The 125358-nt window shown below is 40.8% G+C and overlaps 1 protein-coding gene across 3 annotated transcripts; it reads left to right on the top strand.

The window, feature by feature from the left end:
- Window positions 1-29816: 29816 nt before the first annotated feature.
- nr3c2 (nuclear receptor subfamily 3, group C, member 2) lies at window positions 29817-124475 on the top strand. 3 transcript variants are annotated; one of them, XM_026171360.1, is made up of 10 exons: window positions 29817-29980; window positions 30245-30283; window positions 31792-33618; window positions 84697-84824; window positions 94824-94940; window positions 102492-102830; window positions 104411-104555; window positions 108614-108744; window positions 117589-117746; window positions 118957-124475. In XM_026171360.1, the coding sequence occupies exons 3-10, from the start codon at window positions 31811-31813 to the stop codon at window positions 119110-119112; spliced, it is 2982 nt and encodes a 993-aa protein (XP_026027145.1). In that variant the 5' UTR covers window positions 29817-29980; window positions 30245-30283; window positions 31792-31810; the 3' UTR covers window positions 119113-124475. The 3 variants fall into 3 exon arrangements, with proteins under 3 accessions (XP_026027145.1, XP_026027144.1, XP_026027143.1); XM_026171359.1 differs by having other exon boundaries at window positions 29817-30093; XM_026171358.1 differs by having other exon boundaries at window positions 29817-30283.
- Window positions 124476-125358: the final 883 nt, after the last annotated feature.

Raw genomic sequence — 125358 nt, 5'->3', positions numbered from 1 at the left:
TTCACAACTAGAATAGGTTCCATGCTCATCATGTTACATGGGACAACAATGAAGTAAATATCAGTAATAGAAGAAGTGTTTAGCTCTCTGTGTATTACTTTCCTTACCACCGAATAGAGTTTCAGTAACCTCATACTTAAGGAGCAAGAAATCTTCAGATAGAATACACTTTGCAAACTCTTTATGCACACAGTGATTGACAGAGTTTAGAAGGAAACTCAAATGTTCGTTCCACATTTTCATGACATCTCTCCCACAACAACCACATGCTGAGTTGGCAGAGTGGGCTTACTACTACTAGCTCAGACATAACTTTAAAGGACCGCCATGTGTCTTGGTAGAGGAATTGTGCTAGTGTGTACTCTGCTCTTCACAGCAACAAAGTTACCTAGAAATACACTTAAGGTTGGGTGTTTGAACCACAGACTGTATATTAAACAAGGCAGCCACTGGTTGCTATAGGGAAAAATGAATATTTCCCGACTAGCTGCTAGTGGACAGTCACTGTTGACCTGATTGCTAAAGCCCCAGTCAGCCCCAGCCCAGAGAACATTAAGTGACCCCCTGGTAACTATTGGGTACTAGGAAAACCTGTATTCCCTGACCAGTTGCTTGCTGTCACTGAGTGACATGTGGTTCTCTACTGAAAATCTCCCTGCAGTGTCTTTGATTGCAAGGAGAACGTCACGGTCAGCCATAGTTTGAATGGAAGATGCAAACTTGGCTGTGAAACTATGTGTGATGACAACTGGAGAATGTTCACCTAAAGTAAAAGTTGTGCGTTTGATACGTGCTAGTTTCTGTTGCATGAGGCACAACTTTTGGCAGTTGGTCTCAATTTCTAATTTGCACTTTTTCAAGTTTCACTAACGCTCAATAGTTACATAGTGAGTGTTTACAGACAAGTCGCGATGATCTGCTAGTGTCCAAAGCAATCAGAAGGAGGTTTTTGATGTAGTATCTCCCTGTGACCAATTTTACCCAGTGACAACAGTTTCAAGCAATCACTCGGCTAAGGTTTAAGGCATACCCATTTTCCCTTAGCCACAGTTGCCAGCTGTTATGCCGATCACTTTTATTGGTTCCACTTGCTACTGGGATACTGGGAACTGGTTCTCTGCAAGAACAGGTTCTCGATTCCCATCACAAGTGGTCACCACTGTTGGGTGTAATCAGTGACACTGTTTGTACTGTTTATAAGGATGGGGAAACCTGCCACTTGGATGAGTGACAAAACATTTCTCCCACTGAAAACGCTACATCCAGATTAACAGAATCAACTTTTTGGGATTTACTTACCTGGATGATTGAGCATCCGTCAACATCATTTTGCACCTGTTTACAATTTTTGAACATATTGGGAATTTTGGGGACCAGCTTCAAATTGCTATTTGAAGAACTGCACATTTCTGGCAGGGTCTTTCTCAGCTTCATTTGTCAGTCCCAGCAGTAGCTGCTTGCTTTGGACAAAGCCTAGTGGTAGTTTCACATTTAGATATGAGAATGACATTGATCTTGTCATCGGACTCGACAGCTATATCGTAAAGTACAGCATTAACAGTTGAGAGAATTGCAAAGCAAAGTTAAAAAGTAAGGAAAAAAAATCCGTCAGCCAGCAGAAACTTAACAACAACTTACCCTGAAGTTGTTGCTTAAAATTTTACTCAAAACTATTTACAATTTGTTTGCATGTCAACAGATCCATTGTTATTAGAACAGATTATGGGCTCCATTGATGAGGAACGATCATGTAATTTTTAAAAGAAACAATAGATGGATGGATAGATAAGCCAGCATTAAGAGAAAAAAAGGGAAAATTGTGAAATCACGCCTTGGAAAGAAAATCTTTGGTTGCTCCGGGAAAAGCTATCAATAATATTGAAAATTGCAGACAAAAAGGCATTCATTGCTTTTAAGAAACTGTGCAAACAGACACGCTGTAGTGTGGTCATTTAATTAACAGTTTTATAGCCTAACCACTGCTTTTAATTTCATATAAAACCTCAACACAATCGTGCTGAAGTCTTTCTAAGTATGGTATTTTTTGTGTTCGGGCAAAATGTGTTTACTCATTACAGATAACCCAGTTCAATCTGATTTGATATTCTTACTCTCAGAACACATATATGTTCCTACTCCATCCTCCACGTTGTAGTTTTAATTCCTTTGCTTCAAAAGCAAACACACACACACGAGCGTGCTTTTGTTGCTTTGTGCTGGAGAACTTTCCTTTGACTTTGTCTTAATCCTAAGTTTAAAAATGAGAAAATTTCCTGTGTGACGCTACAAGCACATCTGCAGCCTTTGCAAACACAGAGATAATGAGGGCGCAAAAGAATAGAAAAATTAAAAAGAACGAAAAGTTAGTTTGTGAGAGGAGATTCCTCCCAGGCAGTTGAGGCTGGTGTGTGTATATATAGCAGAGCAGCCTTGCTTGTCTAAGGGGGTGTGCATGCTGATGGCCATCGATTGAAACAGAAGGTGTTGTCTGGCACTTCGGGCCATTCACACAGACTTCTGGCTTTGAGAGCAGTTATATTAACAACTTTGCCAGTTTGTAATTAATATGAATCTGCTGTTAGAGTTTGATGCACCCTGCTTCACTGTGCTTGTTTTGTAAGTCGTGATGCTTCTTTGCCATGTCTTCATGTATGTTTACCAGGAGTAATATATACATCTGTTTAAAGTTAAGGATCACTATGAAGGATCATAAAAGAACAGAAATGAACAGCATTTGAATCAATTTGTTGAATAATAGAAAATTATTCTACAGCTAAAAATATTTTTGATAGTTTGGCAAAACTGCTGAATATCTGTCAGTTCGACCTTCATAAATGTGAGCAATTCTCTCACGTCATTATAAAATCCTAAATCATTTTGGGACCAAGACTATAATGATCTGGTATTTTAACATAAAGAAAATAATGAATGAATCAGTCAAAGAAATAGGCCATAATTAGGCCATAATAACAAAATACAGAGCCACAAACAGAAATACTTACTATTTCTTTTTTGTGTTGTTCCTAAAGTGACAGTATGTACAGTATCGCCGCTAGATTTCAGCAGAATGCCGATTGCAGTCATTGAGTTCCCCTCCCAATTCAAGTGCATAATCCTAGCAAATGTGGCTTTTGTAGGACAAACAATCTGTAGTGAGTGTAGGCTGTCAGTCTGCTGTTTATCTCAGCTGCCAATATGTGTTCACCTCTATTTATTCTGGAGGAGGGTGTAAAACTTAGTCAAAGGAGTCTGGAGTTGGTGAGTCAGTGAAGCTCACCTCTATCCAATGACAGTGATACTGAGGTAAGGTTTCTGTCTATGAGAGCTGCTGTTTTTGCTGCTGTTAGCTTCTGTTAGCAGCTGTTAGTTACTGTTAGTCGGTGTTAGTAAAACTCCCTTTCAAGTGGATCTTACATAGTGAATAAAATCTCATATGATGTGAGAATGCAAATGTAATGATCCTTCATATTTTCAGTCTACTTGCAGATATTGATTAAAATTAGCCTCTATGGCAAAAAAATGACTTCAAGCCATATACATAACATGTGATTAGGTGTAACTGCAATGTCCGTTTTGGCAACTGTTTACAAGACGGTGGGTCAACATGTACAATCTGATATCCTTGTGCTGGTGTTGTCCCTATATCATCATAATAATGCTGGTCCAGGATCAACATCCCAACTGACTAGTGACGTCTGAGCATTCAGTTAGCATTAGCCAAGAAATTAGCTAATGCCTTTAAAAACCATCACTAGCAAACAACATCAGTAATCTATATTTTCAGCAAATCTAACTTGATAATTTATATTAATTTATATAAATTAAGAACTTAAAGACTTGAAATGCTCCCCCCACACACAATGGAATAACAACAACATGAAAAATGATAATGATGATGTAGTAACAACACCAACACCAGGGCAACATGGCAGATTTGACAAACCAGGACATGCTTCTATGTGTTTTTAATAGATTAAACCTAAGTTTATAAGAATGCATCAATTTGATGGAAGACATAATTAAACAGTGTCCTTTTTTCTTATTAAATAACCGTAAAAAAATGACTGACTGTACCTTTAACTCGCCATCCTCTCCTCCATGGGCATGTCTCACTTTGCAGTCCCAGGGAATTTTAAGGAAACTGGCATATACTTTTTGCTGAAATCATTTGATCTCATATCAGGGAATGTGTGGCGGTCAAATGGTGCAAATTATTACCTCTGCTAAGTCTACTTTATAGTTTGTGTGCCCAATGTGGTATTACTTCTCCTATTCATACCCTTCTCTCTCTGCTCACTCCTCTACAATCACGCACCAAAGACAGAACTTGTGAACTCGTGTTCACAACCTGAAAAGTTTCTAAGTCTTGTAACAACTTTAACCCTTCCCCATTGGCAAAACTAATCCTGTGAAGAAAATGATCATCAAAGCCAGACAAATTTACACCTTAGCCAAGTATCATGAGTCTTGCAATTTCACACAGACCCAGTTTTCCTCCACAGCAACACCAGGAAAACAGCCAAGTTTGCCACTTTCCAGATGGAGGCTAGGCTTTTGAATAATGACTAGCTCTAAAAGTTGCATTTGAATCTCTGTGCTACAGTGTTTACAAAAGTGCTGATCCCTACACCGGTGCTGAAGTCACAATACGCACAGTAAACTTTCTCACACATCAATCTCAAGAACACATTTACGTCTCATTTGAATATGGATTTATGTAAGGAGAAACTATTTTCACATCAGTTCGTGTTAAAATTACCAGAACTATTTCTTCTCTCACATTTTTTTTTAGGTATTTGAATATTTCTCACTTCTCCAAGCATTCTGCTGTCAGGTGTGTACATGCACTGCACAAATACTGTAGGTGGACAGCAGAAAAATGCACACTGAGCTTGTGTACAGAGCTCGAAGATGAGCTTCTTTCCCTTCATTTCTATCAAGGCAATTCTCCTCTTCCAGTCACTGCTCATCTCTCACACACACACACACACACACACACACACACACACACACACACACACACACACACACACACACATAGAGAGAGAGAGAGAGAGAGAGAGAGAGACACACAGAGACACACTCAGTGCACATCTTTGTAGCGGCTCCTTCCTCAAATAGAAAATGTGCACTAAAACATGACAGCACTGGCGGCTAGTCTCCGAGAGCAGCCCCACTCTCTCTGGCCTAGATTCTTTCAAATCCGCTCTGGAAGTGCCTGCGTCCTCAGCTGCACTGCCAGCCCGCCAGAGAGTGAGTGAGCAAGCCATCTGGCTGCACAGCACATCAAATCCCAATCTGTGTTAATTTGAGTGTTATGGGCCATTGTTTATTTTTGAAAAAAAAAAGAAAAGAAAGAAAGAGAGAAAAAGCTCACTCGCAGGATTAATAACCCTTTTGTAGTTAATTGAGTGCTTTCCCCAAAGTTTTTGCACCATGCCAGACATGCTGCAGGTCGCTGCTGAAAATTAGATGCGTCTAACCTGGCGACATAAAGATTTCATATAGCTACGAGACAATAATACCTCGTAGATTGTGCACAAATGAAGCTAATTCATAAATGGAGCATTTTTATAAATAAAAAACGACACTATCTAGGCCAGTAATCACGCTGAGCAGATAAAAGTAATTTTGCATTTGTTTCTACCACCTGGTGAAAACATTTGGACTCCCATAGGCGCTCCTTGATGTTTATTGTTTTTTTATTCAGATCCCAAATAACAGTCACCAGCAGCTACTCTTCCACAGGTTTTTTTCGTCTTCTTTTCAAATCCCTGTGCATTAAAATGCTTTGATAAACACATTGCATTTCCATGTTGAAGACCAGATAGACAGATAATTTTCTTGAGGAGTCCGTGGCTTGTAAGTGCAACACAGCTACTCGCTAAACAAGTAGTTGAAGCCATGTCTTTTTCTTTGTCCCCCCCTCCCCGCCCCCCTCACTTCCTCTCCCTCTCTCTTTCGCTTTTTTATCTCACTCTCTCTCTCTCTCTCTCTCTCTCTCACACACACACCCTCTCTCTCTCACACACACACACACACTCACATGCCACCCACCCTGACACATGGTGTGTTATGCAATGGGTGATGCCTAATTACCACTGACATCGCGGAGACTGTTCACTGCGAAATTAATCATGACACAGGCGTCAGCTTTTGATTTTTTTTTTTCTTCGCCAAGTGCTCCGAGTTCGTACCAGCCGATGTAATTAATAAACCAAATGCACACAAATACTGATTAGACACTGATGTCTTAATAATAACGAGGCGCCTTAAAAACTAATGTCAGGTGAGAGATGAGGAGAACAGTGAGTGCGGAGAGACAGAGAAATTGGAACTAATTATTTTCTAACTACTAGGATGAGGTTGTTTTCACTTTGAGGGGCTGTGGGCACGGAGAGGGAAATAATATAAGAATTCATGTGTAACAAGGGTGCACGAGTGTGTCTCCACACAAATTCCAAACAGCTGTGAGCCCACAGTAGCTCATAGAAGGCTAGAGAGCTATTTATAAATGCAGCATTGTACTGGAAAGAGTTTACAGTATATTCAGCCATGCATAACATAAACAGTTGCTTTTCAGTTAGCAGAAAAACCTCGCTGTTACTTTATTATTACAAATAGATGAACTGAGACTCCAGAAACGCAGCCCACCCATATCTGGCATAATTAATGTGACATGCAGCTCATCAGAGCACAAACCTCTCTACGAGAGCCGGTTGCTCATTTCAAGAGGTTTTTGCTGCCTCGGTGGCAAATGATTACAAGCCAAGCAGTTTGGGACGAGACGCAGGCTAATTGATTTGACATCTCACTTTTTTGTTGTTTACCTCTCATACAGACGTCCTTTTTTTTCCCTTTATTTTTTTTTTTCATTTGTGTGGCTGCGATTAGCTTTGATCTTCCACTGGCTTCAAAGTGTAATGTCTCGGAGTTGTTCATTTGGAAAACACAAAGAAAACTTGTTTCCCATTTGAGACACGACTAAAGAGAACAGTGCACGGCTTTTGCTTCAGGTCTGTCTGATGTATCTTGTGTTTTTCCAGCAAAGTGCACCATTAAGCTATTTTAGACCATTTCAACTTTAAATCTTTGCTTCAGCTATTCTCCAAAGCCTCAGCTCCCGTCTGCTCTCAAGCTCAGGTGCGTCACTGAGTGCACCTGGAAGAACAGACTTTGGACCTTAGAGTCCTGAGAGGTATTCTCAGAGCTTATTTTCCTTTTTTATTTAACATTTATCCTTTGTATTTTTTCTCAGTGCATTTTTATATTGTTGTCTGTGATAGCAGAGAAAGTAAGACTAGGGTAAAAAAAAAAAAAGTAAAACAGAAAAAGCCATCACCCTGACTTAAACAAATGTAGGTTGGAGTTAGTGACACGAACCACATAGGTCGGGATGCCCGTTTTCTTTTGATTGATTTATTATAATCAATTTTTTCCTGTCTATACATGACATACACATATCATGGGCATAGCATGGAAACTTTGGGCTTTTTTAATGATTTCTTTGAGCTGTTCAACTTCCAGTGTGGAATGGCCACCCCTCCCTGAGCCTGGTTCTGCTGGAGGTTTCTTCCTGTTAAAAGGGAGTTTTTCTTCCCACTGTCACCAAAGTGCTTGCTGATAGGGGGTCATATGATTGCTGAGTTTTTCTCTGTATGTGTTACTGCAGGGTCTACCTTACAAAATAAAGTGCCTTGAGGTGGCTGATGGTTTGATTGCATTTTGAAAATAAAACTGAATTGAATTGTACAACATACATACATTTAACAACTTTAACTAACAAGGTGCACAAATCTGAATTTGTTTTAGATTTTCTCTAATCTGCAAAGGGTCAACCCTTTTGTGTGCTAAAGGCTCTACAATGGCTTTTAACTTGACAATGACAAGTTCTATTAATTTCCCATTAGTGATCATGAACCACTATAGCTGGTAGTTTCTCTTTGCCAGCATAAAAATGTATTTATTTGACAACACTCTTTGGATTGACCAACACATGAACAATGAGAAATGACAAGGAAATCAATGAAAATCTAAGAAGGAAAATTGTTTGCCAAAGTCTGGTCTGTAATTGTCACCCTGAGATGAAAGGGAAATTGGTTAGGATGTTCAGGAGCAACCCACCAAGGCTCAAGCCTACAGGAACACCAGAATTACTGTCCCTTTTTGATAAGTGACGAATCAAGAGCTAACCAGCTGACACTTGTACATGGTTGGGTGTTCCAGCAGGACAATGAGCCCAAGCTTACATAAAAACTGGTTTTGGAATGGATAAAGCAGGCTAACATTAATATCTCAACTTCACCCATGTTGAAAATTTGTGGACTACCAACAAATTTAAATGAACTCTACAGATTCTGCCAAGCAGAGTGAGTGTTCAGAGATTTAGTGTGAATTATGCAAAAGCATGCTGAAGCAAGTTTTAAATCACCATGGACTTAGAGGATAGTGACCAGGAAAGAAGCCCACATGCCGAGCCAAATACCTTCTTGAGAAAAGTTTCATGGTCAGACAAAGTCTGAGCTATTTTGCCACATTGAGAGGTGTGTTTGAAGGAGGCTTTCAAGCCCAAGAACACAACCAGCTGTGAAGTATGGTGGTGTTAGCATCATGCTCTCGGGTTGTTTCGCTGGCAGTGGTATGGATACATTTCACAAAACAAATGGAATAATGAAGAAAGAGGACTTTACCTCAAATTAAGCTAGGTGTTGAAACTTTGATGCATTTGGTTGTTCCAACACGACAATGATACCAAACAAAAATCAGAACTGGTTTTGGAAATGGATAAAGCAGGTTAACATTAAGCTGCTGCAATGGCCCTCCCAACGCCCCAACATCAACCCTTAAAAGCTGAGATTTAACCAAATATTAGTAGAAATGTATGTGTATATTTGAGCCTGCGTGGATTAGAGAAAATCTAAAATAAATTATTTGTACAATGATTCCACCTTGGAGAAAGAACAATTGAAAGAAATCATTGAAAGCCAAAATTACAATGGTAATTCATGCCCATAATACGTGTATGTAAGCGTCTGACCACAGATATAACACACTTATACTTTGAGCACTTTCTACTACAAGCCTCATTCACCAAATCACACAAGTGCTTCTATTTAACATTACCATAAAAGATGCCCTGATGAGGGGCCTTCAGTTTGGTAGATGACCCACACATATTCCTGAGGTGTGGTATGGAAGCACAATAAAGGCAGTCAGTGTTACCTCATTCTTGCCATTTTTGTTTTGTTCTATTATCTAATTGGAAAATTGTCTATTAATTCTCTAATATATTAAACTGCAATTCCTCCAAATATAACAAAATATACTTTCTTTTTTTTTTTACAATGCTGGTTCGTGGCTTTTGCTCAAAACGTCTTTGGAATTCACCAAAAATTCAGCTGTGTTTGAAAAGCCCTAAGTGTATCATTACACACTTCCACTGTCCTGGTGAACGTGCATGTGGAGATCCAAATATGATGAGTCAAGTCAAGTGACTTTATTGTCTTTTCAACCATGTACAGTGGTGAAACGAGACAGTGTTCCTCCAAGACCATGGGGCAACGTATAACAGACAATCAACACAGGACAACATAAAGTGCATTACAATCACTTCTGATTGTGGTTGCTCGAGTCTACCTGTATCTGAGGAAAAGAACAACACAGAACGCACAGGGGAAAAAATAGCAGGGGAAAGAAGTTTGTAAATAGGCCAGAACATGTTTGCACAAAGTATCAGCACAGAGCCATATGTGCGAACACATGCGCACACAAACAGAAAAACATATGACAGTCACAAGAGACCTGCCGTTAACATACAGCACTGTTGTTTCCATATGCAAAGGCCAGATTCTTAGATCAAAGTTTTTAAGCGGGATCCGCTTTAATTCACTGTGTAGATTTGTTTAGAAATGTGTTTTATCCTCTGGTGAAACTACAGGCATCTAGGGACGTGTGTGTCGTACGTGACAGACAGAGTAGCAGAAGGTAACCTTTACAAATGACACACAAACAGCTAGACAGTGTATCAGAGTAAAGGTGGCTCCTCTAATCCTCTCTCCTCCTGTTGTCTGGTTTCTTTTGTCTACTGTATCACTACATTACATCCCAGGCAGAGTGACACACTGAACTCGACCATTTCTTTGGCTACTGTTCTGATGTTCTGTTTGCTTCAGGGCTTTACCCGCCTCACTCCTTCCACTCAAGACAGCAGCAAAGAAAGAACCACTACAGTAATGACTGTGTGTTAGCACTGTGATAAGTGTGTTGACACTTTGCTTTAGGTAATTCAATCTATATCTTTATACAAATGGCACTGCATACACAGTAAATTGCTTATAATAATATATCTACAGTGGGTATTAAGATGATTTTCATAATCAACCTATCTCAGGACAAAACCACCTGTGTTGTATCATTATGTTGTATCAGTAGCAGAACATTTATATTTTCCATATCTGCTAAAACAAATAATACAGCAAAAACACAAATTGCCATAAACAACTGGAGTGCTGTGTGTTCAGATTCTGTGTACGCATGCAATAATTGAAAAAGTCTAATTATTTATCCCACCACTACTCACTGGATTTTTTTCTGGTCACATCTCTGTGCAATTTTTCAATTCAATTCAATTCAATTTTATTTATATAGCGCCAAATCACAACAATAGTCACCTCAAGGTGCTTCATAGATACAGAGAAAAACCCAACAATCATATGACCCCCTATGAGCAAGCACTTTGGCGACAGTGGGAAGGAAAAACTCCCTTTTAACAGGAAGAAACCTCTGGCAGAACCAGGCTCAGGGAGGGGCGGGGCCATCTGCTGCGACCAGTTGGGGTGAGAGAAGGAAGACAGGATAAAGACATGCTGTGGAAGAGAGACAGAGGTTAATAACAGATATGATTCAATGCAGAGAGGTCTGTTAATACATAGTGAGTGAGAAAGGTGGCTGGAAAGGAAAAACTCAATGCATCATGGGAATCCCCCAGCAGCCTACGTCTATTGCAGCACAACTAAGGGAGGATTCAGGGTCACCTGGTCCAGCCCTAACTATATGCTTTAGCAGAAAGGAAAGTTTTAAGCTTAATCTTAAAAGTAGAGATAGTGTCTGTCTCCCGAATCCAAACTGGAAGCTGGTTCCACAGAAGAGGGGCCTGAAAACTGAAGGCTCTGCCTCCCATTCTACTTTTAAATACTCTAGGAACAACAAGTAAGCCTGCAGAGCGAGAGCGAAGTGCTCTAATAAGGTGATATGGTACTACAAGGTCATTAAGATAAGATGGGGCCTGATTATTTAAGACCTTGTATGTGAGGAGCAGGATTTTGAATTCAATTCTGGATTTAACAGGAAGCCAATGAAGGGAAGCCAAAACAGGAGAAATATGCTCTCTCTTTCTAGTCCCTGTCAGGACTCTTGCTGCAGCATTTTGGATTAGCTGAAGGCTTTTCAGCGAGTTTTTTGGACATCCTGATAATAAGGAATTACAGTAGTCCAGCCTGGAAGTAATAAATGCATGAACTAGTTTTGAACTAGACTGAAACTCTTCAAATAAACCATTCCTCTGCAGATGATCAGTTAGCTGTTCGACAACTACTCTTTCAAGGATTTTTGATATGAAAGGAAGGTTGGAGATTGGCCTATAATTAGCTAAGACTGCTGGGTCTAGAGATGGCTTTTTGAGTAAAGGTTTAACTACAGCCAGCTTGAAGGCCTGTGGTACATAGCCGATTATTAGAGATGAGTTGACAATATTTAAGATTGAAGCATTAATTAATGGCAGGACTTCTTTGAGCAGTTTTGTAGGAATGGGGTCTAAAAGACACGTTGATGGTTTGGAGGAAGTAATTATTGAAGTTAACTCAGAAAGATCAATTGGAGAAAAAGAGTCTAACTTAACATCAATGGTACTAAGAGTAGCTGTAGATAATATTACATCTGTGGGATGATTATTGGTAATTTTTTCTCTAATGATAAAAATTTTATTTGTGAAGCAGTTCATGAAGTCATTACTAGTTAACGTTAAAGGGATTATTGGCTCAAAAGAGCTCTGACTTTTTGTCAGCCTGGCTACAGTGCTGAAGAGAAACCTGGGGTTAGGGCTGGGCCATATTATACCGTTCACGGTAATACCGGTATAATGTTAGGCAACGATAGGAAAATGACATATCGCGATAGAATGGGAGTAAAACGCGCATGCGCAGTGCCTTTGTTTTCATACGCACATGGCCGATTGTTGAGTGAAACAGATGAACCAGAATTGGTTTGTAAAAATGATGCAACTTCCGTGATGTGGAACTGGGGCCCGTTCTTCGTACGTCGCTTACTACATCCAAGATCAAATGACACATCCAAGATCAAATCATCGCGCTAACCGTGAGCTCGCTAATCCGGTTCCCCGAACACACCTGCTGTTGACGATTACTACAGCTGGACGCAGGAATGTGACATCACTGGGTGTCGTAAAAGGGGCTACGCATCGATAGTAGAAACATTGATCGGCAACCCGCTGATTGGTCGGCGAAAATGTCCAAGGGGCGTGCTCGGTATTTTCCGGCAGCAGAGCAAGAACTCATGAGTGAGGGATTTCAGGAGTTTCAGAGTTTAATTAAAACGCAAGAGAACACTGCAAAGGCTGCAAAAGCAAGGAGAGAGGGCTGGCAGAAAGTCGCTGACAAATCAAACTCGTAGGTAATTTAATAATAATAATAATAATGGATTGGGTTTATATAGAGCTTTCCAAGGCACCCAAAGCGCTTTACGATACCACTATTCATTCACTCCCACATTCACACACTGGTGGAGGCAGCTACGGTTGTAGCCAGGCTGCCATATCGTGCCATCGGCCCCTCTGGCCAACACCAGTAGGCGGTAGGGTAGATCTATCATATGACACTATATTGTCCAATATCATATGGCATTATATTATATTATAATGTGTTATATTATATCCCCTTTCACATTAGAGCCACAACAGGACCCACAAGAACATGGGAACAAGTAAAAGTGGAATACAGGAGTATTCTACAGAATGGTAATATTTATCTCTTAGATTGCTTTGCGTCTCTTGGCAAGGTAATACTGGCCTGTAATACTCTGTTAGTTTGTTCATAACAGCAACCAAGAAAAGGGCAGAGGAAAAAAAGACAGGTGGTGGTCCTGCACCCCCTCGTCAACAAGTTGGTTAAGTAAATAATACCCTCACGGGAATATCGATATCTCTCTATGAGCACACTGTCGCGCTGAGCTAAAGGATCCTGTCTATCCCGTAATATACGCTGAATTCTGAAAACTCTCCTTATCAATCTTGCACCTTCCGCAATGGGTTGGTCGCGTATACGGACAGGACATGGCTGCGACAGGCTTCCCAAATCCACCTTCGCTTTTATAGCCGTGGTCTCTCATCTTGATTACACGAAGTAATTTACAATTACTACTCTGAAATCTGAATTACATCTGTAATAATCACATACATGTAATAGAATGTTAATAGTACATTTCCCTTTTTTAGGAAATGACCTGTATGTATCTGTGTGACATCAATAAAAGGATCAAGTGCTGCATTATCTTTAGTTGCATTGATAATATTTATTTATGGTGAAACAGTGGAAAAATATCGCTGTTGCTTTCGTATAAATGAAGCGGACATACCTGCGTGGCCGCGATCTAATCCTGTTTACATAAAGTAAACCTGCTCCCGAGCAGGTTTACGCTTACGGCTCTGTTGCTATGACAGCAAGTTCCGGATGAGCTTCGGGGAACCGACTGATCCAGGATCACGCGAAATCGTCAACAATCTAATCCGGCTAACCTACTTAGCGAGGTACGAAGAACGGGCCCCTGGTTTGGTGTTTGTCCGTCAGATACACAACAAAGCACATTTTTTTGCAGAACATGCAAGCGGCCGTTGTTATTGTCGTATTTGTCGGACTAAGATGCTCTTAAATCTGGGAGTAATCTGGGTCCTAAACTCCGTATGCTTCAGGTCAAACGAACACTGCAGCATCACTTAGAGTTAAAAACTGTCTAAATTCTTTCATCTTTAATAAAACGATCAGCATTGCTGCTTTACCAGGTGTAACTATAAAGTTTAACTTCCAGGCATCCATGAAAACAAAAGTTATTACATTTAACGGAGTTAGAAGTTAGCAGGAAGCTAGCGGAAGTTAGCTCGCTAGTTTCGCTAGTTACCTAAGCATGATATTGCATGTTCTGACTGAGAGATTTCTGAAAAAAATCAAACGTACAGCTCTGCTATCACTTCCAACATAAATGAAGACAGGAAACTAAACAGCAGTGACGTTTGTAGGGTTACTGAAGTTGGGCTAGCTGGTATATAATGATGTGCTACGTGATCGCTAGCGACACAGCTATGTTAGCATAACATAAACAGTGAAGCTGGAGGACGAACACTAACACTTTTCCACTTATAAAAGTTAACGTGAAGGTTCTTCATGGTTAGAGACAAATGCAATCGCATGGCAGGATGCTGTAAACGGACCAAACTTCAGTCAGGAGAACAACTGAGATAATCCATCCACAATACGAGGTTAGTCATTAATATACTGCAGCAACATGGGAATAGAGCAGCTGCCAGAGAATTCAACATTAATGAATCAATGGTACAGAAGTGGAGGAAGCAAGAAGAATGAGTTTAATAAAGTTTGATTTATCTGACTGCTTTGTTTCGCTTAATGTGCCTTATAATCCTGTGCACCTTATGGTCCGAAAAATGCGTACTGCACACTGCAGTTTAATGTTGCAAAGCACCTCTTTTTAACTTCAGTGGATATTATACATGGTTATGCTCAGGATATGTCAGCCCATTTCTACTGGAAATGCCTTTTGGTTAAACTTTCAGCAAGGAATTTGCATTTGCACTGAAGAAGTCAGGTACTTCTGATTTGAGACCTTAGTTTTCACAGGACCTACAGTATTCAGAGTCGTACGTAGTGAGGAGGTAAAATTATTAACAAGATAATCGACCTCTGTTTGAGTAGCGTTCAGATAGCTGCTCTGCTCTATGTTGGTACAGGGCATTGAAGATGATAACAGTGGGCGGATTATATTCTTAAACTTAGTTACAGCGCTTTCAGAAAGACATCTACTTTGATAAAGTCTACTCTCCACCGCTGTGTAATCAATTATTGTAAATGTAAATGTTATCAGGAAATGATCAGACAGGAGAGGGTTTTCAGGAAACACTGTTAAATGTTCAGTTTCTATGCCATATGTTAAAACAAGATCTAGAGTGTGATTAAAGTGGTGGGTGGGTTCTTTTACATTTTGAGAGAAGCCAATTGAGTCTAATAACAGATTAAATGCCATGTTGAGGCTGTCATTTTTAGCATCTACATGGATGTTAAAATCACCCACCATAATTATTTTATCTGAGCTGAGAACTAAATCAGATAAAAAGTCTGAGAAATCAGAGAGAAACTCTGTGTAAGGCCTAGGTGGACAATAGATGATAACAAGTAAGACTGGTTTCTGAGTTTTACAGCTGGGGTGGACAAGGCTAAGCATCAGGTTTTCAAATGAATTAAAAGTCTGTCTTGGTCTTTCGTTAATTAATAGGCTGGTGTGAAAAATTGCTGCCACACCGCCCCCTCAGCCTTTTTCCATTTAAAAGCGCAAGTATACACTGAGGAAGTTATACACCCTTAATATCTGCACACCCTCTACAGACAAAATAACAGTCGGTATAATACGAGGGCCAGCTCAATTTCAACTTTATTTTATATTTCCATTTGACCCTTATATTGGGATATTTATATATTAGAGATATTTGTATTATTAGACCTATTTTGTAATATATTGTACAATTTTATATTGATGCTTTAACTTGTTTGTTACTGGTCTTCTGGTCCAGGAGCAACTGTAAACACATAATTTCCTCTAAGATTAATAAAGTATTCTGATTCTGATCACTCCAACAACCCAATAGTGTTGCTGGAAAAATACTAAAGCACTTTCTGTACAATACTGGGAGAAGTAGTGTAAAAAATATCTGAAAGTCCATCCAGAGTATTGGATAAATAGGTCAAACACTTTCACCCAGGAGTTGGAGTTTGTGTCCTGTGTGGACCAAAAGAAGCTTTTTAGTTTTTATTTGTATTTTCTTATTGATTTTAAGCTTTTGGTCAAAATTACCATTAGGGACTACAAAGCCAGCGACACTTCGCCAATCAACGCCGACTCTGCATTCACCAATGAGCTGAACCAGTTCTACGCCCGTTTCGAGGTTAGCCAGGCGGCTAATGCTAACTACCGCCTGACTACCGAGGACAGTGACATCATCAGCGAGAGACCGGTGATCAGCATCATGGAGCATGACGTCCGAGCGGCATTGAGGAGAGTGAACACAAGGAAAGCGGCTGGGCCAGATGGCATCACCGGCCGTCTGCTGCGCTGCTGTGCTGACCAGCTAGCAGGTGTGTTCACTTCCATCTTCAACGAGTCCCTGGCGAAGTCTGTGGTCCCCACATGCTTCAAAAGATCCACCGTCATCCCTGTGCCCAAGAACAGCAAACCCTCATCCCTGAACGATTACTGGCCAGTTGCACTGACCTCAGTAGTAATGAAGGTGTTCGAGAGGCTGCTGAAGAACATCACCTCCTCCTCTATCCCAGACATCAGAGATCTGCTCCAGCTCGCCTACCAACCCAACAGATCCACAGAGGACGCCATCGGCCACATCCTGCACACCACCCTCAGCCACGTGGACAAGAAACAGGGTAACTATGTGAGATTGCTGTTTGTTGATTACAGTTCAGCAGTTCGGCTCCAACACCATTGTGAAGTTTGCTGACGACACAGTGGTGTTGGGCGGCTTCTCCAACAACGATCTGGTGAATCTGACATCATGGTGCCAAGACAACCATCTCCAGCTGAACATTGGCAAGACCAAGGAGCTGGTGGTGGACTTCAGAAGGAGTCAGCACAGAGACTACAAGCCCATTATCATCAATGGAGCTCCAGTGGAGAGGGTGCAGTCCTTCGAGTATCTCGGTGTCCACATCTCCTCAGACCTGACATGGTCTGCCCACATTCAGGTCCAGACCAAAAAGGCTAGGCAGCACCTGTACCAGCTACGACAACTGAGGAAGTTCAGGGTCTCTCCAGAGATCCTCAGGATTTTCTATATGTGGAGAGCATCCTCACACAGAACATCACATCCTGTTTTGGGAACAGCTGTGTTAAGGACCCCCCCTTCACACACACACACACACACACACACACACACACACACACACACACACACACACACACACACACACACCCACCCTCTCACATCATCCATAAGTGACTGAGACAGGACTCTCTTCTAGACACTCTAAACCCACCGGCTCAAATTCCTTTAATTTAAAATTCATATTGTGTATTTTGTAAAATAGTCAGATTGTCTATTGTTATTTAATTCACTTAATGTACAGAATTCACCTGCTTGCTGCATACATGCTACTGCTGCACATTCACCTAATGTATATATTATATATAATGTCGTGGAGCGTGGAGCGTGTCAGGTTACATTTCACTGTGTGTTATACTTGCATAACTATGCATGTGACGAATAAAGAACCTTGAACCTTGAATTTGGAAAGGTTTAGAAAGGATCATTGTTTGGGTTGAACAGAAAAGATCATTTTGCAACATTATTCACAACCACTCCAGAAAGTATATCTTGTTGTTAAGATACCAAGCTCTGACATGTTAACAACAACTGCCTCTGGTGCTGTTGGTCAACAGGGTGCCAGGGAAACTGTGCTAGTGCTGGCAAAGGAAGAGAAAGGGGGGTGAAGGTGTGTTTGAGGACAGTGAGAGAGAGAAGAAAAGGTGGAGGTGTGGTGGTGAGAGGAGGGGCTTTAAATGTGGGGACTCTGAGTTGTAAAGAGAGAGAGCTGACTGATATGATGGAGCCAAGGATGGTTGATATATTGTGTGTGCCAGGTGGAAGAGAAGTAAGTCCACAAGCATCAGAGGTGGATTCCAGCCCATAAAGTTGGTCAAGATAGGGCTGCGCAATATGACCAAAATCTCATATCCCGATGAGGCATTTCTCATCCCGATAGCTATATATATCACAAAATAGTGCATTTTCTGTAAATTCTTTGAATCTCGGGCAACTTGACTTATGTGAAGTGTTTTCAGCTGGGCGTTGTGTACCTGGAGTCGAGTGTTTTGACCGATGCAGGAAACTATATATTTTCATATACAAGTTGTAACGGCTGCCATTTTCTTTGTAGTATTTGGTGTGGGGAAACGCCTGTACTAATGTTTGAGTCTAAGGTTTATTTTGAGCTCTTGACAGCTTCTCATCCGTAAACTCTCTCCATAGTCTTTCACGTGATTCTTGTGTAGGTGGTTGAAGAGGTTTGCCGTGTTTGAGTCTTGTGCCATAATTTGCATAGTACAGTTTTCTGGTCCGCGTCAGACTTTTCATAACTAAACCATGTCCATGCTACAGAGGTAGCCCCTTGTTTAGGAATAAGGGCCTCAGTTTGTTTTGACTGGTCCTTCTGTTTGGAGCTACCTGGTTCTGCCTCATCTTCACTGGCCATGCTGGTATCCTCTGTGCCTGCATCCACATGGTGACCATCCAAACGATGAAACAATGTTGCTGTAAATTGGGTATTTTGTGACACCATGAAACAAACGATAGCGCATAATATGAAACAATAGATTTTGTAATTTCATCTTCTGATATATTTTGTCATATCGCACAGCCTTAGGTCAATATGACCTGATGAAGTAGAAAGAAAGCTGATTTAAGTGACTTTAAATGTGACATGTTTTTTTATGCCAGACAGTCTGGTCTGTACAATTCAGAAACTGCTGCTCTGCTGGAATTTTCCCACACAATCATGGATTTTTTTCAGCAATGGTCTGAATAAGAGAAAATATCCAGTGAGCGCAGCAGTGAGAATGCCTTGTTGATGCCAGACAATGGCCAGACTGCTTTAAGCTGATAGCTTCGACAATAGAAGTCTTGATCTCTGATCAGTCTTATTTAGATAGCAGGGTTAAAATATGGCAGACTGGGACAAAAAATCGGCCCGGGCATTTTGACTGGTGACCGGCCCACCATGGTATTATAGGAAAAACCATAAATCCTTTGAATGAAAACAAACGCTGTTGTGACAGTGATGTACACTATCTTGTTGGTATATATGTATCAGTCTGATAAACTTAAACCTACACCATCCTCCCTATTCTGGTATTCTAAACAGTACCCGAAAGTAGACTGCTTGGTCAAGTTAACCTCCTGAACCATCTACAACACAAGGTGAAAACCTGAAATTAAGACAGAGAAGACTAGAGGTGAGACATGATCATTACTGATTACCGATGACAGATTTAGATATATTTTCATAAACCATTCATTTGCCACATTAATAAACACCATGGCAGGGCAAAATATTTTTTCTAACATGGCAACCTTTAATAAGTAAAAGGAGACAGGAAGATAGGTGAGAAAGAATAAAACTTAATTGACTTTTTGATGGCATTTTACACACAGTACTGGTACAGTATCTAGAAAATGTGGGAAAATACTGGCATCATATACAGTACTTAGCTACTTCTGAAGAAATTAAAATGGGACCCTAAAAAAATTACTATGTACAATAATGGATTTCTATACATTTGACATCAGATGAAAACGTTTGTTGTAAGATTCAGATAATTATTTGTTAAAAGTGAGAAATTTTAAATGAGAATAAGAAAGTATTTCTTTGTGCCCCCCTCTCCCTGTTAATGCCCTACCTGCCCCCCTGGCAAAACTTTGCTAGACCCACCCCTGCACAGTTGCCAGCTGTCAGCTGACAGGAAAAGGATCCTGGTGTTATTTCTCAGAAACAGTTCATAACTTCTCTTCAACTGATTCATGTCACCTAAAAGGTAAACCTGTTTCTCCATCACCTGTTCAGCTCTGATGATTGAGTAAGGACATCTCCTGGTTTCATCTTCATGTTTCCCTCTCACCAGATATCCAAACCAATATCATGACCAGCAGCTTTTACAGCTGTGGCTCCAGCAAACATCAGCTGATGCTAGAAATTAATATTAAATAAATTCTAGCTGATCAAGCTTAAACGTGCTGCTGTTGTTTAGCGCAACATCCGCCGGTTTCCCCGTTCTGGCGCAAAGTGGACGATAAACAAACAAGAGAGAAAAGCCGATCATTGATCAGTTTCATGATTGAAGTAGAAACAGGAGAGGGAGGGGAGAGAATGAGAGAAGAGGCAGCTGTGCAGCAAAGACACAGAATAACTTCAGCTTTGTGTCTTTTTCATTGTAGCTTAAGTTCGGGACAAACTGTTCCTTTTCACCTCAATACCAAACGCACAATATTTTCTCTGAATACGAGACGATTCCGTTTTTTACAGGACGGTTGGAAACTCTAATAACTAACCTTATAAATAAAACAAGATAAAACAAGTTCAACATCAATAATATCATAGCACCCGCCCAGCAGTATATAAACTCCGTCATGCTAGCTAGTACGCAGTACGAGTTATTGTAACTGACTGTAAAAAGTCAGCATAACGAAAACGAACTCCACCTAAACTTCGTTTATATCTGACCCAGATAGACTGCAAGTCATAACTTCTTACCTGAAGTTCAGTTCACCGCCTTGGGTCTCTGCTCCTCTTGCCTTTCCGTCATCCACCTGCCAGCGTGTTGCACCTGCTGGCCTCCACCACTTGCTAATGTTACTGAATCTGTGGAAGCTCCGCAATCCGGTTGCTCAGTCTGACGTCACTAGCCGTGTCTGGGCCTAAACTCCGCTGCAGGTCCATATATCAAACGATCACTATGGCAATACTGAGAGTTGAAAAACTGTCTAAAGTCTTTCATCTTTAATAAAATGATCAGCCTTCTCCTCTACCAGGTGTAACAATTGAGTTTAACATCCAGGCATCCATGAAAACGGAATTTATGACATTTAACGGAGTTAGAAGTTAGCAGGAAGTTAGCTCGCTAGCTTCTATCTAAATACATTAAAGCATGTCCTGACTAGGGTTGCCAACCGTCCCTTAAAATATGGAATCGTCCCGTATTTCGAAACAAAAGTACACGTCCCGTATTGAGCTAATAAGGGACGCACTTTGTCCCGTAATACAGTGAGAATCAAAAGTAGTCTATAACTTTTAATGGAATTAACGCTTTGTTTGAAAACATAATTCCCAGCCCCTCTCCTGCTTTGTGACCAATGAGCTGACAGCACACTTACGAGTATGACAATTCAGATTACCACTCATCTCATTGGTCGAGGAAAGGTCGCTTACGGAGAAAATACCGGAAGACAACAAATGACCACAACAAGAAGCATGGCCAACAGGGAAACAAACGCAGACACTGCGGTGCAAGTCTCGGACGACAGTACACCTAAAGCTGGGCAGACACTGTGCAATTTTTTTCAGTCACGTTATTCAGCTCTTGCTCAAACTGCACGATTGACTCGCAGTTGGTAGGTCACGATGCAGGTCTCACACTATACCGCCCGATGCTCTGATGCGACCTGAGTGCTCACACTGTGCCTCCATAACATGAAGGTTATAACAGAAAATCTGTCGCGCTCTCTCTCTCCGTCTTACACTCACACAGACACACCACCACCATCAACTTTGCTAAATTGCTAATGAAAAACATGATCAGGCAGCTGTGATTGAGCAGCAGTGTAAATCCAACTATTTTCACGGTTGTTGTGGTCGTGATAATTTTGTGATGCCACATCGAAAAGGCTCGGATGAGCTTTCCAAAGTTCTACAAGTTGTGCCTCCATCGCTTGTGTCCAGATCACAGGCTGCACAGCCGTGCTGCTCCATCTTTTACACCAACGTTTACGTGTTTGCGCGCGAGCAGTGTGAGCGGCTGTGGTGAGACCCTCACGAGCGATTGATGATCGGGAGCTGGTCGTGAGGTGTTAATCACTTCTCGTTACCCCACGTATACTACACGATGCACGATGAAGGCCAAAATCGGTCCGATCACTCAAAAAATCGGCTCAAAATGGGCCTAAAACCGCACAGTGTGAGCCCAGCATTAGAGCAGCAATGTTTGTTCCCCTCAGAGAAAGGGAAGAATGGGAAAAGGAAAACACCTGGCTGGAAAAAGTTAATATGGGCATGTGCAGTGAATATCAGCGCTATGTGGCCAGAAGTGTGATAATATAATTTATTTTGTGTAATAAACAACTGCAAGGATAGATGATTACAACAAATAGATGACTAATACATAAAAGTAATACATAGATGAATAATGATGATGAGTTAAGATGCGTAATCATGGGAGCAAGTGGGTTTACAAACAGGAGCAGATGATTAGCTTTAGAAAAGCTGAAATAATACCTCAACTGAAGCCAATTGTACTAAATGCACTAAATGTGCACTGTTACAAGAATGTTTTTCTTTCTATTGTTTTCTATTATTTTAAGTTAAGCAGGACAGAGTTCTTTTAAAGAAAGATTTACTTATATTCTCAAAAGTTAAGCATGACAGGCTTCTGTTTAAGAAGGAGACCTGTTTTATCGTGTTAATGTTGTCATTTTGAGCTAAAAATAAATGGCTAAATGATCATTTGTTTCACATGTGTTCATATCACAAAGAATACACATCTACTTAAATCAAATTCAAGTCAAAGGGTTAAAAAAATAATTTCACACACAAAAAAAGAGCTAGAAAATTCACCACACTGGGAAGGGTGAAGACAATTGGGTCGCCCGGCCCTGGCCACAAGGTGTCCCTTATTTATTTTTCAGGGAGTTGGCAACCCTAGTCCTGACTGCGGGGTTTTGGAAACAAATTAAAACGTACAGCTCTGTTATCACTTCCAACATAAATGAAGACAGAAAACTAAACAGCAGTGACGTTTGTAGGGTTACTGAAGTTTGGCTAGCTGGTATATAATGATGTGCTATGTGACCGCTAGCGACACAGCTATGTTAGCATAATACTTTTTTTCCACTTGATAAAAGTTAACGTGAGTGTTCTCGGTGGTCAGAAACAAATGTAATCGCATGGCAGGATGCTGTAAAAGGACCAAACCTCAGCCAGGAGAACACCTGAGATAATCCATCCACAATACGAGGTTAGTCATTCATATACTGCTGCATGGGCTGGGCTGTAGTTACATCCTAAGGTTTTAAAAACTGAGCTTAAATAAATGATTAGCGGTAATAAAAGCCGAGGGAGGTCAACAGTGATCACTGACTGTTTTAGGAGCTTTTTGAGATTAAATAGAAGAAAATACATAACAAATTCAAATCAAATTCAATTTTTATTTGTCACACACACACAACCATACACAGTATGACATGGGGGTGAAATGCTTGTAGCTGTACAAGTTAAGTTTGCAGATGACACTACAGTGCTCGGACTTATATCCAACAATGATGAGACAAACTATAGGACAGAGGTGCAACAACTAGAGTCATGGTGCCACGACAATAACTTGGTCTTAAACACCAAAAAGACCAAGGAGATCATTGTAGATTTCCGGAAGAGGGGTCATAACAACCATCTGCCTCTCTTCATTGGCAGTGAGGCGGTGGAGAGGGTGAGCAGTTTTAAATTCTTGGGGGTAACTGTGACCGAGGACCTGTCCTGGGGCAACCATATCACCTCAGTTGTACGGAAGGCCCAACAGCGCCTCTACTACCTGAGGAGACTGCGGAGCGCACACATTCCCAGATCTCTGATGTTGAACTTCTACAACTGTGCCATCAGCAGCGTTCTGACGTATGGATTTCTAGTGTGGTTCCCCAGCTGCACCAAGGCCGATCAGCAAGCACTCCAGCGGGTGGTGAAAGAAGCTGGCAGAATTATTGGAACAAGTCTGCCAGAGATCAGTAATATCTTCCCCACTCGCTGTCTGAGGAGGGTGCACAGTATCCTGCGGGACCAACATCACCCTGCGCGCCACCTTTTCCATCTGCTGCCCTCAGGGAGAAGGTACAGGTCTATACAGGCCAGAACATCCAGACTGGCCAACAGCCTGTATCCACAGGCTGTGAGGCTCCTGAACTCTCTGCCCCCCTCTCACGGACAATAACCATATCCAACTTCTTAATAGCAATGAACTGGTCTGCATTGGTGCATCATATCTTTATTCTCTTCCCCCTCCTGCCCCCCCCCCCTCTTTCTTAAATAGATAACTATCATATCTGATATCATATCTCACAGTACAATAATATTGAATGGGTTGCATTGTTGTATTTTGTCATGTTTCTCAGGTCTTTGTCTGAATTTCTACGAACATTATTGCTAAGGATTGTCTTATTGCATTGGAGTCACACTGGGTTAAATATGTACACTTGGGTTTTAAGGGGTATTTATTATTTTCTTCTTTTTTTTGGGTTGTATGGAAGCCCCAAACGCAATTTCATTGTTCTTGACAATGACAATAAATAAATAAATACTAAATACTAAATACTAAATACAATGCCCGACCATTAAATGACAGAAGAAAAGTTTTACAATATTTACAATTTACTACAAAAATTTACAAATTAACTTAGGAATTTACAGTAAAGAATGTGCAAATAGCAGAAGAGATTATAAAGATAAGGATTATAAATTACAGGAATTATAGGATTATAGGAAATGTGTGGTGACGTGTGTGAGAGTCCAGTCTTATAGTGACGTGTTTGGGAGAGTCCAGTCCTACACCTGGTTCAGGCCCCGAATAGACATTAAACATGTTAACAACACAAAAGCCATATTAAACGCAGACTACTTTAGGCCCGGAAGTAGGATTCGTCACGTCATCACTTAACGATAGCCGCCACCAAACAACTGAGTTATTTTTACACATCTCCCAGCATCTGGCCAATCCACCACCTTTCAGTGTTTATACGGATACGGAGAAAAAAAAACAAAAAACAAAAAAAACATCGGCCCATAAAAACAAAAAATCAGCAGCCAGTCCAGCTATGGGTCCCTTAGTACCATCATCTCAGACTGGTTTCTTGAACATGACAAAGATTTTACTGAACCCCACAGTCACCAGATCTCAATCCAACAGAACAACTTTGAGATGTGGTGTAACAGGAGATTTTCATAATGTGCAGAAACAGTGTGATGCTATCATGCCAATATGAACCAAACGTTTCCAGAACTTTGTTGAATCTATCCCACGAAGAATTAAAGGCAGTTCTGAAAATGGGGTCCAAGCTGATACCTGATAGGTGTATTTTTTTTTTAAAAGTCTGTGGTGAGTATATTTAAAGCTGATTAACAAACAAAAACTGCCAAATTCACAAGGTGTTACCGCATGCAAACCTTTATAGCTTAGCATCTTTTATTGCACATCTGCAAAACAATGTCATATTTTATATATATCTCCAATCTCCAATTAGAAAACGTGTCAAATTTATTGTGCAACAGAATCAAGTGATATTTCAACACCAAAGCATACTCGGATGTACACAATGCAATCTGGGCATTTGCTCTTAAAGCTCACTCTACCTTGGCATCTAAATGCTGCGAGAGGTGGGGGGGGAGGGGGAGTTGGGTGCGGTGGGAGGGGTGGGTGCAAGCAGGCACCAGGAATATGAATTCATAATGTACTTGACACAGTTTTGTTGAACAACACATTATTTAGTGATAATTTTCTGCATGTTAATAATCTGATCTGAAGTCAGGCTGTAGCCTATACGCTGTGTTCCCACTGAATATGTATTTCTGACCACACTGAGGGTAAACATGTTATTTAATCATCGCCGTGTTGTCTGTCATTATTGCTTAAGTAGGGTGAACAAACCCCAGGTGTTGTACACATAGTACGAGAGACTTTTCTGTAGGGAGGCTGGCTGAACATGCTCAGGATTTAAACGATACGTGCCGTCCGTGCAGTCTGCCAACTTAAGGTGAACTGTGATCTGTGTCAAAACGTGGAGCTGGAAGATAGCTTTATTTCTGCTGTGTTATAACAGACATATTAAGGTTTTGCATAACATGCAATTTACTCGTAATAGCATTCTATCTATCTATCTATCTATCTATCTATCTATCTATCTATCTATCTATCTATCTATCTATCTATCTATCTATCTATCTTAGAATTAGTAAAATATGCCTTTATTTTAAATAAGTGTAAATTTTCACACCCATACAGTCATACTTGAATGATTCAGTATGTAATTATACCCTTGGGTGAATTAATTAATATCTTGCCAAGTTGGTTGTGTAACTCTTCAACTTTGCATTTATTCAAATGCTTGCAGTGCAGAGATATGATTTCTGTTAAATGAACTATTTCAGGAACTGGTCAACTTTGATTACCAGGTGAAAGTTAAATCTAATTAGCTGCCTCTAAATGTTTAACTACACACGGTAACTGTGAATAAAAGTATCAATCGTCTTTGAAAAGCATGAATCCCGATAAAGTTAGCAAATTAATTTTCGCATTTTTTTTCTCTCTCTTGCATTTACTCCATAAACTCTCTTTATTATTATGAAATGTAAAAGAGTTCATTCCCAATGTTAATTCACATTTATTAACATTTGCAGTAGCCCAAGGCTAATTTCTTTCACATCCTGCCTACACTGACCATGGCTGCAGAGTTCAGATACAAAAACATGCTAGTTCCCATAACAACCCCATTTAAAATTCAATGGTATGTATGCCTGTGTCTGACCTTCATAGGCTTATCATCCAACTGTGAGGTTATTCAGTCTGCGAGCCAGATACGACAGCATGTACTCCTCATCTTGAAATCTGCATCGGCCAAAGTAAAGAACGGATTTTTCATCCAATCATATTAGTTATAAGAAACTTACTATGGCAAGTAGACATGTCTAATGAACTGTGAGCTACTAGACAGTGCCTGACCGGTTTCTCCCGGCCTTATAGTCTGCTACCACACAAACACTGAGCTGCATCTGACTGGTTGATTGCCTCTCAAGGACTGTCTGCTTCAAACCAAACTAACACGGGGAGCTGTTTGCAAACTTTTTCATGTAATCCAGTAAAATGTGCTTCTTAAAAAACATCTAAAACAAGAGTCATGCAGCTGCTGAATATGTTTTCCTATTTGGAAAATCTTTTGATGATCAGAGGTACGGGTTAAGGGAAACACTCTGTATACAGTCACCTACCCCTCAACTTTATGCAGATGAGAAGTGGTCAACTTTCTGCCCTGTTGCTACCACATGACATTGAACAAACAGACATAATACGCGGAAACATGACGGATGCTGTGAACACAATCATAATGACTGCACAGAGGCAAGAAATGAAGCTTAAGTGTTAAATGTTAAGTGAATAGTCACCCTTTAGTTTATAGTAATGAAAAGAAATTGCATTTCCCCTCACCTCAGCTTTATTTTTTATTGTTTTTAAGCTCACTTGAGGTCAAAAAACTGCATTGCTTTTGTTCAAACTGAGGAATCGTATTAGCAGTTAAAGGTCAGCTGTTTTCAGTGGAAACGTTCTGTTAAATCTAATTAACAGCACGAGAAAACAGGTGGAGGAAAACCTGCAACTATCTGGTAAGCAGAGCTGCAGCTAAAGAGCCACGTATCTCCCTCAGGGCTTGGTGGAGACTAAAGTAGAGCCAAAAGGAGAGTCAGTGCTTGCATTTATCGGATATTCAAAGACAACTTGTGTGAAAAAGGCTTTTGAATCCAGGATGTAAAAATGCCAACCTCGATCAAACGCTTGTCTGATGGACTTCTTGGACAGAAAGTCAACACATCATCATTTCGACCCATGAAGTCAGAGTTGTGAAAAAAAAGGTGGTAATGGAATATTTTAGTAACTGGCAGAGCGACTGCATTGTCGCTTTATCTGTGAATGGATGACCCTCAAGGAAAACTGAACTGAAACAATAAGCGGATTGGGGGAGGGTGTCGGCGATGGACTTCTTCTCTGATTAAAAACTACATCTGTAATTACCACACGATGGGGACAGGGTCTTCTGTTGAGTTGACGAGTGTTTTGTTTCAGAGTTAACATGCTCCAATTCACCTGTCCCCATGAGGGGCAGCATCCACTTCTCTGTTTTGCAGCCGGGCCTTTCAGCTACTGGAGTTGTCTGCTATGTGTCTAAACTGGAGTGGAAGCCTGCTCCTAATCATGGCAATCACTCATCTGAGAGAAACCCACACACACACACACACACACACACACACACACACACACACACACCCTCCCCCCAATCACTTCAAAACACAGCTATTTTTAAACTCCCATATATGTACAGTGTTTTCAGGCTATTGCGATTATCATTGATTTGTCTAAAATGACAGTGCTTGGAAGCTCAGAGAGATTCAAGGGGGCTCCCTTCAATTTCTACCAATGAGGGAGCAAATTATTACTGATTTCATATCAGCCGTGTTCTGCTGTCAGTCTGCAAATTCTTAGGACTTTGTGGCTGTGGAAGGAAAATCTGTGGTGCAAAGCTAAATTAGATTTGCCCATGATGTGTTTGACTGGCACCCATTATGCGCAATGGACAAGTGGGAGCTGCATGAATGGGTGTGGGAAACATTGCTTATATCTCAATTCTGCTACGCTTTTTCCCCCTGTTTTTGTGAAGCAGATCCCCATTCATGGGTGATTAACAGGCAGATCAGGGAGGCGGGCAGTGTTGCTTGGTTGGCTTTGACTAATCTAACTGCTGCTGCCTGGCTTGAGAAATGGCTACAGGCTGGTATGGAGTATCCAGAAAAGCAAAGAAGAGAAACGCTGGAACTTTATTCTACTGTATAAAGTGCCACCCTCACAGTGGAAACCCCTACACGCTGCCTGTTATGCAGTCAAATGGAAAAAAAAAATCCTACAAAGTGTGACTGACAACTCCACAGATTAAACTGATTATTGGATGTTGCTGGAGTAAAACCAAAGTCAACACCATGAGATGTGGGTCGTGAAATGTAAACAGCAGCTTAATCCAGATGACAGAGTCACAAATCACGAACCTGAGAACATTTATTTGATTATTTTTTACTTTGGAGTGAAGGCACCTATGGACGTTAACCATGCACTGTAATCATCATGCCAGCGAGACAGCGTGAACACGCAGTGACCAGATGGACTCGGATGTGTCACCATCAGGGATGAGTGGATGTCTTGCACTTCATTTTAAAAGAAAGGTGTCCGAATGTCCACACTCAGATAGGAAACATTGTTTGTGGCTTTTATTATTATATTCTTCTTTAAGAAGACAGATGATGTGGAAAGAAAGCTACGGGTCTAACACGCAAAAGCAGAAAGTGTGCATTTGGATTCATTAGAGATTAAAGCGTTTTTTGTTTTTACTAATATAGTTTGACATGGACGGAATTAAGTGACAGCTTGACCACTCTGTAATTTGTTTCTGAACAGCATCTCCATCTAGTGGGGGGCAGCCGTCACGCTCTCGCCGACTTGATTTCACTCTTCTCTCAGCACTCGCGAGGGTCTCATGAGCTCCACGTTCACCGTGCGCGAGGAGGGGGGTCGTGCGGGGAAAGCACCTGAAATACTTTCCTGTGATCTAAAATTGCTGTGCGTGACCGTGACGGGATCTCCGAAGTGTCAGTTGGCAGAAATGACTAATATTGAAAAGTCACAAATGAGAAAGAGAGAGAGAAAATATAACGTAACAAACTTGCAAGACTTCAACAGACAAAAAAAGAAGAAGAAAAAATGAAATCACGAAAGCCTTACTGTCGCCATCACACGAGTTTCTTTCACACAGCTCGGTGCCCTATTTCCAGACGGCTCCGTCTACCTGCGCTCCGAGCCCCTCCCTCCCCCTCTACCACTCTCTCTCTCTCTCTCTCTCCCCCCCACCTCCACCACCTCCCTCCTCCTCGGAGTTTGTGTTGCACTCGTTGCAGTAGGAGGGTCCATGTGCACAGAATGACGTCGCTCTGACTGCAAGTCCGACTCGACTCCTTCGTTTGTTTTTAATTACTCTTCTTCTTCTGTTTTTTTTTCTTTTCTTTTCCAGAATCGTCAATCTTGGGAAAAATTTTTTTCTTACGGCCATAATGTGAGTGTGATTATCCGTCGCTGCCGTCCGACCCATCGCTGTCGTTTCGTCCTGTCAGGAGCAGCGGCTCGCTGTTGAGGATTACTAGTGATAATACGCAGTAGACTTCTCCGGTGTGTCTATCTGTCAAACTGGCAACAATGTATTGGAAAGAGTAGAGGGGTGAGGAGGTGGGGGGCGGAGAGCACGTTGGTTGATATTTATTGACTTTGCTTCTTTTTTTTGCGTTTTTCTTTTTCTGTCCTCTGGATTATCGCTGCCCAGCAACACAGCCACCTGACAACTCTGAATGTCGTAATTAAGGTAAGGACGGACGGAGCCCTGTGTTTTAACTGTACAGTTTTAATTCGAGGTGATAATGAAAGCAAGTCCCCCTCGCAGTTGGTGTCGGGAGAACTGGATACTTACGGACACTGGCCTTGGTGCTGTGGAGGAGAAAAATAATAACTTTTAACCGGGACCGTTAGCCTCTCCCCTCCGTGTCTGCTCTTTAATAAAAGTGGCCAAGAAGTTTATGCACTTTAGGAAATCGCCACCGTGATTTAGAGCAGCGTTCGTGGATTTAACGTACATGCACTCACCTGTCTGCGGAGAGTGATATATAGGGCTGTCAAATTCTGTCTAAAAAGTGGCTTAAATAATTCATACTTTGATCGTAGTGGACGTAATCATTCAAAAGCAATACATGCGAGTTTTAAAGCAAAAAGGAGTAAAAAACGGAAACAATATAGCAGACGGACGGGCTTTTGGCTTCTTTTTTCATCTACTTTTTGTATTCTGCGCACACGCAAAATGCAGACTTGTGCATGTCCTGCAAAGGCAGAGCGATCGCGGCAGGACAACAAGGAGGGGAATTATGAGTCTGACAGCTGTTCGGGTTTTTCCCCCTTTTTTTCTTGTTTTACTTTCAAATTCTCTGCACATGTGCACAGGACAGCCTGTTTTTTTTGCAGACAGCAACACTTTAACGCCGATATCTCGGCCGCTCGCTGCGAGCCCTTCGCGGACTTGCACCGTTGCATGCAAAATAAATAGCTTGAACATTAACTCCAAACCAGCCAGAAATCAATGCAATTTGTTGTGTTTTATCGTCCGATTGTTCCCAGTGATGTTGAATCGTTTTTAGCACACAGGGAAGCCGCTCCGGCTGCCTAAAACAACAGTTCAAGTTGTGTCGCAGCAATGTTGTGGCTGCATGAGCGATAACTATTGAGTGACAGCTTTCGGGCCAATCCATGAATGGGGCCTGATGAAGCTGCTGGATTTCTGGCCGAGCTGGCCAATAGAGACGCAGTAGAGGTGGGAATAAAAAGAAAAAAAGCCCAGGCGACGTCACATACAGATAAATTAACCCTTGTGGTCTGGGTTTCTTTAAGTTATCGCTGCATTCCCTGTAGTGCGCCGATAAGGGGTTTGAATCATGTGTGAGAGGGAAATACTGTACAGATTTATTTTGGACTTTATTAGATTTAACTTGTTTAAAAAAATATGAGACACTTTAATCTTAAAAAATGTTGCCCGTGTAAATAAAACAATCAAACAGGGGCTTCACACTCAGAAATCTTTCAGTTCCTCCACATTGTTTTTTTTCTGCCTTGTTAGGTTTCACTTAAGTGCAACTTTTTATAAGCTATAAACAGGAGACTGATTAGATTTTAAAGGAAAATAAAATTGCATAATCCTTTAATATGTAACGTAATCTTACATAGTCTCTTTATCAGAAAGTAATACTCTTAAAAACCTTTGCCAACTATTGTAGCTCGACTGACCCTGTTTTTGTTTGTTTTTTGTCTGTTTGCCATGTTTACTAGGTAACTCAATGAGCCAGCAATGGAGACCAAAAGATACCAAAGTTTCTTTGATGGAAAGGACACAGAGAACAGATGGCCTCAGGTCCCTGGCACTATGGAGTACTGCTGCAGTACAGAGGATTCAAGTCTGACTGGCAGTGATATCCTGATGGACATAGTTAATGTCAACTGCCCTGCTGGAAGCCCGGCCACCGACTGCAAAGACAACAATACAAAAAAGCAGGAGCAGCCAATGCTGCAGCTCAGCCAGAACCAGCCATTTGTTCTCCCACACTTCAACAACTCACTCCTTGGTCATAAGCAGGAAATGGACTCCAAAGAGCTTTCCAAGACTGTGGCTGAGTCTATGGGCCTGTATATGAATGCTGCCAGGGAGGCAGATTTTGCTTTTAACCAGCAGGGAGCCAATACCAGCCCAGGAAAGCTGTATCCAGCATGTGGACGGCCTTTAGAGGAGAACCAATGTGGTCCCACAAAGAGCCCCAAATTGAAGCCATTTGGTTTCCAGCAGCCTAGCGCGACTCCCAGAGAATGCACCGCGGGGACCCCGGTTAGCTCAGCATCTATGCTGGCCTCTTCTCTGTCCTGCAGTCCCCAAACCTCCAGTGCCATTTCCAGCCCCGGAGGCAGCAACAATATGGTGTCGTCTACCACCAGTCCTCCTACGTGCTTTGCGCCTCTGTGCTCGTCTGTCAGTAGCCCTGTCAGCCAGACTTCGTGTGCTGCAACTCTAGCCAACATCAAGCGCAGGAATTCAGTCACATGTAGCCCTGTGGAGTCCAGCACCGTGGGCTCACCGCCACTCACCAGCCCGCTCAATGTCATGAGGTCTCCCATGTCCAGTCCTCAGAGCATGAGTAGTGTGAGATCCCCTCCATCCTGCAGCACTACATGTAACATTAGGTCCTCTGTCTCAAGCCCAACAGCTGGCAGCTGCTCTAGCAAAACCACCAACAACTGCAACACAGCAATGCCCTCCATCTCCAGTCCGGCCACAGCAGGCAACATGACTGCCAGCAGCCCACAGAACCCCTCCTCTGGTGGGTTTCCTGTGTCCAGTCCTGCTGACGGACTGGGTCTGGTGCAGAATGACACGAGCAGCCCGGAAGCAGGGCTGACCAGAGAAACGGACTTCAAGAATTTCGAGTTCCCTAAAGTAGAGATGGTAGACGGGGAGGTGTTCAATGTCGGCTTAGATCAGATGGGGATGGTTAAGTACATAAAGAACGAGCCTGGGACTGACTTCAGGAGCATGTGTTTAGGCAGCTCCAAATGTAACGCGAGCAACACGCCCTTTATCACGCAGATTAAGAGTGAGCCAAACAAAAGTGAGGGATGTATGAATCAACAGCCCTACGGTGAGCAGTCACCATCGATTGGCCTCTTCTCTGCGTCTGAGACCACTTATCTGTCCCTGAGGAATAACATTGATGAATACAGTCTTTCCGGTATCTTAGGACCCCCTGTCTCCTCTGTGAATGGGAACTATGAGTCTGATGTGTTCTCCAACAATGTCCTGTCTAAAGGGGTTAAGCAGGAAGCCACAGATGGCAGCTATTACCAAGAGAATAACAGCATGTCCACATCCGCCATTGTTGGAGTTAATTCCGGTGGACACTCATTCCATTACCAGATTGGAGCGCAAGGAACAATGTCTTTCACGCGGCACGATGTGAGGGACCAGACCAACCCTTTGTTGAATCTAATTTCACCCGTAACGGCGTTAATGGAGTCGTGGAAATCTCACCCGGGCATATCCCAGGGGTCTCTCGCAGCCAGAGGTGAAGGATATCCGGGTCAGAACTGCATCTCGGACGGCATGTCGAGGTAAGGAAGAAGAAGGTGTATTTAGGCAGTCTCTGTGTGTGCCTGTTTTGTGTAAATATCAAATCATGTTTGGGGGTTTTTTTCCCTTCAGTGTACCTGTATAATAGTATGCCGCTCCAGAGTCTCCCATAGATGGAGAGCCAGTTTTTTGTTTAGTTTTTTTGTAATGGGGCTCCTGTTGCACAGGGGATTTAGGGCGTTTGCTTTGAGAAGTGCAAAATAATAACAACAACAACAGGGCTTGGGAAAGGCAGCGGAATGCTGGCTGGGGGAACAGGAATTAAAGGATAGGGTCCAGGTCATTGTTGTAGCAGCATGTGACCACAACATTATCGTCTCTCTTCTTACAGGCCTGTGTTCTACTGTAAAACAGAGGCAAAGTTTGCTTCTTATCAGGGGGCCTGTGTGTACGTACAATAACAAAATTTATTGGTCTGTTATCAGAAGTTCTAGCTGAGACCTTGTGTAATGCAAATATCTGCTTTTATGGGCCCTAGGCCTTTGGCAGCATTATAAATTATGAATGATTGATCACAGGCTTTGGTTGCCAAACTGATGAAATAAACAGTTGATTTTTGTGAGGGTGGTGGTGGAGGGGGTGGAACAAAACAAACAGGCCAAAGGGGGGAAAAAAATCTATAACAGCCGCCAATCTGACATAGTGGAACTTTGACACAGTTGTTGTGGTTCCAGTGTATTCTACTGTCCCGGCTGCATGTGAAGGAGGTGAATTATCAGCACGATTAATAATAGTGAATGTCACAACCGTAGGCCATAAAACACACGGTTGTGTTGCTGAAAATACATTGCTATATTCGCCTAACAGTGACGGATGCTGCTGTTTATTTACAGTAAGTCAAAGAATGGTTTGTGGTATATGGAGAATTTGCACGTATTATAAATGTTTTTAAATAACAGAGAGTGCCTCCTAGTGCTTTATAAAATACACTTTGCTATAATCTATTTATGCTTGGGGATGTCATAAATTCACAGGTTTTATGAGCTCGAGCAAAGACGCACTAAACAAAACCATAAATGACTTCCTGCTTACTTGGATCGCTTTTGATAAAAGTCAGACGCTTGCTGTAAAATAAGTGCAGCACTGTATCCGAGCCTCCGCTGGGATTTTGATGTACATTGCTTTGCTATGTTTGACTGATCATGCCAAGTCCAAGCTGAGCTCGGGCCGAGATGTTGCACAGAACCCCGTAATGGACATGTATTAGATCAAAAGTTTTCTTGATTGAATTAATAAAAAAAAAAAACCAAACGAAAAAAAACCCCCTCTGCAGATCTTTTTGATTTCTCGGCCGTTTTCTATCATTTTCTTCAGCTCAGTTACTATTGTTCAGATGGGAGGGAAATTATTTTAGAAAAAGCTGGCATAATAAAGTGCTTGATCACTGGATATTCAATTAGGTCATCACTAGAAGTATGATTTACTGCAGAATATAAATGTAATCTATAAAATTGCTACTGCTTCTAAGGGGTTGATTGTTCTGTTTAGAATTTACCTTAAAAAGAGAGGTGTCAAACACAAGGTGAGCGGGCCAGAACAGGCTCGTGAAAGGGTCCGCCGGAAGTGAAAATCGTGGAGAAGGAGAGCAGCATTTTTCAGTGCGCTTTGCACCAGGAAGTATTCTGTCTGCAGCTCGTTAAGATAGGCTCATGTTATGGGAGTGATTGTCTGGACTGTTAATTTAATCTGAGACAAAGATCTGAAACATCGTTTTTACAGCCTGCTTACTGACAAAGACGTTACCCTTAGCCAGCCATACGCCTTCAGGGGAAGGTGGTTAAGGCAAAGAGCCGTGCCGACGCTGGTGTTTTGTTTCTAATGAATGTAATCCGACTGATGTGGAAAAACAGAAAAAAAGGTTGAAATTGCACTTAAATTTCTTAAGATTCCTTAAAATTCTGCTCATCTTCTGTTGTGTAAACGGAGGGTTCATTAAACATGAATAGTTAGTCCATGCACGCTGAAAGAAATATAACACTTAAATCAAATTAGGCTGCATGTGGTCTGTGATCTACAATGGGTTTGACACCCCTGTATTAAAAGTTTATGTACTTATAATAACCATCATTCAGTGACACAAGATAACCCGATGAATTCCTTTTAACCTTGTTCACAAAAAATGTTTTTGTCTTGGTGTAATTTTTGTCCTTTTATGTGTTAAACATAGATAGCAAGCACTCTGTGCTCTGTGCCTGCCCCTGTGTGTATCTGTGACAGTGTTTATTTCTCTTTCATCTAAAACATTTGGCCTGATTATCATATCAAAATTACACGCTTTCTCCCGTTTGACGCGCTTTTCAGCTTCATACGTACACACTTGCCTAGAAAGTAGATACTGCGTCTGCTTGTTTGTGCATGTGCTATAACAAGGCTTGCAGCTCTGAGGAGACTGATACAGCCCGGTTACCTTGGAGGCGACCCATATGGCAGGAGCCAAAGCGATGTTGACGGGATCACTGCCACCTTGGTCCTAATGAGATCCAGCTTAGCCCTAATGTCAGACAGGATGACAGTACGAGGTGGGCCACATGGCAGGCAGTCAGGCAGACAGGGAAGCAGACAGATGCAAATATACATGTGTACATACAATACATGCACGCACACACACGCACGCATACTGTATACATACACATGTGTATATATATATATATATATATATATATATATATGCATTAGGCAGAAGGCAAGACTGCGTTTTTTCTTCAGAGGTTACTGCCTTCTTTCAGTTTCCTGTTGTACTACTGGTGCTGCATTGATTGACAGCTATACTTATTTAGGCATAAACACAGGCTTAGTGTATCCTGCCTGAAATTTGAAAGAGCACTGCGGGAAAATCTGTGGTACTGTCCAGCTTTGGACTGACTGCATGGTACCCGGGCCCAATATTTCATAGGCAAAAATGTTACGTAACCATTAAAAAGCACAACTAAAACTCTTTGATCCGCTGAAGCCTTGGATGACAGAGTGTTAAATCCCTTGGCTCTTTTTTTTCTCACTTTGGTTTCCTCTGTAAATGGTTTTAATTAAAAATGGCTGCTCATCTGAGCAGTCTGGATTACTTTGTGCAAAATGTTTTAACTTAGATTCAGAACAGAGGAGGAAGGGGGAAAAAGGAGTCCTGGAATATTTGTATTTGTGTGATGTTTAATTTAAACCTAATGCTAGGATAAAGTAGAATGAAATATTACATGTTATTAGAAGCTTGAATGCTGAGATGTTCATTTAATATATGTGTTATAAATGTATCATTTCTGTATTTATTTGATTTTTTTGAGGAAAAAAAATAGTGCGCTGCAGTTTTGAAGATATATAAATATGGTAATGATCATAAAATGACCTACATTAGGGCTCTGGATTATGTTTGCTCACAGCCTAAATCTCCAAATCTCTTTTCACCCTATTTAGGGCATTTTTGTGTTGGTTTTCACAGCAATTTTTCACCACATAGAATTTCTCTAAAACTTGTCAGTGCTAACCTTATAATTTCATAATCCGACAACTCGAAGCCAACAATGCTTTTTTCAATTTAAATAAGCCCTTCCTGAAACTTGTAGCTTTCAGCCCAGCAACAGGAAAGTTGCCCAGCGCTGACAGACACTTTCATTTGTTTTAAACTCGCAGCCGGTTTCTATAGATTAAACGAGAGCACGTCGTGAAGAGGCACCGGATTCGAGCAAGGAGAAGGCTTCACGCTGGACTCTGGCCAACTCTCAATGTTCTGCAGAGGGATGAAAAGGCATACTCCTGAGAGCACGCTAATAAGGCTTTAATTGTATGTTCCTCCACTAAATTAATGGATGGAAATGATTTGATTAATTCAGACACTGCTGGATACTAATATCCAATTAAACCCCAACACCAGGCATGCACAGGGGCTCCCGGTGCATTATGGGTTCCTGACTGTGAAGCGGACAGCTGTTTCTTTGGGTTGTGAAAAAGGACGTTACAGGTGAAGGTGCTGGGGAATGGCTTCGGCTCTCACGTGTCTGCCCAGCAGACATAACAGTGTGGCAGAGATATTGTCTTTTGTTGCGCGCAAGCGTTTTAATTATATGCACTCTCATGTGTGCCGGTGAATATTTAATTATATTGTAGTAATTAAGTGAAGACTATGATCATTTAATTGTGCTGGATATCATTTAAACCACTTATTCTGGCAAACTTCAAGGAGCAAGTTCAGATTTCTGGAGTATTCGTGTTGCTCTTCTTCTATTGTGTAATAAAATGTAATGAATGTCAGGCTGCTTTAGAAAAACTCTCTTAATCTTGAGTGTGTACGAGTTCTTGTTAACTACGTCTCAAGTGCAGCCCTGATACTCATTGAGCGTGAGTGCTGTTTTATGCGCTCGTGAGCAAGATGAGATTTATCATATTTATATATGTATAAATATAAAATATAAAACGTGTAACTAGCACATAATAGCATAGTAGAACTTTTTAACTAATACACTGGTTTTAGCTTTATGAGGATTGAAGACATCATGTTGTCATGCAGATTTTAGTTGTCACGTGTAGACAAAATCTATTAATAAATAAATAAAGAACGAACTAGATCTAAAACTATAACTAATGATGTCAAAATAATAGATATGTATATTTGTAGCATGTATCTACATATGTCTGGTGCTTTAGGAAGAGACTGGTGAAATGTTTCCCCGACACTGTGTAACCAGCTGTTAACAGCCCACTATAAAGGGGCTCTCAAAGGATGTTGGGAAAATGATACGCGCTATTTATTTAGAAGAAAATGAAGCTACATTACGTAAAACCAATTTAGTCAAAATGTGTTAGCCACAGCGCTGGCACGGCATACAGAATAATCCTTAAATAAAAAGACAGGTAGACAGCTTATCCTCTACAATCGAGTTACACGTGTTTTAAATGAAGTTAAATGCTGCACGTAAAATAAAGTAAAGTACAGTATGCTAAAATGCACAAGCACATCCGTGTACGGGGCTTTCTGTCTTCTTGGCTTCAGTGCAGCATTTAACTAAACCAGTCCTGCCGAGCACTCGTCACACTGAGCACAGAATAAAGTAAGGACAGTCTAAATAGGTTTAGATTTTCAGCCCGTGAATCGTATTGATAAAATAAAGCAGTGGGATACCGCGGCTTGTAGATGCAAAATGGATTTTCAGTGTAATAAGATTTGTTAAGTCAAATCAAAATGTAGATCTCACAAATACAAATCAACACAGTGTTACTGCCTGAAACTTTTTGTGACCTCATCATACGTATTTAAATTTTTATCCCCTTTTATTTTGAATTGGTGTAAAAACAGATGCATTGAAATGCATTAAAATAAAATAACATTAATGTCTAGAAAAAATGAAAAAAACAAAACGTTTGCAGAAACACACAAATTAATGAACACGCAGAGACCACAAGGATCCAGTTCTTTCAGGTCTTTTCTGTCTTCTGGGCAGCCCAGCACTGGTTGGTGTGGGTGGATTGGAAGCTGTGTAAAGCAGAGTCGAGAGGCAGCATTCAAGGTATGAATAGTAAGAGCTGGTCCAAGTGGTGAATTCAGCTGTCTACAGTTCTTAGAGTCTAAAAATGTATCCTTAAAAGTGACGGTAAAAGCTCTCCGTGAGGCGTTTCGGCTCAGGAAAACCTGTAAAGAGCAGTGAAAATGTATTTTATGGAACTTAGGAGTTTGTACGACTATGAATGTACATATTTTTTGTATAGTAACCTGTGTTTGTGATGTTGTTGGCCTTTTCTCTGTGTAACAGTTAACCGTTTTATGGGCTTATGCTTGGAAGCAGTTTTGTTCTTTTCAAAACAGAATTTCAGCATTGCGGATATCCTCAGTTCAGTCAGATGTTCATGGTGTTGTTTAGCCAGTGTGTTCATTTAGGTTATAAGACAATGAGTGTAAGTTTTGAATAATCATCACCAAGCTTTTCCTGATTGATTAGGTATCACTCAAGCAATTGGATCACAATTATTTAGGCATTTTGAGGACATTAAATTATCACCAACTTGACTTGGCAGTAGTGTTTGCAATTTTAGTACCATCACAGCCAACTATTGCTGTGCTGCAGTTGCTCTCAGCTATTAACTGTCCCTGGTGTGGTCTTTCAGGCTGTGTGAACCATGTTTACAGCAGCAGCAGCAGCAGCGGGCCACTCTTTTCCACAAAAAACTGATAGACCAACTGGTTTCTCAGGAGCAATGAGCAGACACATAAAGTAATCCACATATCTCGTTGGGTGTGGCTGTATACCCAAACAGAGCTGAAAGGGCGTAAATGTTGAGATTTCTCATATCAAACAAAAGCTCATTTGTTTGATATGTCTGCATTTGCTGGATAATCTGGTAGTTTTTGCTAAGAGGTTCACCACAACAACTTTATAAGGTGATAATATGTCGGTGTTATGTTTATGGCTTGTCGTGCTGCCCAAACTGTATTTATGGTGCTTTAAGGGGGAAGTAATGGTCACCATTAAAATGTAAAGAGGCATATTCTCACCTCTGTCAGCTCTACTTTCACTTCTACGAGATTTGGTGTTGCAAGCATCTCTGTCCAACGCTCTGTTTCCATTACTTCCTTTACTGTTACTTCTCCAACACAGTAACGCTGAATTCATTTGCCGGAAGAGCAAAATTACATTAGCTAAGAGTTTAGCTATTTTTCCTTGGCTATAAAATAATCTTAAAAACAGCTCTAAATCGGGTACAGATGTGATCAGAATATCGCCCCTTATTTTAACAAGCATAGCCATGAGGATAAAGTGAAAGCCAGTTTTCTTTCCCAGCTTTTATGAATGGATATGTTTTTTACCTTGTGCTACCAGAGTGTAGGAGTAGATGCCTACAGTGGATGTAATCTTTTTAAAAGAACCCAGATGATACTGTTTAGCACAATGGTCGGATGCTTTTGTTGCACAGAAAAGAAATCATGTTAAAAGTTCCCACTCAGCCTCTCCCACACACAGCCATGAAGGCGCACACACACACACATACAAGCACACAACGCTGTCGCCATGGTCGCCAACAGCAAGAACAACAGCACACATTCTAGGCCGGACTTGACACTCCAATAAAAGTGTGGTTACTGCTGGCCAAGGCTCCTGGGATTTCAATGCTTGTCTTGTCCTCACTTGAACTTCTTCCTGAAACACAGTCTGGTGACAGAGGGCCAGATTTCCACTAGGCCGGTCCTGTAGTTGGAGATCTACTCTCTATTACCTACCGCTGACATTCCCTTCTTTTGTTGAGGTTATTAACAAACTGCATAAAGGAGGTGGAAACTAAATACCGGAGCTGCAACAAAGCATAGTGCATGCTTCTGTGTGTTGCCCTGATTTCTGTGGCGTGCTGCTGTGTGAGGTGCTGTGGCCGTCTTTTGTGCACCAAGTACTTTGTTTACCTAGCATGCAAGAAGTCTCAATGATTTCTCACAAGTGCTCTTGAACATCTCCTGAGTCATGAGCCTTGTGGGTCAGTTTGGCGATTTAGTCATACACCGCAGCTAGAGGAAAATATGCGCATATTAAATCACAAATTATAGAGATTAACCGCTCATAAGAGCCTATTGCTATTGTCATAAATAAAGAAAGTACCTCTTGTTGATCTAAATGCAAGGTGATGTCTCTTTCACTGGCTGGATATTATTCATTCAGCGCTATAAAAACCAATTAGATCTATATTTCATTTTTGGTGGAGAGGATGCAGAGAGAATCCATTTCGATTCACTCTCTCAGCATATAATTGTGTTCCTCTTGTATCCTGATATATTTGACTAAGCAAACAAGGCATGCCTTTATCATTCATGTTTAATTAGAGCTTGCCCAAGTATTCGTGCCAGAGTGCTTACGTTTAAGCCTGGTGTTTGTCTTGTCACTTTCTCCATGGAAGGGATGCCATGAAGGAAGACACTTCCAAAAAATGTTAATTGTTCAGCTTGCTTGAAAGGTTCCCAAAGTAGGTCATGCATAGTTGGCTCAAATAAACCAAAGGAACTGCGTTTGTGTGTTGTTGTTGTTGTTGGTGAGGGGGGGGGGGCTTCTGGGCGTTTTACATAACACTTTCATTCTTCCCTGAATAAAACACACACACACGAACATAGACACTCATACGAGGTGCATCCACTTTTACATCAGCAGAACCCGTGATTCAGAAAAGTGTGACTGTGACTTAAAACCATAACTTTGTCGATTTTACATTCACAAATACAAATGCGAAAAATCTGAGTAGGCAGCGAGCACTGATCGATTTCCTGAATCAAAAATTGTAACAAGTTGAACTTGAGCCTCTTCAGTGAGATATTAGTTTAGTCTTGTTTTCACTCTAGATTTATTTATATTTTACTGCTAAGGAGATGTTCTTGTAATTCTTTAGAAGTGGTCTTGAGCAGTAGTTCTCCAGGCTTTCTCAAGCCCTTTCAAAGTTTTCTGTGGATCCTTGTCCACTTTCTAATTCACTTTCAGTCCAATTCTTGTACCCGGACATTTTCAGTGGAATCATTTCAGCATCTATTGTACCTCAAGGGATGAACAGATCTTGTGTCTATACATAACAAGCAACTTAACAACGAACCAATTTTTAAATTGTATTTTAGGCTCTTTGTTCCCACCAGCGTTCCACAAAAACACAAGTTTGTTCCAGATTTTGTTGAATCTATGAAAAACACAGTTTGACGGGCATAAAATTGTATTTGTGCACAAACAAGTTGATTTCCAAGACCCATTGGCTTCAAATTTGATGTATCTTGGCTGGGCATGCCTTGTGTCCTTAAAAATCTTGAGGAAACTGAACAAGTGGAAGACAAAAGGAAAGTTGGCAGGCCTAGAAAACAATCTACAGCAAGGGGGAGGAACTCCAGGTCTCGAGGGCTGGTGTCCTGCAGGTTTTAGATCTCACCTGGGCCAACATACCTGAATTAAATGAGTAGTTCATTACCAGGCCTCTGGAGAACTTCGGGGCATGTTTGGGAGGTCATTTAGTCATTTAAATCGGCTGTGTTGGATCAAGGACACATCTAAAACCTGCAGGACACCGGCCCTCAAGTTGCCCACCCCTGATCTACAGCATATAAACAGCTTGTGTAATTCCTGTCCTTAACAATAAAAAGTTCATCAAAAAACCTGATACATGACCCAAGAGATGAATATGCCCTTTCAGTTAATCCATATATCTTTCACTGAAGCATCATCAGAAATGGTCTCAGTGGAAGGACGCCTGTAAAGAAGCCATTCTTAAGAGAGGGCGGCGATGAAAGACTGAGGTACAACAGTGAGTCTCTACATTCATCTGTAAATGACAGTAGAGGCTCTGTAATGGTTTGGAGCTGCATTTCAGCCAGTGCTTTGGGGGATTTCGTCAAATTTTATTGAATAATTATCCACAAAAAGTGCCATCAAATTTTGATCCACCATGCAGAGCCAACTGTAAAGTATTTTAATTGGCAACAGCTTCATTATTCAGCATGACAATGATCCCAAACACACTGCCAGCTCAGTAAAAGCATACCTGGATATAAAAACACACAGTCATGGACTGGCCTCCCCAGAACCTGGACAATAACATGATCTAATCAATGTGGGATCATCTTGACGGAAAACAGAACAAAAGGCAGCCAAAATCCAAAGAATAGCTTTGAATCTCCTTCAAGAAGCCTGGAAACTAGTCCTGAAGACTACTTAAAGAAGTTAGAAGACAGCTTTCCTGAGAGAGTTCAGCCTGTACCGAATAAAGGTGGTGATACCAAATATTACATTACAAGGTTGTTAGAATTGTACACTCTGTTTTTGCCTTCGATACTGTTACTTCCTTCTATGTTTTCATATGTTTCAATAAGCACTGCAACTATTTCTCATTTCCTAGAAAAACATAAAAAAAATGAGAACTGGCTCAAGAGTTTATCAAAGTAACTTTAATAGCAAATAATATTAAATCATGTGAAGCACTGAACTATTTAACAAACGACTACCTATCTAGCAGTGTAGTTACTAGTAACTAGTCATGTTCACACTTGTGAAGCTTTAAAATGGCTGCCATCATGACCTAGAAAAACATGTTTAGTGGGTACCCCGGGCTTCCTGCTTTGCTGTGGGATAAAAAACATTAAATGATTTGTGCGTGTCCTCTGTCAAGCATTTAGAAGAATCCATATGAGACGGTCCCACAAAACCCCTGTGATTGAGGATGGGGCAGCTTCCTGTGATACACTGACCCAGAAAGTAAAAGGAAGCTTCCGAGGATCAAGTGGCAGCTCAGAGAAAAGATACTATATTATAACTGAACCTGTTGCTAAAGAGAGAATTCACTAGTCTGCTGCTGCAAAGGGGTAAACATGTTTGTCAGGAAGTGTAATATGAGCCTGGTTTTCTGTAGAGGAGAGAAGAAAAGCCATAATTGAAGGGATATTAAAGGGTCAGCGTTCAAATTACAGACACACGAAAACAAAACAAAAACTTTTCTTTCTCTTTTTTTTTCATGACCTTGGGTTGTGTCTAGTCATGCAGAAAGTATTAGTTTCATTTGTCTAGGTATTGAATTCGTTTTCATTGCCATACCTGTCGACCTTCCTGTTTTGCCTATGAGTAACCTGTATTTTTTTTAACTTCTCCTCCACCATCCTCCCATATTTTCCCATATTTGTTTAAAAAACAGAAGAAAAATTTAAAAAGCCCAGCCCGTTTGATGTGTTTGTTACGACACATTTCGCTGTGGTGTAACAAGAAGAAAAAGCAGGGCGGCCCTGCAAACTTTCAGGCCTTTGTTTTCTGGCAGTATGGGTGTGAAGGCGGGTGCAGGAGAAAAAATGGTTATTATCTCTTCTAACTCACAATTTAGTAACAATTCTTTACTCAAGTCATAAAATGTATCCATTTAAATATCTATATTTTTGTACTTCTGGTGTTATTTCTGCCATTAAAAAATGTCATTATATTAGCATGAATACGTCTGAATGTTATAGTGAATCTCAAAACATATTTACTTACCTCCAGCAGTACTGAAATCTTCTTACTAGATAAAGCTGGTTGTTTATCTATCTTTTATTTTAATGAATAGTGGATGTTATAGTCACTAGAATGTGTTTGAATGCGGTTGAGTGTTTAGGAAAAACAATTAAGACACTGTTGATTTAGCATAAACTCCGCAGCTCTGGAAAATCCTCTGATCTTACTGTTCTCCTGGTAGATTTTACTGCACTGTACCTGGCATAGACAAACATGCCACTGTTCTGTGTCTGCATTTTCTTCTGCTTGCCTCCCTCTGACTTGGCTAGGACCGTCTGTTTCCCTGTAACAAAGTCAGTCTGGGGCTGTTTTGGGTTTCGACTGTTAAGCAGTAGCTTTCTTTTTTATTCACATTCTTGCTCAGCTGCTGGACCTTGGATAAAATGAAAGAAGCTGACTCACCACCATACCGTAATGTCGGACTATTAAGAGTAGAGCTGGGCGATATGAGATTTTTTCATATCACGATATGTTTTTTTCATTTCAGGCGATAACGATATCTATCACGATATGAGCCAAATAACTATATTTGTAAGATTTAAATGTGCCGTTGCTCGCAAGTAAAATGTGAAATAATCAGCAGCTTGTTTTTATTTAAATATTTATTTCCCATAATAAGTTCAACAGGGTAGATGTACTTAAGGAACATGAGACTTTTTCAGATAAATAAAGGCAAATATTGCAAACTACACAAAAGGCAGTCGCTAAAGCGTTTAAGTTTCAAAATAGAACAAACAAAACAGACTAAATTGTCAATTCCACTTAGAAACAAAATATTAATTCTAAAAATAAATCTTAGTTTGTTTTACAGAAGAACAGACAAAACTGACTAACTTTTGTCAATATCAAATAAACTGAGAACTAAAAGGAAATTCTCAATCTCTCCTTGTTGTATAGCTGAGCTTTTCAAACAGTTTTAACAGTTACTTTAGTCTGACAAAAGCCGAATGACGAATTAGCGCTTCCAGTCAGAGACTGAGGCTACGTCCACACGTACACGGGTATTTTTGAAAACGGAGATTTTCCGTTTTCGTTTTAAAAAATAATCCCGTCTACACATAAAGGCAGAAATGAAGGAAAACGCTGCTATGAACATGCCAAAGCTGCAGGTGGCGCTAGATTCCTAACCGTGCAGAAATGTTGGCCAATCAGAAGTCTAGAAGCCTCGGTGGGAAAAAGTAAACAAAGCTGGGGCATAGAAGCAGAACCGAGTCGTATGTGTGGAGGGACAGTAACTGTGTGTATATGTAAGCATTTAAACACTGCAGAGTAGAATTAACAGTAACAGTATTGTAGAAATTCATTTCACCGAAACAATAACGTGGCGCACAGTGTGACGCATGCACCAGTTTATTGTATTTCCAGACTTGCTTTCGGCACAATTTACAGTGCACGCTACTCTGTTTTTTGTCAGACTTGAAATAGCCGAAATACCTTCACCCTACGGAACTTCTATGGCTCTTCCGTTCGACAATCTCTCCGGCATTGGAACCATCATCTGTTTTCTCTTCGGTCACGCTCAGTTGATTTTTCTAGTCGGCACACTCATTTCCTCCATTACGCGCTGGCTCCATTACCCACTGCCTGCTTCCCAAACAAACACAGGTGCGGCTTGGCACTTGTGCTGTACGTAACAAGTCACGCGACGTGACGCTGCGGCTGTGATTGGTTCGGCTCTGCGCTACTTAATTTGGATTGGCTGACCTTTTTTTATTTTTTTATTTTTTTAAAAGAGGACAAGAGCGGCGAGGTCTATCGCGATAGCTTAATTTCTCTATCGAGTAAAAGTTATATCGCGATACATATCGTTATCGTTCTATCGCCCAGCTCTAATTAAGAGACGCAAAAGGGTGGAATGTCACATTCATAACTTAATTTTTTAGTTTGTCTGACCACATGGATACTTTCCAAAAGACTGATATCTACTTTATTGTAGTTAAAATGTGAGATTGGCATTAAGATAATAAAAGAGACACAGTGTAAGATGTGATGTAAAGTAGGGCTGGGCGATATGACCCAAAATTCATATCTCGATATTTTTTAGCTGGATGGCGATATAAGATATATATCTCGATATTTTTTTTAAGCCATAAAGTAAGAACAAAAAGAGTTCTTAGTCAAAGCTGTGTCCCAGATGTCACACAGGCACTTTTATTAACATACAGCACAGATGTACATGAAAAATTACTCAAAATTAAATTATGAGCATTCATTAAATAATAATGCTCCATAAATAAAAGAAAACAAGGTTGTTTTTGTGCTAAACAAAGAGCTCACAATTGTGCAGTCAAAATGTAAACTAAAAGACGCTGAGCGTAATAACAAAGACAGATTTTACAGCTGCTCTGTTCCCAAGTTTTACTGTGTGACTGATAGCCTGGAGTTTGAAATCCGCTTCATAACCACGTCTCTTACAGGTGCCATTTATGGTCCTTATACACACACAATACGGTAATATTACGTTGATGCACAGTACGTATCACTCCGCGAAGCTCCTCGGTAGCCGTAATGCGCCGACAATCTATCAAGCGGTGCAGCTCCGTAGCTTACCAAAGTCGTACTCAAACATTTTTGACAGATTGCTGAACGCCGTGTACCACATAAAATCGGTTCGCGGCCACCAAGCACAACCAGAATTCATACATAAGGCGCGCTATCAACTTTTGAGAGAATGAAAGGATTTTAGGGTTAGCGCTGTTAGCTCGTTAGCGCGGTTAGCTCGTTAGCATGTTTAGCTCGTTAGCACGTTGACGCCGTCCAGCCCCACGCATGGGGCGATGCGCAGTAACTCGTTAACGGAGATTTGCCGTGTCCGTCTTGTCGCTGCCTGCACGTGAAGCGATGGGGTAGGAGGGGGAGTTGTCTTCAGTGAAGGCGAGGCGGAGTAACGTTGCGTAGAGACAAAAGTGGATGAAAGAGAGGCAAACTTGCGGCTCCACAACTAATTATAACGTAACATAGACTATATCGATATAAAGGATATTGTCACATCTTATATCTCGTATAAAAATATATCGATATGTTTTAAAAACTCGATATATCGCCCAGCTCTAATGTAAAGCACGAGTCAGGTTATTGAGTTTATTCATTCCGACTAGTTGCCAACACTTGATCTCTCATGCAATATGCAGTGTTGGGTAAGTTACTTTAAATTAGTAACTTAGTTACATTACTAGTTACTTCCATCAAAAGTAACTCAGTTACTTCAAGTTACTCGTTACTTTCAAAGTAACTAGTTACTAGGGAAAGTAACTTTGATTTTACTCAGACTTCTCTTGTTAATCTGTTGCTAACTGGATACCCACCAAGAGTGCCATTCTTCTAGCTTGCTTACTTGCCACAAGTGCACTGTGCCACCTACCAAAGGAAAAAATAATGTGCATATTTCCACGAGAGAAATCCCACGCCTGGACCGTCGTTGACCGCCGCCAGGATTCTAGCCTACGTTACAGCATCATGTGCGCTTTTTACATCCAACACAAAAACTGCAGTCGTGGTGCTTTTGATTGTACTCTGAAATTCTGCCTTCCGAATAGGACAGGGGTCACTAACAGGCGGACCGGGGTCCGAGTCCGGACCCAGTCGCCATCCTATATGGACCCGGACCTATAGTTAACAAAATATTAAATTATATTTAATTTTGACGGGGCGATTCAATTTTAAGCGTTAACCTTACATTGTATTAGACCAGGGAACATACAAACCAATTGTGTGCGAGTTAAGCCACCCACGTGACACTACTTAGCCAATCACATCTGCACATTCAAGGCGATCGCAACGCTGAGTTCAGACAGAACACAGACAGACAGAGGAAAGAGACGGTGAGAGGCCAATGACAAGCGAGACGATTAACGATACAGGGAGACAAGACGTGAGTGGGAGTCACAAGAGGTAAAACAACTATGGCGCTTTCAAAAAAGAGAAAAGTAGACACCGAAAATAGAACTTTCAAGACTGAATGCCATCCATCCGCTTCCCCTTTTCAGGGTCGCGGGGGGCGCTGGAGCCTATCCCAGCTGTCATAGGGCGAGAGGCGGGGTACGCATATATGTTCATTCTTCCGGCCGCAAGCAGCAAACCAGTGTGTCTCATATGTTCAGAAACAGTGGCACTGATTAAAAGTGGCAATGTCAAACGCCACTATGAGACAAAGCACAAAGCCTTTGAACAATCATACCCACCCAAGTCTGAACTCAGGTCCCAGAAAATTAGCAGTCTCAGAGCCCACTATGATCAATCCACAAGGATCTTAACCAGTTCTTTCACCGCCCAACAACGTGCTCATGAATGTTCCCTCAGAGTTGCTTGGATTTTAGGTCAACACAAAAAGCCCTTTGCAGATGCAGGTGTTGTCACAGAGTGCATGAGTGCAGTAGCAGAAACATTACTTGAGGGTAAACAAAAAGAAGAGCTTTGTGACAAAATAAAGAAAATACCTATGTCAGCATCAACAGCCACAAAGAGAAGTGAAATATTAGCTCAGGATGTGCTATCCCAGCTGGAAGAAGCTATTCATAAGACACCATGTGTAGGCTTGGCTGTAGATGAGTCCACTGATGTGTCTGACAATGCTCAGCTGTTAGTTTATGTAAGGTTCTTCAACAATGATAAGAAAGAGTTCTGTGAAGACCTGCTAGGTGTAACTTCCCTTCACAGCACTACAAGAGGAGAGGATATTTACCTGGCCATTAAGGAAATGTTAACAAAGCGAGGAATAGAGCCAAACCAAGTGGTTTCAGTAACCACAGATGGAGCCCCTGATATGATGGGGAGAGAGAAAGGAGCTGTAGCAAGAATGAAAGAGGACAAGAGAGCTTTCTTGGAAGAGCTGGAAAGTCAAAAAGCAACAAACTTTTCTCTCTTTTTAAATGATGGGAAAAACATGGATATTGTGGCCTTTTTGGTTGATATCACTTCACACCTGAATGAACTGAATTTGAAGCTGCAGGGCAAGGACAATTCAATTTGTGAACTGATGACAGCTGTCCGCTGCTTTCAGAGGAAACTTGAAGTGTTCAAAGAAGACCTGCAAGGAGACTATGCTCACTTCCCAACAGTGAAGGAACAGGCTCAGGGACAGAGAGATGTGTCCTCTTTTGTTGACTTTGTTGATAAGCTGATTGAAAACTTCAGCAAACGTTTTGATAGCTTCAGCTTTGGACAGCAGCTCACCATGTTCATAAAGAACCCATTTGCCATCACTGATGTCAGAGGGTTCTCAAAGGAAGTCACACAGCACTTCAAGTGGGCAAATGCTGGGCCTCGTCAAATGCAGCTGATTGATCTCCAAGCAGATGTGGCCCTGAAAGAGCAGTTTGGAAGAACTGAACCTGCCACTTCCTGGCCCCAAATGGTCTCTGAGACAGCTTTCCCAAATCTGAGGAAAGTAGCCCTGTACATCTTGACCATGTTTGGCTCCACATACAGCTGTGAGGCAGCTTTCTCCACAATGAACATAATAAAAACTAAATATCGTTCCAGGCTCACCAATGAGCACCTACACATGTGTATGAGAATGGCCCTGACACCATTCCAGCCCAAATTTAAAATCCTAGTAGAGCAAACTAAAGCTCAATTCTCTCACTGAACAACAGAAAGTGGGGAAGTGGAATATAAGGGGGTGAAAGACAGAGAAACTGTAAAATTATTAAAATGTTTTGATGTTATCTGTTGAAACTGTATTGAGACTGTTAAGTCGAGATGTAAAATGTAAAGAAAAAGGGAAACTTTTTTTTCTGAAATTAAGCACTTTGTTTTAAGATGCACAATTTAGCCATTTTATTTATTTTCTCTAATTCATTTTAAACAGCAGCCCTATATCTAATGTAGGCCTACTGTGTGTTTCAGCGTTAACAATAAATTTTGTTGAAATGTTTTTAACTTGTATTTTCATTGATTTGACAGTCTATTGTTCATACGTTCAGATATAAATTTTAAAAAAAAAGGTTGCTTCTCTATCACGATCATAACGTAAGTTAGACATTATGATGTCCTGGACCTCTGCTTGAGAAGATTTTCTCCAACTGGACCTCCTCAAATTTTAGTTTAATACCCCTGGAATAGGAAGATGTAGGTAACACCAGACTGCAGATGAGCTGCATACAGGGCTGGACTGGGACAAAAAATCAGCCCGGGCATTGTGACTAGAGACCGGCCCACCATTATAGGAAAAATCATGAAGCCTTTGAATGAAAACAAACGCTGTTGTGACAGTGATGTACACTGTCTTGATGGTATATATGTATCAATCTATCAATCGTTTGTTGTAAGACTCAGATAATTATTTATTAAAAGCTAGACATTTTAAGTGAGAATAAGAAAGTATTTCTTTGTGCCCCCCTTTCCCTGTTAATGCCCTACCTGGCCCCCTGGCAACACTTTGCTAGATCCGCCCCTGCACAGTTACCAGCTGTCAGCTACTTAGAAAAGGATCCTGGTGTTACTTGTCTCTCAGAAACAGTTCATAACTTCTCTTCAACTCATTCATGTCACCTAAAGGGTAAACCTGTTTCTCCATCACAGCTCTGATGATTCAGTAAGGACATCTCCTGGTTTCATCTTCATGTTTCCCTCTCACCAGATATACAAACCGATATCATGACCAGCAGTTTTACAGCTGTGGCTCCAGCAAACATCAGCTGATACTAGAAATTAATATTAAATAAATTCTAGCTGATCAAGCTTAAACGTGCTGCTGTTGTTTAGCGCAACATCCGCTGGTTTCCCCGTTCTGGCGCAAAGTGGACGATAAACAAACAAGAGAGAAAAGCCGATCAGCTGATCAGTTTCATGATTGTAGTAGAAACAGGAGAGGGAGGGGAGAGAATGAGAGAAGAGGTAGCTGTGCAGCAAAGACACAGAATAACTTCAGCTTTGTGTCTTTTTCATTGTAGCTTAAGTCCGGGACAAACTGTTCCTTTTCACCTCAATATGAAACGCGTAATAATTTCTCTGCATACGAGACGATTCCGTTTTTTAGGGAACGGCAACTCTAATAATTAACCGTATGAACAAAATAAAGTTCAACATCAGTAACATAGCACCCACCCAGCTGTATAGAAACCCCGTCATGCTAGCTAGCACGCAGTATGAAAAAGTCAGTACAACGAAAATAAACTCCAACTAAACCTGGTTTATATCTGACCCAGATAGACTGCAGGTCATAACTTCTTACCTGAAGTTCAGTTCACCTGACACTCGGCCGCTTCGGGTCTCTCCTCTTGCCTCCCCTTTCTCTCATCCACCTGCTGGCCTCTACCACTTGCTAATGTTACTGAATCTGTGGAAGCTCCGCGACAGCCACCACACGAAGTAACGAATAACGAGCCTATCTAAATCCCAGTAACGAGTAACGCGTTCCTGATTTTGGCATAATAACTAGTTACCGTGCTCGTTACCACAATAATAACGTAGTTACTGTAACGCGTTACTTAATAACGCGTTAGTCCCAACACTGGTAATATGTACATTGAAGTTGATCGTACAGCCTGAGACTGTCAAATCCTTTGTGGCAATGATTGCAGCCTTTTAGGTGTGTTGTTGTTTTCCGAGCAACAGCCCTGCATTCAGCTACAAGGATGTACTGTATCCCTGGATTGCAGAAAGTAAGCATTGTCTGTGAGAGTAGGCACACTTTATAATTAGAAATGAAGACTGATTAAATTAAGGCTATGCTAACTCAGACTGGTAAAGCCTCACATTAGTTTTTACTAAAATTTGAACTGGATTGTTTTTTCTTTTACCCCAATCTACAATCTAAGATGGTTCACTACCAGCATGCATAGAGGGAATTTTGATGAATCACACTGTCAATATGGGCATCACCATAAAATATTGTTTTTCTCATTATGAATTTGTAATCCTAATGTTGCAAGCTGTTGCAGAATAAATGACTGTGCAAATGAGCTTTTGAGCTACACTTATGGCACTTGGAGTGCATACAGTGTCTCGGTGTGCATTCACTATTGTATAATTTAATACCTTATGTGTTGGATGGTCAGAAATCATTGTTGCATTCGGCTGGCAAGTTTACATTTTAAACCTTCTTTCATTGTGCCGGTGCATTGTCCTCTCACACAACGCAAAGCTAATGCTGAAAGGTGACAGTGAATTGCCATTTCAGCACAATTTGTATATAGAAGAGGGAACGAAAGACCAGTTGTCATTGAATGCATTTAGTTTTTTCTGGGTTGTCTGCGAAGAAGGATCTTATCCTATGATTGTTGCTTACATGCCTGAAGTTCTTTCTTCATTCCAGTATTATTACTCACACTTGTTTCACTGCCTCGATGCTGGTGCGATGCTGTGTTGTTTTAACTACCTTTGCAGTGGTATGTTTGATGAGTTGATAAGATGACTGTCTACCTGAGCATGTCTAAAATAGAAACACAACTGCAGAAAAAGGAAGATGAGGAAATTATGAAAAGTGATGACCTACTTTTTCATATGACCTGCTGCATACAGGTTAACCTTGGTCAATAGTGAGGCGGGAAATTACATTGAGTTTATAATAGCACGAGGCAAATGACTACACTTCAAAGTATGTATGTCAGTGTTTGCACAAAGAATTAAAATTACTCTCAGAAAAGGTCAGATTTTTATGCCGTGAATTTACTTTTATGGAGAGCCATTGAAAAAAGCCTAAGAAATATTTCTTCCCTTTAGGTTGAATAACAAACCATGGACACATTTGTCTGCTGAAGCTTCCATTAAACTTTGTTCAAATAAGGCTACTGTGTTCTCATTGCCAACATACAGAGATAGTTTGTAGGGGTGGGGGGAAAAAATCGATACTGTGTAGTATCGTGATATTTTGTTTGCTAATAATGTATCGATACAGGGACAGCAGAAATCGATATTTTGTTACAAAAAAGTTTTTGTGGACTGCAAAATGCTCTGACTTCAGAGTTGATCCTTTTTCTGAGCAAGAATCCTGACATTCCTTCACTGTCCAAATGTGTTTAACTTTTTTTATGGCAGCAATAAACATGACAGTTTACTTATTTTAATTTAAGACATGTTTTATTTTAATTAAGTTTAAAACTTTTTTATTTAATGTAAAATTATATTTTGTTTTAATTTACTTTCAAATTCTTCAGTTGCTGAAGGGGCTGCATAGTTTTCATATTGCATAGTTCAGAATAGCTATAATTGTACCAGATGTTTGCATTCAGTTAAGTTGGACTAGACTGTAATACAAACCGTTCAGTTTGTCAACAATAAAACTGACTGAAATGAGAGAAAGACTGAGTGCGAGACTTTGATATTAGATAAAATGAATATTGATAAAGTTTACCTTGATGTACAGAATCTGAATATCGCAAAATATTTTTTAAAAATTGCAATAATATCGTATCGTGCGTTAAGTATTGTGATAATATCGTATCGTGGGATGTATGGTGATTCCCACCTGTACTACTTTGTGCATGTTTTAAAATTGAAACTGGAGTTGCTGGTTTTTAATGTTGAATGAATGTGTTTCACTAATCGTAATGGATTTTTTAAACTTGATTTTATTACATAAAAATCCTATCACATTGGCAGTATGCAGTGGCCAAATTTTAGCACTCTACCGTTTTTTTTTTTTTGATAACATGTTGAAAATTCAATTCCAAAACTGAGGTGAGTACTGAAATGTGAATATTCTGCACCGGTGTGATTTTTAAGAATAATACCATCACCGATATTTGGTGATTTAAAAACCTAATTTATTGGTCAATGTTTTTTGTATGTTTTATTACTTATGATTAGGGCTATTCGATATAACTTTAAAAAAAAAAAAACACCCAGCACGCGGTTTATCCTTCAAGCTCGGGTCCTCTACCAGAGGCCTGGGAGCTTGAGGGTCCTGCGCAGTATCTTAGCTGTTCCCAGGACTGCGCTCTATATACATATATATATATATATATATATATATATATATATATATATATACATTGTCATTAGCAACAATGACGGTAAAACCATCGCGTATCCACTTGTTTATTTTCCACATAAATCTTTCACAATAAAGCTCATGATCCTGTTGAGACTTTTCAAAATAAACTGAATACGTGAAAGAGTCTGCAGAGTGTTTACGGATGGGAAGCAAAAAAGAGCTGTCAGGTGCTAAAAAATAATCCTTAGACTCAAACGTTAGAACGGGCTTTCCCCCGCAGCACACTGTGTAATAAACACAAAGAAAACGGCGGCTGTTACAACTTATGTCTAAAAATGCATCCTTTAATGCATCGGTTAAAACACTCGACTCCACGTACATGACGCCCAGCTGGAAACACTTCCTGCAAGTCGAGCTGCCCGAGATTCACAGAATTTACAGAAAACGGAATATTTTTGTGATTTATATCGTTATTGGGACGTCTTATATTGAGATATGAGATTTTGGTCATATTGCACAGCCCTACTTATGATACTTTACTAAGATAACATGGCAATGCATTTTAATTAGTTTTTATTGTAAGTGCAAACAATTGTACTTAAACAACTGTGCTTAAACGAGATATACAGTATGACTATTGCACGTTGTTGTGTTTGTGGCGTTCCAACCATGTCTTGCCAGAGAGCCCTCTAGTGGGCAAACTATGCAGCATCAACGCTTTTAACATGATTGAAGGGTGTTTCTTCTTTTCTTCTTTCTTTTTTTAAATTTGTATTTATCAGGTGTTTTAAATACATTTACTGATATATTGGCAAATAGCTTAAATCAGCCAATTATATTACCCAGCCAATATCAGCCTCACGTTTTAGAGGAGGAAACTTAACATAAACCATTTTTATACTTAAACTTCAGGCAGTTTGGAAAATCAGGTCAGGACATCATACAGAGTTGCCCTCCCCACATGTAGCACAGACCAGGAGATAGCCTGTGGCAGATGCGTTCTCACTGCTAAAAATATTGCTGGATGTTAACCTTGGTAGCGCAAGCAGGGGGCAGGACACACAGCTATGAATTACCGGTTTTATTCCCACTCAGGATGATCCGTGCCAGCTAGTATTTGATTTGGGGGGAAAAATAAGACTGATCATAGCGAAACAGCCCAAATTGTGCAAAATCCAATAGGCAAAGTTCAATATAGTCATTTGAAATATTGTATATAAGAGCCATTTGAAACTGGTGCTTACATTCAGTAAACTAAACTTAAAAGTTGCTTAAGTGTGTGGCTTCTTTTTGGGGTGCATAACGCTGCACACGGGCAACGTCAAGTTAGTTTGCTGAGCATGGCTAATGTTAGCATTGCAGGCACCAGCAGCCTTGGTTATATGCCAGTTCCCTCTGACACAGCCTACACACAACGGTCAATTTTCCACATCCAAGTGCTGGAGAACCACATTGGTTAGCGGGGCTGTCATCTGTCTCACTTCACTTCTTGCTTGTTTACAACTTCCTGTCAGCGGGAGAGAGAGGTGTGCTGATGTGTGCCAGGGCTACAAGTTCACTGGCATTGCACGTTACTAAGTATTTTAACAAAGTAGTTAAACGTGGAGTCACATACATGCCTCGTATATTATGAAAACAGTGTACTGGGGTGATGGTGGGATGGAGACAGTCGACCATCTGATCTAAGTTGTACTCTTGTATTCTTCTTTAATGTTGAGTAATGGTGAGAAAAGTTCAGGGTTTTTTTTCCCTTAATGCTGTCCTGATTTGTCCTCGTGACCTACTGTTCACTTAATCCAGCATTAGCGCGAATGAAACAGCCACTTTACCACTGAGGAAACAAACTATCCACAGCTCCATTTACGTAAGAATAAGACTGTTGCTGGGAACAAAATCAGCGTTGATCAAATCACTGAAAGTAGTGGTGAAAAATTAACAGAACAGCGCAATTAAAAAACGCTGAATGAGTCCTCGTTTATAGTCAAATACAGAACAGAGATTAAAATAAGTAACTTTATGATTATTATCAGTAGGTGCCACGAGCCCAATACAAATTGCTAACAATGTAGAGCAGCGTGTGCCTCGTATATTAAATATTTCACGTCTGTAGACTAGCAGGTGCTGTCACATTAGGTACAGGTCCCATTTATTTGTTGTTTTATTCTCCTGGCCCTGCTATGAGTTATTAGAGCTCCCATCTGTGGGTTGTATTAGAAAAGTTATATCGACAGCATGGCATTGTTTTCCCTGTGTGAACAGAGCTCCATGCTCATTTCATGAAATATGAATTAAGGGACAAACAGTCAGAAGTGTTCAAGGGGCGATTTCCCCTTAGCGATTACACTGGAGAGGTGCCAAAAAAACTAAACAGGGGGAAATTACCATACTATACCAAGACAGGAAGAACCTGAAAGTACGACACTTGATGCGTTTGCCACAGAGAGAGAAGGAGCGAGAAAAAAGAATATAGACTGAGGCGGAAAGAAGGAGAAGATTGTTGCACATTTTAATGTACTGCATCGTTTAAAGGGAGTTTTTCAGATTCTTAAGCAAAGAAATGTGACAGGTTTTTCCAAAAAGATGTGTGAGTAGTAGTGGTTAGGTAAGCAGGAAAGTTAGGAAGTTGTTGTGGAAGGATGGAAGATTTTTTTTTCTGAAAGAATTAAAGGAAACTTAAAAGTACATTTCAAAGAATTTTTTACAGCAGGGATAAAGTACAGTTAGGTTCATATATATTTGGACACTGAAACAAGTTTAGTAATTTTTTAATATGGAAACATATTCCAGTTGTAGTTATATAATGGACATGACCATTATATTAATAATGTGTAGGCTCTCAGCTTTCATTTCAGGGTATTCACAATCAAACTGGATGAAGGGTTTAGGACCAAAAGTAGTTGGACAATTGACTCAAAAGCTATTTCATAGGCAGCTGTTGGCAATTCCTTTGTTACTTCATTATCAATTAAGCAGATAAAAGACCTGGAGTTGATTGGCGGTATGGTGCTTGCATTTGGAAGATTTTGCTGTGAACAGAAAACATGCGGTCAAAGGAGCAGGTGAAACGAGCCATCCTTCAGGTGTGAAAACAGAAAAACCCATCTGACAAATTGCTACAATATTAGGAGTGGCAAAATCTACATTTTGATACAGTCTGAGAAAAAAAACACTGGTGAACGACAACAGTGGTGGATGATCGCAGAATCATTTCCACCGTGAAGAGAAACCGCTTCACAACAGCCAACCGAGTGAACAACACTCTCCAGGAGGCAGGCGTATTGATATCCAAGTCTACCTTAAAGAGAAGACTGCATGAAAGTAAAACAGAGGGTTCACTGCAAGATGCAAGCCACTCGTAAGCCCGAAGAATAGAAAGGCTGGATTGAACTTTGCTAAAAAAAAACACCTACAAAAGCCGGCACAGTTCTGGAAAACATTCTTTGGACAGATGAAACAAAGATCCACATCTACCAGAATGATGGCAAGAAAAAGTATGGAGAAGGTGTGGGACGGCTCATTTCACAGTTTGAAGACTAAACTTCAGACAGAAAGTATTAGAAATGAACATTTTATTTTCAGTTATCTAATTTGTCCGATTACTTTTAAGCCCCTGAATTGAAGGGATTGCGTTTGTTGCAATCTTTTTGTTCAGCCCACTGAATTAAAGCTGAAAGCCTGCACTTGAACTGCATCTGAGTTGTTTCAATTAAAATTCATTGTGGTAATGTAAAGAACCAAAATTAGGGAAAAGTTGTCTCTGTCCAAACATATATGGACCTAACTGAATGCAACTGCACATTAACTATTGTTTTTTTTAATTGTTTTTAAGGCCTCCCCTCTCGATCATGTGCCCTAGTACTGATTCATATAATCAGTGCGCACGATTATTCGGTTTCAGACCCCGACTCAGCACTCACCCCCATTTACAGTCCTTAGATCACTTCCACGGCAAAATGCTGAGTCAAACCCGCTGTGATTAATGGTGTTGAAAATGAGGGCATGTCACATATGTTGCCACGTTCGAAGATGCAGTGGCCTCAGCAGAGATGGCCCGAAGGCTCAATCACTGTACCGCCTGCTGTGTATACAATCTCATCATGAAGCATCTTCCACGTGTTGAAATGATTTGAATTCAAGGTTTTTTTCTTTTTTTTGCCACAATTTTCATTTGCGCCAGTAAGGCAGTTATCTCATTGTCACGTTTGTGTGCGCCTCTCTGTCCTCCTGTGGTCTAATTTACATTTGATAGTACTGCACAAAGGCACTATCAAATGGATTTGGAGATGGATTTCAGTTCACATCTGTCTAATGGATTCTAACAAGTGGTCAGACAGGATTTGATTAAAAAAAACACACATCACAAAACAATCTGACAATTTTGGACCCCTCTTTTTTTGTCTCTTTGTGGCATTTAACAAACATCTGTGGGCTGCATGATTTAGTTATTTCCCCTCAGTGGTCTCCCTTTGGTTTTGGTCCCCTTGTGGCTCCCTTTTGGGGTGTGCACACACCATCAGACACACATAAATAAATGCACACTTGTAAACAACCACATCTGCTTAGCGGACATGTTAATATTTCAGTGTTGCTTCTCAGTTTTGTGCTCTTTTATATTGTATCCTGAGAGAACAAATGTAGTTTGTAAAAGATTCTTAAGATTTATTTATTTTTTGGTGAGTGATGCAATTGAGAATTTTCTGGAAGCAGAGTGTTATCTAGTGCTCGCAGGGTTTGGCATTGGTAGGAAGGGAATATGGCTGAGGTAATTATTCGGACATTAGGAAGCCAACGCGATCACAGAAATGTAGGTAAACGTCTGTGCCGGAGTTGCTAACAAATCCTGTGGTGTAACCGTTAGATCACAGGATTCAAATGATGCTGAACCTTTATTTAGTAACATCTACACAAACATAAGAGCAGAACCTAGAACTCGAGAGCAATGTCTGACCAAGGTCTCAAAGCTCCATCAAACACAGTGAATGCACGACAACGGGCTTCTTTTTTTAGATGGCTTCGATCTATTTTGAGAGATGGGTAATGATACAGGACAGATACTGAAGGACATTCAAACCTGTCAACTCCTCTTTCTTCACACCTCATTGGGCAGAGGGAAGATGGCATTGATGAAAGGTCGCGGTGACTCTGATTAAAAGGGAATATATTCAGCTAAAGCTCGGACAGCGCGGGGTAGTTTCTACTCTCTGTCTATTGATGGATCGGGTAATTGATCCGATCTGTCTTCGCAGAGCTGAGCTCTCTCTGCCTCCAGCATCAGTTAACCCTGCAGTGTATTAAAGTCAGATTAGGCTCTTCAACATAAAGGAGTGTGCCAAGGGGAGCGCTGCTGCACCTTCACGTGCGCAAACACACCTGTACTCCACAGGATGAGGAAGAAGTAAGCCAGATTATCTGAAGAATACAAACAATCTAATGGATAGCAAGTTATTTCTCCATGACATTCATTTTCCAAAATTAGGATTTGCAGTTACAGTAATACCTGCTGAACAGACACTAGAAAAAAAAAAGCATGAAATTGTACTTTTTGTAGCTCTCATGTTACCTCGCTTTCTGAGTAGCTAAATTAATGTACTTATGTTTTTCTATGCTGATCTTATGTTGTTTTATTGTGATGTTTTTTGCACCTCTGTAACACTGGCATAACACTCTGCATTACTGAGAAAAGGGAGGTGTTATGCGAACATGGTTTAACTTATAGCATACTATCACTTTGCAGGCATATGACACAAAGAAGGTGCAAAAAAATGCAGGAAATTATGCTCAAATGAAGCTTCTACAAAAGTAAAGAAGCTGAGCGACACTTTAGGTGGAAGAAATAAAAAGTTTAATGGTTCTTTTCTGGGATCTACACACGTCTAGGATCTGTTAGAGGGTGCTTTGGAATTTCTGGGGCAAATGATTAATATGCACTACATCTCATTTACATAAAACCTTTTTTTTTTCTCAGCAAATAAGGTCTTATTTTACATCCAGTGTTAGTATTTTGTCCTCATTTTTTTAAGATATCACCACCAACCCCCATGGTGCCCTGGGAAAGAGTACCTTCTCTATCACTGCTATACATTTTTTCATCCAAATACGTTATATTTTCTGTGGGCTTTATTTACATTGCACACTGTCAATATTGGTGGGTAGAATATAAATACAATGGATTTGCTTCACAACAGAAATTTGGTAATGTTAAAGAAAAGTAATGCAGATTAAAGACTGGTATTAAATTGTAGTGGTAAAAAAATATATAATAGCATTATAAAATTATACTACTTATGATATTGCCCATTGCCCATACACCTTGATAGTAATGGGTTGAAAATTTTTCCCCTTCAAAATTGCCTGAATCCTTTGTGGCACAGCTTCAACAAAGTGCTGGAAACAGAGATTTTGGTCCACATTTAAGTGATAGCATCACACAGTTGCAGCATATTTGTCAGCTGCACATTCATTATTCATTCAACCACATCCCAAAGGTGCTTTACTGGGTGACTGTGGAGTACAGTGAACTCATTGCCATGTTCAAGAATACAATTTGAGATGATCTGAGCTTTGCGACATGGCAGATTATCTTGCTAGAAGCAGGCATCAGAAAATGTGCACACTGTGGCCAAAGGGGTGGACTTGGTCAGCAACAATACTCAGGTAGGCTGTGACCCTTGAACGATCCTTAGTTGGTTTCAAGGCGCCAAAGTGTGCTAAGAAAATACCTCCCACATCAGAATCGATCCATGCATACATGTTGTTTATGTCAAATTCAGACCCGTTCATCTGAATAGAAAAACAGAATCAGGGGGCATTTTTCTAGCTTCCCGTTCCTAAGTGACAGGATTGCTGCCTGGTGTGGTCTTCTGCTGCTGTAGTCCATCTGCTTCAAGATTCGACATTTGCATCCAGAGATGCACCTCTGCATACCCAGGTTGTAAGAAGTGATTATTTGAGTTACTGTATCCTTACAAAAAGACAGAACTGCTGCTCACTGAATATTCTCTCTTTTCTCTGTAAACCCCAGAGATGTGCAGAAAAATCCCAGAAGATCAGCAGCTTCTGAAATACTCAGACCAGCCCGTCTGGCACCATCAACCACATTTAAAGTCACCATTACCTTCCTCACACATGCTAAAACTCTGGTTAAGCTTCAGGAGGTTGTCTTAACCTCTCTTATGCCCAAATCATTGGATTTCTGCTATGCAGTTGACTGATTAGATATTTGCATTAACAAGCAGTAAAACAGAACTGCACGGCGAGCGTTTGCATGCAGGAGGGAATCAGCCTAAATTAAAGCTCGTTCAAAAACTTGAAATAAGTCCTCCTTTGTCATTTATTATGAGAGCCACATAAAACTTAAGTACTAAAATAATATTAAAAACGTGTCTCACTTAATTCACAACAGTGCCTTTCGAAGGATATGTAGCCTAATTTAAAGTGAAAAGAAAATGAAGAGGAGCAGAAAAATGGATAGAAACTGATGAAGTGCTGCACAGGGATGGACAGATACTGATCAGAGAGACAAAAGAGCAGTGGGTAAGGGCATTTGTAAGTCCCCTTTTAATTTATTCCATATTGTTGAGATTTCAGCCTGAAAAAATACCAATAAAGTACCCCACATGACCATAAGTAATCCTCACATATCAACCCACATGTCAGTAAACGTATCCCCGTGTTTTTAATTATGTAAAAATTGATTTACTCAGGAAATGCATGTACCTAATAGTAATGATTGCAGTTGCTAAAATGAGACATGGGTCTGAAAATAGCAAAATAGTATGAATAAGTTGCTTTGTCCTTGTGCTACATGAGAAGCACCATTAGAGAAAGCATTAAGGCCATGTACAGTATGCTGTTTATTTTAAACAGCAAGAGGAAATACCCTTTACAGTGGATGCCTGAAGGGAGAAAGGAATGTAAGGCAAACAAAGTCTCTTGCCCTTCCTGTCATCCTTTCCTTCTGGCTCGTAGCCAGAGACTTGCCACTAAGTTTATGCATCAGACTTGAATTTTAAACATTAAACAGCCCGGCTTGCTGCAGCTCAAGGGGAGGCACCGAAGACCAAGATTTAGCTTTCCTTTGACATTTTGAAGTGAAACGAACATCCACGTCTGAGCAGAGACGGTAGCTCGCTATTGTTAACAAGATATTTTAATGATTTTTTTATTACCTAGCCTGATGTCTACTAATACCGTAAGAGAGCGACAAGAAATAGATATATGGAGCGACTGTTGTTCTGCATATTGAACACAGTTCAGAGAAATGACTGCTTAGAGAGGAAGAGCGAGTAGACAGACCAGACAAACTTGGCAGGAAGACTGAGCTCTCACAAGAACGTAGAGGTTTGTTCCAAAATCAATGCAGCCTACTAATATTTGATTCTCCAAAAACCAAGGCTTCCATTGGCAGACGCGATGCACGCAAGCACACACTCTCCCCAACTGCAAAACCCTGCACTGCCCTCCAGATTACATCAGATAGATGAAAATTTAAAGTAATCTGACACTTAATTTGTTCAAGTACACCTTAGGGGAAATAATAAGATGTGGAATTTGGTGATTTGCAGCTGAAGCAAACCACAAATAGTGCAAACCGCCAATCAACTGTAACAACTGTTTAGAGGGTGTATAATATAGGGAAAGACTCATATTTAGATATAAAACCACAATGCCTAATCAAAGCAAAGGTTTGACCACACAGTATATGTGATGTGCGGTGTGGGATTTGCCCTTTTGCATTGTCTTGACTGAAAATAAAGAATATGAGGTTTTGTATACTACCGGGTTTTAGAAATGCCTCGAGTCCTCCTTGACTTCTTGAAGGTAGCTACTGGGGATTTCCTGAGGGTAACTACCTGCTGTGACGTTCCCCCGAGAACTACATAACCTCAAGGGTTGTTTTTTTTTTTTCGCTCTTTGCACTTGCATATCCAATAGGAAGGTTTATGCTGCTGGTTGGGATAGCAGCAGCAAGACTACAGCAGCAGCAAGCAGGTGGATGTTGCATTTGCCTCTGTGTGTTTTCAAAGTTTCCAACATAATTAGAAGACTTGTGAATTCAGACTTGTGTTTTGTCAGCTATAGAATAAGCCACTAACCTTAGAGGCTCCCTCCATCTAACTGCAGCTCACAAGTCACTTATGATGGCGTCCGAAAGGTTGACTAATATTACCAGCACATGCTAGTCAAATCTGACCAAGGATAGCATCTAGTAAAGTTGATTTCACATCTGTTTGGTCTACTCAAATCAATCTCTGGTTCATTTACCCCTTTGGTGCAATGGGTTTGGAAGTTAAGAGGAAGTTGTAGCTAAGGTTTTTAAAATATTTTTGCTTTGATGAGTCAAAATCACCTTGTATTTCCTCTGTTGCATATAGATTTAATAAAGCCTGGATTGTACTGCTGGGCCATGTCCTTTTATAAAATGTCTATGCTGATATTCTTTAATATGGGACTTGAAAGTGCTGCACCTCTCAACGTACACTGAGATTTATCAGCGTACACGACACTCAAAGGTTCTTCTTGTGCTGGAGGGTTTCCCCTTGAAGTATGAGCTAAAATAAGGGAAAGAAAATTTTAAAGTAATGCACTTAAGGTGATTTATTTATCACACTCACACAAAGGTAGATGCATAAAGAGGAATTTGAAGTCTTGCCCAAGACATGCAGGCTGGATAAGGGCACTGAAGCATTGATCTTCTGATTAGTGGACAATCTGCTCTATGTCCTATATGCATTTTTCATAAGATATTGGCAGCGGCTTGTTTAACAATCTGGAAATAAACTGCGGATAAAACTGGGGGGGGGGGAAACATCAAGCTCCACTGTGAGCTGGATGCAAGCAGAGGATACAACAGTGAGATGCCTGAGAATAACTGGAAGTGCAAAACTATACATTGTATGCAAATCATGTGTGCAATCACACACCGTCCTGATAGATGCGAATGTGGTAATTTCACTCTTCACTTCTGTCAAGACAAAGGATTGTTTCTATGTTAACCTTTAAAAATCTTTCCTCATTATACCACCTACTGCCCAGTCTTTGGCATCTGATAAGCCAGCACCTGGAGCAAAACACACCCACCACACGGCCCCTTGTTTAGTTTTATTGCTGCGCTGCTTTCAGATTGAAATCCTGGTGGTGCTCAAAGTGCCCACATACATCCTCACAGAATAAACTGGAACAAAATTCTATACGAAGCTAGAATATTTTCAGCTGTCTATCTGGAGTATATTAGACAAAAAGCCACAAAAAAATGATTAGAAATTATTGCTTTTCAGATTGCTTGAGACTGCCTTCATTACGACTAATTGGATTGAATGGTGCCCACTCATTGGCCCACATTTATACATTTACATCGTATTTAAGGCGCTTAATCTCAGTGGCACTGATATCATGAGACTGACATTTAAGCTCTTAAATCCGAAGGATGTTATAAGGGTTTTAGAGAGAGAGAAAGGGGGAGGGAGGGAGGCAGCGCAAAACAGGGTGAGGGAGCAGAAGAAAGAAAGCAGCGAGAGGGTCTCAGTGACTGTGTGCTCAGAGAGACAGTAAAGTAGGAATGACAGTGTATGGCTTTTGTTAGAAGGACTGCCAGCACGTCAATTTCGATATAACATTTTTATCGACACCCTCCTCACCGCAACCTGACAGGCGGGCAGGAGCTCAACTTTTTACGTTCCACACCAGAAGTTCAGGGTTACTGAAACAGGTTTCTTTGGCAAACTTCGGAGGAAGTCTTTCTTTTACCCCCTGTTGTCTGCTGCTTAAGGAAGTATGCGAGACTGGCAATATTTATTCAGTTGACCTAGAAAAAGCTCTTGCTATAACTGCGCACATATTCTGAAGTCAAAAGTAATTTTTGATTTTATAGTGGAACTATACACTGCATGTGGGTACACAATGTACCATGTAAGCTATTTACTGCATGATTTGCTGTTGTTTTGGAGAATCTCAGGGGGAAATATATTTTTCTTTTTGGGGGGCTTCTACATCAAGCAGTGTACTGGAATGGTGATGGCTTTATTCTGTAACTAAAAAAGATGTGTTAAAGCTCCTATTATTGCTCCCCCCCTAATTGACAAACAAGCCAAATACCACCTTGTTACTGGAGTTACACTACACTCGCCAGACACTTTATCAGGTAAACCTTATTAGTATTGGGTTGGATCACCTTTTGCCTTCGGAACTGTATTAATTCTTCATGGCATCGATTCAGCAAGGTGCTGGAAATTTTGGTTCATACTAATATGTTAGCTTCAGATGGTTGTACAGATTTGTCAGCTTCACGTAAATGATGCAAATCTCCTGTTAGACCACGTTCCAAAGTTGCTCTATTGGTCTGAGATCTGGTGACTTTTGAGTACAGTGAACTCATTGTGATGTTCAAGAAACCACTTTGAGATCATTTGAGCTTTATGCTGTGTTGCACTATCTTGCAGCCATCAGATGATGGGAACATTGTGGTCAAAAAGGGACGGACATGGTCAACAACAATACTCGGGTAGGGCGTGCCATTTAATTGATGCTTAGGGGCCCAAAGTTTGCAGAGAAAATATCACGCAGACTGTTACAACACCATCAGCAGCCTGAACCATTGATATAAGGCAGGATGGATCCATAATTTCATTTTGTTCATGCCAAATTATGACCCTATCACGGGAAAGTTGCAGCAGAAATCGAGACCCATCTGACCTGGCAACATTTTTCCAATCTTCTGGTGTCCAGTTTTGGTAAACCTGTGTGAATTATAGCCTCGGGTTCGATAGGAGTGGCACCTGGTGTGGTCTTCTGCTGCTGTAGCTTTTGTAGCTTCAAGATATTGTGGATTCAGAAATGCTCCACTGCATACATTAGCTGTAACAAGTGGTTATTTGAGTTACTCCAAACAGCTGAAAGCAGTCTGATCATTCTCCTCTGATCTCTGGCATCAACAAGACATTTTTGCCCAGAGAACTGCTGCCCCCTGGATATTTTCACTTTTTGGATCATTTTCTGAAAACACCAGAGATGATTGTGCCAGGAAGTACCAGTAGATCCATAGCTTCTGACACTGAAAAAGCTATTTTCTAAATCCCAACAACCAAGCCACATTCAAATTCTCTTAAATCTGCTGTTCAGTTTGAACTTTTGAAGTTTTGTCTTGACCATTTCTGCGTACCTAAATGCACTGATTTGCTGCAATGTGATTTGGCTGATCAAATATTTGCATTAATGAGCGGTAGAACAGGTTTTCCCTAATTACAGGTGTCCGATAATCATATATATTACTAAATTAAGAAGTTAATCAAGTCGATAATTAAAAGAAAATTAATATCATTGTCACGGATTATAAGTAATCCTTTTAGCTGCTTTTGAAGCAAGGAGCTAAATATTTTCTGCTTATAGCTAATAGGATGCGAGGCCTTGCAGCTTTTCTTTCTCATATCTCAAGTTTAATTGGCTGGATTTAAGGCCGGATAGTGAGAAAGCTAAATTTGCCATTACTTCTGCAATTTTTATGGGTTTGTCACAGCAGCTATCTTGTATTGGCTCACTGCTGACATGCTAGCCAGCTGAATTTTGCTAACACTAGTCAGTCAAAATATCTGTGAGATCTTTTGGGCTAGTGGCTCCCACTGATTCGGTATTTTAATATTGTGAAGATTCCTTAAAAGGATGGGAGAACTTTCTGAGCTAACTTAGGTGAGGACAGAATACTGTGCAAATACTGTGTAGAGTTATTAATTTATTTGTACCGTTATGTCTTGCAGTTAAACTCATCAACACTTTAGTGGTTATTTTTTTTAGAGATTCGTCAAATTAATAAATGATTACAAACATCCTTAGTCAAAGTCTTACTATTTTTTTTTTTTTAAAAGGTCAAACATAATAGTCTACGTTACACAGATTACATTACAGAGTGAAACTCTTACCATGGCTTCTTCTTTATTTCCAATCACTCGGTTTATGCTTCCTTTCACTGAAGCTGCTGCTATATTTAGCCAGTTTATAGCACTACCTGGCTGTAAACAGAAGTGCTGCAGATTACAACACAACTGTCCATCTGGACATTAATACACAATAGGAACCCAAAGCCATTTCACCGGCTACGGACAGCCTGTGACGTTCACTGCAGGGCTCACTTTAAGCCTTCCAACATACATTCATCCAAATCCACCAGACCGGGCTGGACAGGGAGTGTTTGCATGGAGGAAAGATTCCTTTGATGTCTAATAAGCAATTATTGACATATCACCACAAGTTCCTCCTAAACTCACTAATCCCGAACAGCAACTTGTTTGATGGCTTTATTACACTGATTGCTTTTGACCACCACAAATGATGCAAGCGTTCCGCATTGATCCTTTGCCTTGTGTCTTACATTTGTTTGCAGATTGTTCAATAATCCAATTATTGCAGCACAGCTTTCTCTGAGCCCCTCTTATGTGTTTAGAGACACCTCCTTAGCATGCAGGCGAGAGGAGGAAGAGAAGAAGGAACGGGGGAAATGGGGGAAATAGACAGAAAACTCGGAAAGTCGGAGAGGCTGTGCGAGACAGCCGCTGTGGGAGGGAGAAAGAGACGGAGGGGAAGGGGAGAGCGAACGAGTGAAGGAGAAAGCAACCACTGAGGGACTCTGTGGCTCTATGTGTGTTCATGTGAGAAAAAGAAAAAGACAGAGTGGAGAAACAAAGAGGAGAACGTCACAGGCAAAGCCAAGGTTACCTTTACAAATGTACTGACCTTGTGCACTTCACATTAACCTCCCTCTCCAAGAGAATTAGTGTGTATCATTCCCCACTCTGCTGTTCCTAACTCCACCAATTGATTTCAGTAGCTGGAAACAGGGAAATTGAATGTCCTGTTATTGTGGCTAAAGAGTGGAAATACATGCTAATGCTGCACAGACCTGCAAAAGCCCATATTTACTCTCGGTCCACTTTTGTCTCTCTGGATAGATTTGGTGTGACTAGAACAGCCCCCTAGGGTGCAAGACTGTTGGAACAACTTCATAAGCCGTGGGATGGCTTAAACTCTTTCACAGTTTTCTCACTCTTCCTCCTTGATGATCGGGTTTCAAATTCAGGTAAGGAAAGAGAACAAAAGAATGAAGAATGGGTCACTGAAACAGTTTCAGTGAATGGCATGTAGCATCGTTGTACTGCATCGTGGCAGCCGTTCTAACCCCGTTTAATTGGCGGCGAGTGTATTATTTCTGAGGGCCGAGGGCGCGAAGCTTCAACGGATTCATTTACGCGATGCTTGCACCACGTTAATAACACGAAGCTATCGAAACAAACAAACGGAAAGTTTTTAAATAGTCGTTTTTACGTTCAGCCCAGACACAGAAGGGCTCTGGGGTTGCAATGAGTTTAAAGAGAAAGCTCAACTAACCATGTATGGATTTTTTTAAATGCTTGCGGTATACAATAGAAGATCTAAGTCTTCAGCATGAGGCTAATGTTGATGTTTGGCTTCGTGATGGCACACTTTGCGGTCTTCAACAAATGGCTTTAATCCACATAAATTAGAAGAAGTTGCTCAGCGGGAGAGAGAGATTACGGGGATAATGCACGGAGTGTGATTTGTTCATACGAGAGGAGAGACGCGAAGGAGCAGAGAGCCTCTGACAGAACAGCTGAGGAAGCAGGACTGTTTACAGAGGCACTGTTAAAGAGCAGCAGCTGGGGTAAGGACCTTTCAGCAGCATACCAAAGTCAGTCCTCGACACAAAAAAGGTGGCAGGAGAACATCAGTGGAGAAATCAGTATGATGAAGTAATAAAAGTTTCTTTTGAACAAGAGAGCTTAAAAAGCTTGAAAGATGTGGCGAAATGGCAATTGTTTCACATCTGGGAAGAAAAAGAAAACAAGACTTTTTCTTTTCTGAAGAGTTAAGCTTTTGTCTTTTGCTTAAAAGGATCGCGAGTTAACTACAGAAACAGAGAGACGTTGTTTCTCTGTAATGACGGGGCAAGCCAGTTGCTGATTTATTCAGAACAGAAGAGAAACCTTCATCTTGAACCTCAAAGGAAATGCACAGGCTCTACAGTGGAGCAGCGGGCCTTCAAGTTTCAGCCTTTTGGGAATTATAACTTCTGTATTTAAAAAAAAAAAAAAACCCACACAGACAGAAGCATATGCCTGCTTTACATTAATTTGCTTACACCAGCAAGGATTTAAACAATAACATCTATGTGTAGGAGAAGTAGGTGTAAATGGAAATCATGACCTCTGTTTCCCAGTGGAGTTTGATGGTGACACATCTGTTCAGAGCAGCATAGCAGTTCTTCTGAATTTACAGTAACTAGGGTTTGTATACTTTGGCCAGCCATCCCAGTGCAACGGGGCATGCCTCACCCTTCAAAATGGCTGTTATGACAGGGTTCCTCATATAAAGCCTGTGTGGACAGACAGAGGATGGGTGGGGGAAATCTACATAAAGGGGAGTTGGCACACTGATCAGCTGTTAGTTTGGTGTCAAAAATCTTTATGCGGCGCACCAGTCATGTTCTGAACTGTGCAAAAGCCATAAGCCACCCCTCATTTCTTTATATTTTGCCTCCAAGGAGCCAGACTTGTAATTTAATTCAAAGTGGTCTTGAGCAGCAGTTCTCTCGGGTTTTCTGAAGGTCTTTCAAAGTTTTTCTTTAGACATTGGCTGCTTTTTCATTCATTTTTAGACCGATCCTTGCACTTGACCATTTTCAGAAGATTTTTTGTATGTTAAGCCACTTAACACTGACCTCAAAAGTTTTAAGCATAAATAGACATCTAACTCAAGAGTGTACACATAACACACAACTTTGCAAAAAATACATTGAAATTATATCTTTATCTTCTTCAAAATCATCTTCAAAAAATGCCAAGGTGATTCCCAAAGAGCTGCTAGCTGGAAACCTGGTATATCTTGGCATGATCTGCTGTGTGTCCTTAAGAAATTTGAGGAAACTCAACATGTGCCGCATAAAAGAAGAAATGGCAGGCCTAAAAAGCACATGACCAGTATCTGTAAGTCCTTAAGCAATAGGAAAAAGTCCAGATAAGATAACAGGGCCTGAGAGATGGACGTTGCCCTTCAGTTGATCCATTTACTGTTAATTGAAACCTCATCAGAAATGGTCTCTGTGGATTGATGGCTGTCAAAAAGCCATTCTATAGGGAAATAGGGAGATAAGTTGGAGGTATTCCAGATTACACAAGAGCTACACTGAAAATCAATGGCAACAGGTCTTGTGAAGAATCCAAATTTAAATTTTGGGGTTTAAATCATTGTTAGTATGAACAGAGGTAGTCAGGTCCAACATGATGGAGGCTCTGTCATGGTTTGGGGCTGCAGTTCAGTCAGTGGTGCTGGTGCTGCAAAATTGATGGAAAAATGGAGCCACAAAATATCGTAAGATTTTAATCCACCATCCAATACCATGTGAAAAGCATGTGATTGTCACCAGCTTCATTTTTCAGCTTGACAATGATCTCAAACCAATGCAGTAAAGCACTGGCAGTGCGTCCGGTGGCGCCAGTGTCCGGCAGCCTCGCCTGTGTCAGTGCGCCCCAGGGTGGCAGTGGCTACAATGTAGCTTGCCATCACCAGTGTGTGAATGTGTGCGTGAATGGGTGGATGACTGGATATGTAAAGCGCTTTGGGGTCCAATAGGGACCAAGTAAAGTGCTATACAAATACAGGCCATTTACCATAAAGCATACATGGATAGAAAAAAACAGTGTAACAATATCAGTCATGGATTGGCCTCTTCAGAGCCCGGACTTCAACATTTCTGAAGCAGTGTGGGATCATCATGACAGAGAACAAAACAAAAGGCAGAAACATTCAAAGAGCTTTGAATGTCCTTCAAGAAACGCTGAGACCTATTCCTGAAGACTCTTAAAGAAGTTCAACGGGAGGAAAACTTGCTACGAGAGTTCAGGCTGTATAGAAGATAAAGGTGGTCACGCCAAATATTCACTTTTAAAATCGTTAGAATTGCTCAAACTCTGTTTTTTGTCTTATATGCTGCTTTTCTATGTATATTTGCACACTTTTTTAATAGATCACTGCACTTGGATATCACTTGCATATCAAAATATAAAGAAATATAAAGAGGGGTGCCTCAAGACTATTGCATAGTACTGTATATTAACGTATAGTATGCATGCATGTGAATATATGTGCTTTATGTGGGTTGACAGACATCTTTCCCAATTTCACCCAAGTCTCTTCATGTCTCAGAAAAAGCAATTACGCTCTATTTCCTTTTATAAAGGTACTCATTAGTGCTGGCGGGCTTCGCAACATGGAGCAGAACAGTGAATAGATAGAAAATGTAGAGCTACAAGCTGCTTTTCTGCTGCACAAAGCAGTGTTTCAATAGGGAATCCTTTGTTCACTGTGTAAATCCCCACGGCCTCCTGTTTAAGAGCTCAGCATGTCACTTGAGACTAAACGGCTGCTCACAAAAAAATGTAATTCAAATATTTTTTAAAATCCTCTCAGGTTGGACTCTGAATAGTCTCCTTAAGAAAAAGATCTATCTTTAGAAAAGCTACACTCTTAATTCTATTATTTTTTTATCTTAATCTTCATAATAACAAAAACCTCTCAAATAAGTTACCCTTACCATATGCTACTGTGCTGACTTTCACCGTCTTCTCCACCTGAGGCCTGTCTCCTGTTCTTAAATATTTATGCAATGAGCCCAAAATGTTATGTATTTACCATAAAATTCAGTTTCATACACCTCAAACAATGACATGAAGTGTATACACAATGTGGGGAGGGGAAGAGCAGCAGGGAGTGAGAGGAAAGAGAGAACCTCTGAATCAACAGTATTTCCCACACATGGAAAATGTGGGAGATATTCTGGGCCCCTGGAGTATTTGGTTGGGCTAATGTGTTATTGGAACAGGACATCTTTGTGGTAAAACCTGACAATTTATTAAAAGTGCAGCATGAAGGGAAATTATAAAATGAAAGGAGATTTTTACCTTGTGCATGTGTCTTGTACTTTTATGCATAGGGTTTATATGGATATATTCATCATGTAGTATGTTATTGCTAGGTGTTCTTGCAAGGAGATAAACTGAATTTAATTAATAATTACTAATGAATCCACTTACTGTCAGAAAATGTAAATATATATTGGTTTCTAGTGGCATAATTTCTTTAAATATTCATTTTTCTTCACGATAATCCTGAAGATAAAGACAAGAACCAGTTGAGAAGCCAGAAGTCATTATTATAAACTATATGACAACTTATCCATCCATCCATCCATCCATCCATCCAATATAATTCAAGTGAATTATATTTTGGCAATATATGAGATTTATAATGAAATATAGTAACAAAGTAATTAAATAATTATTGATAATTATTTTATTGTTTTCACTAAAAACTGTCAGAAATCCAAATGATTGATATTAAAATGATGGGATGTGAAATGAGTGTGAATACGCGTGAGAATTTTTGCTGTTTTTATTTGGTTAAGTTCCTGGCGCTGTATACTGTAGAGGATGTTTTATTTCAAAATTCTCTTGCACTTAAACACCAAAAGAACAATCTGTAATACCTGACACGGTGTTTACCACAGATAAGCTTTTCAATTTGAAAAAAGAAAAAAAGACTGCATCTTTGGTGCAGACGCTTTAATTTATTATGGCTGTAGTAGTTTTTGGCTTTCCAGGTTTCTCTTATCTATACAGTAGCATTCAGTCTCTCAGTGTCACACACACTTTATCTGTCAACCTACATTTTGAAGCTAATGACTTCTGGGAGCCAGATGCTACCGTTTAACGAAAAAAGCGTGGAGCGCTAAGTCAGGTAACACTAGGTAGCTAGGTTAGCATGCTGCATTCATAGACGGTATAAAATATGCACATATGGCCATAGTAACTATGTACCTGTTGTTTCTGACATGCAGCTTTGAAGCCGTGAGAGTAGCGTTATTACAGTCACCATCTACAGTATGAAACTACAAAAGGGGGGGCATGATACTGTAAGAGCACTTGCTCATTGGCTAACAAATTGTCAAGCATAAGTCATTAGCCAATGAGTATAGTATATATAATACTCAACGTTAGCTTCATTTTCCTGCTCTGGAGGTTGGTCGTTAGTAGCTTCTGTCTTTGTTCTTTAATGTCAATGGGCAAACAGCTTATAGGTCCATAACCGCCACCCTTTGGCAATGCTAGCCTTATACAAACAAGGGGGAACATGCACTATATTTTTGACAATAAACTGTTTGCCTTTTTTATTTGACAAACATTCTGAGAAATATATCCAAAATCACTTATAATTTTAAAATGATTGATTTAAAATAGGTTCAATCTTGTGTTTAGCTTGAACTGAATGTTTTTTTTTTTACCTTTCATTTCCCTTTCCTGTGCCTCATCATCACTCATCATCATCCCCGGAAGTGGCTGGCCATAAAAGGTGACATGAGCGCCTGCTCTGAAAGGGCAGCCACATGCACCACTGCAAATCTTTCACCTTATTAAATATAGATCTATAGTCAACTACACCTGTGAAGCCAGTCTCACCTGAGCCAAGGTTACAATGACTGATGCTATTTTTAACTTCTTGTTTTGAACAGGAAATTGGGATCCCATGCGTGTTACAAGTTGTGTAAGTGCAGTGATGATGTATGCTGATAACAGTGGGTAAAAACAGTGTCCCTTGATTTTTCAGCCACTCACACCCTCCCACTCTTCATCAATGTAGCTTGCCATCACCAGTGTGTGAATGGGTGGATGACTGGATATGTAAAGCGCTTTGGGGTCCTTAGGGACTAGTAAAGCGCTATATAAATACAGGCCATTTACCATTTATATTGTCTCTGCACACAGCAAGCACACATCTCTTTGTGCAACATGTGAAATAGACTTTGGCATTAGAGCAAGTCCGGGTACTGGGCAGTGATGGCCAGGTGCATCTGGTGCATGATAGAGATGCAAGAGGTAAATATGCTTGATTTGCTGAATCATGTAATTACACCTGCACCGCTGAGCTCCTCGTATTTCTTTTTTCATGAAAACAGTATTAAGTGAAATCATTCAGCTATTCTGTTTCCTCTTCGTTAAAGCCTGTCTGGTCAAGTTTCACTTTGTTTGAAATGAGAAATCAGAGAGTATTTGTTTTCTGTTTGTCACGCTGCTTAAAACATTTCATAGCATAACAGCAGGAACAAGGTGAGACAGCTTCACAAACATGACACGCGATACTTCTTTATCTTCGCTGCAGATGCTCGCCGAATGTGAATAAAGTTACAGAGTGAGAGTCGGAAGACTTAGGCATCTGTTGGTTTTAGGTTTTAAGGGCTGACCTTGATCAAAGATCAACTGGGTGTCGGATTAAACTGTGGTTAGGGTTGTTGTCATGCAGAGATTAGCCGAGAGTGAGATTAGTCAGCACAAGCATATGTGTACCTTTGATGATTCACTTTAGGTTCTCCTTTTTTGCAGTAGTTTTTCTTTTTTTTAATGTGAGAACCTAATTGCACTATGTCCGTCAGCAGGTGTTGCATTGTTCATCCAGAGACCATCTGGGCCTGTAATCCTTCGGAGATGAACACCAACATTGTGTGTGTGTGTGTGTGTGTGTGTGTGTTCATCTGTACCAAATGTATGGGACCTTTTGTACTTGTGAAGTCCGAATTGTTAAGTTGACCTTTTAGGGAGTAAACATTTATAATGAGCAGGCTCAGTGCTCCTGGACAAACTGTAGACATGATTCTTTGAACTATTCATTGTATCCCCTTACAGTTTTGGTTAATGTGCATTAGCTTATTGTCTTGGAGAAGAAAAAAGAAACACAAAACTGTGAAATATGGAAACTTTTCTAACCGACTACCTTGTTGAACTGCTCCTAGGTGCATAGAAGTCTAAAGAAAATATGTGAGGTTTCACTGTTGTTGTTTCTTCTATCCATATACAATCATTACCTGATTGGCTCCTGATTGTTGCTGTCTGGAGCAGTTTGACTAAGTGGCTGAAAGCAGGCAGGAAGGAGACTCCGAGCAGTTCGTAAGACTGCTCTTCTGCTGTTGAACCTGTCAGATGCTATAGAAACGCTGACTGACTGGAGAGGAGCTCACAGCAGCCGACATGCAGAATGTAAGCTGTGGTGTTAACCACCTGGATCTCGGCCAACCCCAGACTTGGTTTTGGCTCCTGTGCACAGCCAGCTTCTTGAGGTTGAGGTTTCATACCCTGTGACTTTAGTGAGCCGCTTGACTATTAGCTCTACATACAATAAAGCCCCTAAATAGATCCACTTGACAGCCCCATTGCTAACTCTGTCTCTCAGTATATATCTTAATGTACTATGGCTTGTGTGTGCAGCGTTTCCCCTTGTATATACACTGGACTCCCTGTCTGCTCATCTGACACGTTTGTCCTGGCAGAATTGTAAATGACTGGTGGGTGTTAAGGATGATCACATGTGACAGCCAATGCATAGGGTTGCTGGCAACATGTGTTAGCGCCAGTGTACATTAACCTACATTCAGAGTGAGGCCTTTTTGAATCACTAGGGAAAGGAAAAGGTCATCTCTTGAATAAAATATTCTGGCACATTTCATTTCTCTGCACTCACAAGCTCAGTTCTTTTACATTTACATGCTTTAGAGTTGAAATGCCAACCTTTGGCCTATGATATACTTTCATTTTATTCAGTAGACCCTTCTTGCTCACAGGAAGGTCAATGTAAACAGGAGTCAGCTGCGTACTAACTGTTGCTAGAAAGTGGAGAACAGAGGTTAATGAGTTTGTGGCATGGAGGTGGCTCAGGTCAGGGCTGATCCCTTAAAGATAATCTCCCTGTCTAGGGATTTGTTTTTCTCATTTGTCCTAGGGCCTCTAAGCTGAGTTTGGAGGTCACTTCCTGTGCAGGCAACGGGGCCCAAATCTGGCTATAGACAAATAGTACGTAAGGAGCCAGGTACTGCTCAGAGTTGGTGGAAGAGAGAGTGAGAGAGAGCACAGTAAGCAGGAAATAAAGCTGAAACATGAACATCAAGGGAGGTCGGGGCTAGAGTTTATTCATGCCACTGAAATCAAAGGATTTGCTTCTGTAACAAAACCAGATTTATCAGCGTGACTTTGAAGTGGTCCATTTGTGTTTTCCTTCGTGGCAGTGAGTTTGATTCAAGTCATTCCCGAGCCGTGCTTCACAAAGGTGACGAAAACAACTTCCCCTTTGTGTATTTAGTTAGATTTAAGCCAACTGTCCTGCTTATTTTTGCAGTTATCACATAGGTTTAGGTTGGGGAGGGAAATGCGAGTTCGGGTTCTAATCGTGGAATTTCATGTTCCTTTGTGTGCTGAACATTTTGTGTTTATCACTGGCCCCTTGTTTGCATTGTTTCTCAATTTCCCATATCTGGAAGTCAACCTGATGCCCAACAATGAAGTTTCTCAACATGTCAGCCGAATTGTGTTCCCAGCTGTTTTGTGGCTGTTTTCCGATTCCAGTCCAGAGCAGCTTTGAAAACTGGCAGCTCAAAAACAGAAAATTAGCGAAGCAGCAACAGATTGGTGTGAGGAGCACGTGAGGAACTTACGCTCTCCAGTGCTTTAAAGACAATGCTGCGGGACTCGAGGAGGTGCTTTGCCAAAGCTGCTGCAGAGCTCAGCAAATGAGTAGTAGGATTGTTTTGTTTGAATGAATTCAGCATAGTAAAAGCTGTTGCCTTTTTTTCTGTTGCGGGGTTATTGAAAAATACATTTTACAGGTTTCTGAAGGCGAGTCCACTCAAGTCTGAAAAAGAACACTCCAAGTGGAGAAAGTTTTTAAGATGTGGGACTTGCACCCAAACTTCTGCTCATCCGTTGTCCATATACATCATTTCTAAGGCAGGGGATGCAAGATGCATCTAAATTAAGTTTCTTGCAGTCCTGGATCTCTTTGGCCTGGTTCAAGCTTTGCACATTACCCCATGAACTCGGTGGACTGCGTGTGGTCAAATGAATGAGTGGGTGTGCTGACCCCTTGAACTCTATAGGAACTGTGTAGTTTTCGTGTAGCATTATGTAAAGATGAAATTTATCACAGCTACACTAAACTTTTAATGTAGAGTTTGAAAAGTATGGAAAGCATGCACACGAATATTCATTAGCAGCTCACCAAGGCTCACAAAGACTTTAAGCGTAACATATCACGCTCGTTTTTTTATTCTGGGACTCCACAATTGTGGCTTTGCATGATTCAGTTCAAGACTCTTTATTTTCATTATGCAAGCATAATGAAATTATGAAATTAAGCAATACTCCCTCACATGGCACATAAAAAGACTTCGATAACATAAATATAGTGACATAATATGAATACAAATACAACGAGACTTAATATTGGATGATGTATATACCTCAGGGTTGCTATCGTGTGAAGGTGAGCAGTAGAAAGTGAGTTGTTTTGCATATTATAAAATGATTCACAGTTTATTCTTAAAAAAGTCCTTACCTATTCAGTGTATTTAAATAAATTTTTTAACGTAATGTAAAGTGATCTTGCGATACAGAGAAAAAAATTCCCTCAAGTAAGCGCTTGGCGACAAAAATCTTAACAGAAATAAACCGCAGAGCAAACCAAGCTCAGGAAGGCTCTCCATCTGCCTCAACCAGTCTGGGTGAGAGGAGAGTGGAAAAGAGAGAAAAGATTATTTAACTCATTCTGCCTGTTATGCAGCTCCTGAGTTGAGCCTCTGCCTGGAAAGAGGCAATATTAGGGCTCCTTAGGCCATCGTTTCTAAAGGTCAGCTTTATTCTGATTGGTCAACTTCAGGAAGCCAGCCAAGGGGCAGCACCTTAACCCCGTGAACGCTAACTCATCCTTTGGTTGGTGTGAAGGTTCTTAAAAAAAAACACTATGCAGCTATCCATCCATCTTCTTAACCGCTTGTCCGGTTCAGGCTTGTGGGAGGGCTGCAGCCTATTCCAGCTGTCATAGTGCAAAAGGCAGATTATAGCCTGGATAAGTTGCCAGTCTATCTAACATGCAGAGAAAGACCACCATTCATCACTCACGGCCAATTCAGAGTGAACATTTAACCTAAAACGCATGCCTTTGGACTGTGGGAGGAAGCCGGAGTCACCGGAGGAAATCCACGCAAGCACAGGGAAGAACTTGCAAGCTCCACGCAGAAAGGCCCCGGCCAGCTGGCGGATTTGAACCCAGGACCTCGCTGCTGTGAGGCGACAGCGCTAAGCCCTGCAACCAAGTAATATATTTTCACTTACTTGAGTGGAAACTGGCAACTTCTCAAACCCACCCATAAACGTTCAAGCCTGATCTGAGTGAGCAGCACAAATATTCACAGTAACAAAGACGACAGCAGCACATCTCAGCTCGGTAAACAAAACATTCGCTACCTGATGCACGAAATATTTGCCCTGTGCTGTAAATAGGTGTAAGTGTGGAAAATGTGCTTAAATGTCATCTCCTATCCTAAAACATGAAAGGTAATGTAGCTAGTAAAATGTTTTTGTTTGTTTTTTTTCTCCTGTTGTCACCAAACAAACGTATGGTAGCACCACACACCGACAGTTATTTGCATGCTGGGATAATTTAATTGCTTATAATACAACTTAGATTATGAATACAAGAAGATCACCATATAAAGAAATGTGTGGCAAGATCAGAGTAGCCTGAAGCCTGAGCTTTTGGTTCAGGAGAAGTACTCAGAAATTTGGATACCTAAAATAAAAGGTGCAACATAAAAAGCATGAATGAAGTTTTGGGCATCCGCTGGCTTCCCAGTGTCTAATTTTATACTGGATGCATGCGATCAGTCCCTCTCTGTCCTCAGCAGGCACCAATTACAGGAGTTTCCAGCCATGATAATCCTCCTCACCAGATAATAACAGCCTGCCACATCTTTCTGAGATTCATGCCCGCATGCTTTACCACTTAGCCAAAATATCTCAGGTGATTAATTTCATTCAATGCGGGTGACGGTGAGGAATTAAGATGAGGTTGAAATGCTCAACGGCTCCGGCCACTCTAAACCCGGTGAGTTATCCTCCCGCTGCTCTAAAGGTACCCACTGCTTGTGTAAAAACAAAGCCTCTGGGCCCTTCAGCTGCAGCTGCACGCTAAAGAAAAGGTTAAAGTTGGGCCAAAAAAAGCGCCTGTGATGTTTGTAAGTTGTTTATGGAATTTGAAAACAGGTACAGCTTCAGACATGTTGAGTCCAAACTGGATACTGTGTAGATCAGAACGATAGCGTCGTCTGTAACCTCCCGTCGACCAAGGCGGTGTGAACGCCTTAAGAGGGCGGCGTGTCTGCGTGCGTGTGTGCATTTCTACGCCTTTGTTTACAGTCAAAACAGTGGATTTCTAAAAGGAAGATAAATGTGATTTCGCTGTCATGGGTAAGGTCACCTAAAGTTTGCGGGAATAATCCATGGAGGCGAGACAACATGACAGCTTTGGGTTTAACATGAGGAATGCAAACACGGCTGACATAATACATATTATTTGCTGTTGCTATACTCACATAAGCCCTGTAGTTTGACTCTTTGTCAATTGTAATGTAACAAGAAAAAAGTAAAGGCAATAAATATTCACAGGTGTGCTAAACATCTTAAGGCTGATTCCTCTTTCTTAACCAAAAGCAGCAGTCAGAGTAGATTATACTGTAACCTTAACACATGTGTAACACAAGCCTAGCAAAGAGGAAATCTCATATTTCTGTATGCTCAGGTACTCTCTGCCCAATGCCAGGGTCACCTTCACCAGGAAAAATAAATCCCTTGTGGCTCATTAACACTACCCATAAGACCTCTCTCCCTTTGAGAGGCGGCGAGTGGGTGTCAGCCTAATGTTTATACTGTCTGCTCATGGTTATGTAAGCCATTTCGTCCTCTTTCTAACTAATCTACCTTTACCTTTCCCAACATGCCAAGTTATGCGTTACATAAATATTCTTTGAACTGGTCTAGCTTAAGGTTTTTCAGCATGCCAGGGTGTGTATTACATAAATATTGTAGGCCAGACTGTAGAGAGGTACTGTACCGTGGAAGCTGTTTTTTCTTTTCCCTTTTTTCTCTTTCCAGAGTCAAGGATGCTTCTCTTTCATGAAGGGCAGGTTCAGGGAGGCCGTGGCACTTAATCAGCCTCTAGAATGAGCGAGTCAGTGCGTTTATCTTTACAGTAGGCGGCCGGCTGTACAGCGGTGTAAACAAAGTTCAGCACACACGCGTGTGTTTGTGTGCGACAGGCGGTGTAACATGCGTGATGAGGACATTGTTTCTCTGTATAACAGTGCCCTGTCTGTGGTTCACTTGCTTGTTTACTGACGCTGTCATGCTAATGTACTTACAGCATGCGGGTCACAGGGTTCATTTCTAACCACGAAGCCTCGCTGCCGTCCATCATAAAGCCGTTTCGTGCCCAGTTATTCACCCATAATGATGTTATCTTGATAAAGCCAGAATAACTGGACTTCCTCTATATGTCTCCCTCGTTCGTTAGTTTTCTTCAACGGCGTGGTTTCTATAGCAACTAATTGTTTTTGTTATGCCTTAGTCAAATGATTGCTGCCCCTTTGTTGTGACCTGTATTGACCTTTTTTTATGGCTATCGGAGGATTTGCACTAGGGCCAAAGAAGACTCCTTGATTAAAAAAAAGAGAGACCAGCTGTGAGTGACTGCAGTCATTATCAGTTTTCCGGGTTCTGATAAATCTGTGGCTAAAATGACCATCCTTCCTGGCTGTAGCTCTTAATGACTGAGCATTCCTGCTGCAGCTGAGAGAGGGTGGAGATATTTGAACCATTTGAAGAATGCTCTCAGTGTGACATCCGAATTACTCGTAAAAAAAAAACCCCACAAAAAAAACACGAGGCCAATTTGAGCAACATCTGTCCTGTGGTTTGGTCTTCACACAGTTTGGTGGGCGCAGTGGGCTTTTCTCAGCCTTCAAGATAACATGCTTCTTTTCATTTTTGGCTTTTTCATTAATATCTTCCCCAAGCAGCACGTTGGTCTGATAAGGAGGGAGCAAGAGCAAGTAGAAGACACACATTTCTGTTTGTACATTTTGGTGGGAAGAATCGGGCATTGTGTACTCGTACTCATCTGGGCCCTCATGGGAAATACACAGCAACTAAATCAGTTGTTAGCTTTGTGTGTTATCTTTTAAGATGAAAGGACACTGAAAACAATGAAACTGCTGCCCTGGGGTTTCAGTTAGAAGGGGAAAAAAAGCAACTGGAGCGAAGAATGAGACCTTTGATCTGTGCAGTCAGTCCCATTGAGTTAGTCTGAGACTGTACCCAGAAATAGAGAAGACAGGGGTCAAGAAAAGAAAAGAAAAAGGCCCCGTTCCCGGTTCACAGCAGTTGCCTGCAGAAGTTTCTGCAGAAACAATCATCCTGTGCATTGTTTTAGAACTATTATTAGGGCTACCCTCCCAAAAAAAGAACATCTGTACTAAGTCACCATTAACTCTGCTTTCTGACTCAGTTTTTTTTGTCTTCATTCAAGATGAAATGTGACACGAGGCTGTGGGAATTAACATTTTAGACATCTAGCTTTAACAAGACATTTCACCAAGTTGCACATCATCATTCAAGTTTCATCAAAGCAGACATAAACTGTGACCACTTAATATTTCAAGCCACTAAATTGGCAGGCCAAAAAAAAGGAAATTCATTCATTTGTTGTGTTCTTGTGGCCCAGTAGTCAAAGATAGACACACAAAATATAACCACTATATCCCCATTTTGGTTTCAGCTAGGGGCCATAATTGCATTTACTGTAAGCTTATAAAAAATTGTTACAAAATTGCTAATATTCTTTGTATATGCTGCACGTGTAAACTGTAGGCTGCTAAAAGCGGCTGATTTGGGAATGTCTGGCTGCTCGTTTTTGGTTCTGGGCTACTGGCAGACGTTGGTGCACAGTCACTGCAGCCTGGCCTGTCTGCTCTGGTTTCATAAGCAGAGAGAGCAAATGACCTATATACTTCTCTGAGGGAGGGGAAGTCACCTTGTTGGTGGACCAGCAGGCAGGCAGGCTGGCACGCAGCGACAAGGCTTTAATGTGCGGCACTATTAAAAGGTTGACCACTGACTCGATATTAGAGGCATACTTTAGAGAGACCTCTCATCTGCTCCTCGTGTTGCTCTTGGCCGTGAAACTTTCCGGGGCTGTTTTTCTTGGATTGGATTGTCTTCCCCTTAATGCAGTTTGGTGATGGTGTGAAAAGGCCAATGTATGGGGGGAATATTCTGCATATAAACATGCTGGAAACACATCTTGATACGTATTCGATTTGTGCACGCACACTTGCACTCACATTAAGCTGAAACCGTGAGGCCCACTGCCAGAAAGATCAAGTCAGACAAACACCTCACCAGAGACTCCTCTAAGCGTCCTAACAAATTGAATGTGTGTGTAGATGGACAAGAGGGAATTAGATCAGTGGTCCTGATTGTATCTGAGTGTGCTGTTGCTGTACCCCTTTCCAGCTCGTCCCCTGGAGGAAATGCGTGTGCATGAGAGAAAGAGACTGGGAAAGAGACAGAGAAAAGGGGAGGGGGGAGAGAGAGAAAGAGAGCGCTTGGCAGCTGGTTTGATGAAGGATGTACGGAGAATGTTAACCAGACAATCACCTTGCATCTTATTGATTGAGATGGAAGAGAGGTAATTAGCACAGAAAAGAAGGGGAAGCTGAGGCCACTTTCAATGTTTTGATACAAGGTGTTCTCTCTTTGTACCAATCTACATATTGTGTTCTTTGTGTGTGTTTGAGCATGAAGGGAAACGTTTTGTTAAAGGTTATAGTGAATGTCCTGATTTTTTTTTTCTGCTGTGTCTAGACGTGACAAAAACTTTTGTGCACGTAGAACGTAAATGTTAACCGGTTCACTCTATAGTACAGCTGTGCTGGTGGTTAGTACAAGACAGCTGATTAATGTAGACCCGTTCCAGTTTTACTCAAACTATCAAATCTGCAGAACAAAGAGCAACACCTAAAACTCATTAGATTGAAATTTTATATTAAAATACTGTGAATTCAATACATATATAAGACAGGACTTTTTTTTTTGTTTGAAAATATAGTTTGTGGTCTTTTGCGAACTGGATAGGGTTTTTAAATGAGACTAAATGATGGGAAAAAATGTTAGTGTTACTTCATTGATAATACACAGTTGCCCGTGGTGACGATATATATCAGATTTATGGAAATGTTTCTTCTATCAGAAGAGATTTGGGTCTAGAACGCCACCTCGTGAATCAGTCCATCAGTATTTACAGATGTAAACTTATTTTTTTTAAAAAGTTACATCCAATTTAGAATCACTAATTAGCTTCTACCGTCTCGATTCTCGATCTTTTATCCAACATCTTCCTGGAATGGTCCACATTTAGGCTTGGCAGACAGAAACATTATATAAAAATAATGATCTTTCTTCAGGTGGAAACTGACAGCACACATCAGGTTTTACCAGTGACACTCCTCGCCATGACCCTCATGGTCTCATTTTCAGGAGTGGGTAAACTGCAAGTCTTAACTAATTCTCCCATTTAACAGCGCATTAGTAAGAACATACTGTTTATCCTGCGATTTAATGAGCCTGTAATGGCAGGAATCAGTCAGTGGTAAAAGAAGTAAATGATGCCAGAGTAAACAACGCCTTAGATCAGCAGACTCATCACTCGTGTTGTCTTGCCTGTTTGTTGCGTTGTTTCGAGTAAATTCAACACGTCATGCTATTTACAGTACAGCACACGTCAGTGCTGAATCACACCTGCGATCTTTGGCCTTGAACTCGATATATAGTTTTACCTATAACACAGTAGGGCTTTTGTTCCACCGTGGTTTTTGACATTTTAGTCCACCTCTGAACTCTTTTTCCAGTCCGGTTTCATGCCAGAGAAGAGGTGTTTTGGATCCCACTTAAATTTGACACCCTGCTCTGTTTCTCTCTGCTTATTGAATTTAAATAATCTCCTCTATAATTCTTTCAGTGTCATCCTGGTAAGCTTGGAGAAACCATAAATCCGAGGAGCGTAAAGCCCTCCTCTCCCGGTTGGCAGACATTTTTATGGCTAGCCACATTGTGCTGCTACTGTCAGTGGGTTGTAAAAACCCAAGAATGTTTCACAGTGCGCATCATGCCGTAATGCAGATGGGAAGGGGACAGTCAGCCCTGGTTTTATTGTTGACTTTTGAGTATTCCTTGTTAATTTATGCCTCGTCTGAAGAACTCTTATGTGTGTCCTTTCAGCTCGCCACTGAGACAACCGTCCTCGACGGCCAAAGTGTGCCTGGTTTGTGGAGATGAGGCATCAGGTTGTCACTACGGCGTCGTAACATGCGGAAGCTGCAAGGTCTTCTTCAAAAGAGCTGTGGAAGGTATGGCATCGTCCCACGTTTAGATGAGATGTCACTGGCTTGAGCTTAAAACCCTGCAGATTAAGCAAACACAAGGGAGTGCAAGAAAACATTACCACCTCTCTGACAAGATAATAAGTAAAACAGCAAGCAAATCAAGAAACATATCGACCAGTTGATAGCACACACAGTATGCAGCATAAGAAACACACAGCGAGTACAGGAAACAGGCAAACAGAGAGATTGGTACAAGCCAAGTACACAATAACCGCATTTGTGGCAACACAAAAAATAATGAACAAGTAATTGGCTGAATCTAGGTATGGAGCCATTATCTTTTGATTGCTCTTTTGGAACAACATTGATGATTAGTTGACGTCAGTGTTTTTGTATCTGCAGCATATGCAGCCTTATGTGTTTTCAAATTGGCGAATGTGTTTCTTAATTGATGTTCTAGAAATTCTACTGCAACTGTCCTTTGAAGCACCGCTCCTCTCTAAAACAGAAATAAGGATCATTATTAGGTTATTTACATTATTATGTAAATAACAAAATAACTTAAAGCAAAAATTGGGAAACGTAAAATCTGAAGTCTTTATATTAAGGGCCATCAGTCAAACAATACTGTTTGCTCTGGGTCTAAACAGAGCGTGTTGTGTGTGACGTCTTCTTTTGCGCATTGAGGGTTCACACTAGAGCGCGTTTGCTGTCGCATTTTATTTGTAGTGTGAACAAGCAGACAAAAAAAGAATCGGATTTGATCCAAAAATCGGAATTGAGCATTAAGACCTGCAGTGTGAACGTAGCCTCAGACGCTAGTTCCGTTTGCCTCTTTTCGTTGCTGTGCTTTGGACTCTCATATTTTTTATACAGGAAAAAAAGAAAAGACACATTAATACTGTTCTATTACGTTGCAGGAATTTCTAATTAATTATTTCACTCAATATCAGATAAATGAAGAGAATCGCTTTAACTGACAATTGCAACTCTCAGACTTATTGGCCAATATTCTGCTTATTTGGAGGATCTTATACCAGAGTGATATGCTATGAAGGACACTAACAAAACTTCAAACCCAGTCTGAAATAATAGGTATGACATCGATGGTAACCATCTTTCTTTGTTAAGCCGTGCTTTCTGTTTCACGCATCATGTGACTCTTCTTCTACGCAAGACTATCCTTATGAGTGTCGCCTACTGCAATCAGAGATACTGTTAAATGGTGATGACAAAGTGGTGAAATTAAAATTCAACAAATTCTGTAAGGTACACAAAATATAACACAACAAATAAGATGGAAATTAGAACAGAAAAGTGCATTCAGCCATTCACACCTATTCACACCAGCTTGTTTTCTATGCTGAAGTGCTTTTATCTAATGTTCACTCACATTCAGAGCAACTTGGGTACTTTGACATGTAGACTGGAGCAGTCATGGATTGAACTGCCAACATTCCGATTAGAAGATGACCTCCTATACCTCCTGAGCGACAGCCACCCCATCCATTCATTCTCCTCCGCTTATCCAATTCAGGGTTTCGTGGGGCGAGCTGAAGCCTATCCTAGCTTTCACAGTACGAGAGGCGGGTACACCCTGGACAGTCGCAGGGCTAACAGAGCGAGACAGACGACCATTTGCACTCACATTCACACCTATAAGCAATTTAGAGTCAACAACTAACCTAACCCCACTAACTGCATAACCCTGCCAGGTTATGTGTCCAGCACAAGTTACCACGGTGATTTATCCAGGTAAAAAGACGGATGACTTTAATCTCACGTTGTAATGTGCCTCTTATGTTAGGTAGGAGCTGGGGAAAATGTTAATGAGAAAAATGGTATAAGTCATTTTCAGATGTAACAACAACATTTTAAAGAGCTCACTTAAACAAGGACATGGTGGCAAGTTGCTCTTTCCACACATTCAGCACACTGTACTTTGCAAGAATTATTACCCATAGTTGCTTTTTAAAATTTCCACCATACTGTTGCATCTATGCAACAAACTACTGTTTAATCTCACTAGACCATCTGTTTATTTATTCCTAAAATATCATTAAAATGACCAAAATTAGGCATTACATTTATAGAGTGAGTCATCGGGGAAGAAAAAAGCAATTCAGTAGGTTAGTCTCCAGCAGCAGCCCTTTATGTTATATTTAGCTTGGGGAAAATCAGCACCAGTCATAATGTGCTTTTCATGTTGTGCCTGTTGCCTGAGGCTTTGGCCTAACTCATTTAGATGAGTGTTTGAATGCAAAACACACTTTTACAGACCCAGTGAAGGCGGGGGGGGGGGAAAACAGGAGCAAACAAGGCTGCTAGCCAGCCAGCCGTCAGGCCCTCTAGGTGTTTTCCTGACCATTGAAGGAATTGCATTCATTCCCAATCAAATCATGCCTTAATTTGATGATATTTACACACCGTCATTACGTAGAGACCTAAAACCAGATTATGTGTCTGGGGTTATCGAATCAGACGTGCCGTTGTTCTTGCTTCAAGCCTGTCTGGCACAACGCCGGCGGCAGACACTCAAGATCGGATTTTGTGCGGGAGCGCTAGTCAGGTGAGGCACCGGAAAGTGCTCACTTCTCTTTGTAATTACGGTGCTAAAACCGTATTTTTTGCTCTTATAAAAACACAGAAAAGGCTTCAGCGATTGCATAATGCCTTTCAAATTTAACACGGTGATCCTTACATTCATATTTTCTCAATATTCAGTATTTCTCGGGGGGGGGGGGGGGGGGGGGGATTTCCTCTTGATTCTGCACAACCAAAAAAAGAAAAAAGGCAACTGTGCAAACTATGAAAGCAACCCCTAGAGTGGTGTTATGTCATCAAGTTTGCATGAGACATGTGAGCTTTTACCTTACTTGACCCCCCTCAATAGCTACTGCTGCCGCTGCTGAGGTGGATGGAGAGCGAAGCAAAGGATGAAAATAGTGAGAGAAGGATTTTGCAAAGGGAGGAGAGATAGAGGACGGTGAAACGGATACAGCGAGGGAGGAGGGGGAGGAAGGACAAAGAAAAAGTCAGACGCAGATCGAGATAAAGAGAGGAGGAGCTGGGAGTAAGTAACATGGAGAGGGATGGAAAATGATGTGTCAGCAGCGAGTGCCGGAGAGGTGTAAGTCAGGACGTGAGGAGACGTTTCACTCCGCCCCTCTCCCAGTATTTCCTCCTCCTTCTCCTCCTCTTTTCTCTCAAAGTTAAAAACTTAGACTTGGCATGGGAGATATAAAAGAAGACTGCAGAGAGTGGGCATCTGTACAAGGGGAATAATCCAGCCCATGCTTAATTTCTTTTGGCACGGCCTGCCTCGGGGGACACAAGTTTTCGGTCGGCTGTAGCTCATTAGACGACTAACTGGCTCACAGCCCTTACTACAGAGCTAGCATTCTGAAGCCATCAACAAATCAGATGATATTCTGTGATTGTGAAGAGTCTGGTTTTCTCTTTACTCGAGTCATATAGGTCATTGCTAGGTAGCTTTTCTTCTCTTTTTTAACATCACTGGGCCTCAGCACGGTTATCCTTTTGAAGTCTACGTTTTAGATTTACATTTAGACCATCTGTTTGGAATATCTATTGGCCACATGGGCCCTTCACTGTCCAAATCTGTTCACTTACAGTTCTCCTCAAGAGGACTAATATTCATTCCACTTAATGTTGTCATATCTACCAGAAGGTGCTGCCAACTGTACACTATAAAGTTTAGAACCATGAGCCTGTGAAATATATATTAATATTAAATTAGGTGTTGAGAACTCTCTGGCTCCCAGTTTGCCGAAGAAAAAAAAAAAAGCCCTCGGTTCATTCTTACCTCACAACATACAGTATGCATTAATATGATTTATTAAAATGTATTTATTATTATATATTAACATTAATTGCTCTAATTGCTAACGCTCACGGGATAAATGTATATCAGAGGCACTGCATGAGAAACACATGGCACTTACATAATCCCCAATAGCAATCAGTGGGAGAAGTCCATCACGCCAAAGCGGGCATTTTGCTGATTACTGGGAAACATATAAGCCAATCAAGTTGCTACATTAAAAGTTGAAGTTTACGACACTTTGTACCGTGTGGGGGCAAACGTTTCTATTCGTAGTACAGATGTAGATAAGTGCTCTTATCATTTGTCTTGACTTACTGTGTTAGTAGTGTGAGTTAGCAGGACATTTGTTCAAGCTCTTTGGTGGGATGAGGCATCAAAGTGCCACGAGATGCTGTGTTGGCAGTCGGGGTTGAGCCGTTAATTAAATCACAATGCCGTGTATTTGTGCTTATGTGGAGCAATTATAACCTGCGGGAGGAAAAAATAATCATTTTTTTAAACTTGTTGAATTGGCTGTTGACATTACAGCTATATCACTATTCATTTAGATAGTCCAAAATAACTCCCTGCTGGCTGCTGGTGGCAAAACGTCCTTTTAGAATACAGAGGGCAGCAACAACAACTCATTAGAGTACCTGCTGCTGCTGCCATTCATAGATTAGAACTACCCAACACAATGACTGATAAGCAAAATGATATTTAAACACTGTGGTATACAGTACTGTGAATTAAGCTCAAACTACACATTTTGCTTTCACTTTGGATTAGCCACCCAGCTGCATTAGCACCATTCACTCAGCATCATTTTTGTCCTTTTAACAACAGGATACCACTGGTGACATAAATCATGGTGACAATGTAAAACCAAGGGAAAAGGTTTGTCACACAGGCCTAGAGACTGGTCTGCAACCATATGACAAACACATGAAGCCTAGTTGTGGTTGTTTCGGTCACTGGTATATTACTTCAGCTGTAGTTTTAATGAAACAGAAAAGTGTGACACAAACCAGAAATGTGGAAGGTTCTCTTTCAATTAACATATTTCACAAGGCACAACTTTTACTTTGAAGGTAAACTTTCTCCACTTCTGGATTGTTCGCATCACACTTTCCCAAAATGCACTATTTGCAGACCAATGTGAAGAACTACAAGCAACCGTGGCAACCTGCTAGGAACCAAATCAACTGCTAAAAGTTTGTTTTAGTTAGGGGTTTTTTTTTTGTTTTGTTTTTTTGGTGCAGTAACTTCTTTGCATCCGATTTCACGAAGCAAGAAACAGCAATTTCTGACTAACCAGTCGGGGAAAACATCTTTCCCTAGCAACCAGTGGTTGTATCACTTCCAATATGGCAGACAACTCTAGAGCAATGTGCGTATGACGCCTTGTGAGAAACCTCGATTTCATTTAGCTGTTTCTATCATTTGGCTGTTTCTTGTCCTGCTGTCTTGGACTGCAGTTGGCAATGACAGCCCTTCTTCTACAAATAAGATGTGCTGCAGAGATTCATTGTGAGCCTCGGGCCAGTTTAACTTGAACCTGACAAAGGTGGAAAGATAGTTCATGTGTCAGCACTGCAGAGCAGAACAGAGACTATATGGTTGGTTGCTGCAGTCAAAGCCAATAAGGTTGGAGTCTGTCCACGGGATCTTAATTTTTAATAATACACAAAAAGTATCTCAGTCTGTGGGAAAACTGCATTATTAAAACTACTGTACTCTGGATTATTCTGGCTAAAAGGCTGAAATAATGTTGGCATTTAGCCTGTAGAAACTGTCTACAAAGTGCAACACATAAAAAAAAAAATAAAAAAAACCCCATCTCAGTAGTATTTAGTAACTACGTTCTCACACAGTGCTGTGACACCAATATTATCAGTACATAGATAAACAATTACTACAAATAATCCAGTTTATCTTTTAGAGAATGGCAGCTATTGTTAGACATTTACTGTGTTTACCGTTACATCTGGCATGTTAATTGTCCGATAAATAAATATAGAATGACTTATGAAGCTCACAAGGCAGCTGTACTTATGTTATTGACTAAACTGTCATGCAAACCTGCAGTAAATGTCTTGCAGTTAACTCTTCAGGTTATGGATTAGTCCTGCGCTGCAGAAAACAACCCTCTGACATAAAACAGCGCTTTGTAAATATGTGCCATCGCTGCTAATGAAATGTGGAAATAGCTGAATGCATTCATATGTGCTTCTTTCCTGCTTTCACTCCTCTAAAGACAAGTTTGTTGATACAAGACAGCTGCACTCAATAAACGGCTCCATGTGGCGCACATTTGAAGCGTTCAGCGCCAACTTATTATTCACATGTCATCAGTGGCTTGGCATGTCTGCTCCTCGTAATAATACCAGGTCATGCTTGGAGCTCACTAGCTGCTCTTACTGTTCCTCTTTCTTTTTCTTTTTTTAACTTTGGGTTTACGTGATACACGAGAAATTACTCAACCTTGCTACGCCCTCATTCAGCTCTAAAAATCCGACTGGGCCGTGGTTTCCGTGGCGCTCGTGTCAATCTGAAAAACTCATTCTTCCTTGCCTCCTCAGAGGAAGAGGTCGTCTGAGGACACGTCTTGCCCGGTTTCTGTTTGGATTGACAGCTCTGCTGTCCAATCCCGTTGCTCAGCTCAGGCTCGGGGGGGAGGGAGAAAGGCCTCCCTGCAGTGCCTCCTCGGTGAATGCTTCAGGTTGTGTGTGAAGGAGCTCATGTAACGACGGCTGGAGTCAGTGTTGTCCCGATCTCACCTTCCCCACATCACACATCCTTTAATCAGAAACTGCATAGCAAAGACACAACCGGAGGCACAAGAGGAAAGAAATTCAGGTGTACGGCTTGGGGTAAAAATGACTTACTCTAAGCATGTGTGTCGCCCCGATTGCAAATAGACCTGTAATGATATTAGAAGGGATATCTTATTACACTATTAAATACTGTTAAATTATGCATTCTTTTAGGAATATTCATATACATAAACAATACATGAGGGCTACAAATTATTTTTTATATTAAAATTGTGCACTTGAACAACATCTTGCACTGCAGACATATTATATTCTTGTTTAAGTGGTTGTTCACTATGTTCTATTTAATGCCTCATTTTAGCAATAAAAACAACATACATAACACTGTCTACTGTCCTATAAAGCCTGTTGTGGCACTAACAACTACACCATATGTTTTGGTGCTTGTGTGATGATATAACTCGCACTACTTCCTCCATGCCATCAGTTCCTCTGGCCTAGGCTGACCTGCATGTCTCCCCAGCGGATATAATCTGACCTCCATCTCTTCCTACTCCCTGGTGATACCTTTGTTCTGTGACTTCGATGTTGGTTACACCTTTTGTGCTCAACCAAATAAGGGCCGCCAATCTGATGGGCTTTATCACTGTCTTCACTGGTAATTGTTTTTTCTTTTTTTCTTTTTAAAGATACAGCACTAAGGGAATGGCGTTACGTTAGAAAGTGCTGCTGCAGATATGCCGCTCTCTTCATTAAAAATAGGTATACCACCACAATTATGCAAAAATGTCTTCATCCTTTGCAGAGGCGATCAGGATACTTATCAATTTGCAGAGAATTATTTTCAAAACATGCTTTAGATGACAGAAAGTTTTCACATAGTTATATTGCAAGAAAAAAATGCCTAAAAGCTGGGACCACTTGGCATCATAGATTTAGTAGTTTTAAATAAGAGCACAAACCTAATTGTGTAAAGCCTCATCCAACACAGCTGTTTGTGTGCTGTCCAAAGAAGCGGAGTAGCGATGCCATTGCAAGGCAGTGATTTGCATACTGCTGGCTCACTGGTGACAACAATTACATCTCTGTTTTTTTTGTTCGTTTTTTTTTTGTGTTTGCTATTTTGGTATCTGTGTAATGATAGGTTGCATAAACACCAATGAACCGTGATCACAGAATTGGCCAAATGCTTTGCTGGTCAATAATTAAATTACTGTCGTCCACGATTGCGTTCTTTAGTTAAGTCCACAGCAACGGTACCCAGTGAAGAAGTGTGCGTCCACTGGCAAGTGTTCTTCGGTGCCGTTATCCATGTGCGTCTGCATCTGTATTTGTGAGGTTATTGTCACAAACAGGGGTCTGACCACTTGTGTTTATTGGCTATTTAAATATGTCAGGTTAAAGGTTGTATTTTAGCAAAGGCCTGAAGCTGATTTTCGCTTTCGAGAGCAGCCGAACTGTAGCTTCCTGAGTGGCCAGAGTGCTGTAGGTCAATTGGAAAGAAAATTTCCTTCTTAGAAGAATTTCCTAGTAATGCATTGGTCCTTACATTCGTATTTTCTAAATATTTAATATTTCTCAGTTTTTATTATGGGAGTTTCCTCTTCATTCTGCACGAATCAAGAGGTAATTTAAAAGATAAACATGTTGCGCGAGTATATGTGAGCGCATGCACAGTGTGCATAAATAAATTCTCATGCTTGACACACACACACCTACACACAAACTCACACACAAAGTTGCACACGTATCCACCATCGGACTGCGACTTTGGCTGGCTCTTAAAGTGTGTTTCACTCTAACAATTATTAACAAGATTCACAGGAATGAGCCAAACAGTTGACACGAGGACTCCAGAGTTTCGGAACTGCCTTTCGGTCTGGCCTAAAGAGGCGCAAATGTGTGATTGTGTATACTGTAAACATGTGTGTGTGTGTGTGTGTGTGTGTGGATGAGGATGGGGGGGGGGTGCAGGGAATGGGATGGCTGCGTTGTGTATCCTGTGTCGCAGTTTACTGTTTTTTAGAGCAAGAAAAATGGGCTTATGTAACGGTCATGTGATTTAGCCAGAAATAGTGGTGGGGCTACAGCTGCTGCCTCTCCTCCTGCAGCTCGGTTCCTTGGCTTTTGGCAGCAGCCAGACAGACACACTGCGCACTACTCCCGCTAGCTCAGAAAACAACTTCTACTCAGTCCTACACACAAATACAGATACTGTACTGTAGGTGCAACAAAATGCAATGCACAGTAGCATTGTCGCTGGAGATAAACTGCATGTGAACGCCACACGGCGAGCTCCCGTACTAAAAGCATTGCAATCCACGACAGAAATTTTGCGTACTTTGAGAGAAACAAACAACTGACAACAAACGTGCAAGGGAAAATACGGAGCAATATGCACAGACATGCAAGCATTTGCATGCGCGCAACCATGTATGTGTTTGTGGGAGGGACACACAGTTTTAACATAAGCCCTGAGGGAGCTAAGCCTTATACTTAGGTCATTAGGGTCACAATGGCACACTGTACCACTCCACCCGGGTTGGGTTGTGATTTCAGTCCCTGTGTATGTGTGTGTGTGTGTGTTTATTTCTTTGTGGAATCAGATACAAGATTTGCATTATTTATTTATTTTATTTTTTGAAATTGCCAAGTGGAGCAGCTTTGGCTGTATGTGCATGTGTGCGCATGTGAGATAGTGAGAGTGAATGACTGTATGTGTGCATGTGCATGAGCCTGTCTGTGTGTGGGCGTATGGCGCTCTGAGGCTGGCGGACGTGTGGAAAAGGAGGGATGGAGACGCAGGCGTAGCGAAGGAGAAGAGTGGAGGAGGAGAGCGGAGCTGTACAGTGAAGAGCTAGTGGAGCGGAAGGAAGCTCTCTGAAATGGGAGATCATTGGGTTTAGCTCAGGGCTAGGCAGGAGGCAGGAGGGATTCTCGCCATGTTAGCATCACTGTCAGGAATAGTCTAGCTGCAGTCAGAGTCCTGGCTCCGGCGAATTCTAAAAACTCTCATGCTATTTACTGTCTAATGCACTATTAGTCATAGGTGAGAGCGGAATAATCACAATTTTAATCATTTTCACAGTCGTGAAAACCGATATTGCCACACATTTTTTTTACAGCTTACCTTGATGACCTACATTACAGTGGCTCACAGAGATCTGACATTACAATGAAACATTTCCTGCCATTCATGTAATTGGTTGTATATTTCCTGGAAAATGTTCAGAACTATTATCCTACCTCTATAAGTAAGCGGCTTCTATCTCCTGCTTCGCTTTTTTTTCTTCTAAGAAAAAACAAAAACAGACAAAAAAAAAAACCTGTTTTCTCCAAAACTTTGAAAATATCACTATTATTCTGTGTCAAGCTTCAGGATTGTCATCATCAAACTGACAGGGTCTTGTCTCCCTGTAGGTCAGCATAACTACCTGTGCGCTGGGAGAAACGACTGCATCATTGACAAGATCCGAAGGAAAAACTGTCCAGCGTGTCGTGTACGGAAGTGTCTCCAGGCTGGGATGAACCTAGGAGGTAAGGAGTCACATCCTCATTACACATTTGCCCGGTCACTTGTCTCAGATGTGGCATTTAAGTCAGCCTCTGTTTGCTTCATGGAAATTATAAATGTAGATCCGTATATAGTCACAAGAGGCCCTGGGATGCTGAGTCAGAGGATGTTTGTGTTTATATTATGTGTCTGAATATAATATGCATAATGCATCTACAGCAGGTGTAGCTCAACAATACTATATACAGTACAAGCTAAAAAAAAAAAAGAAGCCTGCAGACAAGTTGCAGCATTGTGTTATAAGGAAGTATGACACTGTATGTTAGCGGGGAAAATTTGTGTTTTATTTATTTATTTATTCTTTTAAGTGAAATGTATTCATTTTTTTTGCCACAGGCATATTCCAATTCAGGGTCACAGTGGAACGCGCAAAGCTAAAAGCACACTTGATAGATTTTCACTCCATTAGAGAGATTGAAATTACAAATGGTTTCCAATTCTACGCTCCCAAAGGGAAGTGAATTTCACCACAAATGTAAACACATAAAAAAAATACTCTGCTTAAAATTGTACAGACACATTTTAGGATTTTAGCAATTTACTAGATAAACAATGAAATATATGCATAAAGGCATATTGGATATTGTAAAAAGCACCTTAAAAATAGGATAAATAGTTTTAGGTTTACTAAACAATTGAATATTCACCAACTACTACTGAAGCCATGTAAAAGAAATTCTAGCTCTTATTATACTCTTTTTTTTAAAGGGATTTTTATAATACGATAACTTTTGATGGTATAAAAATGTTAACCTTCAGAATTACACCATAAGAATGGCCACTTGAATTGAACTCCTCAGAATAAGAGTGAAATGCCAAACGTTTTAAATGAGAGTACGACCTATTTTGTTATAAGGCCTATGATTTGAAGAGGTACATCCAATATTTGGGACAAAGTTTATCCAGCAAGCCGGCCAACCAACTCACAGTATAACAAAACTCACATAAACAGACACTGATTAGAAAAATCAATTTCGGAAAAGGATTTTAAGATCCATTTTCTGTCCTATAAACTTCTGGAAGCTTACTTTTCCACAGACAATTTAATTTGCCTCTATATATTTCAGGCAACAAAACAATATGAAATGGATGTAATAGTGAGTTGCTAGTGTATTATAGGAACAGAGCCCACTTTGTTTTGGTGTGTATTATAATGGTCTGAGAGCAAACACAATGTTCACTGTCTGTGAAGAACCGGGTATACGAGGATAATAAGTCTATAGGTGGATGCAGGGGTGAAGCTGGATTTTAAAGCAGAATACCAGAGTGAGATAGAAGCCACAGTATTATAAAGTGTTAGTCACATTAAACACTGCCCTTCAGCACAGCGAGTTCAGCACACATGGGACTGGAAAATGGCACCAAAAAAGTAGTCTGATTACAGATACCCTCCAGTAATTAGCCACATGTATCAGCACTCATAGCTTGAAGTAGTTTGAACAGCTTGAACACTCTCTTCGCTCTCTTCTTTCAGTATTTCTACGAGGTGTTGAAAAGCATCGTATGACCATGAGTCACAAATAAATAAAACTTAAGGTTGCCAGCAAGTGTATTTCTGAGTAGCAGCAGCGTAATCCATTGAAAGAGACTTCAGCTGTTTATACCTAATTACTGTATGCTGTGAAGACCAGTAAAGAAAGCTGACATGTTCCCAAAACTTAATAATAGACATATTTTTGTAATGCTCTTTTAATATCAGAATTTTATTTTTGTTTATTTGTTTTGTGAAGTTTGCCTTCCAGCCAACAAATATGATAATATTATTTCATGCTGTGTAAAGTGTAAGTAGTCCCTTTTATGAATATTTATTCCTACTGCCGCTATAGCATCATTTACAAGAGACATGGGATCTGTACCATGACGCATGTTCGATCTGGAAGTCATCTGCCTTCACTTTGGCTACCACTGGTTGTCCTGGCAACATTAAGCTAGTTATCGGCTGATTCTTTTAACTTGGAGCATCTCCGTGTGAAAGAGGCAGAGTTGACCAGAAGCAACATTATCAGAATCATGAGTGAAGGATGAGTTGCAGTGATTCGAGCAGATAAATCAGACCACAGATGGATAACCCCTTAATCATGCTCTATCGTACAGGCACCACCGAGTTAGTCAGTTCAGCCCACAGCTACAGTAAGTGCAAATATGTAGAAAGCAACTATAAAAAACAACAAATTAGCATCATTTTAAAGAACTTTAAGAAAAAAGTAATGGACTAGCTACATGAATTTAAAGCAGCTCATGCAAATTACACCAACCTAGTGAGAGTGGAGAGCACAAAGAAGTAGCAAATTTGGTAACTGTATCAAATATGTAATATTTATTATCGTTAAAACAAACCTGTAATACCACTGAAAATTTAGCTTATAGACATTTATTTATTAGCTAAAGAGTAGCAACAGCTTTATGTAGCTCAACAGTGGTTTATACATTTGGCAACAAGTGAAGCTCTGGTTTGATCCCAGGATGAGACAGAAATCAGGAAGGAGTCAGGAAGAGGGAAAAAAATCTGTCAAATGAAACATAGGGGAACTACCTGCTGTGGTAACCCCAACAGTTTTGTGAGGTGTCGTTGTAGACAGCATTGATTTTTATAGTCTCGATTGATGCCCCGAGATTAGCAATTTCACCGTCCTCGTCTTGGTTTGGAATAAAAAGAAGAAAAAAACAGACAGTGGTGAGGAGAGGCGGGTCTTTCTGTAAAACCAGTTGTTAATTGGCTAATGGCTTGTTAATCACAAGCAAATGAGCTTATTGTGGCAAATCCTCTTTTTGAAACATAGTATGACCTGGATTTACAAAATAGATGTAATATTTCATTCAGCATGAACCCAGAATGAGCAGAAAAATGTTTACAGAGGTCAAGTCAGAAAGCTATTTTCTTACAGTGAACTATAGTACGGGAAGGCTCTTTGAAATCACAACTATCGCCATGTGGTGGGCTTCGGGTAAAGTGCAGGTTGAAGGCGCTCACTTTTCCAACCGGAAGCTAGAACCGTGTTTTATACTGTTTTTGGGTATGTCTGCGTGTGCCTTATATGTTACTGGTAAAAACAGCTTTGAAAGAGAACTCGTTATTGCTAAGAACAATAGGCAGCCAGGAAAACTAGCTTGAAGTAACAGCATGCAGTTACGTCTAGCAAGTGAACTCAGGAATCAAAAAAAAGGTGGAGCGTTAGCTGCTAACGTTAGCAAACAATATCCTTTTCTCCATGTAATTAGTAGTCTGAGTAAAAGAAAGAGGCTTGATATGAATTGGAATATTGTAAACACTCAATAGTTTACAATGGTGTCTGTAAATATTACACTGCATGCACTGATAAGAAAAATCTGTGTGCTGTAACAAAAAACAGTTATAATTGTGATAAGAAATGCAAAAGCTGACTGTTTTTTTTTTTACATATTATCTGAAAGCAAACACATTTTTTATGCACTGAGAAGAGGCGAACGTGTCAGTAATAAGCAACCTCACCGGCTAATAGGAGTAGATAGGTGGGTGCAAGGATGAAGGTGTGTTCTAATATGTCAGAAGCAGCTGTGTTGGTGTCTGATGAAATGTAGCACAACAAGACAATAGACACAAATTTCTAGGTTTAAGTACATTACTCGAGTTTATTGAATCTGTCATGTAAAATTTAGACACAGATGAGATCAGACCAGAGCACATAAAACTACAAGAAACAAAACGGTTACAGTGTCTGACTCCAGTCAGATGTTATAGTTATGGTTACCCTCTGATAATGCACCTCAGGCCTCACCACAGGCAACAGTTGTAAAACCAGCAATGTTATCGCATGCGAGTATAGCAAGACATCAGTTTAAAAGCAAACAATTGTCACCTTAAGCATACATAGTTTGGAATATACATATCATCGTTCTGTAGTGCTGAGGTGTTGAAAGACATCACATAACCGTGACTCAAAAATGAACTTAAGGTTACCAGTGAGGCCTCAGCTGTTTGTCCCCAATTCTGTTGTGATGACCAGTAAAGAAAGCTGCTGCATTTAAAACCGTTTTAGTGAAGTTTGCCTGAAAGCTAACATTAAGGAAAAACAATTTCATGTTTCGTAAAGGACAGCAGTCTTTTTCATTTTTCTGGTGCTGGCAGAGCATCAGCTACAAGAGACCTGGGGCTGGCATCATGATGCAAATCGAACTCTGGGTTAGCCGGCTTTACTGAAACCAACATTTTACTGTTATTAAGGCTACTATGAAGCTGGTTTAAAGTCTTAAAGGCGCTTTTTAACTCCAGCTGTGAGCGCACTCGGAGCTGCCGATTTGAATCAGCATTGGAGTCGTAAATGTAGTGCAGCTCCAGTGATGCACTGATAAATTTGATCGTGAGGACGGAATAAAGTAAGATATCGAAAAGCAAAATAAAAACCACGTAAGCTGCACAAATATACTTATTATCAGGGATGCAAACATGGACTCCGTACAAAAGGTGAGGACATTGCCTGGTCAGAGAAAACCTGCTGGGGTGTTGATTTTAAAATGTAGTTAATGTAGTTTACATGCTAATAAACCAGTTCTGTCAGTTATTATGGGTTAAAACAACTCTGGCTAAAACATATAAAAAGAACAGATGCGGGAGCTGATTAGGGACGACCTGTTTTTCACACAACCCTTGAAGCTCTCTCTCGATTCTCTCAAAAAGATGCTGTTTCCTTCAAGCCATGTATGCTTACATTAAAACTTGTTTGCTGTTAAACCGGCGTGTCTGCACATTTACACGTGACACATTGTCGGGTATTGCTCGTGGGGTTATCTATGAGCATGTTTGGAGCTGTTGATTAACATCTATGACAGAGCGATTAGAGAAGTATGATATATAATGAAAGAGTAATTCCTGCAGGGGAAAAAAAGGTGCATTTTGCAAGTTGAAATTAAAAAATAGATAGACTTTTTTGTCTGGTTCCCTAATGATGAGGAAGGATGTTGTAATTATGTGGTGAAGCATTGCTGTCTAATGCACGATGAGATCAGTGGAACTGAAATGCTTCATTTATATTTGAGGGAATAATTTAACAGCGTGAGGGTTTTTGTTCTAAAAGAAAACAGAAGGCTTTTACTGTACTTTCCGTTTCCAATTATCATCACAAAGACTCGCGTGTTAGTTTAAGCTGGAGCGATGAAGAAAGTGTGTAAAGACGCTGACATTTTGGAGCAAATAAAACGCTGCTATTTAGGTTTCCCACACGAGATCATGCACACATTCCTCAAGAGTTGTCTGCCATATTGGACGTGATACAATCATTGGTTGCTAAGGAAACATGTATCCCCCAGACTGACAAGTATAGGTTCCTGGAAGTTGGTGGCCCTGGCTAAGTCCAGACCCTGATGCAGGCCACAAGCCGAAACGCATTGGTCACCCAAAAAAGTTGTTCGCAAATACATTAAGTGTCGCTGAAGTCTTCATGTCATCTTTTCCATGCGCCTTGGAAGTAGGTGAAGTTGTCCCACTCTGGCTAAGTGAAATTGGTTGCAGAGAAGGTCCTACCAGGGGTTGGGAAACTCCAGGCCTCAATGGCCAGTGTTCTGCAGGTTTTAGATACATCCTTGATGCAACACTGCTGATTTAAATGGTTAAATTACCTTCTCAGCATGTCTCCAAGTTCTCTAGAGGCCTGGTGATGAACTTATCATTTGATTCAGGTGTGTTGACCCAGGATCATATCTAAAACCTCCAGGAGGCCTGGAGTTCCCCACCCTTGCCCTACAATGAAAAACTATTTTTTGATTGCTTTGGTTGCTAGCACTTTGCCACGGTTGTCTTTAATATTAGGAAAAATGCTGAGCAACCGCAGCAATGTACTAGCAACCACAACAGTCCTTGCCAAGTCCTTGCCAACATCTTGGGGAATACCTTTTTTCCTAACAACAGGTGGTTGCCAGGGGGTCATTGACCACTCTATAGGCCTGTGTGATTGGGACTTTATACTTTTTTTTGCCAACAACTTCCAGCAACCGCTCACAACCTGTTGGGAAATACTAATTTTTCACTCACAAGTGGTGGTTGACAGATGGTTGCAGACTGGTCTCTAGTCCTGCGTGACTCGGGTCTTGTTCTCTTGATCCTACATCGTCACCATGATTGTCACACATGTAATATTTACATTGTCACACAAATGGCCCAAGGAGTTAACATCACATGGTTACTGGTCAGATGTCCTTTATTGGTTAGAAGCTCTGTTTTAAAAATTAAAATCCTGACAATGAGACAGTATTAGAAAGCAAAATTCAGGCTCAACTGATCTCTATAAACACGTTACACTTTAATACTTAAGGGATGAAAATGGAGAAAGAATAAGGAAGGTAAAAACCTGCCTTTACTACGAGGGTCTGGGGGAATTACTTCCCCAGAAGGAAAGTGTTACATTTCAAGGTATTACAACTGCGTTCGCAGAAAGCTAATCCTAGCCATCCTTATTGTCTATCTGGCTAATGGCAATGCAATTAGGCTCGTCATCAGAACTGTGATGTATGATACACAATGAAACCGCAATACATGGAGATAAGGTGGTTATAGCAACAAAAGCATGAGGGCTGGGCTGGAGCCTATGCCACCTGTCACGGGGTGAAAGGCTGTCTTTTTATGTCAGCCTTGTGATAGATTGCGTTCATGCTCAAATTCACACCTACAGTTAATTTAGAGTTACCAGTTAACCAAACAAACCTGGCTTTGGGAGGAAGTTGGAGTATCTGAAGAGAAGTCACACTGGCATAGCAAGAGTGCCTGTCAGGAACTTTTTATACCAGCAGTAGGATGGCCAGATGTCCCACCTTATGTGGGACCGCACATAATTTTCATACCCTGTCCTTCGTCAGACAACGTCCCACATTTTGATTGGCTCTAGTTAAGTTTCAGTTGTAAGTATTTACCAGCTGTGCTCCCACAAATGGTTGATTTTTGATATACTATGAGACCTTACACCCTAGACATGGCAGAAAGGGGTAAAATTAAACATGCTTATATCTGTTGTTTAAAAAGCTCCATGAGGAGAGAAGTTATGAAGGCTTATGTGCCAAAATATGTTAGAGTTTTAAGAGAACAAAGAGAAAATGCCAAGAATCAGATGACCCGAGATGAGATGAGCAAGAACTTGGCGACAGTGGAAATGAAAACCTCAGTTTAAGCCAGAAGAAAGCTCCGGCAGAAGCAGGCTCTGTTAAATTACTGACTAACCTTGATTTTAAAAGGAAATTAGAATAACACTTATATGATAGTATTGACAACTTATAATGTTATAACTAGTAATTAGCTGGTTTACAGTCCAGTGTAGGTGACTGTATTGCATCTTAATGTTTACTACCTTCCAAAAACCTATATGATTGTGTGAGTAAACAGGAACTTGAACAAACACTTTTTATGTGATAGCAGCACAGCAGACATAAATGTTTGACTTAAGTAGTACATCTTGTTGCATTTGCATATTATTTATACCCATAGATAGACACATAAATAGAAAAAATACCACCATTAACACTGTTAGTAAAGGCTCTTTTGTACCCCGCAGCACGGAAATCCAAGAAGTTGAAGCTGAAGGGAGTCAGCGAGGACCTGCAGGGCTCTAAGGATGGCCAAACTGCTACAGGTGGCGCTGGAGGCTACCTGTCCTCAGAGAAGGAGCTGAATGCCAGTGCTGCCAATGCCCTGGTGCCCCACAGGCCTGGGGTGGTCACACCTTTTCTGCCGCCCTCCATCTGCAGCGTGTTGGAGCTGATTGAGCCCGAAGAAGTGTACTCTGGCTATGACAACTCACAGCCTGACACCACTGACCACCTGCTATCCAGTCTCAACCGCCTGGCTGGAAAGCAGATGGTACGCATGGTGAAATGGGCCAAAGTACTTCCAGGTTAGTGACCATTAGTGCAAGAGGGCTGAAGCCTAAGTGCTGTTTAGGAATGTTTGCTAGAAATGTTTAGGAATGTTGGAAAAGAGTGGAAGCAGTCCTAAAGACATGTGTAAGAGAAGTAGGTTATATGTGCATGGCCTTATAGTTTACTGCTAACAAAAGAATTGATATTCAGTTTTATTTATGGCTGAATCAAAAAAAGTGGTAAGCTGGTAAAAATACCAGCCTAATAAATCAGAGGGGACTCTATATCGTAATTATGAAGAGGGGTTTTAATGAAGATAACACGCCAACATCTTCACTTTTGATCTTTTTCGGATAAAACACTGCCAGTTTTGTCAGAGCACCCAATTTTGATTTTAAATATTAGGTCAGGAAATAATTCTGCGGTGCTTCAACAAGATTAGAGATGAATCCTATTTTACCATTTAATAAAATCAAGATTAGGATTTCTTATAGAAGAAAAAAAAACAAAACTAATTTACATCAGTGTTGCCAGTTGTTATGTGAACAGCTTTCTCATTAATTTTTTCATATACACCAGATTACGGGAAGCTGAGAGAAAATAATGTTTGAGAAGGAATAAACACGTTCCCCTAAAATTCCAGTCAGTGGCAGACATAATGAAAGATGCCTCACAGGTAGCTCTTTGAGCCTGTTTAATTTGCTGTATTGCAAATATTTGATACCTCCACGGTGTCTGCTTGCCATATCCGGACATATAAATAGAAGCCAGACAGAAGGGTCAAAATGAGCACCTTCGACTTTCAGATATGCCCCCTGCCGGCATTCAGTTTACATTTGGATGTGGCAGAGTGACACGCAAGGCAACACGGGCCAGCAATGTCAGTAACAGCAATGTGCCCAGTCTCTTGTTATGTCAGTCATTAAGCAGCCTGTAAAAACACACACACACACACACACACACACACACACACACACACACACACACACACACACACACACACACACACACACACACACACACACACAGATCAGATGTAACAGTTTAGAGAAGACCCTCATAATGTGATATAAACTGACTAAACGGTGTTGACAGCCAGGCATTTGACATACCTTTCCCACAAATGTTTTCATACAAATCATTGTTTTTGGCAGATTGACACGCATATAGACTGAAATAGTCCCTAAGCCCTGATAAGTCACTTGGGTGTCCTTAGTTGGCCTGTGTGTTTCGGATAAGGAGGGGTTCCTTGCCTGAGTTTGATTGAGAGTTTGGCAAGTTTCCTATTTGAGTCTATTTTTGGAGCTCCGTAGATGGCATGCCAATATCTGGAGGCCTTGTGGGATTTGCATGAAACAAGAATGGGTGAATACTTCCCAGTGGTTATCATGTCTAAATAAAAAACTGGCACAAAACTGCTCGCTGTAGCACAGATACACGCCGCTTAATGCATAGACATGAGTAAACACACGCACGCGCACACACACACGTGCCAGGCTAGATAAAGGCCTCTTTAAGTTGCTGCTTAAGTCCAAATGCGTTAACTCAGTGTTCCTTGCTGCATTTAAAACGTGACGTTGTCTCTGTCTGCTGTGCATGTGTTCATGTGCGCTAGGTTTCCGGAGCCTGCCCATTGAGGACCAAATCACCCTGATCCAGTACTCATGGATGTGTCTGTCCTCCTTTTGCCTCAGCTGGCGCTCCTACAAACACACCAATGGACAGATGCTCTACTTTGCCCCTGACCTCATCTTTAACGAGTAGGTCCACACTTCCATATCTGCAATGTAACGCACGCATGGCTCTCATGTTATTAGATCGTATTGGTCGTAACAGTTAGCAGGTAGCAGTACTGAGACTAAAGTGAGGAGATATGCCCTTTATCAACCATTTCAGTCATCTATTAAAGACATGAAAAAGCACAATTTGGTTTTTAGAGTAGTTAATTAGTCGATATAGTAATTGAGTGAACAGCCAGGCTTACACTATTAGTGGCTGGTTCTATTTTTAGCCACTCATGAAATGCTAATTTATGCATAAACATAAGGAAGTAAGCAGTGCATTTTGGGTCTGTGCTATTTTAAGCGTTTTATTAAGCCACCCAAAAGCTACTAAAAGGCCACAATGAGGTTTTGTGGTAATGACTTCCCTCTCAGGAAGTCAGGATGTACTTTAAACGAGGTCATAATCTCGCGCCAGATTTCTGGCACTTTACAAGAAAACACGTTTGTACTTTCTGATGGTCCTTTAATTGCATCAGGCACAGACCATCAAAGCCTGGCAAGAGCAGTCAATAGCCCAGTTGATCTGTGTTAATATGTTTGAGCAGGGGAGCAGGCAGAAAGGAAACGTATGCTATATATATGCTATATATTTTTTTTTTCTGATTGGAGCTGCAGTGCGTGGCCATTGATGAATTGAATGTTGTAGAATTAATCAAAGGGGAGAACGGTAACTTCTCTAGGCAGCCTGCTGTAGAGGAGCATGTTCAGTCAGAGGCTGCTTTAAAAGCTCCCAACTAATAGCTTGTATAAGTCAATGTCACTGGGTCAGTTTGTCCCAAATAAATAAATACAGAGACACAAACAACCAAATAGGAGCACAAACTCTTTCGTGCAACACAGCTACAGTAAAAGCCCCCTTTTTTTTGGGACCTGCATGTTGTATCACTGTGTGCTTAGCTCACATCCTGAGTTTCATTTAGCGCCAAATGAGACACAGTAGGTTAGGAATTGTGTTTCCTACTTTGAAATCAGTTTTAGGGGGAAAATCTTACGCTGTGATAGAAACCGAATGGTTCATGTGACACATTCAGCTCTGAATAAGTCCTAACACAGAGAAAAGATGTTTAAAAAAAACGAATAGCACGAGTATAATGAATGATTATTAATCATTTATATATAAATATGCATATATATATATATACATACATATATATACTTTGCAGTTGCTGTGTTGGTTTCTATACAGCAGCCTTTCCCTTTGACAGATGCGCCTGGTATTAAGCTTGACAGAGCAGAGGAGATGTAGACTGGCTGTTGGTGGTGGCCTGGATGTTGGTCACATGCTTGCTGCTCTATCAGGGCAGCCTGGATGTCACTGCCATCCCCGTTGATTCTTTCTGAGCGAAGGTGTGTGTGCGTGTTTGTTGTTGTTTTGAGGTCAAATATGGGTACACAGTTTGTCCATAACTTTTCGAGCTCCGGTCAGTCTTCAGGGCAGAGGACGGTGTCCACTTGTTTCTATAGCAACAAAGTGCTTATTGGCCTAGGGCATTAAAGCGTTTATTGAGCACCCTGTTCCCTCACTTAGCTGTCTGCAATTGAGTCTAAATACAGCAAGCATGGATGTTCATTTTACATTAAAAGCTATGTACATCTGTCAAATTTTGTCCATTATTATCAGTAAATTCCCGAGTCACATCACATCACTTGCCCTAGATTCAAACATTATAATTATAGAGTGCAAACAGTTGCTTTTACTTTGTAAAAATGTGGAAACTGCATGCATCATAGATTTATAAAAATTATTCTGCTTATAGCTGTTAATGTATGAGGTGGCTGTGGCTCGGGAGGTAGAGCATAGAAGGTTGGTGGTTCAGTACCTGGTTGCTCCAGTCTGCATGATAAAGTGTCTTTGGGCAAAATGCTGAGTTACCCGTGTTGCTCCTGATCTGTTCTTCAGAGTGTGAATGTTCGATATAAAGCACTTAGATAAAATTTAAAAAGTGCTTGTGTGAATGGATAACTGTGGCATGTCGCATAAAGCACATCTCAGATAGAGTAAAACAGTGCTTTATAATCCATCCATTACCATATTATATTTTTGGTTTCCTTTCTATTTATCTAACTTACTACTTTCATTTGAAATTAAATTTTGAACACGGGCGAACAGTTTAACTGCTCAAAAACATACCTAAAGTCAAACAGCTGATCTAAACTTCTCTTTATTCTTTGTTATCAAGTGTTCACGACTCATTGTGCATCCTTAGTGTGTAAAACTGTAGCCAGTGGTACAGCGTTATTTAAACTGTGCCACTGATCCCGTGGCTGCTCAGCTGTCAATCAAACACATATAAGCGTCCTCCCAATGAGCCCTTGTGATGCATCTGCAAAGACCCTTTTGTGAACTTTTAAATTATATTAACAAAGTTTTTGAGGAATTATGTTGACATTGATATTTGAGAGTTTGAAAAAAGAGAACACTAATTGTGATTTCATTTCAATTCTAAATGATTCCTTTGTCCTTCTCTTGTGAGCTTTTTGGGAGCTTCTCGCAGCTGAAGGAGACTCTGAACTCTCCTTTCTCCTCAGTCTTGTGCTTCTTCCTTTTTTGCCTTAGAAACAGAGAAAGAAAAGGAAACGGAGTGAGAAGAAGACAGACACACAGAGATACAGAGAAATTGGAAAGCGAGAGGGAAGGAGAGAGATTGCTGCTGTCTTCTTTTTTCTCCTCCTTCTTCTTCTTCTTCTTCTGCTTCTTCCTTCCCCAACACCAGGCGCTCATTTTGGGCAGTGATTCAGCAAAATTGATTTCAGGAAGGGAGTGAGTGAGCGCGAGAGAGAGAGAGGTAGCGATAGAGAAAACGTGTGGAGACTTTAGAAACTCCAGCCCAAAGTTGTATCAAATGATATTACACCGCACTTTGCGAAACTGCTCACATACACGGCACTGCACAGCGGGGAAGCGGGCGTGCTCAGACGTCACAGTTTATCAGTTACTTAGCGAAGCCGACAGCTGCACAGTAAATACTGTAAAGGCGTTGCGTGTCTTTTTTTTTTGTGCTTTAATGGGAATATTATGCACCCATTTCCAATCGGCTGCTCCCGGTCCCCTCTACATAATATTACATGTAGTTGTTATCAGAATAAGTCTCCGCCCGCGCTGCCTGTGTAATGATGTGGTGTCACTGCATTGTGGTTAAAAGTCCAACCTCTTTCAAGTCAAGGCGCACCACTTGCATTTAATTACTGTAGTCCTGATGCGGTGGTGATTTATAGCAGAGTGAAGTGGCATCCAAAGCCAGAGAATCTGTGGCATCTGCAGAGAGTGTTTCTGATTGGCTTGTGCTTTATCTCTTCTAGTGTTTCTTGCTTTCCTGTTTTTTTGTCCCGTTTCTTTGTGTGTGTGTGTGAGTGTGTGTGTGTGTGTGTGTGTGTGTGTGTGTGTGTGTGTGTGTGTGTGTGTGAGTGTGAGAGAGAGAGTTGTGTAACATACCCAAGATGATTTTAGCGATAAAATGTGTGTGAAAGAGAAGGGGAGTGAGACAAATCAACGCAACTGGTGTATTTTTGACACTCTGGTGCACAGGCACTGATGCTGATTGGTAAGCATGCACATGCGTACTTAACATATGTTTATGTGTGCCATTTCTGCCAACATGGATGTGTTTGGAATTACACACAATTTTTCAAATGTGGTTTTTTTTTTATGGGGATTGGGGTTAGATACGGGGTCTGCTGTAGTCTGCCGCAGCTTTGGAAAACTGGTGCATCTGTGCTGTGAGACCGTACGCAGCGCTCTGCAATCTGCAATCTGGGGGGATTTGGTATTCTGGTCTTAGCCCAGACTGGAAGGATCCTCCTCTGCACTGTGTGGAAACACTGTTTCACTGGACTGAACTAGTTTTGGTAGGAACAGAGCGAGGAAGCCTGTTAGTGAGTTAGTATCGACAAAAATAAATAAATAAATAAATAGAAAATAACCAGTGAATGAACTGAGAATAAATGTGAGCCTGTACTGGGGAAAGGAGTGTAACAGAACACCGACACAGTTGCTAGTTATTAATTTCTTTTTTTTTCTGCCTGTCTCTCTTCAGGGAGCGCATGCAGCAGTCGGCCATGTACGACCTGTGTCTGGGCATGAGGCAGGTGAGCCAGGAGTTTGTGCGACTGCAGCTAACCTACGACGAGTTCCTCTCCATGAAGGTCCTCCTGCTTCTCAGCACAGGTAAGCAGTGGACTGGAAACCTGCACGGCTCTTATTTATTCTCCACTTACACACCTGGCTATCATAGACTCCACACTAATAATCGAGCCATCTGTTCAGAACCACTTCGGACCTTCCTAGTACCTCGCAACACCTGCCACATTTCATGTGCGTGACTCAGCATTCAAACCGTAGGGTCCCGGCTCCCAACATTTCCGCTGATGCCAAAAGTGCCCAGATGAGATGAATCCGATGTTTTGTGAACCCGGGAATGCTGACGGGCATCTAACACTTTCTTTGTACTGCACTGTTTCGTTGGTGCTTTCAACAGCGTTATATAATACAGATGGACAAATCCCAAATCTCTTTGTTTTCATTTTATGTTGTGACCTAAAAAAACCTCCCTCATATTTAAGGATAGTGAGTGTAGCTTTAGCAGAATCAGACTAAGAACAGTCAGCGTATGTCATTGTTGCGATATAAATCCCCCCTCGCTAACTTTAGGATCACAATTAAAGGTGTCATGATGTGGATTGCTACAGCCTGAGTCAAACTGCTTCTTCTTAACCAAAAAGGTTGCCATCTCACAAAGGAAACGTGGCGATGAGGTGTTGTCTGTTCAGTTTCACCACACACCTTCGAGACACCGTTGGCAGTATCTGCCTTCCTGGCGCCCACGGTTCAATTCTTAGTAATTCTTCAACAGAGACAAAGAGTGTGAAAAATAGACTTGGTGTTGCAGGCACCTGTGGCAAAATGCAATGTATGCAAAATGAAAGAGAGATGGTGTCATTTCTCGGTTGTGCTCTGGTTTATTTTCCGTTGCTGCTTTTTTTGTTGTTGTTTTTTTGCCAAGGATTAACACTCGTGCCGCTCAGTACTGAGGGTCTCACTGTGATACCACCTCACACACACCACCACTACAGCCTCACAGAGAAGATACGTTGGACCAAGTTGCTCAACTGGAAACCAAAAGTAGCCTCTGTTTTTTCTTTTCACTATGACAACAGAGTGAGTGGCTGTGGTCAAGTCAATGGTAGCAGTCTATCAAAACGTTACTGTCCACACACACACACACACACACACACACACACACACACACACACACACACACACACACACACACATACACTAGAATTAATGAAAAGGTAAACACAAAGCTTTAAATCACACCAGAGACCTGATGCAGTCTTGCATTTGTCTGTGTAGGGTGTCGATAGATGTGCCACATTCAGAAGGGCACAGAAAGGCTGTAGTGAGCAATCTCATGTTTCCATATAAAAAACTTGGCGGGTTTTTATTTTTATTTTTACTGGACAAATTTATTTATTTAAATGAAAACTTTTTCAAAAACTTTCAATTAAGTACATCTACTAAAATACTTAGAAATCCTGATAAAGTTGTACATTTTATATTCATATTTTCAGTGCTTGGGTTTTTTCTGAAATACAAGGAAGCTTTGGTGCCTGTAATGACTTCTCTCTTTACACAGCAGGGACACAGCAAATGTCAATAGCGCAAAGAAAGTGTAGCCCACATTTCTTCAGGTTGTACCGAATAATTTTGATCCAGCGGGAATGCTAATATTACTAAACTGTATTTCTATAGCACCTTTTAAAACTGGAGTTAGGTGGCTGGGAGAAGTTACAAAAATTAGAAACAACAAAATGAGAACATTTACACTAGATAGACCATAATGTGTTATACAAAAGCAGGCTATGACGCGAGACAAAGTTTGATTTTTGAAACTGAAGGGCTGATTGAGCACTTTGAATGCTTTAAGTAGAGCCTTTAAGTCTTATCGACTTATTGTCTTAACATTTTTAAGTTATATCGATACAGATATGTGTTGTTTTTAAATCGCTAAGCATAAACAGATTTCCCAGTTATTTATGAGTCCTTGCTAAGATAATGTGAGAGTTCAGTTTAAAAATAATCTTGTTTTATTGCCACAACAAGACGTGGATGACCGTTTTATGCCCGTCCCGACTCTGCCCAGACCAGCTGATTGTTGGGTTTGTTGAAAACATTTGTTGCCAACAGGGAAGTTGCAGGGTGCAAATTATGCAACATCAACCCTCATAACATGGTTCAACTTTGTTTCTCCCATCTCTTTATCTAGCACAACACAAACGATATATATATATATATATATATATATATATATATATATATATATATATATATATAAAAAACCAGACATCTGTGAGCATGAGCAACAACTCTAGTTTTGTTTGTGTTTCACTTCTAATTGCTGTTGCTATATTTGTGTCACGATTGTGTACACATACTTTATAGCATGACATATATGAAGATATGTTTAACATGTTTTAAACGTGTCTTTCCGTTGCCTTGACTTGACTCCTTTTTCTTTAACTTATTTAATTTTTTAGATATGCACATAGCTAATATCAGTTGAACTCGAGCTTTAAGCCCTGAGTGTGGAAACTGTGACAGCTCCTGATTCTCTGATCTGACAGCCTGGGTGCAGAATAAGAGGTTAAGAGTTCTGAAATATAAAGCAGAAAGATATTATGCAGCGATTTCCAAGAAATCGATATGTCCTTAAATTAGATTCTGTCACAATTGGGTAGCCGATTTAGTTCTGGAGTACTCTGTTTATGAGTGTTTATGAGTGGCCTTGCTGCCGTGCTTTGCACCAACTGTAAACTGGCAGCTGCAGCATCATTTTAAGCATCTATACTCTATTTAATATACTTATATACTTATATACTTAGTTAAGCGAGTAGTGAATACTTTGAATTTCATTAAAGTGTTTTTTTTAAGTATTGAATGGAAGGGAAGGGAAGTCTACAAGTATTTTAAACATGCACTGTACTGCGATGTAGCAGAGGAAGGCCGATTTTGGCTCTATAGCTCAGCGACATATGGAAGAACAAATGTGAAAGCGTTTCTCTGAATATGAACTCTGAAAGAAGGAGAGCTCTAACTGGACTTTAACAATGTGGATGTCAGAAGAGAAGAAGGAGCAAGGCGATGCGGAGAGAATGAGAAACCAAAGACGGGAAAGTTCGATTTAAAGAGTGAAAACACTCTTTGGAGTTGACGGAGCAAGGGTTGGTGAGAAAGAGACAGGTGCACAGCTATGGGGAGAAAGAAAGCGAAGACAAAGGGAGTGGTGGGATGGCGGAGCTAGTCCTTCTGTTGCCGCGGCCTCCCTCTCCCTCTCCTCACTGGTCCTCTGGAGGTTTTCCAGAGAGCCCTGCTGTACTTAATAAAGGCCAGTCAAGCACCAGGCATTGCTCCAAGACCTGCTATTTTTCTCCACTTCCTTGAAACCCGGGCTAGAATTTTGAAAGCGAGGGTGTGGATAAAAGAAAGTGGGATGCAGAATCAAAACAGGGAATTTAAGATGCTTCACAGTTTGCTTAGTCTGCTGCAGTTATTGGATTTAGTCAAAATATAACATTCAAAAATGAGGGAAGGGGAGGGAAGAAAATAATCATTCAATGCTTCGTCTTTCATGTCTGTACTGTACGGAGGTTTGGCAGAGCACTTGTGGGTAATTTCAAAAAAAGGAGCAGTCTATTGCAGGATTTTCTGAGGCGCTGTAGGAGGCTCACTTAGTTACCATCATTCAGATATAATACTCGGGCCTTGTGGAAGGAGTAGCGGGAGAAATGTTTACAGAGGAGGTGTCAGAACTTGTCAGCTGAGCAAGTACTACATAGTCACCGAGTTTGCGAGTGCCTTTAGGCTGCTTTGCAAAAGGGAATGTGTGCGCTGCATGGAGAGAGAATAAACGAGTGAAACAGACATGCGAAAAGGGATAAAGGGAAAAGAGACAAGGGCTGTTATTCCTCTGTGACCTTGGCTAAGGTTTCAGTCAGCCCGCGGTGTCTCATGACCCTGTTTGGATTCAGTACAGTAGCAGCGGCCTGCTTGAACCGGTTATGCTCCTCACCTCTACAAAGATGTAGATAAAGTTGATGATCTCAGTCATTTGTTTCCTTTCCAAACCGTCATTTTGCTTCTCTCCAAAATGGCTCCGGAGCCTCATTCCAGATGGGACAAGTGTGTGTGTGTGTGTGTGTGTGTGTGTGTGTGTGTGTGTGTGTGTGTGTGTGTGTGTGTGTGTGTGTGTGTGTGTGTGTGTGTGTGTGTGTGTGTGTGCGAAGCTGAAGTGGTTACAATCTCAAATACTGTGTCAAATACTGTGTTCCTTTTATTGCAGCTGGTTATTTTTCTGTTGCATAATCTTTTAATAAATATTTATTGTCATTCAGCACTTTCACCTGCTTTATATTGCAGTCATAATCAGGACTAGCTGCAAACTTGGTTACTATCAGGAAGTAAATCAAAACTAAGAGCCACCCTGTCAGTTAGGCATGTAGCTACCGAGAGCAGGAAGATGCACGTAGTTTGGCGAAACGCATGCTAAGAGCATCTTCTCTCGGCATTAGATATGCGCTGCTTCCTTTGAAACACATTAAGAAAAAGAGCTGTTCGGTGGTTGCGGTGCACACGGTGCAGCGTCTTAACTCCCAAAAAAGAAATGCAGCCCAGTTGAAGGTGCTCTCGACCTGCAGCAAAAATCAATTTGACATCATTTATAGTGGTATAAATGCCCTATTTCAGGGCCGGTCATGGTGCCGCCCCTGAATGCCAGGTCAGTTTCTAATCAGGGTGTATGTGGGTCAGTGGGAGAAAAACAAAAGGTCCAAATGCGACCAAGGGTTTTAGCACATTCTCATCATGTCAGCCATGAAATCAGCACAGAAATCACAGCACCAGGGTACAATCTGTTTTCTGGAGGTGATTGTACCTAAAAGTATGATGAAAAGAATTACATAGAAAGAGACAAGAAGGAGCACACACACACCAAAATACATACTCTCAAAGATCTGTTTTAAAAAACCTGCAATTTTGACTGACAAGATGCCGGCTTTGCCTGTGGCTGTTCACTCTGCAGAATTCAAACAAGCCCTATCAGCTGATCGTTGTTGCTAAAGTTCATATAAGATGCTTGGAGCTTGAGGCCAGCAACGTGTTCCTATTGAACATGTTTCAGTAGGTAATTAGGTAATTATTAACTAGCAACAGGTCATTAACAAGATTTGGTAGGAAAAAAAGAGCCGTTCTGAGAGGCTGACAGTGTTTCAGATAATGAGGGGTTCACCAGTGTGTAAAGACTGTGTGGTCATGTAGTTAAAAAATACAATTTTTCAAAATAAAAATTGTAAAGAATTTGGGGGGGATGTCATTTACAGTGCATAATATTGTAAAACGATTAAAAGAAACTGAATAAATCTCTATATGCAAGTGACAAAGATGACAACCGGTATTAACTGGCCATGATCTCTGAGCCCTTAGTCACCAGTGTATTAGAAACACATAATTCTGTAGCAGAAATCACTGTATGACCTAAGCAACATATTTTTGTCTGTGCATTCACAAAACCCATCATGTAAAAGAAAACACACACACATGTATATTTATATAAAGATCCAGAAACACTTCATTTCTGGTCCTGAGCTAAATTAAGAAGGACTGAAGTGAAACAGAAAACTGTCATTTGGTTTGATATAAAAAATTGTTTAATTCTTTGTGAAAATAACAGATGCTGCATCCTCCAGGCTAAACAGGAGATGAACCATCTGGTTTATGAATGACTGTGTAGTTCAAAAGCCAGTGATGGTGGAACAGAGTTAATTATTGCCCTTACCATGTGTAACTTGCACATCTGCGAAGGCACCATTAATACTGACATATTTTAGAAATATCAAAATCAACGTGTCATTTTCAAAACACACTCGACCTTCCAGCAGCTTTTATGTTGTATTCATTTGAGGCCTTACTGTGTTGTAAAGCATCATTTTTTGATTTTGGCTTTAGGAAAACTAAAGATGTTGCCTCAAAGAGCACACCTGATTTTTAAGCTTTGAGAGGTGAGATGTGTCTTTGTATGGCAGCAGCAGAATGTTATTTAAGAGGTTTAGCAGGCATGCATACAGTCATGTGAATAAGAAAAAAATAAGCAGAACAGCTTAGGTTTCCAAGGTTGCATCCAAACAAACCACAAGGTTTCTCAAACGGTGTCATTTGGACAGACAAGACTAAAGTAGAGATGTTTGGCCAACGTCCACTGTGCAACATTTGGTGAAACCATCAGCACAAACACCTCATGCCAACTGTCAAGCACGGTAGTGGAGGAGTGATGATTTGGGCTTGTTTTGGATCCATAGGTCCCGAGCACCTTATAGTTGTTCTCCTGTAGTATAAGTATTCTAGAGTCAAATATGAGGCCATCTGTCCAACAGCTATAGGTTGGCCTAGACTGGGTCATGCAGCAGATCAAGGTGTCCAAGTCCGGACCTCAACCCTGATAACAGTCCTGTGGTGGGACTTCAAGTTATTGCTGCTTAAGATGCTTCTACAAATTGTTGAGTCATTGGTTGTACTCAGTATTGCGCACACCGCTTTTGTAGTTTTTGCTTACTTGTGTTAAATAAGTAATGGCACAGTGAAATATATTGTGTTGTTTTTGTTCATCTCAGATTGTATTCAAATCATTTTAGCTGGGAAGGCCTTGAGGCAACTGCTGTTGTGATTTGGTGCTATATAAATCAAATTGAATTGAACTGAATAGCTCGTTTTCTAAAACCCCAGGATGTACTGCTTTTTTTTATGTATCCATGACATGATCCTTTGCACAGGTGGGAAGACGGAATGAGACAAAATGATACTGTAGATGTTTAAATGGATCTTCGTGGTGTAATTACTGTGGGTTGGTTTTTTTTTCATTATTATCTAGATTTCTAATAGACCAGTTTTTAACTCTAAGTGCCACAATCCAAGTCATTATTATGAGAATGAAAGGTTGACGTTATTTAATAGCTCCGGGCGCCGAACGTTGCGCTTAATAAATTAGGTTTGGCTAACAAAATTATTAGACCCTTTAAATTACATAAGCACCATTGTTTCCTTTTCTGCTCTCACTGTTTCTGAGATAACTTTGAATCAATGCCTTTCACTATATCTGTCATCCTTCATGAACCAGCTGCTACACATGGAAACTAATTACTACTTGAAATGGTGAAAGTGGTTGTAATGAGTTGCTAAATAGGCTCAGGTCAACAGCACAGGAAAAATGTGCAAAAACAGGCTACTGTGTGGGTTTCAGAGCATAATTCACTAAGCACCTCTAATTACCCTTAACACAGTTGCACATTAAAGGAACATACCGCGGGATGTGCATGGCTTAGCCCATTACCTGCAAATCATATTTAACACGCATGTTCCAGACATTTTTCAAATGCGTCACATGTTTCAGCACGACAGGAAAATCAATTCAGAAACATGCGAGACAGGAAAACAGTCACAGTTAATTAGTAATGTGCTTTGTTTTGAGCGGAGTTACTATGAATGGTTAAAAACAAAAAAACAACTTCCCTTTTGGTGTTTTCAAGAATTCTCAAACAGCTAAGAATGAATGCTGTAAAAACCACAACCCGACCAACATTGGATTGGTTTTTTTGCGGGGGGGGGGGACAAAATGAGTTGCATGTGAAAGACGGATGTTGTCGTGTCAACCGCTGATTACTAAAGCTGTTTTTACAACCTCAAGATGAGCTTTTTTTTTCTATCACCATCGTAGCTTTTGAGAAACCACCCATCACACGGGGGTGGATCTGACTGTGAAACTGCATGCTCAATGGCTGATGACTCGTCATTCACACGGTGAAGAGTACCTTACTTTATCCTCCTTTTTCACTCTACTGGCTATCATCATTTACAAAGTGATCTCCATGTTTTACTCAGTAACACTTAAAACTAGTGATTGATGTCAGCACAAAAGTGCTTACTGAGGTCACGGTGACTGGGAGCGGAGGAGCGGGGAATCTCTTTGCAGCTAGTGGAGTTGCCCCCTACTGGTCATTAAGAAGAATGCAGGTTTAGAAACTTTCACGTTGGCTAACAGCATGTGATTGACAAGTCAGCAGCCAATGAGCTGGAGGTTTCACAGTCACATTCACCCCTCCTCATCACATATGTTTTTTGAAGCTAAAATGGCAATAGTGAAAACGCTAACCTCAAATTGAGTCTTCACAAACCACCGGATGGTTCATGGTAGCTATGTCCATCTTTATGCCTGTTTCCATCTTTTATATACAGTTTGTTGGCCATTACTGATTACAGTAGCAGCAGTATTGTAAACAGTGGAGTTGGAGCCACAATTACAAGATGAGCCCATTCTAAATTACTTCAGGCATCTATTTGTAATACTTGTGTTTTCTAAAAAAAATAAAACTCTATGTGTGAGTTGTCTTATGTTTATGAGTGAAAATGTGGATAACTACGTTTTTCTAATGTGGGATTGACTTTTACTATTTAAAAGACCCCTGTTTTTGACTACTTTTATAACGAATACAGAAGTAATATAAAGAAAACCAACACTGTCACCCAACAGTCCTGATCATTACTTTAACACATTGCCCTCACTGTTTTAAAATACAACCACAGATGACAAATTGAACATTAACTTGCTCTTCAGATTGCTGTTTTTTAAAACCAACCCTACAGCCCACTGAATATTTATTGTGATAACACCATTAATTATCTGAAAAGCATTCAGCAGCTCTCAGCGTAGCCCAGATAGAGCACAATAGAGACACATTAGGCGAATATTTCTTCCTGTATATGTCTAATGGAATCGCAGGCTTGGCTGTTCAGTACAAAGTCCCCTGCAGTCATGTCAAAACGGCTAACAGGTTTAAGTAGAGAAGTCTGCACTGTTTAGTCCTCATTGCTAGTATTGGGTCATTAAAATTTAAATCGTTTCAAATAATTGTTGTACAGTCATTGCATCCATATCAATGACGTAATGATTTGTCTGATTCCCAGTTCCCAAAGAGGGTCTGAAGAACCAGGCGGCGTTCGAGGAGATGAGGGTTAATTACATTAAAGAGCTCCGGCGTTCGGTGGGAAAAGCAACCAACAACTCCGGCCAAACCTGGCAGCGCTTCTTCCAGCTCACCAAGCTGCTGGACGCCATGCATGATGTAAGTACCCTTGACCCCCCCCCCCCCCCTTTGCCAGTTGCATACAGTACTGCCTTCCCTTGGCAGTCTAGTTATGCACTTTAGGGCTCTGATACAACTGGAAATGTTCTCAGTGAAATGGCAAAATAGTGGATTTGGATAATGTGTTTACTTAGCAGTTCAATGGTGCCGTGGCTTGGAATAAGGATTATTACATCCCATTTTCTCCCTGAGGGAAGGTTATTTTGGAAAAGGCAGTGATGAGGCTCGTATTGGTGAATGGAACAAAAGGGGATCGATATCAGCTTGCAGTTTATTGAAGTTCACACTGGTCACCATAGCAAATGTGCAAAATGAGGTTTTTTTTGTTTTTTTTAAATGCATGTGTCAACAAGTGCGTGGGAGAATGACAGTGTAGGCACAGCCTCTGGAGGTGAGCGTTAGCAAGAGAGAGCAGGCATAGAGATTCAACGACCCTAATGACTGAGTGAATGGGGTTAGTGCTGGGCAGATGACCCTTCTTTTAAAGAAGGGCTGCCCAGACAAAAATCAGTGGTGCCCCCAAGTGGTAAAGACAATCAGTGAAATTCAGTTGCAGTTTACACACAGTTAAAAAATATACATGTACAGTACTGTGTGAAAGTATTGCGTCTTTATATTTTGCTTCCAAGGAGTCAGACTTTCTTGCAATTTTTTAAAGTGGTCTTAAGCAATTGTTCTCCAGGCTTTCTGAACTTCCTTTATTGGCTGCTTTTTCACTCATTTTCAGTCGGTACAAGAAGCGGACTGAAAATGAGTGTACCTGTGAATAATTCAAGTGTAAAACACAAGAGATGAACCAGTTTGAGGTGTATCCTTAGGCGCTGTCATGAAGCCATTCTCAATGAAAGGAAACAGATTACACTTTCAGCACGTCTGATGAAGAGATGAATCCAAATATGACATTTATGGTTAAAGTCATCAGTATATATAGAGAAAGTTAAGAGAATGGGCCCAGCCATGGTTTTGGACTGCATTAGAGCCAGTGGTGTTGGGAATCTTGTCAAAATGTATGGAATTCCAAACTCAGAAAAGTGGAATCGTTTTTCTAGCTAAATATAAAGAAATTAGGGGTGGCTTAAGACTTTTGCACAACGTTGGTAAGTAGGAAATAATTTAGAATTTAGAAAATAAAGTGGAAAAAACCCAGTTATGTTTCTAATAATCATATTTTTCTCTCTGTGGTGTCCAGTTGGTGGGGAACTTGTTGGACTTCTGTTTCTACACCTTTCGTGAGTCCCAGGCCCTGAAGGTGGAATTCCCCGAAATGTTGGTGGAGATCATCAGTGACCAGATACCAAAGGTGGAGTCAGGCCTCACTCACACGATCTACTTCCACAAGAAGTGACTCTTTACACAGATGGGACAGAAGCGGCATTAAGAACTCGAAAAAGAGGAGCGAGAAAAGTTCAGGGAAGAGAAGAAATGTGCTGGGAAGGCCCGTCCTGCTGGCCCGCACCGTGTCGCTCAGTATGCCAGCGTCCTCGTACTGGATGGAAAGATTTAGAAAAAAAAAAGAAAAAAAGAGAAAGTTTGGGGGAGAAGGTTTTGACCCTGCAGTCACCACGAGCGGTTTAGAGCTGCGGATAGTTTGAGAAGCCGAGCGTGACACACCGAGAAGGACTTGTGACAAATGTGACAAAGCATCCCGAAGTACACCAATGTCCCCCTGCCCCAAAGACGATAACAGTATTTTCTATGGAGATAAAGCCATACATTTCTTAGGGCGCACTAGATACATTCACTACACACACACAGAAACACACGTAGAGGGAAATCGACACACTTAACTGTCCACATGCCTTCACACAAAATGCACAGGTGCACTCCACATGCACTAGAAATGGGACTCCCTTACTTACAAATCTAGAGAAAAGGTTTTGTTGCAAATATTAACTCTGGCTTATGCAGTCTTTCACAGATAATAGCACTATGAAAAAAAATTATGCCAATATTTACATTTGCTTTGCAGTGTAGTGACGAGACTGCAGGGCAAAAAAAAAAAGGACATTAATGAGGAGGCACAGAAAATCTAGACTTAATAGACAAAGGTCTATTTGAATATATTCCAAGGGCTATACAAGGATCATCATAAGCTGAATAGTCGCATCAAATTTAACAAGGTTCAATTTTAAAATCGGTATCATATAAGCCATCGCTGACATTTACATGCTGATTTTTCTTTTTCAAAGTTAAAATGTGTAGTCAAACAATCAAAACTAATATGCAAAAGTCCAAAGCTAAAGCTGTTTTGAAACACAAACGTCTCTCTCTCGCGTAAAAGAAAGCTTTGCACGTGATGCTCCCATGTCATAAAGTCACTATTTTAGAGGCATGGTGGTGTAGAATTAAAGACAATATTGACGAGAGACTTCTTACCTTTGTGCAGAAATGGTCAGGAGCGCGGCGGGATGGAAAAACATAATGCATTTACGGAAACAATTTCAGTACAGTCCGCTGGTAATGGATTTGACTGAGGTGCATCCATAGTAATTGCTGTTATTTGTGTTATCTCCAGAGCAGCTGTCCAAATGTCTGTTTTTACTCACAATGAAGCGAAACCAGCCCTTTGTGAACCGACACTTATCTACTCTTCCCAGAAAGAATAAAAAGCATTTTTTTTTAAAGAAACGTGTGTTGCAAAGGTTTTAAGTTTTTGACAAGCCAGTCGTTTTACATTTAAGGTGCTTCGTTTCTACAAAAGCCAGGCAAAACATAACATGTACAGTAACTTGGTAGAACAGTCCATGCAGTACGCCACGTGGGCTCGCAGTTCAAACACGCATACTCTGTAAAGTCGATATAATCCAAGACGGAGCGTTAACTCTTTGCAGTGCTTACAGTAAAAACAGCTAACGTATCAAACCCCAGGCAGATGTGTACAGGTATTAACTTCTTAAAAACACACTCTATTCAGCTGTTGTACAGAAGACGTTTTTAAGGTACACGACGATGAGAGCTTGATGAAGATGTGTTGGTATGATCACTTTTCCCTCACTTTGCTTATTTCCTTTTTTTTTTCCCTATCTTCGGGCCAAGTGCTACTATTTTAAAAGCATGGCGAGGCCCAGTCATCTGGACCATTAGCTCGTCTCACACCCCACTGGTTTCCGGGTGGTTGTGGAACACTACTATGATGCTACTGAAAAACGACAGAGTCGCTGGGGAAGAAAAAGAGTGCGCGTGTGTGCAAGGGGAGGGGGGGGGGGGGGGTTGGTGTGTGAATATTACTATTCTTTTTTTCGTGCCCTGTAAGTGTGTATTTACATGTGTGTATGGAGTGCGTGTGCGTTTTTTTGTTTTGTTTTTTCCTCCTGGCAAGCATGTGCATAGATGATCTGCTCTTTCGGCGTGGGTATTATGCATTAATGTTATAGGATTATCCTATTTCCACATTTAGATTTTTTTGCACAGAGAAGATACAATGTGAAATGAGGCGTCAGTGCAGCTCGTAGGAATTCTCTGTTTCGATAAGCAACTGTGATAATGCGGGGTGGGGGAGGGGAGCAAAACGTTCTGCATGGTCACCCCGGCCTAAAGTTAGAGACGACATCATTACCACATCAGGGTGGCCGCGTGCTGTATTTGTGGCCTCGTGCTCAACTGAGGTCTCGTCTGTGTTGTTATTTGCTTTGAAGTTGGCATAACAGAGTAAGTAGGTAAGTAACTTTACTTACTTATAGCCCTTTTGCACTTGTACCTACTCAGCTTGACTTGACCCGGTTTTTAAGGGTTTTCGAGTAGGTGGTAGTACCTGCTACCAGGTTCTTTTTTTAGTACCTTCTCGGCGGTTGTTCTGAGGCTAACCGAAAATGTTACATCAACAGGCCACATGGCACTGATTGCCTAGCCAGTGGCGTCATTCCACAAGTCATGACAGCGACTCCTTCACCAAAATTTTTGAAACTCAGCAAGGAGAAAAATGGCTACACAAACAAACAACACTGTGGTCCTCGAGTTTGACAAAAAGAACTAGACCGAGCAGCAGGTAGCTCATCCTCCATTGTTGTGTTGTGTTTGTGTCATGGGACTTACTGTACTGTATTTGGTACTCGATTGTAATGGAAAACAACCAAATTTGAGTCAGTCGAGTTGAGTAGGTACTAGTGGAAAAGGGCTGTTACTTACTTACGTCATTAATTGCTTGGACGTTGGTGTAAAAAGATAGTAAGTAAAATCAGTCAAGGTGATTTTACTTACTTATTTACATAACTGCTTGGAGGTTGGCATTGTTGGGATCACGACTGTCATTCGATACTGTATTTTTGGGGGAGAGGAAAGCAAAGCAGGGTATTTGAACTTTTTGTCATTCCCAAATCCGAATCCTTTTTCAGTAATTCACAAAGAGGTTGGTGTGTGTGTGGGCCCGGTTCACTCATGAAGGCTAGGATTCTTGTGTTTTGCCATAAACTTTATAATAATTTCTCCTGCGCAGTCATTATCATGCAGTACCCGATTCATCTTTGCCGTGCCCTTACGCTGATCTGTCACCGTTTCTTTATTTTGCTTCTTGTCTTTTTTTTTCTTTTTTCTTTTCAAGAATTCAAAATTTTAAAAAATAAACTGTCTAAAGGTTCATAGGATGAATGGGAAAGTATTTTTGAGAGAATTATATTTTGCTGGAAAACAATATTTAAGTACTTTGTCTAAAAACGATATCCTTTTTGTAAAATGAAATGTTATTGCATGCTTTTTGATGAGATGTTTACATTGTATTTAAAAAGAAAAAAAGGGAAACTTGTGCCTTTTTATCTCACCTGATTTACAGTTTTACAGTATATATTGTAAATAATACAGCAAGTCCTTATGTTGAGTGTAGTATAAAACATTTCTACTTTAACCATCTTGTTGGACTATTCAAGAAAAAAAATGACAAAAACAAACAAACAAAAAAAAAATTAATGTGTGTTTCCCACTCGCCATGTCCTGTGTGTCGGATCACAGAGGAGAATTTCAAGAAAGGGGTTGGCACCAGGCAAAGGGCCAAACAGAGAAATGAATGTATCATACATCGTGAGAGACTTATGGAACTTACTACCTGAATGTTAGAGAGAGAACATTTATTATCTTCTTATTAAGTAAAATTATTTGATTCTGCATCTTTTTTCTGTTTTTTACTTTTTGCATTGTTGTTCCCCGACTCATAGAGAAAAAACAAACAAACCACGATTTAAAAAAGGATTTATTTTGTAACGAGATGTATGAAGTGATGGATCCTTGTTGCTGTTGAAATGATTTCCTAATCCGTGGCGGTAATTGTTGATGAGCACCACAATAAAAATCAAGAAGTCACAAACTATTGAAACTGCGGCTATGTGACAGAACATTATTTTTGGCTTTGTGCACACACTGAGAGAAGCTGCGGTTTACCCGACCATCCAGCCAATTTCAATTATGCCCCCCCCCCCCCCTTTTTTTTTTCTTCTTCTGGACCTTCAAATTAAAAGTATCAAAAAATGCAAAGATGATGTTGTTATCAAGCTCCATCTCCTTTATCGTCCTCCAGATATATGAGCTGGCTATTTTTTAGATAAATACTTTTGGATATAGTTTAGTGGGACACGCACTTGTTCGCTTGCTTGCAGAGAGTTAGATAAGAAGATGAGCGTCACTCCAGTGTTGAAATCAGAAATCTGCTTAGGCTGAACATAAAGACTGGAAACAAGAGGAAATAGCAGGGAATGGTGTCGTTTGAGGCGCCGTCAGGCGGGGCTCAAGACCACAGTGTTTGAATATGAGCCACTGCTGGCATAATAGGAGAGGAGACAGACCTGGCACTCGCACAACGGCAAAGGTCACGGTAGAAGCATCATTTTTAGAGGTAAAACCTTTTTAAAATGTTATTTAGGGGCAGATTCTGCAATTCGTTTTAAACACTTATGGAGGTTTAATGTCCCAGTGAGCATTCAAATTCAAAATAACTGCCCGGAATCAACGTGTGGAGGCATTTGTTGAAGGGCTTTGGCGCCATCAGTGGTGGAGTTGCATTGTGGCTGATGTGAGAGTGTCTACAGTCAGTCTGGTAAATTTTGGGGAAATTGAATTCTAAAACAGCCGACTGAGAGCGGTATCAAAACATCTCATCTCCTAACTCTCCGCTAAAAGGGACTGTAAGTGTGTTTCCCCCAAGTGTCGAGGCAATGCTTCGGAGGAGCAAGATTAATGTATTGTTTACTTAATGGTCATCAATCACCGCCCACTGCAAACAATAAAATCAACCCTTACCCCCGTACTTGGGGGAGCGGCTCTATCTTCAAAGCTGTCCTAAATGAACTCCCTCCCTGTCGGCTCGGGATAACTCGGGATATTTGTCTGGTTTTTTTTTTCTTTCTAACTGCAGTGTCACAGTACACTTTGGTGGAGTCACTGTACGTGGAGTCCCATCATCACCATTCTCTGTTCACAATAATGATTCGGGTGTAGAGAGACTAAGCCATATCTCCACAGCCATGGCAGTGCATTTTCTTATAAATATATACAACATTTTTTTTCCTGTTTTTTTAGTTTCTTTCTTTTTCCAATTTGAAAATTGACTTTTTTACTCAGATGCTTTGTATAATAATTCTCAGCAAACATACAGTAGACAACCCTCACTATAAACCAATAAAACATCTTCGAAAGCAGTTACTACTGTATATCTTGATGCAGATATTGCCATACTTGTGTTTGCAAACTATTGCAAGATTCTAATAAAAAAAACATTAAATTGAAGCATTTGTTGTAATTTATGGGTTGTGTGCAACTGTGTGCGTGTGTGTGTTTTAAAGGCGTGTGCGATGAAATCTGTACCAATGAGAAGAAGCTAGAAAACTCGTTTACATCATGGGATGCATATAGCCCACTTTGATCTTAAGTGGGCCGGACCATTGAAATTCACTCTTTCTGTTAATATATAGTTGAACTGAAATTGTAAGTAAATAAATGTGCAACATAACATAAAAAGCTCTGGCTTGTAGTTGCCTGTCCTGTGATTAAACTACATTTTTACTCTGGACCAACAAGAAGAAAAAATGAAAAATGACCAAGGGGAAGATCTTTATTAGGAGGAAAAGGTCTGTGCCGGACCGATTCTGCCCCCCTGGGTCTCGTATTTGATACCCCTGCCCCAAACTATAAGAGTTGATGGATGTATTTGAAACAGCTGCATTTGGTGGGCGGTGATATTAATAAGGTAAAGAAAACAAAACAGAGAGAAGCATCAGCAGGTACGCCATTCACTAGGAGAGGAGATGAAGAGAAACAGAAAGAGGGAAGAGTGAATAATGACAAAAAGGCAGCGGGCAAGCGTGAGCCTTTTACAGTAAAACGACGCCTGTGGAGAAAAATCACCATTAACCTTGTTAAAGGCTGATCTGAAAACACGCCTGCTTTGCCAGACTGTAGAGCAGACAGTATTACTTTTTTTTTTTTTGCTCATTTTCCTCCTTCTCCCTCTCTCTCTCTGTGAATCCACAGCCCTCTCCAAATCTCCCCCAGATTTCCAATTGCTTTCACTTGTAGTCGTGCCAGATAAACAGAATCTATTGGATCAGGCTGATTTCACGGCTGCACCCGCACACATGGCGGCTTCTGTGGCCCACTTTCTCAGCTGAGG

The sequence above is a fragment of the Astatotilapia calliptera genome, chromosome 6 (genome assembly GCF_900246225.1).
Source record: "Astatotilapia calliptera chromosome 6, fAstCal1.2, whole genome shotgun sequence".
Taxonomy (NCBI): Eukaryota; Metazoa; Chordata; class Actinopteri; order Cichliformes; family Cichlidae; genus Astatotilapia; species Astatotilapia calliptera.
This window is presented reverse-complemented; position numbering and strand designations above follow the sequence as displayed.

What these genes read in the sequence shown, in the direction of transcription:
- nr3c2 (XM_026171360.1), top strand. Translation starts at nt 31,811, where the DNA reads ATGGAGACCAAAAGATACCAAAGTTTCTTTGATGGAAAGGACACAGAG. An exon ending in ATGGGCCAAAGTACTTCCAG is followed by an intron (nt 102,831 to 104,410) that starts GTTAGTGACCAT and finishes CATGTGCGCTAG; the next exon opens with GTTTCCGGAGCCTGCCCATT. An exon ending in TGCTGGACGCCATGCATGAT is followed by an intron (nt 117,747 to 118,956) that starts GTAAGTACCCTT and finishes TGTGGTGTCCAG; the next exon opens with TTGGTGGGGAACTTGTTGGA.